Source organism: Somniosus microcephalus, chromosome 8 (genome assembly GCF_052327205.1).
Source record: "Somniosus microcephalus isolate GS21.2 chromosome 8, FLI_Smic_1.0, whole genome shotgun sequence".
NCBI lineage: Eukaryota > Metazoa > Chordata > Chondrichthyes > Squaliformes > Somniosidae > Somniosus > Somniosus microcephalus.
The window spans coordinates 111047051-111191229 of record NC_140994.1 but is presented as its reverse complement, the minus strand read 5'-3'; positions in this window follow the sequence as shown (position 1 = coordinate 111191229).

Below are 144179 nucleotides of genomic sequence, written 5' to 3'. Positions count from 1 at the left end.
ATCAGCTTCACCGCAAGAACAGGTTACTCGAGAAAGGCGCTATCTAGTCAGGCTCAGGAAGCCTCCTCAAAGACTGAACTTATAAATTATTATTTCAGATGATGTATATAATATCTAGAAAGTTATTATTTAGTTGTTAAATGAATGTTATGTACTGTTTATCTAAAAGGGGAGGAATTGTTGTGTATGTACCTTTAAGGGAAGAACTGGTTTTAGACTGCAGTACTGGCAGTGACCACCCCTGTATAAAAGGCCCTAGCAGGCTTCTGTATTTCAGTCTGATGTTGCCTCCTGTTCAGTAAAGTACCTGTTAAACTGTTCTCCCGAAGTCCGTGTATTATTACGGCGCGGACTTTACAACACCCATATCGCTGTGTCTCCTGAACTCTCATGCCCTTATCATCGTGTCATCTCCTGAAATCCCACCCCCGTATCACTGTGTCTCTGAACCCTCACCCCCGTATCACTGTATCTCCTGACCTCTCACCCCCGTATCACTGTGTCCCCTGAACTCTCACCCCCGTATCACTGTGTCATGTCTTGAACTCTCACCCCCGTATCGCTGTGTCTCCTGAACTCTCAACCGCTTATAGCTGTGTCTCCTGAACTCTCACCCCCGTATCACTGTATCTCCTGACCTCTCAGCCCCGTATCACTGTGTCTCCTGAACTCTCACCCCCGTATCGCAGTGTCTCCTGAACTCTCACTCCCGTATCACTGTGTCTCCTGAACTCTCACCTTCATATCACTGTGTCATCTCCTGAACTCTCCCCCCAGTATTGTAAGATTCGCAAAATTGGACTTTGTATTAATAAGGGTCAAATGGCAGAAGAGGCCGTGATTTTAAAGACTGTTTTAAAAGAAGCCCAGAAAAAGGGGCACACAAAATGGCCACCATACCATGTGACCAGCTTATTGGGACACTTTAAAATGGTTCCTGCGCAACCTCAGACAGCTTTGTGGATTCAACCCACAGCAAGTTCTGGAAGCCGTTTCTGAGAGAATGAAACCAGACCCACACGTATGCATATGGATCAGATGCAGATCCAGTCAAGATCGGCCTGGAGACAGAGGCCATCTACATGTTGACCCAGTCAAAACGGGACAATTTTATATTCATGAGAACAGCACCCAGGACTAGATAACGAGATCAGCAGGACATTAAAAACAATGAAGGTCATTCCAGACCAGAGATGGGCCTTTACCGGCCATCTAAAACGTTTTAAAATATAATAACTACCCCGCTGTGCTCCCAGCCCGCCAAAAGTTAAACAAAGACTAACCTGATTTTGGGCGGGAGACGGAAGTTTCTGGAAGACTTTTCGGCAGTTGGGCACGAGTTTGAATCCTGACACTCAGAAGAAGAAGCAAGCACTCGGAGGAGGAAGAAGAACCAAGCCAAAATCAAGAAGACCGTCTCGAAGCCGACGGCCCGCCCTGGGGAAACACATCGGGAGATCATCGACCATCCCCGGGCCGTTGCCGGAATGAGAGGCCATCGACCCAACTTGGGGGAAGAAACAAAAAAATAAAGCCCCAAGAGAAAAAACCTTCCAGCCACTCCGGCTCGAAAAGAGACAGTAACGAACCAAGGAAAGCTATGGGAGCCAGCCGAAGGCTCCTCTAACCAGGGTCGAGCAGACGATCCTTGAGCTCGCCAACATCCAGGCCCACCGGTGTCCAGCCGCCCCCGACCCCCACCTCAGGAGAGAGGTGTGGCGCAACTCGCAGGGGCTCCACGATCCATGTGGAGACGAAACGCCTGAAAGGATCAAACACAGACTGGTTCAAAACCTTGCAGTTCCTAGTGGGATTGGTGAGCATGTTCCTGGCCTTTCACAATCAGATCTAAATAGGTTTAATAAGGGGGTGGATTTAAGGGTACAATTAACATGAGTTGTCCCTCGATGTTCCGTGTGTTTCCTTATTTCATGATTATCTTTGTAGTGTATAAGATGCCTGTATTTGCTTTAGTTAGTACGGTGTCATTATGATTTGTTTGTGTTTACCCTCCCATGTACTCCCTTACCTGCTTGCATTTGATTTAATATTTTTCCTTATGCAATAAAATTTCATTTTGTTTCATCAAACTTGGTCCACAAGAGCTTTCTCTACATTGTAGTTCCTGCCCCAAAGTCCAGAGTATAGAATCTAAGGGGCAAGATGGTCGAACCACTCAAGGTTTTACTGTGCAAGAGAGAGAGGCCTGCAGAGAGAGAAACCTCAGGGACATCTCTCAAGGAAAACCCCTTACAGTATCGTTGTGTCATCTTCTAAACTCTCACCCTCGTATCGTTGTGTCTCCTTAACTCTCACCCCCGTATCGCTGTGTCTCCTGAAATTTCACCCTCGTATCGCTGTGTCTCCTGAACTTTCACCACCGTATCGCTGTGTTATCTCCTGATCTCTCACCTCCGTATCACTGTGTCATCTTCTGAACTCTCACCCCTGTTACACTGTGTCATCTCCTGAACTCACACCCCCGTATCGCTGTGTCTCCTGAACTCTCACCCCCGTATCGCTGTGTCTCCTGAACTCTCACACTCGTATCGCTGTGTCATCTCCTGAACTCTCACCCCAGTATCGCTGTGTCATCTCCTGAACTCTTACCCCCGTATCGCTGTGTCATCTCCTGAACGCTCACCCAATATCACAGTGTCATCTCCTGAACTCTCACCCCCGTATCGCTGTGTCATCTCCTGAACTCTCACCCCCATATCGCTGTGTCATCTCCTGAACTCTCACCCCCATATCGCTGTGTCATCTCCTGAACTCTCACCCCCATATCGCTGTGTCTCCTGAACTCCCACCCCCGTATCAGTGTCTTCTGAACTCTCACCCCCGTATCACTGTGTCTCCTGAACTCTCACCCTCGTATCACTGTGTCATGTCCTGAACTCTCACCCCCGTATCGTTGTGTCACCTTCTAAACTCTCACCCTCGTATCGCTGTATCTCCTGAACTCTCACCCCCGTATCACTGTGTCTCCTGAACTCCCACCCCCGTATCAGTGTCTTCTGAACTCTCACCCCCATATCACTGTGTCTCCTGAACTCTCACCCTCGTATCACTGTGTCATGTCCTGAACTCTCACCCCCGTATCGTTGTGTCACCTTCTAAACTCTCACCCTCGTATCGCTGTGTCTCCTGAACTCTCACCCCCGTATCTCTGTGTCTCCTGAAATTTCAACCTCATATTGCTGTGTCTCCTGAACTCTCACCCCCGTATCGCTGTGTCATTTCCTGAACTCTCACATCCATATCGCTGTGTCATCCTCTGAACTCACACCCCCGTATCACTGTGTCATCTCCTGAACTCTCACCGCCGTATCGCTGTGTCTCCTGAATTCTCACCCGGGTATCGCTGAGTCTCCAGAGCTCTCACCCCCGTATCGCTGTATCATCTCCTGAACTCTCACCCCCGTGTCACTGTGTCTCCTGAAACCTCACCCTCGTATCACTGTGTCATCTCCTGAACTCTCACCCCCGTATCGCTGTGTCTCCTGAACTCTCAACCTCGTATTGCTGTGTCATCTACGGAACTCTCACCCCCGTATCGCTGTGTCATCTCCGGAGCTCTCACCCCCGTATCGCTGTGTCATCTCCTGAACTCTAACCCCTTTATCGCTGTGTCTCCTGAACTCTCACACCCGTATCACTGTGTCTCCTGAACTCACACCCCCGTATCGCTGTGTCATCTCCTGAACTCTAACCCCTTTATCGCTGTGTCTCCTGAACTCTCACCCTCGTATCGCTGTGTCTACTGAACTCTCACCCCGTATCGCTGTGTCATCTCCTGAACTCTCACTCCCATATCGCTGTATCTCCTGAACTCTCACCCCGTAACGCTGTGTCATCTCCTGAACTATCACCCTCGTATCGCTGTGTTTCCTGAACTCTCCCGCCCCGTATCACTGTGTCTCCTGAACTCTCGCCACCGTATCACTGTGTCATCTCCTGAACTCTCACCCCTGTATCGCTGCATCTACTGAACTCTCACCGCCATGTCGCTGTGTCTCCTGAACTCTCACCCATGTATCACTGTGTCTCCTGAACTCTCACGCCCGTATCGCTGTGACTACTGAACTCTCACCCCCGTATCGCTGTGTCTCCTGAACTCTCACCCTCGTATCGCTGTGTCTGCTGAACTCTCACCCTCGTATCATTGTGACATCTCCTGAACTCTCACCCCCGTATCGCTGTGTCTCCTGAACTCTCACCCCCGTATCGCTGTGTCTCCTGAACTCTCACCCTCGTATCACTGTGTCAGCTCATGAGCTCTCACGCTCGTATCGCTGTGTCTCCTGAACTCTCACCCTCGTATCGCTGTGTCATCTCCTGAAATCTCACTCTCGTATCGCTGTTTCTCCTGAACTCTCACTCCTGTATCGCTGTTTCTCCTGAACTCTCACTCCTGAGTCGCTGTATCTCCTGAACTCTCAACCCCATATCGCTGTGTCATCTCCTGAACTCTCACCCCCGTATCGCTGTGTCTCCTGAACTCTCACCCCCGTATCGCTGTGTCATCTCCGGAACTCTCACCACCATATCGCTGTGTCATCTCCTGAACTCTCAAGCCCGTATCGCTGTGTCATCTCCTGAACTCTCACCCCCGTATCACTGTATCTCCTGAAATCTCACCCCCGTAATGCTGTGTCTCCTGAACGATCACCCCGTATCACTGTATCTCCTGAACTCTCACCCCCGTATCGCTGTGTCTCCTGAATTCTCACCCGGGTATCGCTGAGTCTCCAGAACTCTCACCCCCGTATCGCTGTATCATCTCCTGAACTCTCACCCCCGTATCACTGTGTCTCCTGAAATCTCACCCTCGTAACACTGTGTCATCTCCTGAACTCTCACCCCTGTATTGCTGTGTCTCCTGAACTCTCAACCTCGTATCGCTGTGTCATCTCCGGAACTCTCACCCCCGTATCGCTGTGTCATCTCCGGAGCTCTCACCCCCGTATCACTGTGTCTCCTGAACTCACACCCCCGTATCGCTGTGTCTCCTGAACTCTCAGCCCCGTATCACTGTGTCATCTCCTGAACTCTCACCCCCGTATCATTGTGTCTCCTGAACTCTCACCCTCGTATCGCTGTGTCTACTGAACTCTCACCCCGTATCGCTGTGTCATCTCCTGAACTCTCACTCCCGTATCGCTGTGTCTCCTGAACTCTCACTCCGTAACGCTGTGTCATCTCCTGAACTCTCACCCCCGTATCGCTGTGTCTCCTGAACTCTCACCCTCGTATCACTGTGTCAGCTCATGAGCTCTCACGCTCGTATCGCTGTGTCTCCTGAACTCCCACTCTCGTATCGCTGTGTCATCTCCTGAAATCTCACTCTCGTATCGCTGTTTCTCCTGAACTCTCACTCCTGTATCGCTGTTTCTCCTGAACTCTCACTCCTGAGTCGCTGTATCTCCTGAACTCTCAACCCCATATCGCTGTGTCATCTCCTGAACTCTCACCCCCGTATCGCTGTGTCTCCTGAACTCTCACCCCCGTATCGCTGTGTCATCTCCGGAACTCTCACCACCATATCGCTGTGTCATCTCCTGAACTCTCACGCCCGTATCGCTGTGTCATCTCCTGAACTCTCACCCCCGTATCACTGTATCTCCTGAAATCTCACCCCCGTAATGCTGTGTCTCCTGAACGATCACCCCGTATCACTGTATCTCCTGAACTCTCACCCCCGTATCGCTGTGTCTCCTGAATTCTCACCCGGGTATCGCTGAGTCTCCAGAACTCTCACCCCCGTATCGCTGTATCATCTCCTGAACTCTCACCCCCGTATCACTGTGTCTCCTGAAATCTCACCCTCGAAACACTGTGTCATCTCCTGAACTCTCACCCCCGTATTGCTGTGTCTCCTGAACTCTCAACCTCGTATTGCTGTGTCATCTCCGGAACTCTCACCCCCGTATCGCTGTGTCATCTCCGGAGCTCTCACCCCCGTATCACTGTGTCTCCTGAACTCACACCCTCGTATCGCTGTGTCTACTGAACTCTCACCCCGTATCGCTGTGTCATCTCCTGAACTCTCACTCCCGTATCGCTGTGTCTCCTGAACTCTCACCCCGTAACGCTGTGTCATCTCTTGAACTCTCACCCCCGTATCGCTGTGTCTCCTGAACTCTCACCCTCGTATCACTGTGTCAGCTCATGAGCTCTCACGCTCGTATCGCTGTGTCTCCTGAAATCTCACCCTCGTATCGCTGTGTCATCTCCTGAAATCTCACTCTCGTATCGCTGTTTCTCCTGAACTCTCACTCCTGTATCGCTGTTTCTCCTGAACTCTCACTCCTGAGTCGCTGTATCTCCTGAACTCTCAACCCCATATCGCTGTGTCATCTCCTGAACTCTCACCCCCGTATCGCTGTGTCTCCTGAACTCTCACCCCCGTATCGCTGTGTCATCTCCGGAACTCTCACCACCATATCGCTGTGTCATCTCCTGAACTCTCACGCCCGTATCGCTGTGTCTCCTGAACTCTCACCCCCGTATCGCTGTGTCATCTCCGGAACTCTCACCACCATATCGCTGTGTCATCTCCTGAACTCTCACGCCCGTATCGCTGTGTCATCTCTTGAACTCTCACCCCCGTATCACTGTATCTCCTGAAATCTCACCCCCGTAATGCTGTGTCTCCTGAACGATCACCCCGTATCACTGTATCTCCTGAACTCTCACCCCCGTATCGCTGTGTCTCCTGAATTCTCACCCGGGTATCGCTGAGTCTCCAGAACTCTCACCCCCGTATCGCTGTATCATCTCCTGAACTCTCACTCCTGTATCGCTGTTTCTCCTGAACTCTCACTCCTGAGTCGCTGTATCTCCTGAACTCTCAACCCCATATCGCTGTGTCATCTCCTGAACTCTCACCCCCGTATCGCTGTGTCTCCTGAACTCTCACCCCCGTATCGCTGTGTCATCTCCGGAACTCTCACCACCATATCGCTGTGTCATCTCCTGAACTCTCAAGCCCGTATCGCTGTGTCATCTCCTGAACTCTCACCCCCGTATCACTGTATCTCCTGAAATCTCACCCCCGTAATGCTGTGTCTCCTGAACGATCACCCCGTATCACTGTATCTCCTGAACTCTCACCCCCGTATCGCTGTGTCTCCTGAATTCTCACCCGGGTATCGCTGAGTCTCCAGAACTCTCACCCCCGTATCGCTGTATCATCTCCTGAACTCTCACCCCCGTATCACTGTGTCTCCTGAAATCTCACCCTCGTAACACTGTGTCATCTCCTGAACTCTCACCCCTGTATTGCTGTGTCTCCTGAACTCTCAACCTCGTATCGCTGTGTCATCTCCGGAACTCTCACCCCTGTATCGCTGTGTCATCTCCGGAGCTCTCACCCCCGTATCACTGTGTCTCCTGAACTCACACCCCCGTATCGCTGTGTCTCCTGAACTCTCAGCCCCGTATCACTGTGTCATCTCCTGAACTCTCACCCCCGTATCATTGTGTCTCCTGAACTCTCACCCTCGTATCGCTGTGTCTACTGAACTCTCACCCCGTATCGCTGTGTCATCTCCTGAACTCTCACTCCCGTATCGCTGTGTCTCCTGAACTCTCACTCCGTAACGCTGTGTCATCTCCTGAACTCTCACCCCCGTATCGCTGTGTCTCCTGAACTCTCACCCTCGTATCACTGTGTCAGCTCATGAGCTCTCACGCTCGTATCGCTGTGTCTCCTGAACTCTCACTCTCGTATCGCTGTGTCATCTCCTGAAATCTCACTCTCGTATCGCTGTTTCTCCTGAACTCTCACTCCTGTATCGCTGTTTCTCCTGAACTCTCACTCCTGAGTCGCTGTATCTCCTGAACTCTCAACCCCATATCGCTGTGTCATCTCCTGAACTCTCACCCCCGTATCGCTGTGTCTCCTGAACTCTCACCCCCGTATCGCTGTGTCATCTCCGGAACTCTCACCACCATATCGCTGTGTCATCTCCTGAACTCTCACGCCCGTATCGCTGTGTCATCTCCTGAACTCTCACCCCCGTATCACTGTATCTCCTGAAATCTCACCCCCGTAATGCTGTGTCTCCTGAACGATCACCCCGTATCACTGTATCTCCTGAACTCTCACCCCCGTATCGCTGTGTCTCCTGAATTCTCACCCGGGTATCGCTGAGTCTCCAGAACTCTCACCCCCGTATCGCTGTATCATCTCCTGAACTCTCACCCCCGTATCACTGTGTCTCCTGAAATCTCACCCTCGAAACACTGTGTCATCTCCTGAACTCTCACCCCCATATTGCTGTGTCTCCTGAACTCTCAACCTCGTATCGCTGTGTCATCTCCGGAACTCTCACCCCCGTATCGCTGTGTCATCTCCGGAGCTCTCACCCCCGTATCACTGTGTCTCCTGAACTCACACCCTCGTATCGCTGTGTCTACTGAACTCTCACCCCGTATCGCTGTGTCATCTCCTGAACTCTCACTCCCGTATCGCTGTGTCTCCTGAACTCTCACCCCGTAACGCTGTGTCATCTCCTGAACTCTCACCCCCGTATCGCTGTGTCTCCTGAACTCTCACCCTCATATCACTGTGTCAGCTCATGAGCTCTCACGCTCGTATCGCTGTGTCTCCTGAACTCTCACCCTCGTATCGCTGTGTCATCTCCTGAAATCTCACTCTCGTATCGCTGTTTCTCCTGAACTCTCACTCCTGTATCGCTGTTTCTCCTGAACTCTCACTCCTGAGTCGCTGTATCTCCTGAACTCTCAACCCCATATCGCTGTGTCATCTCCTGAACTCTCACCCCCGTATCGCTGTGTCTCCTGAACTCTCACCCCCGTATCGCTCTGTCATCTCCGGAACTCTCACCACCATATCGCTGTGTCATCTCCTGAACTCTCACGCCCGTATCGCTGTGTCATCTCCTGAACTCTCACCCCCGTATCACTGTATCTCCTGAAATCTCACCCCCGTAATGCTGTGTCTCCTGAACGATCACCCCATATCACTGTATCTCGTGATCTCTCACCCCCGTATCGCTGTGTCTCCTGAATTCTCACCCGGGTATCGCTGAGTCTCCAGAACTCTCACCCCCGTATCGCTGTATCATCTCCTGAACTCTCACCCCCGTATCACTGTGTCTCCTGAAATCTCACCCTCGTAACACTGTGTCATCTCCTGAACTCTCACCCCCGTATTGCTGTGTCTCCTGAACTCTCAACCTCGTATCGCTGTGTCATCTCCGGAACTCTCACCCCCGTATCGCTGTGTCATCTCCGGAGCTCTCACCCCCGTATCACTGTGTCTCCTGAACTCACACCCCCGTATCGCTGTGTCTCCTGAACTCTCAGCCCCGTATCACTGTGTCATCTCCTGAACTCTCACCCCCGTATCATTGTGTCTCCTGAACTCTCACCCTCGTATCGCTGTGTCTACTGAACTCTCACCCCGTATCGCTGTGTCATCTCCTGAACTCTCACTCCCGTATCGCTGTGTCTCCTGAACTCTCACCCCGTAACGCTGTGTCATCTCCTGAACTATCACCCTCGTATCGCTGAGTCTCCTGAACTCTCCCGCCCCGTATCACTGTGTCTCCTGAACTCTCGCCACCGTATCACTGTGTCATCTCCTGAACTCTCACCCTGTATCGCTGCATCTACTGAACTCTCACCGCCATATCGCTGTGTCTCCTGAACTCTCGCCCATGTATCGCTGTGTCTCCTGAACTCTCACGCCCGTATCGCTGTCTACTGAACTCTCACCACCGTATCGCTGTGTCTCCTGAACTCTCACCCTCGTATCGCTGTGTCTGCTGATCTCTCACCCTCGTATCATTGTGACATCTCCTGAACTCTCACCCCCGTATCGCTGTGTCTCCTGAACCCTCACCCCCGTATCGCTGTGTCTCCTGAACTCTCACCCTCGTATCACTGTGTCAGCTCATGAGCTGTCACGCTCGTATCGCTGTGTCTCCTGAACTCTCACCCTCGTATCGCTGAGTCATCTCCTGAAATCTCACTCTCGTATCGCTGTTTCTCCTGAACTCTCACTCCTGTATCGCTGTTTCTCCTGAACTCTCACTCCTGAATCGCTGTATCTCCTGAACTCTCAACCCCGTATCGCTGTGTCATCTCCTGAACTCTCACCCCCGTATCGCTGTGTCTCCTGAACTCTCACCCCCGTATCGCTGTGTCATCTCTGGAACTCTCACCACCATATCGCTGTGTCATCTCCTGAACTCTCACCCTCGTCTCACTGTGTCTCCTGAACTCACACCCCCGTATCTCTGTGTCTCCTGAACTGTCACCCCCGTATCACTATGTCATCTCCTGAACTCTCACCCCCGTATCATTGGGTCTCCGGAATTCTCACCCTCGTATCACTGTGTCTCCTGAACTCTCACCCCATATCGCTGTGTCATCTCCTGAAATCTCACCCTCGTATCGCTGTGTCTCCTGAACACTCACCCCGTATCGCTGTGTCATCTCCTGAAATCTCATCCCCATATCGCTGTGTCATCTCCTGTGCACTCACCCCCGTATCGCTGTCTCTCCTGAACTATCACCCTCATATCATTGTGCCTCCTGAACTCTCACCCCCGTATCGCTGTGTCATCTCCTGAGCTCTCACCCTCGTATCGTTGTGTCATTTCCTGAACTCTCACCTCCGTATCGCTCTGTCTACTGAACTCTCACGCCCGTATCGCTGTGTCTCCTGAGATCTCACCACCATATCGCTGTGTCTCCTGAACTCTCACCCTCGTATCGCTGTCTCATTTCCTGAACTCTTTTCCTCGTGTCGCTGTGTCATCTCCTGAAATCTCACCCTCGTATCGCTGTGTCTCCTGAACACTCACCCCGTATCGCTGTGTCATCTCCTGAAATCTCATCCCCGTATCGCTGTGTCATCTCCTGTGCACTCACCCCCGTATCGCTGTCTCTCCTGAACTATCACCCTCATATCATTGTGCCTCCTGAACTCTCACCCCCGTATCGCTGTGTCATCTCCTGAGCTCTCACCCTCGTATCGTTGTGTCATTTCCTGAACTCTCACCTCCGTATCGCTCTGTCTACTGAACTCTCACGCCCGTATCGCTGTTTCTCCTGAACTCTCACCCTCATATCACTGTGTCATCTCCTGAACTCTCACCCTCGTATCGCTGTCTCATTTCCTGAACTCTTTTCCTCGTATCGCTGTGCCTTCTCCTGAACTCTCACACTCGTATCACTGCGTCATCTCCTGAACCCTCACCCCCGTATCGCTGTGTCATCTCCTGAACTCTCACCCCCGTATCGCTGTATCATCTCCTGAACTCTCCCCCCCGTATCACTGTGTCATCTCCTGAACTCTCACCCCCATATCGCTGTGTCTTCTCCTGAACTCTCACACTCATATCACTGTGTCATCTCCTGAGCTATCACCCCCGTATCGCTGTGTCTCCTGAACACTCACGCCCATATCGCTGTGTCTCCTGAACTCTCACCCCCGTATCGCTGTGTCTCCTGAACTCTCACCCCCGTATCGCTGTGTCTACTGAACTCTCACGCCCGTATCGCTGTGTCTCCTGAACTCTCCCCCCGTATCACTGTGTCATCTCCTGAACTCTCACCCCCATATCGCTGTGTCTCCTGAACTCTCACGCCCGTATCGCTGTGTCTCCTGAACTCTCACCCCCGTATCGCTGTGTCTCCTGAACTCTCAACCTCGTATCGCTGTGTCATCTCCTGAAATCTCACTCCCGTATCGCTGTGTCTCCTGAACTCTCACCCCGTATCGCTGTGTCATCTCCTGCAATCTCACTCCCGTATCGCTGTGTCTCCTGAACTCTCACTCCTGTATCGCTGTGTCTCCTGAGCTCTCACTCCTGTATCGCTGTGTCTCCTGAACTCTTAACACCGTATCGCTGTGTCATCTCCTGAACTCTCACCCCCGTATCGCTGTGTCTCCTGAACTCTCAACCTCGTATCGCTGTGTCATCTCCGGAACTCTCACCCCCGTATCGCTGTGTCATCTCCGGAGCTCTCACCCCCGTATCGCTGTGTCATCTCCTGAACTCTAACCCCTGTATCGCTGTGTCTCCTGAAATCTCAACCCCATATCACTGTGTCATCTCCTGAACTCTCACCCCCGTATCATTGTGTCTCCTGATCTCTCACCCTCGTATCGCTGTGTCTCCTGAACTCACACCCCCGTATCGCTGTGTCTCCTGAAATCTCACCCCCGTATCACTGTGTCATCTCCTGAACTCTCACCCCCGTATCATTGTGTCTCCTGATCTCTCACCCTCGTATCGCTGTGTCTCCTGAACTCTCACCCCGTATCGCTGTGTCATCTCCTGAACTCTCACTCCCGTATCGCTGTGTCTCCTGAACTCTCACCCCGTATCGCTGTGTCATCTCCTGAACTATCACCCTCGTATCGCCGTGTCTCCTGAACTCTCACCCCCGTATTGCTGAGTCTCCAGAATTCTCAACCCCGTATCGCTGTATCATCTCCTGAACTCTCACCCCCGTATCACTGTGTCTCCTGAACTCTCACTCTCGTATCACTGTGTCATCTCCTGAACTCTTACCCCCGTATCACTGTGTCTCCTGAAGTCTCACCATCGTATCGCTGTGCCTCCTGAATTCTCACCCCCGTATCGCTGTGTCTCCTCATCTCTCACCCACGTATCACTATGTCATCTGCTGAAATCTCACCCCCGTATCGCTGAGTCTCCTGAATTCTCACCCCCGTATCGCTGTGTCTCCTGAACTCTCACTCCCGTATCACTGTATCACCTGAACTCTCACCACCGTATCACAGTGTCACCTCCTGAACTCTCAACCCCGTATCACTGTGTCTCCTGAAGTCTCACCATCGTATCGCTGTGTCTCATGAAATCTCATCCCCGTATCGCTGTGTCTCCTGAATTCTCACCCTCGTATCGCTGTGTTTCTCCTGAACTCTCAACCCCGTATCACTGTGTCATCTCCTGAACTCTCACCCCCGTATCGCTGTGTCTCCTGAACTCTCACCCCCGTATCACTGTGTCTCCTGAACTCACACCCCCGTATCGCTGTGTCTCCTGAACTCTCACCCCCGTATCACTGTGTCATCTCCTGAACTCTCACCCCCGTATCATTGTGTCTCCTGAACTCTCACCCTCGTATCGCTGTGTCTCCTGAACTCTCACCCCGTATCGCTGTGTCATCTCTTGAACTCTCACTCCCGTATCGCTGTGTCTCCTGAACTCTCACCCCCATATCGCTGAGAATGCTGAACTCTCACCCCCGTATCGCTGTGTCTCCTGAACTCTCACCCCCATATCGCTGTGTCTCCTGAAATCTCACCCCCGTATCGCTGTGTCTCCTGAACTCTCACCCCGTATAACTGTGTCATCTCCTGAACTCTCACCCTCGTATCGCTGTGTCTCCTGAACTCTCACTCCCGTATCGCTGAGTCTCCTGAACTCTCACCCCCGTACCTCTGTGTCTCCTGAACTCTCACCCCCGTATCACTGTGTCATCTCCTGAACTCTAACCCCTGTATCGCTGTGTCTCCTGAACTCTCACCCCCGTATCACTGTGTCTCCTGAACTCACACCCCCGTATCGCTGTGTCTCCTGAACTCTCACCCCCGTATCACTGTGTCATCTCCTGAACTCTCACCCCCGTATCATTGTGTCTCCTGAACTCTCACGCTTGAATCGCTGTGTCTCCTGAAGTCTCACCCCGTATCGCTGTGTCATCTGCTGAACTCTCACTCCCGTATCGCTGTGTCTCATGTGATGTGCCTCAATAATTCCGAGCCTCGAAGTTAGCAGAACAAAAACAAGGCTTTTATTAACTTAGAACGTAACACGTAAGCGAGAGAGATGTCATCCTTCTGGAGACTGAGGCCAGACTGAACGAGCTTACAAACGGGGCCAGATATGGGCGGAGCCCAACACACAGCACATTCCAGTATACAATACAGCACATTCCAGTACACAATACAATGAGGTCTGGGGGAAGGGAAATGACACTGAAACCGATCTCAGTCACAGGCAGTGATGAATGGAAATATTTCATCACATTCACCCCTTCTATAGATTTAGTCTGTTCAGGGGTTTGATAGCCCTCTGCGACCGACGTGGCTGTTGCGGTGCCGCGGGTGTCAGCTGGGTGTCCCCGGTAGCCTCCTGGGTCTCTGCCGGGGGTGCCGCCAGGGTTGTTGAAGGGGTAGTAGGTGGGGGTGCCGTTGGTCGGTGTTCTTCCGGGGGTGATGAAAGAGTAGTGGGTGGGTAAGAGTTGCTGTGATCGTCGTTGCCGCTATTGCCGTGGTTGTTGTCGATGCCAGCTGGGGCGACGTCTTTTATGGACACGGTGTCCTCCCCTCCGTCGGCGTGCCGGACATATGCATATTGGGGGTTGGCGTGGAGTAGGTGTACTGGCTCCACGAGAGGGTCCGTCTTGTGGCCCCTCACATGCCTTCGCACGAGTACCAGACCTGGGGTGGAGAGCCATGACGGCATGGATACGCCTGAGGTGGATTTCCGGGGAAAGACAAACATTCGTTCATGAGGCGTGGTATTAGTGGCCGTACACAATAGCGACTGTATCGAATGGAGCACATCCGAGAGGACTTCCTGCCAGCGGGAGATAGGGAGGCCCTTGGTCCTTAGAGCTAGAGTGACTGCTTTCCATACTGTCCCGTTCTCTCGCTCCACTTGGCCATTACCCCGGGGGTTGTAGCTGGTGGTACGGCTCGTGGCGATCCCCCTGGACAGCATGTACTGGCGTAGCTCTTCACTCATGAAGGACGCCCCCCTATCCATATGGATGTAGCTTGGCATGCCGAACAGGCAGAATAGGCTGTTGAGGCATTTAATGGCCGTGGTGCTGGTCATGTCTGGGCAGGGGAAGGCGAATGGGAACCGGGAGTATTCGTTCACAATGTTCAGGAAGTAAACATTGCGGTCGACGGACGGGAAGGGGGGCCCTTGAAATCTAAGCTGAGCCGCTCAAAGGGCCGTGTAGCTTTGATTAAGTGGGCTCTATCTGGGCGGTAGAACCGAGGCTTGCACTCAGCACAAGTGCGGCAGTTCCTGGTCAGGGACCGAACTTCCTCAATCGAGTAGGGTAAGTTACGAGACTTTATGAAGTGGAACAGCCGTGTGACCCCTGGGTGGCAGAGGTGTGGTAAACCACGTTCACTATCGTATCACTGTTAGTAGTTAGCACTGTTCACCACTGTTCGTTATAACTGTATCACTGACCACTATTGTATCACGGTACGAGGTCGCCTCTTGCCACACTGCTATACCTGGGATGACCACTGCCGACTCCGCCTTGGCTCCACCCACCAGGCCAGGTATAAAGGTGAGCGCCTGGCTGGTATTCCTCCTGCTTGGATCGGATCACCCACGAGAGTGGGCTCTGTTATTTAGTCAATAAAAACCTTTAGTCACCTTCGTAACTCTTCGCCTTTTATTGGAGGAATTGATAGGTATATCAATTTTATTGACTAAATAACAGAGCCCACTCTCGTGGGTGATCCGATCCAAGCAGGAGGAATACCAGCCAGTCGCTCACCTTTATACCTGGCCTGGTGGGTGGAGCCAAGGCGGAGTCGGCAGTGGTCATCCCAGGAATAGCAGTGTGGCAAGAGGCGACCTCGTACCGTGATACAATAGTGGTCAGTGATACAGTTATAACGAACAGTGGTGAACAGTGCTAACTACTAACAGTGATACGATAGTGAACGTGGTTTACCACAAGAGGTCATTGTGGAGGGTCTGTAGCCGATCCCCGGTGGCGCTGGCACACATCCCTCGTGAGAGGGCATCAGGGGATTCGTTAAGGGCCCCTGGCCGGTAAATGATGTCGTACTCGAAGGTGGAGAGCGCGATCCGCCACCTAAGAATCTTATCATTTTTAATCTTCCCCCCCTGTTTATTATTGAACATAAACGCTACCGACCGCTGGTCGGTAAGTAGGGTGAAGCGTTTGCCAGCTAGGTAGTGGCGCCAGTGGCGCACTGCCTCCATGATGGCTTGGGCCTCCTTTTCCACGGAGGAGTGTCTGATCTCGGGCCCTTGGAGGGTCCTCGAGAAGAAAGCTACGGGCCGCCCCGCCTGGTTGAGGGTGGCCGCCAAGGCGAAGTCAGACGCATCACTTTCCACTTGAAATGGAGTGTTCTCGTCCACTGCCTGTAGCGTGGCCTGCTCAATATCCTGCTTAATGCTTTTGAAGGCGGCGTGGGCCTCAGCAGAGAGCGGGAAAGAGGATGCTTTCAAGAGGGGGCGGGCTTTGTCGGAGTAGCTGGGGACCCATTGGGAATAATAAGAAAATAACCCCAGGCACCTTTTCAGGGCTTTGGGAGTGTTGGGCAGGGGCAGCTCCCGTAGGGGGCGCAATCGGTCGGGGTCTTGTCCGATTTGCCCATTCTCCACCACGCTGCCTAGTATGCAGAGGCGCGTGGTGTTGTAAACGCACTTGTCCTCGTTGTAGGTGAGGTTGAGTTTTTTTGCGGTTTTCAGGAACCTCTCGAAGTTCGAGTCGTGATCCTGCTGGTTGTGACCGCAGATGGTGACGTTGTCGAGGTAGGGGAAGGTTGCCTGCAAGTGGTGGTCATCGACCATGCGGTCCATCTCCCTCTGGAAGACCGAGACCCCATTCGTCACCCCAAAGGGGACTCTGAGGAATTGGTAGTGGCGTCCGTTCGCCTCGAAGGCGGTGTACGGGCAGTCCTCTGGTCTGATAGGGAGCTGGTGGTACGCTGACTTGAGGTCGATGGTGGAGAACACCCGGTATTGGGCGATTTGGTTCACCATTTCTGATATGCGGGCTAGCGGGTAGGCGTCTAGTAGGGTGTACCTGTTGATCGTTTGACTATAGTCGATCACCATCTGTTTCTTCTCACTACCCCTTACCACTACCACTTGGGCGCGCCACGGGCTGTTGCTGCATTCAATAATGCGCTCTTTCAGGAGCCTGTCTACCTCGGTCGCGATAAACCGCCTGTCCTGCCAGCTGTACCTCCTGCTTTTGGTCGCTATTGGCCGGCAGTTAGGGGTAAGGTTCGCGAATAGCGAAGGCGGCTTTACCTTCAGGGTAGCCAGACCGCACACTGTGAGGGGCGGCTGGGACCCACCGTACTTGAGCGTGATGCTTTGGTGGTTGCACTGGAAATCCAGGCCCAAGATCACGCTCGCACATAGGTTCTTCATGATTAATACTTTAAAATTATCATATACAGTTCCGTTAATGCACAATTGTACCGTGCAGTAACCCAGAATGGTCGATGTCTGGGTTTTGTCAGCCATAGAGATGGTACCCTGAGTAGGGACCACCTTTAGGGAGAATTGTTGTGCCAGTTCTGGGTGGATAAAGCTCTCCGTGCTTCCACTGTCAATTAAGCATTTAACCCGGCACCCGTTTACCTCGATGTCCACCATTGATCTGGATAGCGGGTGCGGCCCGGTCTGGTCCACTGTGACCGATGCCACTGTAGGGCCATGATCGATACAAGATGGCGTCCATGCTGTCTGCTCACAAGATGGCGGACCCCACGAGGTCGGGCAAGATGGCGTCCAAGATGGCCGCTCCCACGGCGCACACGCGGCGGTGGCGGGTTTTCCGGCGGTTGGTTTTCCGGCGGGGTTCCCTCTGCACACCTTCCCGAAGTGCCCCTTCTTACCGCACTTAAAGCAGGTGGTGCCTTTCACCGGGCACAGGTTTCTGGTGTGCTTTGGCTGCCCGCAGAAGTAGCAGTTGGGTCCCTGATGCGTCGCGGCTGTCGTAGGGCTTCTGGGGGGAGAGCGGGGCCCAGCCGGTGTCGGGCTGTCGGGCGGGGAAGATGCCTTCCAAGATGGCGGCGCCCTCGGTGCACACGTGGCGGCGTGGACGGCACGGGCTGAAGAGTAGGCGTCCGAGTTTCTCTGGTCCACATCCAGGGATCGCGCGGTGTCCACAGCCTGTTTCAGGTCCAACCCCGTTTTTTCCAGCAGTCTTTGCCGGATGTAAGTGGAGCTGAGGCCTGTGATGAAGGCATCGCGAACAAGCTCGTCAGTGTACACTGCGGCTTTTACATCTCGGCACTTGCCGTCTTTACCAAGCATTTTCAGGGTGCTTAGGAACTCCTCCACCGATTCCCCAGGTCGCTGTGTGCGGGTGGCGAGCAGGTGCCTAGCATATGCCTCATTCGTAGGCTGCTGGTAATGCGCCTTTAAGATGTCGCAGGCGGCCAGGTACGTCTCGGCATCTTGGATGAGGGTGTAAACCCGGTGGCTTACCCAATTCCGCAGAATTCCGAGTCTCATCCTCGCAGCGTCCGTAGCGTCTTTGACAGCTGCGGAATTGTCCAGGAAGAATTCCATACACTCAAACAAGTGTCCGAAGCGTGCTGATGCGTCAAGAGCATGTTGATCTAAATCCAAACGTTCGGGTTTCAGGAGTTGATCCACAGTGTTGAAAAATAAGTTAATAAAATTGATGTGCCTCAATAATTCCGAGACTCGAAGTTAGCAGAACAAAAACAAGGCTTTTATTAACTTAGAACGTAACACGTAAGCGAGAGAGATGTCGTCCTTCTGGAGACTGAGGCCAGACTGAACTAGCTTACAAACGGGGCCAGGTATGGGCGGAGCCCTACACACAGCACATTCCAGTATACAATACAGCACATTCCAGTACACAATACAATGAGGACTGGGGGAAGGGAAATGACACTGAAACCGATCTCAGTCACAGGCAGTGATGAATGGAAATATTTCATCACATCCTGAACTCTCACCCCGTATCGCTGTGTCATCTCCCGAACTATCACCCTCGTATCGCTGTGTCACCTGAACTCTCACCCCCGTATCGCTGAGAATGCTGAACTCTCACCCCCGTATCGCTGTGTCTCCTGAACTCTCACCTCCATATCGCTGTGTCTCCTGAAATCACACCCCTGTATCACTGTGTCTCCTGAACTCTCACCCCGTATAACTGTGTCATCTCCTGAACTCTCACCCTCGTATCGCTGTGTCTCCTGAACTCTCACTCCCGTATCGCTGAGTCTCCTGAACTCTCACCCCCGTACCTCTGTGTCTCCTGAACTCTCACCCCCGCATCACTGTGTCATCTCCTGAACTCTCACCCCTGTATCGCTGTGTCTCCTGAACTCTCACCCCCGTATCGCTGTGTCTCCTGAACTCTCACCCCGTATCGCTTTGTCATCTCCTGGACTCTCACTCCTGTATCGCTGTTTCTCCTGAAATCTCACCCCCGTATCACTGTGTCTTCTCCTGAACTCTCATCCCCGTGTCGCTGTGTCATCTCCTGATATCTCACCCTCGTATCGCTGTGTCATCACCTGATCTCTCACCCCTCTATCGCTGTGTCTCCTGAACTCTTACGCCTGTATCGCTGTGTCTCCTGAACTCACACCCCCATATCGCTGTTTCGCCTGAACTCTCACCCCCGTATCACTGTGTCATCTCCTGAACTCTCACTCCCGTATCATTGTGTCTCCTAAACTCTCACCGCAGCATCGCTGTGTCTCCTGAACACACACCCCCATATCGCTGTGTCTCCTAATCTCTCACCCCCGTATCACTGTGTCATCTCCTGAAATCTCACTCCCGTATCGCTGTATCTCCTGAGCTCTCACACCCGTATCACTGTGTCTCCTGAACTCTCACCCGAGTATCGCTGAGTCTCCGGAACTCTCACCCCCGTATCGCTGTGTCTCCTGAACTCTCACACCCGTATCACTGTGTCATCTCCTGATCTCTCACCCCTATATCGCTGTGTCTCCTGAAATCTCACCCACGTCTCGCTGTGTCTCCTGAACTCTCACCCCGTATCACTGTGTCATCTCCTGAACTCTCACCCTCGTATCGCTGTGTCATCTCCTGAACTCCCCCCCGTAAAGCTGTGTCTCCTGAACACTCACCCCCTTATCGCTATGTCTCCTGAAATCTAACCCCCGTATCATTCTGTCTCCTGAACTCTCACCCCCATATCGCTGAGTCTCCAGAACTCTCACCCCCGTATCGCTGTGTCTCCTGAACTCTCACCCCCATATCACTGTGTCATCTCCTGAACTCCCACCCCTGTATCGCTGTGTCTCCTGAACCCTCACCCCCGTATCGCTATGTCTCCTGAACTCTCACCCCGTATCTCTGTGTCATCTCCGAAACTCTCACTCCCGTATCGCTGTGTCTCCTGAACTCTCACCCCGTATCACTGTGTCATCTCCTGAACTCACACCCCAGTATCGCTGTGTCTCCTGAAATCTCACCCCCGTATCATTGTGTCTCCTGAAATCTCACCCCCGTATCTCTGTGTCATCTCCGAAACTTTCACTCCCGTATCGCTGTGTCTCCTGAACTCTCACCCTCGTATCACTGTGTCATCTCCTGAACTCTCACCCCCGTATCGCTGTATCATCTCCTGAACGCTCTTCCCCGTATCACTGTGTCATCTCTTGAACACTCACCCCCCTATCATTGTTTCATCTCTTGAACTCTCGCCCCCGTATCACTGTGCCATCTCTTGAACACTCACCCCCGTATCGCTGAGTCTCCTGAACTCTCACCCCCGTATATCTGTGTCTCCTGAAATCTCACCCCAGTATCGCTGTGTCTCCTGACCTCCCACGCTCATATCGCTGTGTCTCCTGAACTCTCACCCCACTATCACTTTATCTCCTGAACTCTCACCACCGTATCACTGTGTCTCCTGAACTCTCACCCCCGTATCACTGTGTCTCCTGAACTCTCACCCCCGTATCGCTGTGTCTCCTGAACTCTCACTACAAGATCACTGTTTCTCCTGAACTCTCACCCTCGTATCGCTGTGTCTCCTGAAATCTCGCCCCCGTATCGCTGAAAATGCTGAACTCTCACCCCCGTATCGCTGTGTCTCCTGAACTCTCACCTCCATATCGCTGTGTCTCCTGAAATCACCCCCCCGTATCACTGTGTCTCCTGAACTCTCACCCCGTATAACTGTGTCATCTCCTGAACTCTCACCCTCGTATCGCTGTGTCTCCTGAACTCTCACTCCCGTATCGCTGAGTCTCCTGAACTCTCACCCCCGTACCTCTGTGTCTCCTGAACTCTCACCCCCGCATCACTGTGTCATCTCCTGAACTCTCACCCCTGTATCGCTGTGTCTCCTGAACTCTCACCCCCGTATCGCTGTGTCTCCTGAACTCTCACCCCGTATCGCTTTGTCATCTCCTGGACTCTCACTCCTGTATCGCTGTGTCTCCTGAAATCTCACCCCCGTATCACTGTGTCTTCTCCTGAACTCTCACCCCCGTATCGCTTTGTCATCACCGGAACTCTCATCCCCGTGTCGCTGTGTCATCTCCTGATATCTCACCCTGGTATCGCTGTGTCATCACCTGATCTCTCACCCCTCTATCGCTGTGTCTCCTGAACTCTTACGCCTGTATCGCTGTGTCTCCTGAACTCACACCCCCATATCGCTGTTTCGCCTGAACTCTCACCCCCGTATCACTGTGTCATCTCCTGAACTCTCACTCCCGTATCATTGTGTCTCCTAAACTCTCACCGCAGTATCGCTGTGTCTCCTGAACTCACACCCCCATATCGCTGTGTCTCCTAATCTCTCACCCCCGTATCACTGTGTCATCTCCTGAAATCTCACTCCCGTATCGCTGTATCTCCTGAGCTCTCACACCCGTATCACTGTGTCTCCTGAACTCTCACCCGAGTATCGCTGAGTCTCCGGAACTCTCACCCCCGTATCGCTGTGTCTCCTGAACTCTCACCCCCGTATCACTGTGTCATCTCCTGATCTCTCACCCCTATATCGCTGTGTCTCCTGAAATCTCACCCACGTCTCGCTGTGTCTCCTGAACTCTCACCCCGTATCACTGTGTCATCTCCTGAACTCTCACCCTCGTATCGCTGTGTCATCTCCTGAACTCCCCCCCGTAAAGCTGTGTCTCCTGAACAATCACCCCCTTATCGCTATGTCTCCTGAAAGCTAACCCCCGTATCATTCTGTCTCCTGAACTCTCACCCCCATATCGCTGAGTCTCCAGAACTCTCACCCCCGTATCGCTGTGTCTCCTGAACTCTCATCCCCATATCACTGTGTCATCTCCTGAACACTCACCCCTGTATCGCTGTGTCTCCTGAACCCTCACCCCCGTATCGCTATGTCTCCTGAACTCTCACCCCGTATCTCTGTGTCATCTCCGAAACTCTCACTCCCGTATCGCTGTGTCTCCTGAACTCTCACCCCGTATCACTGTGTCATCTCCTGAACTCACACCCCAGTATCGCTGTGTCTCCTGAAATCTCACCCCCGTATCATTGTGTCTCCTGAAATCTCACCCCCGTATCGCTGTGTCTGCCGAAATCTCACCCTCGTGTCGCTGTGTCTCCTGAACTCTCACCCTCGTATCACTGTGTCATCTCCTGAACTCTCACCCCCGTATCGCTGTATCATCTCCTGAACGCTCTTCCCCGTATCACTGTGTCATCTCTTGAACACTCACCCCCCTATCATTGTTTCATCTCTTGAACTCTCGCCCCCGTATCACTGTGCCATCTCTTGAACACTCACCCCCGTATCGCTGAGTCTCCTGAACTCTCACCCCCGTATCGCTGTGTCTCCTGAAATCTCACCCCAGTATCGCTGTGTCTCCTGACCTCCCACGCTCATATCGCTGTGTCTCCTGAACTCTCACCCCACTATCACTTTATCTCCTGAACTCTCACCACCGTATCACTGTGTCTCCTGAACTCTCACCCCCGTATCACTGTGTCTCCTGAACTCTCACCCCCGTATCGCTGTGTCTCCTGAACTCTCACTACAAGATCACTGTTTCTCCTGAACTCTCACCCCCGTATCGCTGTGTCTCCTGAAATCTCGCCCCCGTATCGCTGAGTCGTCTCCTCAACTCTCACCCCCGTATTGCTGTGTCATCTCCTGAACTTTCACCCCCGTCTCACTGTGTCCTGAACTCTCACCCTCGTATCGCCGTGTCTCCTGAACTCTCAACCCCTTACCACTGTGTCTCCTGAACTCACACCCCCGTATCGCTGTGTCTCCTGAACTCTCACCCCCGTATCAATTTGTCATCTCCTGAACTCTCACCCCTGTATCGCTGTGTCTCCTGAACTCTCACCCCCGTATCGCTGTGTCTCCTGAACTCTCACCCCGTATTGCTGTGTCATCTCCGGAACTCTCACTCCCGTATCGCTGTGTCTCCTGAACTCTCATCCCTGTATCACTGTGTCATCTCCTGAACTCTCACTCTCGTATCGCTGTATCTCCTGAGCTCTCACACCCGTATCACTGTGTCTCCTGAACTCTCACCCGAGTATCGCTGAGTCTCCGGAACTCTCACCCCCGTATCGCTGTGTCTCCTGAACTCTCACCCCCGTATCACTGTGTCATCTCCTGATCTCTCACCCCTGTATCGCTGTGTCTCCTGAACTCTCACCCCCGTATCACTGTCTCCTCATATCTCACCCTCGTATCGCTGTATCACCTCCTGAACTCACACCCACGTATCGCTGTGTCTCCTGAACTCTCACCCCCGTATCACTGTGTCATCTCCTGAACTCTCACCCCCGTATCATTGTGTCTCCTGAACTCACACCCCCGTATCGCTGTGTCTCCCGAACTCTCACCCTCGTGTCGCTGTGTCTCCTGAACTCTCACCACAAGATCACTGTTTCTCTTGAACTCTCACCTCCATATCGCTCTGTCTCCTGATCTTTCACCCCCGTATCACTGTGTCATCTCCTGAAATCTCACCCCCGTATCACTGTGTCTCCTGAACTCTCACCCCCGTATCGCTGTGTCTCCTGAAATCTCGCTCCGTATCGCTGAGTCGTCTCCTCAGCTCTCACCCCCGTACTGCTGTGTCATCTCCTGAACTTTCACACCCGTCTCACTGTGTCCTGAGCTCTCACCCCCGTATCGCCGTGTCTCCTGAACTCTCAACCGCTTATCACTGTGTCTCCTGAACTCACACCCCCGTATCGCTGTGTCTCCTGAACTCTCACCCCCGCATCAATGTGTCATCTCCTGAACTCTCACCCCTGTATCGCTGTGTCTCCTGAACTCTCACCCCCGTATCGCTGTGTCTCCTGAACTCTCACCCCGTATCGCTGTGTCATCTCCGGAACTCTCACTCCCGCATCGCTGTGTCTCCCGAACTCTCACCCCTGTATCACTGTGTCATCTCCTGAACTCTCACCCTCGTATCGCTGTGTCATCTCCTGAACTCTCACCCCTGTATCGCTGTGTCTCCTGAAATATCACCCCCGTATCACTGTCTCCTGATATCTCACCCTCGTATCGCTGTGACACCTCCTGAACTCACACCCACGTATCGCTGTGTCTCCTGAACTCTCACCCCCGTATCACTGTGTCATCTCCTGAACTCTCACCCCCGTATCATTGTGTCTCCTGAACTCTCACCCCTGTATCGCTGTGTCTCCCGAACTCTCACCCTCGTGTCGCTGTGTCTCCTGAACTCTCACCCTCATATCACTGTGTCATCTCCTGAACTCTCACCCCCGTATCACTGTGTCATCTCTTGAACTCTCACCCCCTTATCACTGTGTCATCTCTTGAACTCTCACCCCTGTATCAATGTGTCATCTCTTGAACTCTCACCCCCGTATCGCTGTGTCTCCTGAACTCTCACCACAATATCACTGTGTCTCCTGAACTCTCATCCCCGTATCGCTGTATCATCTCCTGAACTCTCACCCCCGGATCACTGTGTCATCTGCTGAACTCTCACCCCCGTATCGCAGTGTCTTCTCCTGAACTCTCACACTCGTATCACTGTGTCAGCTCTTGAACTCTCACACCCGTATCGCTGTGTCTCCTGAAATCTCACGCCCCTATCGCTGTGTCTCCTGAACTCTCACCCCGTATCGCTGTGTCTCCTGAGCTCTCACCCCCGTATCGCTGTGTCTCCTGAACTCTCACCCCAGTATCACTGTGTCATCTCCTTAACTCTCACCCCGTATCATTGTGTCTCCTGAACTCTCACCCCTGTATCGCTGTGTCTGCTGAACTCTCACCCCCGTATCGCTGTCTCCTGAACTCTCACCCCCGTATCGCTGTGTCTCCTGAACTCTCACCCTCGTATCGCTGTGTCTCCTGAACTCGCACCCTCGTACCTTTGTGTCATCTCCTGAACTCTCACCCCCCGTATCGCTGTGTCTCCTGAACTCTCACCCCCGTGTCACTGTGTCTCCTGAACTCTCACCCTCGTATCTCTGTGTTATTAAATCCGTGTGTTAATGTAGACACGGAATGCAGGAGTTGGTTTAACAAGTGTTTACTGAATGGAGACAGTCTGGAAACTGAAGCTACAGTAGCCTGCCAGGGCCTTTTATACAGGGATGTTCACTGCCGGTACTGCAGTCTGAGACCAGTTATTCCCTTAAAGGGACATACACTAGATTTCCTCCCCTTCTGGATGAACAGTACTGTGTGGAGGACTGGTTTCACTGTCACCTTGAAGTCCCCACAGATGCAAACCTTCCTTGGCTCCTCAGACTTATTGTTTAATGTTTTCTTCATGATAGGAACGATGGGTGTCGCCCACTCGCTCCAGTCTACCTTAGATAACACACCTGCATTCTCCAGCTCTGCCTCGATGGCTGGGCGAATTGCATATGGTACCGGTCTAGCTTTGAAAAACTTGGGAATTGCATTCTCCTTTATTTTTATCGAGGCGGTTACGCCTTTAAGAGTGCCCAGTTCTTGTTGAAATACCTCTTTGGCGTCAGCTAAGATTGTTGACAATCGTCCAGGAGTGATGTCGTCATCCTTTTTACCAGCCATCGTCAGTGCCTGAATGGAGTGCCAGTCTAAAATTATCTTTCTGATCCATTCACGTCCCAATAACAGTGGTCCACCATCTTGCAGAATGTAGAGATACAATTTCCGTATTTTCTTGCCGTTGTATTCGACAGGCACCCTTATTTTTCCTCTGTGGTATACGTTTTGCCCCGTATACGTCCTCAAGACAATGGATGTCTCTCTCAAGAGTATGTGTGAGAATAGCCGCTCATAGTCTCGTTGATTCATGACGGTTAGAGCTGATCCTGTATCCAATTCCATTTTGACTTGAGACCCTGAGGCGTGAGGGTGACCCAAATGGTTCGGTGATCCTCTTTTGCGATTACGTTGTGAAGTTTGAGACAGCTTAGTCTCTTGTTCCCAGATTCACTATCGCTCATCTGGTCTTCGGAAGTACTGTCCGTCATCTTTTGTACTTTCCTGTACGGTTCCTTAGTAGCCTTTTTATTGTTGTCGGTCTTCTTCTCAGACCTGCAAACTCGTGCAATGTGCCCCATCTTTCCACATTGCCTGCATATTTTGTCTTTGGACCAGCAGTCCTTCTGATCATGGTTTGTTCTGCCGCAGCGATAACATTTTGCAAATCACCGTGTCATTTCGTGGGTGCCGTATTCCTGTGGCTTTTGTTGTATTTCCGCAGCTCCCCTTGCTGCTGCTTCGTACGATACTGCCACGCTGAAAGCCTTACCTAGCGTCAGCTCTTTCTCTGAGAGTAACCTCTTCTGGGTTCCTTCACTCAGGAGTCCACAGACAAATTTGTCCCGTAAGGTATCTGCCAGTCCTGCTCCGAACTGGCAGTGCTTTGATAGCTTGCGTAGTTCCGTAAGGTAATCAGCATTGCTCTCATTTTTATGCTGATTTCTCCTGTGGAATTTAAATCTTTCTGCTATCAGCAGCGGTGTAGGATTTAGGTGTTCCTGTAGGATAGCAACAATTTCGGTAAAACTCTTCGCCTTCGGTTTGGCTGGAGTAATCAGGTCCCGCAATAGGCCGTACGCTCTTGCGCCCATTAAATTTAGCAATACCGATGCCTTTTTCTCCTCGGCTATTTCATTTGCCTCGCAATATACCTCGACTCTTTCCCCATACGTGGTCCAGTCTTCTATTGCATTATTGAAGGCAGTGATAGCGCCAGTCTTTGGCATCTTGAAAACCTAAGATGGCGTCTCCCGCACTTTTCCTTCATCCCCGATGGATCAAAATGGCGCCTCCCGCGCTTTTCCTTCTTCCCCGCCCAGTTAAGATGGCGCCTCCCACGCATTCTCACTGCTGCCGCTGCTGTCAACGCCGCTCTCCGCGTTATTTTTATTTTTAACCGTTCCCGTCATGGAGCGGACCCTCTGGGACACTTCCCTACCTCTTCTTAGGTCCGAACACTGCCCGGCTGCGAAGCACCGGCCGCGCCCTGTGTGCTCCACCCTCTCTCTCTCTCTTTGCTTCCCGACTCGCTGCCCGGCCCCGTTGCAGAGCCACTAGATCGAGCTCTAGCCCGCCGCAGCCCAGGAAGGATCAGTGCACTACCTGCCACCAGCCCGACTAGCTGGGAAACCACAGACTGGGGAACGAACCCTGCTCTTGACCGTCTCCCCTGCAAGTTTTCAATCCGATGATTTGGACGGCGGTTGCCCACCGTCGACGCCCGTTTCTTGAATTTCTTTGGATTATTTTTCTTTTTCTTTTCTGGCTACGACCTTCAATAAGGTCGTCTGAGGTGCTGCCGAGTTGCAGTTAAGTTCGTTTCTTACTCGTCGCCAGTATTAAATCCGTGTGTTAATGGGGACACGGAATGCAGGAGTTGGTTTAACAAGTCTTTACTGAATGGAGACAATCTGGAAACTGAAAGTACAGAAGCCTGCCAGGGCCTTTTATACAGGGATGGTCACTGCCGGTACTGCAGTCTGAGACCAGTTATTCCCTTAAAGGGACATACACAACATGTGTCAGCTCCTGAACTCTCACCCTCGTATCGCTGTGTCTCCTGAACTCTCACCCTCGAATCACTGTGTCATCTCCTGAACTCTCACCCCCGTATCATTGTGTCTCCAGAAATCTCACCCTCGCATCGCAGTGTTTCCTGAACTCTCAACCTCGTATCGCTGTGTCATCTCCTGAAATCTCACTCCTGTGTCGCTGTGTCTCCTGAACTCTCACCCCGTATCGCTGTGTCATCTCCTGCAATCTCACTCCTGTATCGCTGTGTCTCCTGAAGTCTCACTCCTGTATCGCTGTGTCTCCTGAACTCTCAACCCCGTATCGCTGTGTCATCTCCTGAACTCAAACCCCCGTATCGCTGTGTCTCCTGAAATCTCACCCTCGTATCACTGTGTCATCTCCAGAACTCTCACCCCCGTATCGCTGTATCATCTCCGGAACTCGCACCCCCGTATCGCTGTGTCATCTCCTGAACTCTAACCCCTGTATCGCTGTGTCTCCTGAACTCACACCCCCGTATCGCTGTGTCTCCTGAAATCTCACCCCTGTATCACTGTGTCATCTCCTGAACTCTCACACCCGTATCATTGAGTCTCCTGAACTCTCACCCTCGCATCGCTGTGTCTCCTAAAATCTCACCCCGTATCGCTGTGTCATCTCCTGAACTCTCACTCCCGTATCGCTGTGTCTCCTGAACTCTCACCCCGTATCGCTGTGTCATCTCCTGAACTATCACCCTCGTATCGCTGTGTCTCCTGAACTCTCACCCCCATATCGCCGTGTCTCCTGAAATCACACCCCCGTATCGCTGTGTCTCCTGAACTCTCACCCCGTATAACTGTGTCATCTCCTGAACTCTCACCCTCGTATCGCTGTGTCTCCTGAACTCTCACCCCGTATCACTGAGAATCCTAAAATCTCACCCCCGTATCGCTGTGTCTCCTGAACTCTCACCCCCATATCGCTGTGTCTCCTGAAATCACAACCCCGTATCGCTGTGTCTCCTGAACTCTCACCCCGTATAACTGTGTCATCTCCTGAACTCTCACCCTCGTATCGATGTGTCTCCTGAACTCTCACCCCGTATCGCTGAGTCTCCTAAACTCTCACCCCGTACCTAGTTGTCTCCTGAACTCTCACCCCCATATCACTGTGTCATCTCCTGAACTCTCACCCCTGTATCGCTGTGTCATCTCCTGAACTATCACCCTCGTATCGCTGTGTCTCCTGAACTCTCACCCCCATATCGCCGTGTCTCCTGAAATCACCCCCCCGTATCGCTGTGTCTCCTGAACTCTCACCCCGTATAACTGTGTCATCTCCTGAACTCTCACCCTCGTATCGCTGTGTCTCCTGAACTCTCACCCCGTATCACTGAGAATCCTAAAATCTCACCCCCGTATCGCTGTGTCTCCTGAACTCTCACCCCCATATCGCTGTGTCTCCTGAAATCACACCCCCGTATCGCTGTGTCTCCTGAACTCTCACCCCGTATAACTGTGTCATCTCCTGAACTCTCACCCTCGTATCGATGTGTCTCCTGAACTCTCACCACGTATCGCTGAGTCTCCTAAACTCTCACCCCGTACCTAGTTGTCTCCTGAACTCTCACCCCCATATCACTGTGTCATCTCCTGAACTCTCACCCCTGTATCGCTGTGTCTCCTGAACTCTCACCCCCGTATCACTGTGCCTCCTGAACTCTCACCCCCGTATCACTGTGTCATCTCCTGAACTCTCACTCCCGTATCGCTGTGTCTCCTGAAATCTCACCCAAGTATCACTGTGTCATCTCCTGAACTCTCAATCCTATATCGCTGTGTCTCCTGAACTCTCGCCCCGTATCGCTGTGTCATCACCTGAACTCTCACCCCGCATCGCTGTGTCTCCTGAACTCTCACTCCTGTATCGCTGTGTCTCCTGAAATCTCACCCAAGTATCACTGTGTCATCTCCTGAACTCTCAATCCTATATCGCTGTGTCTCCTGAACTCTCGCCCCGTATCGCTGTGTCATCACCTGAACTCTCACCCCGTATCGCTGTGTCATCTACTGCAATCGCACTCCCGTATCGCTGTGTCTCCTGAACTCTCACTCCTGTATCGCTGTGTCCCCTGAACTCTCACTCCTGTATCGCTGTGTCTCCTGAACTCTCGCCCCGTATCGCTGTGTCATCTCTGGAACTCTCACCCTCGTATCGCTGTGTCATCTCCTGAACTCTCACCCCCGTATCGCTGTGTCTCCTGAACTCTCACCTTCGTATCGCTGTGTCATCTCCGGAACTCTCACCCCCGTATCGCGGCGTCATCTCCTGATCTCTAACCCCTGTATCGCTGTGTCTCCTGAACACTCACCCCCGTATCACTGTGTCTCCTAAACTCACACCCCCGTATCGCTGTGTCTCCTGAACTCTCACCCCGTATCGCTGGGTCATCTGCTGAACTCTCACCCCCATATCGCTGTGTCTCCTGAAATCACATCCCCGTATCGCTGTGTCTCCTGAACTCTCACCCCGTATAACGGTGTCTTCTCCTGAACTCTCACCCTCGTATCGCTGTGTCTCCTGAACTCTCACCCCGTATCGCTGAGAATCCTGAACTCTCACCCCCGTATCGCTGTGTCTCCTGAACTCTCACCCCCATATCGCTGTGTCTCCTGAAATCACATCCCCGTATCGCTGTGTCTCCTGAACTCTCATCCCGTATAACTGTGTCTTCTCCTGAACCCTTACCCTCATATCGCTGTGTCTCCTGAACTCTCACCCCGTATCGCTGAGTCTCCTAAACTCTCACCCCGTACCTCTTTGTCTCCTGGACTCTCACCCCCGTTTCACTGTGTCATCTCCTGAACTCTCACCCCTGTATCGCTGTGTCTCCTGAACTCTCACCACCATATCGCTGTGCCTCCTGAACTCTCACCCCGTATTGCTGTGTCTCCTGAACTCTCACTCCTGTATCGCTGTGTCTCCTGAAATCTCACTCCCGTATCACTGTGTCATCTCCTGAACTCTCAATCCTATATCGCTGTGTCTCCTGAACTCTCACCCCGTATCGCTGTGTCATCTCCTGAACTCTCACCCCCGTATCGCTTTGTCATCTCCGGAAATCTCATCCCCGTATCGCTGTGTCATCTCCTGATATCTCACCCTCGTATCGCTGTGTCATCTCCTGAACTCTCTCCCCTGTATCGCTGTGTCTCCTGAACTCTCACCCCCGTATCATTGTGTCATCTCCTGAAATCTCACTCCCGTATCATTGTGTCTCTTAAAATCTCAACCCCGTATCGCTGTGTCACCTGAACTCACCCCCCCATATCGCTGTGTCTCCTGAACTCTCTCCCCTGTATCACTGTGTCATCTCCTGAACTCTCACTCCCGTATCACTGTGTCTCCTGAAATCTCAACCCCGTATCGCTGAGTCTCCTGAACTCACATGCCCGTATCGCTGTGTCTCCTGAACTCTCAACCCGTATCACTGTGTCATCTCCTGAACTCTCAATCCTATATCGCTGTGTCTCCTGAACTCTCACTCCCGTATCACTGTTTCATCTCCTGAACTCTCACCCCTGTGTCGCTGTGTCTCCTGAAATCTCACCCCCGTATCGCTGTGTCTCCTGAACTCTCACCCCGTATCGCTGTGTCATCTCCGGAACTCTCACTCCCGTATCGCTGTGTCTCCTGAACTCTCACCCCCGTATCACTGTGTCATTTCCTGAAGTCACAACCTGGTATCAATGTGTCATCTCCTGACCTCTCAACCCGTATCACAGTGTCTCCCGAACTCTCACCCTCGTGTCGCTGTGTCTCCTGAACACTCACCCCCATATCGCTGTATCATCTCCTGAACTCTCACACCCGTATCACTGTGTAACCTCTTGAACTCTCACCCCCGTATCCCTGTGTCATCTCTTGTACTCTCACCCCGTATCACTGTGTCATCTCTTGAACTCTCACCCCCGTATCGCTGTGTCTCCTGAAATCTCACCCCCATATCGCTGTGTCTCCTGAAATCTCACCCCATTATCGTTGTGTCTCCTGAACTCCCACGCTCGTAGCGCTGTGTCTCCTGAACTCTTACCCCAATATCACTGTATCTCCTGAACTCTCACCACCGTATCACTGTGTCTCCTGAACTCTCACCCGGGTATCACTGTGTCTCCTGAACTCTCACCCCTGTATCGCTGTGTCTCCTCAACTCTCACGCCTGTATCGCTGTGTCTGCTGAACTCACAACCCCATATTGCTGTGTCTCCTGAACTCTCACCCCCATATCACTGTGTCATCTCCTGAACTCTCACTCCCGTATCATTGTATCTCCTAAATTCTCACCCCCGTGTCGCTGTGTCTCCTGAACTCACACTCCCATATCGCTGTGTCTCCTGATCTCTCACCCCCGTATCACTGTCTCATCTCCTGAACTCTCACTCCCGTATCGCTGTGTCTCCTGAACTCTCACCCCCGTATCGCTGAGTCTCCTGAACTCACATCCCCTTGTCACTGTGTCATCTCCTGAAGTCTCACACTCATATCGCTGTGTTTCCTGAACTGTCACCCCGGTATCACTGTGTCTCCTGAACTCTCACCCCAGTATCGCTGAGTCTCCTGAACTCTCACCCCCGTATCGCTGTGTCTCCTGAACTCTCACCCCCGTATCACTGTGTCATCTCCTGAACTCTCACCCCTGTGATGCTGTGTCTCCTGAAATCTCACCCCCGTATCGCTGTGTCTCCTGAACTCTCACCCTCGTATTGCTATGTCATCTCCTGAACTCTCACCCCCGTTTCGCTGTGTCTCCTGAATGCTCACACCCGTATCGCTGTGTCTCCTGAAATCTATCCCCCGTATCACTGTGTCTCCTGAACTCTCACCCCCGTATCACTGAGTCTCTAGAACTCTCACCCCGGTATCGCTGTGTCTCCTGAACTCTCAACCCCGTTTCACTGTGTCATCTCCTGAACTCTCACCCCTGTATCGCTGTGTCTCCTGAACTCTCACCCCCATATCTCTGTGTCTCCTGAACTCTCACCCCGTATCACTGTGTCATCTCCGGAACTCTCACTCCCGTATCGCTGTGTCTCCTGAACTCTCACCCCCGTATCATTGAGTCATCTCCTGAACTCTCATCCTCGTATCGCTGTGTCATCTGCTGAACTCTCACCCCCGTATCGCTGTGTCTCCTGAATTCTCACCCCTGTAACACTGTGTCATGTCCTGACCTCTCAACCCTGTATCACATTGTCTCCTGAACTCTCACCCCCGTATCGCTGTGTCTCCCGAAATCTCACCCTCGTGTCGCTGTGTCTCCTGAGCTCTCACCCTTGTATCACTGTGTCATCTCCTGAACACTCACCCCCGTATCGCTGTATCATCTCCTGAACTCTCACACCCGTATCACTGTGTCATCTCTTGAACTCTCACACCCGTATCACTGTGTCATCTCTTGAACTCTCACCCCCGTATCACTGTGTCATCTCTTGAACTCTCACCCCCGTATCGCTGTGTCTCCTGAAATCTCACCCCAGTATCGCTGTCTCCTGAACTCCCACGCTCGTATCGCTGTGTCTCCTGAGCTCTCACCCCAATATCACTGTATCTCCTGAACTCTCACCACCGTATCACTGTGTCTCCTGAACTCTCACCCCCGTATCACTGTGTCTCCTTACCTCTCACCCCCGTATCGCTTTGTCTCCTGAACTCTCACCCCGTATCGCTGGGTCATCTGCTGAACTATCACCCTCATATCGCTGTGTCTCCTGAAATCACACCCCCGTATCGCTGTGTCTCCTGAACTCTCACCCCCATATCGCTGTGTCTCCTGAAATCACATCCCCGTATCGCTGTGTCTCCTGAACTCTCACCCCGTATAACTGTGTCTTCTCCTGAACTCTCACCCTCGTATCGCTGTGTCTCCTGAACTCTCACCCCGTATTGCTGAGAATCCTGAACTCTCACCCCCGTATCGCTGTGTCTCCTGAACTCTCACCCCCATATCGCTGTGTCTCCTGAAATCACATCCCCGTATCGCTGTGTCTCCTGAACTCTCATCCCGTATAACTGTGTCTTCTCCTGAACCCTTACCCTCATATCGCTGTGTCTCCTGAACTCTCACCCCGTATCGCTGAGTCTCCTAAACTCTCACCCCGTACCTCTTTGTCTCCTGAACTCTCACCCCCGTTTCACTGTGTCATCTCCTGAACTCTCACCCCTGTATCGCTGTGTCTCCTGAACTCTCACCCCGTATTGCTGTGTCTCCTGAACTCTCACTCCTGTATCGCTGTGTCTCCTGAAATCTCACTCCCATATCACTGTGTCATCTCCTGAACTCTCAATCCTATATCGCTGTGTCTCCTGAACTCTCACCCCGTATCGCTGTGTCATCTCCTGAACTCTCACCCCCGTATCGCTTTGTCATCTCCGGAAATCTCATCCCCGTATCGCTGTGTCATCTCCTGATATCTCACCCTCGTATCGCTGTGTCATCTCCTGAACTCTCTCCCCTGTATCGCTGTGTCTCCTGAACTCTCACCCCCGTATCATTGTGTCATCTCCTGAAATCTCACTCCCGTATCATTGTGTCTCCTAAAATCTCAACCCCGTATCGCTGTGTCACCTGAACTCACCCCCCCATATCGCTGTGTCTCCTGAACTCTCTCCCCTGTATCACTGTGTCATCTCCTGAACTCTCACTCCCGTATCACTGTGTCTCCTGAAATCTCAACCCCGTATCGCTGAGTCTCCTGAACTCACATGCCCGTATCGCTGTGTCTCCTGAACTCTCAACCCGTATCACTGTGTCATCTCCTGAAGTCTCACACTCGTATCGCTGTGTCTCCTGAACTCTCACCCCGGTATCACTGTGTCTCCTGAACTCTCACCCCAGTATCGCTGAGTCTCCTGAACTCTCACCCCTGTGTCGCTGTGTCTCCTGAAATCTCACCCCCGTATCGCTGTGTCTCCTGAACTCTCACCCCGTATCGCTGTGTCATCTCCGGAACTCTCACTCCCGTATCGCTGTGTCTCCTGAACTCTCACCCCCGTATCACTGTGTCATTTCCTGAAGTCACAACCTCGTATCAATGTGTCATCTCCTGACCTCTCAACCCGTATCACAGTGTCTCCCGAACTCTCACCCTCGTGTCGCTGTGTCTCCTGAACACTCACCCCCATATCGCTGTATCATCTCCTGAACTCTCACACCCGTATCACTGTGTAACCTCTTGAACTCTCACCCCCGTATCCCTGTGTCATCTCTTGAACTCTCACCCCGTATCACTGTGTCATCTCTTGAACTCTCACCCCCGTATCGCTGTGTCTCCTGAAATCTCACCCCCATATCGCTGTGTCTCCTGAAATCTCACCCCATTATCGTTGTGTCTCCTGAACTCCCACGCTCGTAGCGCTGTGTCTCCTGAACTCTTACCCCAATATCACTGTATCTCCTGAACTCTCACCACCGTATCACTGTGTCTCCTGAACTCTCACCCGGGTATCACTGTGTCTCCTGAACTCTCACCCCTGTATCGCTGTGTCTCCTCAACTCTCACGCCTGTATCGCTGTGTCTGCTGAACTCACAACCCCATATTGCTGTGTCTCCTGAACTCTCACCCCCATATCACTGTGTCATCTCCTGAACTCTCACTCCCGTATCATTGTATCTCCTAAACTCTCACCCCCGTATCGCTGTGTCTCCTGAACTCACACTCCCATATCGCTGTGTCTCCTGATCTCTCACCCCCGTATCACTGTCTCATCTCCTGAACTCTCACTCCCGTATCGCTGTGTCTCCTGAACTCTCACCCCCGTATCGCTGAGTATCCTGAACTCACATCCCCTTGTCACTGTGTCATCTCCTGAAGTCTCACACTCATATCGCTGTGTTTCCTGAACTGTCACCCCGGTATCACTGTGTCTCCTGAACTCTCACCCCAGTATCGCTGAGTCTCCTGAACTCTCACCCCCGTATCGCTGTGTCTCCTGAACTCTCACCCCGTATCACTGTGTCATCTCTTGAACTCTCACCCCCGTATCGCTGTGTCTCCTGAAATCTCACCCCCATATCGCTGTGTGTCCTGAAATCTCACCCCATTATCGTTGTGTCTCCTGAACTCCCACGCTCGTAGCGCTGTGTCTCCTGAACTCTTACCCCAATATCACTGTATCTCCTGAACTCTCACCACCGTATCACTGTGTCTCCTGAACTCTCACCCGGGTATCACTGTGTCTCCTGAACTCTCACCCCTGTATCGCTGTGTCTCCTCAACTCTCACGCCTGTATCGCTGTGTCTGCTGAACTCACAACCCCATATTGCTGTGTCTCCTGAACTCTCACCCCCATATCACTGTGTCATCTCCTGAACTCTCACTCCCGTATCATTGTATCTCCTAAATTCTCACCCCCGTGTCGCTGTGTCTCCTGAACTCACACTCCCATATCGCTGTGTCTCCTGATCTCTCACCCCCGTATCACTGTCTCATCTCCTGAACTCTCACTCCCGTATCGCTGTGTCTCCTGAACTCTCACCCCCGTATCGCTGAGTCTCCTGAACTCACATCCCCTTGTCACTGTGTCATCTCCTGAAGTCTCACACTCATATCGCTGTGTTTCCTGAACTGTCACCCCGGTATCACTGTGTCTCCTGAACTCTCACCCCAGTATCGCTGAGTCTCCTGAACTCTCACCCCCGTATCGCTGTGTCTCCTGAACTCTCACCCCCGTATCACTGTGTCATCTCCTGAACTCTCACCCCTGTGATGCTGTGTCTCCTGAAATCTCACCCCCGTATCGCTGTGTCTCCTGAACTCTCACCCTCGTATTGCTATGTCATCTCCTGAACTCTCACCCCCGTTTCGCTGTGTCTCCTGAATGCTCACACCCGTATCGCTGTGTCTCCTGAAATCTATCCCCCGTATCACTGTGTCTCCTGAACTCTCACCCCCGTATCACTGAGTCTCTAGAACTCTCACCCCGGTATCGCTGTGTCTCCTGAACTCTCAACCCCGTTTCACTGTGTCATCTCCTGAACTCTCACCCCTGTATCGCTGTGTCTCCTGAACTCTCACCCCCATATCTCTGTGTCTCCTGAACTCTCACCCCGTATCACTGTGTCATCTCCGGAACTCTCACTCCCGTATCGCTGTGTCTCCTGAACTCTCACCCCCGTATCATTGAGTCATCTCCTGAACTCTCATCCTCGTATCGCTGTGTCATCTGCTGAACTCTCACCCCCGTATCGCTGTGTCTCCTGAATTCTCACCCCTGTAACACTGTGTCATGTCCTGACCTCTCAACCCTGTATCACATTGTCTCCTGAACTCTCACCCCCGTATCGCTGTGTCTCCCGAACTCTCACCCTCGTGTCGCTGTGTCTCCTGAGCTCTCACCCTTGTATCACTGTGTCATCTCCTGAACACTCACCCCCGTATCGCTGTATCATCTCCTGAACTCTCACACCCGTATCACTGTGTCATCTCTTGAACTCTCACACCCGTATCACTGTGTCATCTCTTGAACTCTCACCCCCGTATCACTGTGTCATCTCTTGAACTCTCACCCCCGTATCGCTGTGTCTCCTGAAATCTCACCCCAGTATCGCTGTCTCCTGAACTCCCACGCTCGTATCGCTGTGTCTCCTGAGCTCTCACCCCAATATCACTGTATCTCCTGAACTCTCACCACCGTATCACTGTGTCTCCTGAACTCTCACCCCCGTATCACTGTGTCTCCTTACCTCTCACCCCCGTATCGCTTTGTCTCCTGAACTCTCACCCCGTATCGCTGGGTCATCTGCGGAACTATCACCCTCATATCGCTGTGTCTCCTGAAATCACACCCCCGTATCGCTGTGTCTCCTGAACTCTCACCCCCATATCGCTGTGTCTCCTGAAATCACATCCCCGTATCGCTGTGTCTCCTGAACTCTCACCCCGTATAACTGTGTCTTCTCCTGAACTCTCACCCTCGTATCGCTGTGTCTCCTGAACTCTCACCCCGTATTGCTGAGAATCCTGAACTCTCACCCCCGTATCGCTGTGTCTCCTGAACTCTCACCCCCATATCGCTGTGTCTCCTGAAATCACATCCCCGTATCGCTGTGTCTCCTGAACTCTCATCCCGTATAACTGTGTCTTCTCCTGAACCCTTACCCTCATATCGCTGTGTCTCCTGAACTCTCACCCCGTATCGCTGAGTCTCCTAAACTCTCACCCCGTACCTCTTTGTCTCCTGAACTCTCACCCCCGTTTCACTGTGTCATCTCCTGAACTCTCACCCCTGTATCGCTGTGTCTCCTGAACTCTCACCCCGTATTGCTGTGTCTCCTGAACTCTCACTCCTGTATCGCTGTGTCTCCTGAAATCTCACTCCCATATCACTGTGTCATCTCCTGAACTCTCAATCCTATATCGCTGTGTCTCCTGAACTCTCACCCCGTATCGCTGTGTCATCTCCTGAACTCTCACCCCCGTATCGCTTTGTCATCTCCGGAAATCTCATCCCCGTATCGCTGTGTCATCTCCTGATATCTCACCCTCGTATCGCTGTGTCATCTCCTGAACTCTCTCCCCTGTATCGCTGTGTCTCCTGAACTCTCACCCCCGTATCATTGTGTCATCTCCTGAAATCTCACTCCCGTATCATTGTGTCTCCTAAAATCTCAACCCCGTATCGCTGTGTCACCTGAACTCACCCCCCCATATCGCTGTGTCTCCTGAACTCTCTCCCCTGTATCACTGTGTCATCTCCTGAACTCTCACTCCCGTATCACTGTGTCTCCTGAAATCTCAACCCCGTATCGCTGAGTCTCCTGAACTCACATGCCCGTATCGCTGTGTCTCCTGAACTCTCAACCCGTATCACTGTGTCATCTCCTGAAGTCTCACACTCGTATCGCTGTGTCTCCTGAACTCTCACCCCGGTATCACTGTGTCTCCTGAACTCTCACCCCAGTATCGCTGAGTCTCCTGAACTCTCACCCCTGTGTCGCTGTGTCTCCTGAAATCTCACCCCCGTATCGCTGTGTCTCCTGAACTCTCACCCCGTATCGCTGTGTCATCTCCGGAACTCTCACTCCCGTATCGCTGTGTCTCCTGAACTCTCACCCCCGTATCACTGTGTCATTTCCTGAAGTCACAACCTCGTATCAATGTGTCATCTCCTGACCTCTCAACCCGTATCACAGTGTCTCCCGAACTCTCACCCTCGTGTCGCTGTGTCTCCTGAACACTCACCCCCATATCGCTGTATCATCTCCTGAACTCTCACACCCGTATCACTGTGTAACCTCTTGAACTCTCACCCCCGTATCCCTGTGTCATCTCTTGAACTCTCACCCCGTATCACTGTGTCATCTCTTGAACTCTCACCCCCGTATCGCTGTGTCTCCTGAAATCTCACCCCCATATCGCTGTGTCTCCTGAAATCTCACCCCATTATCGTTGTGTCTCCTGAACTCCCACGCTCGTAGCGCTGTGTCTCCTGAACTCTTACCCCAATATCACTGTATCTCCTGAACTCTCACCACCGTATCACTGTGTCTCCTGAACTCTCACCCGGGTATCACTGTGTCTCCTGAACTCTCACCCCTGTATCGCTGTGTCTCCTCAACTCTCACGCCTGTATCGCTGTGTCTGCTGAACTCACAACCCCATATTGCTGTGTCTCCTGAACTCTCACCCCCATATCACTGTGTCATCTCCTGAACTCTCACTCCCGTATCATTGTATCTCCTAAACTCTCACCCCCGTATCGCTGTGTCTCCTGAACTCACACTCCCATATCGCTGTGTCTCCTGATCTCTCACCCCCGTATCACTGTCTCATCTCCTGAACTCTCACTCCCGTATCGCTGTGTCTCCTGAACTCTCACCCCCGTATCGCTGAGTATCCTGAACTCACATCCCCTTGTCACTGTGTCATCTCCTGAAGTCTCACACTCATATCGCTGTGTTTCCTGAACTGTCACCCCGGTATCACTGTGTCTCCTGAACTCTCACCCCAGTATCGCTGAGTCTCCTGAACTCTCACCCCCGTATCGCTGTGTCTCCTGAACTCTCACCCCCGTATCACTGTGTCATCTCCTGAACTCTCACCCCTGTGATGCTGTGTCTCCTGAAATCTCACCCCCGTATCGCTGTGTCTCCTGAACTCTCACCCCGTATCGCTGTGTCATCTCCGGAACTCTCACTCCCGTATCGCTGTGTCTCCTGAACTCTCACCCCCGTATCACTGTGTCATCTCCTGAACTCTCACACTCATATCGCTATGTCATCTCCTGAACTCTCACCCCCGTTTCGCTGTGTCTCCTGAATTCTCACACCCGTATCGCTGTGTCTCCTGAAATCTATCCCCCGTATCACTGTGTCTCCTGAACTCTCACCCCCGTATCGCTGAGTCTCTAGAACTCTCACCCCGGTATCGCTGTGTCTCCTGAACTCTCAACCCCGTTTCACTGTGTCATCTCCTGAACTCTCACCCCTGTATCGCTGTGTCTCCTGAACTCTCACCCCCGTATCTCTGTGTCTCCTGAACTCTCACCCCGTATCACTGTGTCATCTCCGGAACTCTCACTCCCGTATCGCTGTGTCTCCTGAACTCTCACCCCCGTATCATTGAGTCATCTCCTGAACTCTCATCCTCGTATCGCTGTGTCATCTGCTGAACTCTCACCCCCGTATCGCTGTGTCTCCTGAACTCTCACCCCTGTAACACTGTGTCATGTCCTGACCTCTCAACCCTGTATCACATTGTCTCCTGAACTCTCACCCCCGTATCGCTGTGTCTCCCGAACTCTCACCCTCGTGTCGCTGTGTCTCCTGAGCTCTCACCCTTGTCTCACTGTGTCATCTCCTGAACACTCACCCCCGTATCGCTGTATCATCTCCTGAACTCTCACACCCGTATCACTGTGTCATCTCTTGAACTCTCACACCCGTATCACTGTGTCATCTCTTGAACTCTCACCCCCGTATCACTGTGTCATCTCTTGAACTCTCACCCCCGTATCGCTGTGTCTCCTGAAATCTCACCCCAGTATCGCTGTCTCCTGAACTCCCACGCTCGTATCGCTGTGTCTCCTGAGCTCTCACCCCAATATCACTGTATCTCCTGAACTCTCACCACCGTATCACTGTGTCTCCTGAACTCTCACCCCCGTATCACTGTGTCTCCTGACCTCTCACCCCCGTATCGCTTTGTCTCCTGAACTCTCAACACAACATCACTGTGTCTCCTGAACTCTCACCCCCATTTTCGCTGTGTCTCCTGAACTCTCATCCCGTATCACTGTGTCATCTCCTGAAATCTCACCCCCGTATCACTGCGTCTCCTGAACTCTCACCCCCGTATCACTGTGTCTCCTGAACTCTCACCCCCGTATCGCTGTGTCTCCTGAACTCACACCCCCATATCGCTGTGTCTCCTGAACTCTCATCCCGTATCACTGTGTCATCTCCTGAACTCTCACTCCCGTATCACTGTGTCTCCTGAACTCTCACCCCCGTATCGCTGTGTCTCCTGAACTCTCACCCCTGTATCACTGTGTCATCTCCTGAAGTATCACACTCGTATCGCTGTGTCTCCTGAACTCTCACCCCGTTATCACTGTGTCTCCTGAACTCTCACCCCCGTATCGCTGTGTCTCCTGAACTCTCACCCCCGTATCACTGTGTCATCTCCTGAACTCTCACCCCTGTGTCGCTGTGTCTCCTGAAATCTCACCCCCGTATCGCTGTGTCTCCTGAACTCTCACCCCCATATCACTGTGTCATCTCCTGAACTCTCACCCTCGTATCGCTGTGTCATCTCCTGAACTCTCACCCCTGTATCACTGTGTCTCCTGAACTCTCACACCCGTATCGCTGTGTTATCTCCTGAACTCCCACCCATGTACCACTGTGTCTCCTGAACTCTCACCCCCATATCGCTGTGTCTCCTGAACTCTCACCCCTCTATCGCTGTGTCTCCTGAACTCTCACCCCCGTATCGCTGTGTCTCCTGAACTCTCACACCCGTATCGCTGTGTTATCTCCTGAACTCCCACCCATGTATCACTGTGTCTCCTGAACTCTCACCCCCATATCGCTGTGTCTCCTGCACTCTCACCCTCGTATCGCTGTGTCTCCTGAACTCTCACCCCCGTATCGCTGAGTCTCCTGAACTCTCACCCCCGTACCGCTGTGTCTCCTCAACTCTCACCCCCGTATCGCTGTTATCTCCTGAACTCTCACCCTCATATCGCTTTGTCTCCTGAACTCTCACCCCCGTATCGCTGTGTCTGCTGAACTCTCACCCCCGTATCACTGTGTCATCCCCTGAACTCTCAACCCCTTATCGCTGTGTCTCCTGCACTCTCACCCCCGTATCACTCTGTCATCTCCTGATATCTCTCCCCTGTATTGCTGTGTCTCCTGAACTCTCACCCCCGTATCGCTGTGTCTCCTGAACTCTCACCCCCGTATCGCTGTGCCTCCTGAACTCCCACGCTCGTATCGCTTTGTCTCCTGAACTCTCTCCCCCATATCACTGTGTCATCTCCTGAACTCTCACCCCTGTGTCGCTGTGTCTCCTGAAATCTCACCCCCGTATCGCTGTGTCTCCTGAACTCTCACACCCAAATCACTGTTTCTCCTGAACTCTCACCCCCATATCGCTGTGTCTCCTGCACTCTCACCCTCGTATCGCTGTGTCTCCTGAACTCTCACCCCCGTATCGCTGAGTCTCCTGAACTCTCACCCCCGTACCGCTGTGTCTCCTCAACTCTCACCCCCGTATCGCTGTGTTATCTCCTGAACTCCCACCCATGTACCACTGTATCTCCTTAACACTCACCCCCATATCGCTGTGTCTCCTGAACTCTCACCTTCGTATCGCTGTGTCTCCTGAACTCTCACACCCGTATCGCTGTGTCTCCTGAACTCTCACCCCTCTATCGCTGTATCTCCTGAACTCCCACCCATGTACCACTGTGTCTCCTGAACTCTCACCCCCATATCGCTGTGTCTCCTGAACTCTCACCCCTCTATCGCTGTATCTCCTGAACTCTCACCCCCGTTTCGCTGTGTCTACTGAACTCTCACACCTGTATCGCTGTGTTATCTCCTGAACTCCCACCCATGTATCACTGTGTCTCCTGAACTCTCACCCCCGTATCGCTGAGTCTCCTGAACTCTCACCCCCGTACCGCTGTGTCTCCTCAACTCTCACCCCCGTATCGCTGTGTTATCTCCTGAACTCCCACCCATGTACCACTGTATCTCCTTAACACTCACCCCATATCGCTGTGTCTCCTGAACTCTCACCCTCGTATCGCTTTGTCTCCTGAACTCTCACCCCCGTATCGCTGTGTCTGCTGAACTCTCACCCTCGTATCACTGTGTCATCCCCTGAACTCTCAACCCCGTATCGCTGTGTCTCCTGAACTCTCACCCCCGTATCACTCTGTCATCTCCTGATATCTCTCCCCTGTATTGCTGTGTCTCCTGAACTCTCACCCCCGTATCGCTGTGTCTCCTGAACTCTCACCCCCGTATCGCTGTGCCTCCTGAACTCCCACGCTCGTATCGCTTTGTCTCCTGAACTCTCTCCCCCATATCACTGTGTCATCTCCTGAACTCTCACCCCTGTGTTATCTCCTGAACTCCCACCCATGTACCACTGTATCTCCTTAACACTCACCCCCATATCGCTGTGTCTCCTGAACTCTCACCTTCGTATCGCTGTGTCTCCTGAACTCTCACACCCGTATCGCTGTGTTATCTCCTGAACTCCCACCCATATACCACTTTGTCTCCTGAACTCTCACCCCCATATCGCTGTGTCTCCTGAACTCTCACCCCTCTATCGCTGTATCTCCTGAACTCTCACCCCCGTTTCGCTGTGTCTACTGAACTCTCACACCTGTATCGCTGTGTTATCTCCTGAACTCCCACCCATGTATCACTGTGTCTCCTGAACTCTCACCCCCGTATCGCTGAGTCTCCTGAACTCTCACCCCCGTACCGCTGTGTCTCCTCAACTCTCACCCCCGTATCGCTGTGTTATCTCCTGAACTCCCACCCATGTACCACTGTATCTCCTTAACACTCACCCCATATCGCTGTGTCTTCTGAACTCTCACCCTCGTATCGCTTTGTCTCCTGAACTCTCACCCCCGTATCGCTGTGTCTGCTGAACTCTCACCCCCGTATCACTGTGTCATCCCCTGAACTCTCAACCCCGTATCGCTGTGTCTCCTGAACTCTCACCCCCGTATCACTCTGTCATCTCCTGATATCTCACCCCTGTATTGCTGTGTCTCCTGAACTCTCACCCCCGTATCGCTGTGTCTCCTGAACTCTCCCCCCCGTATCGCTGTGCCTCCTGAACTCCCACGCTCGTATCGCTTTGTCTCCTGAACTCTCTCCCCCATATCACTGTGTCTCCTGAACTCCAACCCTCGTATCGCTGTGTCTCCTGAACTCTCACCCCCATATCACTGTATCTCCTGAACTCACACCCCTGTATCGCTGTGTCTGTTGTGTATGTAATATGTATGTTACTTTAAACCTATGGCCAGGGCAGCACTGCTTTGTAGGGCGTATTGATACCGTAGCACCACTCCTGGCCATAGCGTTATAAATAGTACTGTGGGTACTGATCTCCCCTCAGTTCCCGCCTGTTGGTATGAAGTAAAGACCTAAGTTAAACCCTTCCAAGCTGTCTCCTCATTATTGTATTAAGTATAGTCGCATACTTTACACTGGCGACGAGTTACGTTCGAACTCACCAGTACACGGTGCAACAAAGGATCGGTAGCAGTACGGGGAGAGAAGGAGAGAAGCTTCTTACCAGCCAGCCTGCGGAGTCCAGCGTCGACCGGAGGAGGCCGCCAGTTCAGGAGGAGCGGCAGTAACGGAGCGAGAGAGAGAGGTTTCCAGCGGAGGCTGCAACAGCTGAGAGAAGAGGCTGAACGGGCGCTCCAGACACGGGGCAAAAGTCCACCCAGGGCCAGGTAAACTGCAATCCTTCCCGGGGAACGCGAGCTGCAAGGGCCAGAACGGGCAGGCGATCTGGGGAACAAACGGAGCCACGAGGACTAGCGGGCCACGAGAGGGGAAGGTCGTTGTAATAGCGGCGGTGGCAATAACGGGAGCTGCAAGAAAAAAAAATAACAACGCTGGAGAGAGGTCGTTAACAGCAGAGGGAGAAAAGGCGGGAAAAGCGCCATCTAGTGGACAAAGGGGAAAAGTTTTTCTCTTCAGTAAAAAAAAAAGCGCCATCTAGTGGACAAAGGGGAAAAGTTTTTCTCTTCAGTAAAAAAAAACAGCGCCATCTAGTGGACAAAAGGGGAAAAGTTTTTCTCTTCAGCAGTTTAAAATAAAAACAAACGCCATCTAGTGGAAAAAGGCGGGAAAACCTCTTCAGCAGTTTTAAAATGTCCAGAGAAGCTTGGTTGTCAGAATTTGTTGCGGACACAGAAGAATGGGACGCATATGTCGAAAGGCATGAACTTTATTGCGTAGTAAACAAGGTGAAAGATGACGAAAAGGCAGCAACCTTATTAAATTCTATGGGGGCAAAAACATACGGTCTGCTGAGGAATCTTCTTACTCCAGAAAAGCCAGCAGACAAAACGTATGCCCAAATTGTTGATACGTTAAGGGAACATTTAAACACTAAGCCACCATTTATAGCGGAAAGGTATCGCTTTTACAGACGCGACCAAAGGAATGATGAGTCGCAGGCAGCCTATTTGGCTGAGCTCAGACGGTTGTCCAAACATTGCCAGTTTGGAGCCATTTTGGCGGAAGCGATCAGAGACAGATTTGTCTGTGGCATGTTAAATGAGAGTACACGAAAACGATTGCTGGCCAAGAAACAGCTCAGCCTAGATCAGGCGATGGAAATAGCATTGTCACATGAAGCAGCAGCACAGGGTGTGGCCCAAATATGACATAACACAACCGGCTATGACACCCATGAGGTGACATTTCACAAAGGTAAATGCTACCGTTGTGGCAAAACCACACACGACCAAAGTAATTGTTGGTTTCGTGATAAAATATGCCGGCAGTGTGGGAAAAAGGGGCATATAGAGAAAGTTTGTCGGTCGGGTATGAAACCCAATAGTGGGGGCAATCCGAGCAGTACCAAGGCAAGGACAAAAATACATAAGATATCTGACAGTAGCTCAGACGAGTCACAGGAAGGCACAAAAGCAGAGCCTAAAGGTCTGGGATGTCTCAAGTTATATGGTGTAGACAAAACGGAGGACCACAGCACAATGTGGGTTAAAATGAAGGTAGCAGGCGTCGAAGTTAATATGGAGCTGGACACGGGTTCAGCCCTATCAGTAATTCATGAACAAGATTATAACAGGCTGTTCAAATGCATTCCCTTAAAGGATACTGATATCAAATTAAAAACATATACGGGACAGAAGGTTTACCCGAAGGGAAAAATGCAAGTAACAGTTAAATACAACGGCAGAAAAGTGCCAGGACTTTATTTATACGCCCTACCAAACGGTGGACCACCACTTTTGGGTAGGGAATGGATAAGAAAAATCCATTTCGACTGGAAGTCGATACACGAGATAAAAGTAGAAACCACCAAGGATGATACAACCATTACAAGCAGGCTGTCGAAAATATTGGCAAAAACGCCAGAGGTGCTCCAACAAGGGCTGGGGACCTTAAAGGACATTAGAGCAAAAATAACTATTGCTCAAGACGCAAACCCCAAGTTTCGTAAGGCCAGACCGGTGCCTTACGCCATTTGGCCAGCTGTGGAAGCAGAACTGGATGCCTTAGAGAGTGCAGGTGTCCTTACAAAGATTGAGTGGAGTGAGTGGGCCACGCCCATCATCCCAGTTATAAAGAAATCTGCAAATAACACGCCGGGGGAACCAAAGAAGGTTCGCATTTGCGGGGATTTTAAGATAACTATTAACCCAGTCCTGCACATGGTACAGTAGAGGACATATTCGCATCGTTAGCTGGGGGTAGACACTTTACAAAGATTGACCTTTGTCAAGCTTATTTACAGATGGATGTGGAGCAGGACTCGAAAAAGCTCCTAACGATTAACACACACAAGGGATTGTACCAATACAATCGCCTGGTATTTGGTGTGGCGTCCGCCCCAGCAATATGGCAGAGGACCATGGAACAGGTCCTACAGGGCATTCCAGGAACGCAGTGCTACCTGGATGACATCCTGGTGACAGGGCAAACGGATAACGACCACCTCGCTAACCTGGAGCGAGTACTTCTACGGTTGCAACAATACGGACTCAGGGCGAACAAGCAGAAATGTGAGTTTTTCCAGGAATGTATCTCATACTGTGGTCACATTATAGATAAGGAAGGCCTGCATAAGTCCCCGGAAAAGATCGAGGCAGTAGTGAAGGCCCCGCCCCCTGAGAATGTATCTCAGTTACGATCATTCTTAGGCCTTATAAACTATTACCATAAGTTCCTCCCGAACTTATCGTCCATTTTACATCCACTAAATTCATTGCTGCAAAAGGGAGTCTCCTGGAATTGGGACGAAGCGTGTGAGGCTGCTTTTAAAAAGGGTAAACAACTCATTACATCAAAGGAAGTGCTCGCACACTTTGACCCAAAAATGCCAATCAGGTTGGCATGTGACGCCTCCCCGTATGGTATAGGGGCAGTGTTGTCAGACAAATTTCCCAATGGGACGGAGAGGCCAATAGCATTTGCCTCAAGGTCGTTAACTACAGCCGAAAGAAACTACGCGCAAATCGACAGGGAGGCCCTCAGTCTGGTGTGGGGTGTAAAAAAATTCCACCACTATCTACATGGGCAATGTTTCACACTACTGACGGATCATCAACCGTTGGTGTCCATATTTAATCCAGCAAAAGGGGTGCCCCTGATGACGGCCCAAAGGCTACAGAGATGGTCACTGTTCTTAGGAGCACACCAGTACCTTATCGAATATGAGGGTACCAAACAGCATGGCAATGCGGATGGCCTGTCGCAGCTACCATTGCCTGCCGAGATCGAAGAGATAGTACAGGACCCCGTGGAAATATATCATACGGCGGTTATGGAACACTTGCCCATCACCAGCCAATGTATCGAGCGGGAAACACAGAACGACCCGACACTGGCAAGGGTTTACGAATTGACCGTGAAAGGCTGGCCGGCGCAGGGTGACGCACCATTGCCGGCGTTTTCGGCAAGGAAGGACCAGTTGTCCGTCTGCCGGGGCACATTGATGTGTGGAGCCAGGGTGGTGGTCCCTCAAAAATTACAACATAAAGTGTTGCGGGACTTACACGAAGGTCATCTGGGGGGTGTCAAAATGAAAAGCCTCGCCAGAGCCTACGTCTGGTGGCCCGGCATTGACAGGGACATCGAGGAAGTAGCAAAAGCATGCCAAGGGTGCCAGATGGTACAGAACGTACCACCCCAAGCCCCACTACATCCGTGGGAGTGGCCCTCAACGCCGTGGCAAAGGATCCACGTGGACTTCGCTGGGCCCTTCATGGATGCGATGTTCCTTATTGTAGTGGACGCCCACTCAAAATGGCCGGAGGTCATAAAGATGTCATCAACGACAGCCGAAAAGACGGTCGCAGCCTTAAGGACCATTTTTGCCCGAAACGGGGTGCCCGAGCAAGTCTGTTCAGACAATGGGCCACAATTTGTGGCAGAAGAATTTCAAACATTCCTAAAAAGGAATGGAGTGCGACATTATACGTCTGCACCATATCATCCGGCTACAAATGGGCTGGCAGAGCGATTTGTACAGACTTTTAAAAAGGCCATCAAGGCAATGGGGGAGGAAAGGTTGCCACGACAACACAAGGTGGACAATTTCCTATTCGCGTACCGTAATGCTGCACATACGGTGACCAACCAGGCCCCCGCCGTCATGTTCTTTAATAGAAGGTTAAGGTCTCACCTCGAATTGCTCAGACCAAACATCCGGAGAGATGTGGAAAACCGAGTATTTCGTAGGGCTCCTGACAGACAGACACGGAGCTTCGAGGTGGGGCAGCAAGTGTTGGCCCGTGATTATAGAAATGAAAAGTGGCGGTCTGGTATGATAAAGGCCCGCCAGGGACCTTTGATGTACACAGTGGATACTGGGGACGGCATAATCAGATGACATGCTGATCAACTTGTGGAGTTCAGAAACCCAACTGATTCACTACCTCAAACGTCTCAGCACATTGTTCCAGCGGAATCACGGCCCAGCTCGTCGCTACAGAAGTCTCAGGATTGCGAGGAGTTCATCACTCCAGTGAGCTCCACGGCACAGGATGTGCCATCAGACACCGACGACTCCAACGATGAAGTGGTGACGGAAGTACCACCGCCTACACCGAGACCGACTAGAGAAAGACATTATCCTAGTCGAGACAGGAGGCCTCCTCAGAGACTGAAACTATAACATGTTTCTTTTTATATATATATATATAGGTAGACAACTCTGATGTAAATATGTTATGTATGTTGTGTTACCAAATGTTATTAGCCCTAGTTATGGTGCATCTGTTGACTTAATTGCACGGGTACGTTTTAATTAAAAGGGGAGGAATGTTGTGTATGTAATATGTATGTTACTTTAAACCTATGGCCGGGGCAGCACTATTTGTAGGGCGTAGTGATACCGTAGTACCACTCCTGGCCATAGGGGTATAAATAGTTCTGTGGGTACTGATCTCCCCTCAGTTCCCGCCTGTTGGTATGAAGTAAAGACCTAAGTTAAACCCTTCCAAGCTGTCTCCTCATTATTGTATTAACTTTAGTCGCATACTTTACACTGTCTCCTGAACTCTCACCCCCGTATCACTGTGTCATCTCCTGAACTCTCACCCCCGTATCACTGTATCTCCTGAACTCTCACCATCGTATCGCTGTGTCTCCTGATCTTTCACCCCCGTATCGCTGCGTCTCCTGAACTCTCACCCTCGTATCGCTGTGTCTTCTCCTGAACTCTCACACTCGTATCACTGCGTCATCTCCTGAACTCTCACCCCCGTATCGCTGTGTCATCTCCTGATCTCTCACCCCCGGATCGCTGTATCATCTCCTGAACTCTCACCCCCGTATCACTGTGTCATCTGCTCAGCTCTCACCCCCGTATCGCTGTGTCATCTCCTGAACTCTCACCACCGTATCACTGTGTCATCTCCTGAACTCTCACCCCCGTATCGCTGTGTCTCCTGAACTCTCACGCCCGTATCGCTGTGTCTCCTTAACTCTCACCCCCGCATCATTGTGTCTCCTGAACTCTCACCCCCGTATCGCTGTGTCTCCTGAACTCTCACCCCTGTATCGCTGTGTCTCCTGAACTCTCGCCCTCGTATCGCTGTGTCTTCTGAACTCTCACCCTCGTATCGTTGGTTCATCTCCTGAACTCTCACCCCCCCGTATCGCTGTGTCTCCTGAAGTCTCACCCCCGTATCGCTGTGTCTCCTGAAATCACACCCCCGTATCGCTGTGTCTCCTGAACTCTCACCCTCATATCATTGTGTCTCCTGAACTCTCACCCCCGTATCGCTGTATCATCTCCTGAACTCTCACCCCGTATCACCGTGTCATCTGTTGAACTCTCACCCCCGTATCGCTGTGTCTTCTCCTGAACTCTCACACTCGTATCACTGTGTCAGCTCCTGAACTCTCACCCCCGTATCGCTGTGTCTCCTGAAATCTCACACCCGTATCGCTGTGTCTCCTGAACTCTCACCCCCGTATCGCTGTGTCTCCTGAACTCTCACCCCCGTATCGCTGTGTCTCCTGAACTCTCACCGCAGTATCACTGTGTCATCTCCTTAACTCTCACCCCGTATCATTGTGTCTCCTGAACTCTCACCCCTGTATCGCTGTGTCTCCTGAACTCTCACCCCCGTATCGCTGTCTCCTGAACTCTCACCCCCATATCGCTGTGTGTCCTGAACTCTCACCCTCGTATCGCTGTGTCTCCTGAACTCGCACCCTCGTATCGTTGTGTCATCTCCTGAACTCTCACCCCCCATATCGCTGTGTCTCCTGAACTCTCACCCCCGTGTCGCTGTGTCTCCTGAACTCTCACCCTCGTATCACTGTGTTATTAAATCCGTGTGTTAATGGAGACACGGAATGCAGGAGTTGGTTTAACAAGTCTTTACTGAATGGAGACAGTCTGGAAACTGAAACTACAGTAGCCTGCCAGGGCCTTTTATACAGGGATGTTGACTGCCGGTACTGCAGTCTGAGACCAGTTATTCCCTTAAAGGGACATACACTAGAGTTCCTCCCCTTTTAGATGAACAGTACATAACATTCATTTAACAACTAAATAATAACTAATTACAATTACAATTACGGTTGCTAGATACATTAGTTGAAGTTAAGCAATTATAAGTTCAGTCTTTGAGGAGGCTTCCTGATTCTGTCTGGTAACTCCTCTTTGGGATATCAGGTTCTTCTGGCAAGGTTGAGTCGGGATCAATGTCGTTGTTTTGTTCGTCTGCTTCCAATATCACCGATTCTGCGGTAGATGCAATTGGTACTTTGGTTTCATCGCCAGGTGTATCAGATTGTGGTGTGGAGTTGAGGTTTTCCAGTGACTCTAGAATCTGGTCGGCATGGCGTCTTACAATGCTTTCTCCAACGTCCACTGTATACATTAGAGGTCCTTGCCGTGTACAGATCGTTCCTGGCTGCCATTTCTCTGTGCAGTAGTCCCGGGCCAAAATTGGTTGACCTATCTTAAAACTCCTGGTCGGCCTTTCATTCATATTCTGAAACTGCCTGTTCTCCACATCTCTTCTGACGTTTGGCTTAACCAAATCCAAGCGGCATCGTAGTCTTCGATTGAAGAACATCATGGCTGGAGTTTGGTTGGTAACCGCATGTGTCGCATTCCGGTAGGCAAACAAGAAGTTATCCACCTTGTGTTGTAGGGGTATATCTTCATTACACATTGCCTTGATAGCCTTCTTGAATGTTTGAACAAACCTCTCGGCCAATCCATTAGTGGCTGGATGATATGGGCCGGATGTGTAATGCTTAACACCATTGTTCTTTAAGAACCTCCGGAACTCTTCAGACACAAACTGTGGTCCATTGTCAGAGCAAATCTGTTCAGGCAGCCCATTCCTGGCGAATATGGTTCGTAAGACTGTGATAGTTTTTACTGTGGTGGTTGAGGACATTTTTATTACCTCTGGCCACTTTGAATGTGCATCCACCGCAATTAAAAACATCGAGTCCATAAAGGGACCAGCAAAATCAATGTGCACCCTTTGTCATGGAGATGAGGGCCACTCCCATGGATGTAGAGGGGCTTGTGGTGGGGCGTTTTGGACCTTCTGGCATCCTGTACAGCTCTTGGTCATCTCTTCGATTTCTCTATCGATTCCCGGCCACCACACAAACGCTCTGGCTAAGTTTGTCATTTTTACCCCTCCCAGATGACCCTCATGAAGCTCATTGAGCACTCTATCCTTCAATTTGGGTGGAATTACTACTCTGGATCCACACATCAAGGTTCCTCTGCACACTGACAGCTGTTCTCTTCTCGGCGAGAATGCTGGCAGCAGTGGTTCGCCATGTGCTGGCCATCCCTTTACCGTTAAGTCAGGAGAGTGTCGGGTCATTTCGTGTTTCCTTTTCTATGTTTGCATTCGTCACAGGGAGACATTCGACAATAGTCGAGTGGAATAACTCCACTGGATCCACTGCCAGTTCTTCTTCCACCGTCGGCAACGGTAGGCGCGACAATCCATCAGCATTCCCATGCTGTTTAGTTCCTTTGTACTCGATGTCATATTGGTGTGCCCCTAGGAAAAGGGACCACCTCTGTAGCCGTTGTGCCGTCATTATCGGTACGCCCTTCTGAGGGTTGAAAATGGAGACGAGAGGTTGATGATCTGTTAGTAGAGTAAATTTCTGACCGTGCCGGTAGTGATTGAACTTCTTCACCCCCCACACCAGGCTGAGGGCCTCTCTGTCAACCTGGGTGTAGTTACGCTCGGCTGAAGTTAACGAGCGTGACGCAAAAGCTATCGGCCTCTCAGAACCATCAAGGAATTTATGTGACAGTACCGCCCCAATGCCATAGGGAGACGCATCACACGCCAGTCTTATCGGTAGTGATGGGTTGTAGTGAGCCAATACTTCTCTTGAAGTGATTAGGTCCTTACTCTTCTGAAAAGCCCGCTTACATTCATTGCTCCATTTCCATGCTACTCCCGTTCGTAGTAGGGTATTCAGCGGATGCAGAATTGTGGACAAATTCGGCAAAAACTTATGGTAGTAATTCATCAATCCGAGGAATGACCTCAGTTGTGACACATTTTCAGGCGCTGGAGCCTTAACTACCGCTTCAATTTTGTCAGGGGACTTATGTAACCCCTCTTCATCAATCACGTGGCCACAATACGATATCTGTTTCTTAAAAAACTCGCACTTGGGGCGATTGGCTCGTAGCCCATGTTCATGTAGTCTAGTGAGCACCTGCTCTAGGTTGGCAAGGTGTTCACTGTCATCTTCACCTGTCACTAGGATGTCGTCCAAGTAACACTGAGTCCTCGGAATCCCTTGCAGGACTTGTCCCATCGCTCTTTGCCATATCGTCGGAGCTGATGCTACTCCGAATACCAGTCGATTATACTGGTAAAGACCTGTGTGAGTGATTATCGTGAGATACTTCCTAGAGGATTCTTCAACCTCCATCTTCAAATATGCTCGCGCTAGGTCAATTTTTGTAAAACGCTTCCCTCCGGATAGTGAGGCGAAGATATCTTCTATCCTTGGAAGAGGATATTGTACTGTGTGAAGGACTGGTTTCACTGTTACCTTGAAGTCCCCACAGATGCAAACCTTCCTTGGCTCCTCAGACTTATTGTTTAACGTTTTCTTCATGACAGGAATGATGGGTGTCGCCCACTCGCTCCAGTCTACCTTAGATAACACGCCTGCATTCTCCAGATTCTCCAGCTCTGCCTCGATGGCTGGGCGAATTGCATATGGTACCGGTCTTGCTTTGAAAAACTTGGGAATTGCATTCTCCTCTATTTTTATCGAGGCGGTTACGCCTTTAAGAGTGCCCAGTTCTTGTTGAAATACCTCTTTGGCGTCAGCTAAGATTGTTGACAATCGTCCAGGAGTGACGTCGTCATCCTTTTTACCAGCCATCGTCAGTGCCTGAATGGAGTGCCAGTCTAAACTTATCTTTCTGATCCATTCACGTCCCAATAACGGTGGTCCACCATCTTGCAGAATGTAGAGATACAATTTCCGTATTTTCTTGCCGTTGTATTCGACAGGCACCCTTATTTTTCCTCTGGGGTATACGTTTTGCCCCGTATACGTCCTCAAGACAATGGATGTCTCTCTCAAGGGTATGTGTGAGAATAGCCGCTCGTAGTCGCGTTGATTCATGACGGTTAGAGCTGATCCTGTATCCAATTCCATTTTGACTTGAGACCCTGCTATCATGAGGGTGACCCAAATGGTTCGGTGATCCTCTTTTGCGATTACGTTGTGAAGTTTGAGACAGCTTAGTCTCTTGTTCCCGGATTCACTATCGCTCATCTGGTCTTCGGAACTACTGTCCGTCATCTTTTGTACTTTCCTGTACGGTTCCTTAGTAGCCTTTTTATTGTCGTCGGTCTTCTTCTCAGACCTGCAAACTCGTGCAATGTGCCCCATCTTTCCGCATTGCCTGCATATTTTGTCCTTGGACCAGCAGTCCTTCTGATCATGGTTTGTTCTGCCGCAGCGATAACATTTTGCAAATCACCGTGTCATTTCATGGGTGCCGTATTCATGTGGCTTTTGTTGTATTTCCGCAGCTCCCCTTGCTGCTGCTTCGTACGATACTGCCACGCTGAAAGCCTTACCTAGCGTCAGCTCTTTCTCTGAGAGTAACCTCTTCTGGGTTCCTTCACTCAGGAGTCCACGGACAAATTTGTCCTGCAAGGTATCTGCCAGTCCTGCTCCGAACTGGCAGTGCTTTGATAGCTTGCGTAGTTCCGTAAGGAAATCAGCATTGCTCTCATTTTTATACTGATTTCTCCTGTGGAATTTAAATCTTTCTGCTATCAGCAGCGGTGTAGGATTTAGGTGTTCCTGTAGGATAGCAACAATTTCGTTAAAACTCTTCGCCTTCGGTTTGGCTGGAGTAATCAGGTCCCGCAATAGTCCGTACGCTCTTGCGCCCATTAAATTTAGCAATACCGATGCCTTTTTCTCCTCGGCTATTTCGTTTGCCTCGCAATATACCTCGACTCTTTCCACATACGTGGTCCAGTCTTCTATTGCATTATTGAAGGCAGTGATAGCGCCAGTCTTTGGCATCTTGAAAACCTAAGATGGCGTCTCCCGCACTTTTCCTTTGTCCCCGATGGATCAGAATGGCGCCTCCCATGCTTTTCCTTCTTCCCCGCCGAGTTAAGATGGCGCCTCCCGCGCTTTCCCGCCGCTGCCGCTGCTGTCAACGCCGCTCTCTGCGTTATTTTTATTTTTAACCGTTCCCGTGGTGGAGCGGACCCTCTGGGACACTTCCCTACCTCTTCTTAGGTCCGAACGCTGCCCGGCTGCGAAGCACCGGCCGCGCCCTGTGTGCTCCACCCTTTCTCTCTCTCTTTGCTTCCCGACTCGCTGCCCGGCCCCGTTGCAGAGCCACTAGATCGAGCTCTAGCCCGCCGCAGCCCAGGAAGGATCAGTGCACTACCTGCCACCAGCCCGATTAGCTGGGAAACCACAGACTGGGGAACCAAGCCTGGCCCTTGACCGCCTCCCCTGCAAGTTTTCAATCCGATGATTTGGAGGGCGGTTGCCCACGGTCGACGCCCGTTTCTCGAGTTTCTTTGGATTATTTTTCTTTTTCTTTTCTGGCTTCGACCTTCAATAACGTCGTCTGAGGTGCTGCCGAGTTGCAGGTAAGTTCATTTCTTACTCGTCGCCAGTATTAAATCCGTGTGTTAATGGAGACACGGAATGCAGGAGTTGGTTTAACAAGTCTTTAATGAATGGAGACAATCTGGATACTGAAACTACAGAAGCCTGCCAGGGCCTTTTATACAGGGATGGTCACTGCCGGTACTGCAGTCTGAGACCAGTTATTCCCTTAAAGGGACATACACATGTGTCAGCTCCTGAACTCTCACCCTCGTATCGCTGTGTCTCCTGAACTCTCACCCTCGTATCGCTGCGTCATCTCCTGAACTCTCACCCCCGTATCATTGTGTCTCCAGAAATCTCACCCTCGTATCGCTGTGTCTCCTGAACTCTCAACCTCGTATCGCTGTGTCATCCCCTGAAACCTCACTCCCGTATCGCTGTGTCTCCTGAACTCCCTCCCCGTATCGCTGTGTCATCTCCTGCAATCTCACTCCCGTAGCGCTGTGTCTCCTGAACTCTCACTCCTGTATCGCTGTGTCTCCTGAACTCTCACTCCTGTATCGCTGTGTCTCCTGAAATCTCAACCCCGTATCGCTGTGTCATCTCCTGAACTCTCACCCCCGTATCGCTGTGTCTCCTGAACTCTCACCCTCGTATCGCTGAGTCATCTCCGGAACTCTCACCCCCGTATCACTGTATCATCTCCGGAACTCTCACCCCGGTATCGCTGTGTCATCTCCTGAACTCTAACCCCTGTATCGCTGTGTCTCCTGAACTCTCAGCCCCGTATCACTGTGTCTCCTGAACTCACACCACCGTATCGCTGTGTCTCCTGAACTCTCACCCCTGTATCACTGTGTCATCTCCTGAACTCTCACCCCCTTATCGCTGTGTCTCCTGAACTCTCACCCCGTATCGCTGTGTCATCTCCTGAACTATCACCCTCGTATCGCTGTGTCTCCTGAACTCTCACCCACATATCGCTGTGTCTCCTGAAATCTCACCCCGTATAACTGTGTCTGTTAAGTATGTGCATTGTATTGAACAAGTAACACAAAGACTTAAACGTATAACTCAAACAGGTCTTTACTGGTTGGAGGTAGGGACTACACTGAATACAAGATTACTGCACAGTGCTTATATACCGGTGTGTTCACCCCCGGTATTACGTCTACAGCAGCCTGAGAAAGTAGTACATCTCTTAAGGTGGAACAGGCTTAAGCTCTCTTAAGGTGGAACAGGTTACATACACAACACTCCTCCCTTCTTAGCTTTATAGTCACCCCCCCATTTAACATAACGTAATAACATATATACATATATAACTTCATGTTTAACGTAACATATCACAGATTCAGTCTCTGCGGAAAACAGTTCACAGATTCAATCTCTGTGGTGTAGTCGGTTCACGTTACTCATTCAATAGTCCTTTCATGGATTTAACAGCTTGAACTTCCGAACTGATTTGGCTCCATTCGGAGGGACCACGTGTGTGATCTGGTAGAGGTGATAATGGTTCAGATGGGTCATCTTCTGTTTTTCCTTTTCCTTTTCTGCTTCTTGGAGACTCTCTGGGCTCCATTGTCAGCTGCCACAGCTGCCAGCTGCATGCGCAGTTCCTCCTTCTCTTCCTCCTTTTTCCTTGTAGAGCCACCTTCTCCCGATGTTCCGTAGACTTTCGGTGCTCCTCCATGATTTCTGTATGGTGGGAGTCGAAGTTACAAGTTGGGCAGGACAGGACATAGTAATATTCGGATTCGTCCGACAGGTCAGCGAGAGGGTCGTCTATTTCCTCCATACCCAGCTGGACGTTAGCCAGCTCTTGTTCCAAATCCAGACATCTTTCCTGAAGAGACTTCTTCATGTGTACCTCTGCATCCAGCTTTTTCTGGGCTTTCAGCAAGTCGTTTACTAGTGACCTCATTTGTGATTTTAATACTTCAACATCCTTTGGAGATTGATTGATCGGACTATGCAATCCCTCTACCGGAGCAGCTGTTTCAGCGGTCTGTTGTTCTACATTGACATGAGTCAGCGTACTTTTGGCATCCAATGGCTGCTCTGTTACAGTCGTTTCAGTCTGTGTCATCACATCAGCCATCTCAATGACTTTTGAGAGCTCCGAACCCTTTTCCTTTGAAGATGGTAGCTCGTGTTCAAGTTTTTCCCATTTCAGAGTCTTGTCCCTCAGCATATGAAGGAGTTGGCTGACCGTTAACTCTTCTGACACCAGATTATGGCACGCACCTGCAGAACCTGAATCAGCTTTGATTCGGTCGGCCTCCTCGCGCAGATGGTTGGTGTGCTCCTGCTCCATTTTCTCCATCAGTTGCTTCTGTTGCCTTTCCAGATTCTCCCACTCTGTAACAAAGAACTTTTTTATTTCATTCATCTCTTGCTCAAAACGGCGAATCATTTGTTCTAATTGCTGTTGTAGTTTGAAATGGAGTTGAGTTCGAGCCCAGTGTCCCTCAAGAATGTGCATATCAGTAGACTTGACAGACTCAGAATTCTCTGTTAAACTATGTTGTTGTTGCTCAGTGGAATTCTGTGCTGAAACTTTGTCTTTTGCGCATGGGTTGGTCTTACCATCATCAGTTCTAGAGTCTGGGCTGATTATCTGCACCGAGTTCTCATTCTTTATGGCTTTTAGCGAATGCCAGTCCATATTTATGTTTCTAAACCACTCCCGGCCTAGTAGTGGTGGACCTCCCTCCGGTAGCACATATAAGTCCATTATTTGACTTCCTTCGCCCTTGTTGGCCACTGCAACCTTTATTGTCCCGATGGGGTACACTCTCTGCCCCGTGTAGGTTGTCAATATAATCTCCGTATCCTGTAGGGGAATATGTTGGAATAACCTTCTGTAATCTTTCTTATTCATGACCGACAATGCCGATCCAGTGTCCAATTCCATTTTTACTTGGACTCCTTCTATCTGAAGAGTAACCCAAATTGTCTGGAGGTCTGCACCCTTACCAACGTTGAGTACCCTTAAGCTAGCCAGTTCAATACTGCTTAAGCCAGCCAGTTCATTACTGCTAGCGTCTGAATCGGACTCCTGTTCGGCCACCTTGTGTACTTTTGCGTATTTTCCTTGCGGTGACTTCTTGTTGCTGGTCTTCTTCCCTGACCTGCATACTCTAGCTATATGTCCAAGCCTACCACAAGTTCTACATTCTTGGTTTTTAAACCAACACTGGTTCTGATCATGCGTTGTCTTTCCACAACGATAACATTTAACAGAACTCACACCCAATTTGTGTGCACTGAGCTCCGGTGACCGTAGCTGCATTACTGCCGTGCCTCTCGCTGCGGCTTCGTGTGCTGCTGCCATAGTGACCGCCTTCTCAAGCGTCAGCTCATTCTCCTCGAGCAGTCGCTTTTGTGTATCCTGTTTAAATAAACCACACACAAATTTGTCTCGTAGTGCATCTGTCAGTCCCGTTCCAAACGGGCAATATTTCGCTAATTTACGCAATTCCAGCAAATATTCAGCATTGCTTTCATGCTGTAGCTGCCTTCTGTCATAAAATTTAAATTGTTCCGCTAGCATCAGCGGCGTGGGGTTTAGATGATCTTTCAGGACAGTAACAATCTCATCGAACGTCTTATCCGCCGGTTCATCTGGTGATAACAGGTGTTTCAATTGCCCGTATGTCTTCGCACCCATTAAATTTAATAATGTTAGTGCTTTATCAGCCTCATGAATTTTATTGGCCTTACAATCATTTTTAACTCGTTCAACATATATGGCCCAATCTTCGATGTCACTATCAAAGTTGCTAATATTCCCGTGTTTAGGCATTGTAGTACTTTATCAGATTTGCAATTTCTCAGATTTTTTTTTTTTTTTTTACTGCTATCCAAGATGGCGGCTTCCCGCTCTTGCCGTCGTCCTCCGCCCACAAAATGGCGGTTTTCCCACGCTTGGCGGTCTTCACCCGTCCCCCGACGCCGTCTCCCTTCAGCCCCCGAGTGCGGCCCTTATCTCCGCCACGATCGATGGCCCGCGCTTTTCACCGCGGCTCTCGCACCTTCAGTGTCTGCCGACGCTGCGCCTTTCAGCCCGAGTGCGGCCCTTATCAGGGATTTCGATCGATGGCCCTTATACCTCCGACTTCCCCCAGCCCTGTCTTTGCAGCCAACGCTGCTTGGCTTACCCACCACCGAGGTTGAAAAAGAAGCTGCAGGATGTCTTCTGTCCTCCAGTTTTCAGTCGCTGATGGAGGCTTCAGGGTCCTAATGCCTGTCACTTCCAGTGGGGTGGTGTGGTTTGAAACCTCTCTTCAACCGCCGTGGAATAACTGCCGCAGGGTAAGAACCTGACTCGTCGCCAGTGTTAAGTATGTGTATTGTATTGAACAATTAACACAAAGACTTAAACGTATAACTCAAACAGGTCTTCACTGGTTGGAGGTAGGGACTACACTGAATACAAGATTACTACACAGTGCTTATATACCGGTGTGTTCACCCCCGGTATTACGTCTACAGCAGCCTGAGAAAGCAGTACATCTCTTAAGGTGGAATAGGCTTAAGCTCTCTAAAGGTGGAATAGGTTACATACACAACAGTGTCATCTCCTGAACTCTCACCCTCGTATCGCTGTGTCTCCTGAACTCTCACCCCGTATCGCTGAGAATCCTGAACTCTCACTCCCGTATCGCTGTGTCTCCTGAACTCTCACCGCCATATCGCTGTGTCTCCAGAAATCACACCCCCGTATCGCTGTGTCTCCTGAACTCTCACCCCGTATAACTGTGTCATCTCCTGAACTCTCACCCTCATATCGCTGTGTCTCCTGAACTCTCACCCCGTATCGCTGAGTCTCCTAAACTCTCACCCCTTACCTCTTTGTCTCCTGAACTCTCACCCCCGTATCACTGTGTCATCTCCTGAACTCCCACCCCTGTATCGCTGTGTCTCCTGAACTCTCACCCCCGTAACGCTGTGCCTCCTGAACTCTCACCCCGTATCGCTGTGTCATCTCCTGAACTCTCACTCCCGTATCGCTGTGTCTCCTGAACTCTAACTCCTGTATCGCTGTGTCTCATGAAATCTCACCCCCGTATCACTGTGTCATCTCCTGAACTCTCAATCCTATAACGCTGTGTCTCCTGAACTCTCACCCGGTATCGCTGTGTCATCTCCTGAAATCTCACCCCCGTATCGCTTTGTCATCTCCGGAACTCTCATCCCCGTATCGCTGTGTCATCTCCTGATATCTCACCCTTGTATCGCTGTGTCATCCACTGAACTCTCACCCCTGTTTCGCTGTGTCTCCTGAACTCTCACCCCTGTATCGCTGTGTCTCCTGAACTCACACCCCCATATCGCTGTGTCTCCTGAACTCTCACCCCCGTATCATTGTGCCATCTCCTGAACTCTCACTCCCATATCATTGTGTCTCCTAAAATCTCACCCCGTATCGCTGTGTCTCCTGAACTCACCCCCCCATATCGCTGTGTCTCCTGAAATCTCACCCCTGTATCATTGTGTCATCTCCTGAACTCTCACTCCCGTATCGCTGTGTCTCCTGAACTCTCACCCCCGTATCGCTGAGTCTCCTGAACTCACATCCCCATATCGCTGTGTCTCCTGAACTCTCACCCCGTATCACTGTGTCTTCTCCTGAAGTCTCACACTCGTATCGCTGTGTCTCCAGAACTCTCACCCCGGTATCACTGTGTCTCCTGAACTCTCACCCCAGTATCGCTGAGTCTCCTGAACTCACACCCCCGCATCGCTGTGTCTCCTGAACTCTCACCCCCGTATCAATGTGTCATCTCCTGAACTCCCACCCCTGTGTCGCTGTGTCTCCTGAAATCTCACCCCCGTATCGCTGTGTCACCTGAACTCTCAACCCGTATCACTGTGTCATCTCCGGTACACTCACTCACGTATCGCTGTGTCTCCTGAACTCTCACCCCCGTATCACTGTGTCATCTCCTGAACTCTCACCCTTGTATCGCTGTGTCATCTCCTGAACTCTCACCCCCGTATCGCTGTGTCTCCTGAATTCTCACCCACGTATCGCTATGTCTCCTGAAATCTAAATCCCCTATCACTGTGTCTCCTGAACTCTCACCCCCGTATCGCTGAGTCTCCAGAACTCTCACCCCCGTATCGCTGTGTCTCCTGAACTCTCGCCCCCGTTTCACTGTGTCATCTCCTGAACTCCCACCCCTGTATCGCTGTGTCTCCTGAACTCTCAACCACGTATCGCTGTGTCTCCTGAACTCTCACCCCGCATCGCTGTGTCATCTCCGGAACTCTCACTGCCGTATCGCTGTGTCTCCTGAACCCTCAACCCCGTATCATTGTGTCACCTCCTGAACTCTCACCCTTGTATCAATGTGTCATCTCCTGACCTCTCAACCCCGTATCACAGTGTCTCCTGAACTCTCACCCCGTATCGCTGTGTCTCCCGAACTCTCACCCTCGTGTCGCTGTCTCTCCTGAACACTCACCCCCGTATCGTTGTATCATCTCCTGAAATCTCACACCCGTATCCCTGTGTCATCTCTTGAACCCTCTCCCCCGTATCAATGTGTCATCTCTTGAACTCTCACCCCCGTATCGCTGTGTCTCCTGAACTCTCACCCCCGTATCGCTGTGTCTCCTGAAATCTCACCCCAGTATCGCTGTGTCTCCTGAACTCCCACGTTCGTAGTGCTGTGTCTCCTGAACTCTCACCCCAATATCACTGTATCTCCTGAACTCTCACCACCGTATCACTGTGTCTCCTGAACTCTCACCCCAGTATCACTGTGTCTCCTGAAATCTCACCCCCGTATCGCTGTGTCTCCTGAAATCTCACCCCTGTATCGCTTTGTCATCTCCGGAACTCTCATCCCCGTATCGCTGTGTCACCTCCTGATATCTCACCCTCGTATCGCTGTGTCATCTCCTAAACTCTCACCCCCATATCGCTGTGTCTCCTGAACTCACACCCCCATATCGCTGTGTCTCCTGAACTTTCACCCCGTATCGCTGTGTCATCTCCTGAACTCTCACCCTCGTATCGCTGTGACATCTCCTGAACTCTCACCCCCGTATCGCTGTGTCTACTGAACTCTCACCCCCGTATCACTGTGTCTCCTGATATCCCACCCTCGTATCGCTGTGTCATCTCCTGAACTCACACCCCTGTATCGCTGTGTCTCCTGAAATCTCACCCCTGTATCACTGTGTCATCTCCTGAACTCTCACTCCCATATCGCTGTGTCTCCTGAACTCTCACCCCCGTATCGCTGAGTCTCCTGAACTCACATCCCCGTATCGCTGTGTCTCCTGAACTCTCACCCCGTATCACTGTGTCATCTCCTGAACTCACCCCCCCGTATCGCTGTGTCTCGTGAACTCTCACCCGCGTATCACTGTTTCATCTCCTGAACTCTCACCCCTGTGTCGCTGTGTCTCCTGAAATCTCACCCCCGTATCGCTGTGTCACCTGAACTCTCACCCCCGTATCGCTGTGTCATCTCCGGAACTCAAACTCCCGTATCGCTGTGTCTCCTGAACACTCACCCCCGTATCACTTTGTCATCTCCTGAACTCACACCCTCGTATCGCTGTGTCATCTCCTGAACTCTCACCCCCGTATCGCTATGTCGCCTGAAATCTAACCCCCGTATCGCTGTGTCTTCTGAACTCTCAACCCCGTATCGCTGTGTCCCCTGAACTCTCACCCCTTATCGCTGTGTCATCTCCGGAACTCTCACTCCCGTATCATTGTGTCATCTCCTGAACTCTCACCCTCGTATCAATGGGTCATCTCCTGACCTCTCCACCCCGTATCACAGTGTCTCCTGAACTCTCACCCCCGTATCGCTGTGTCTCCCGAACTCTCACCCTCGTGTCGCTGTGTCTCCTGAACACTCACCCCCGTATCGCTGTATCATCTCCTGAAATCTCACACCCGTATCACTGTGTCATCTCTTGAACTCTCACCCCCGTATCCCTGTGTCATCTCTTGAACTCTCACCCCCGTATCACTGTGTCATCTCTACAACTCTCACCCCCGTATCGCTGTGTCTCCTGAAATCTCACCCCAGTATCACTGTATCTCCTGAACTCTCACCACCGTATCACTGTGTCTCCTGAACTCTCACCCCCGTATCACTGTGTCTCCTGAAATCTCTCCCCCGTATCGCTGTGTCTCCTGAACTCTCACCCCCGTATCGCTTTGTCATCTCCGGAAATCTCATCCCCGTATCGCTGTGACATCCCCTGATATCTCACCCTCGTATCGCTGTGTCATCTCCTGAACTCTCACCCCTGTATCGCTGTGTCTCCTGAACTCTCACTCCTGTACCGCTGTGTCTCCTGAACTCACACCCCCATATCGCTGTCTCTCCTGAACTCTCACCCCCGTATCACTGTGTCATCTCCTGAAATCTCACTCCCGTATCATTGTGTCTCCTAAACTCTCACCCCCGTATCGCTGTGTCTCCTGAACACACACCCCCATATCGCAGTGTCTCCTGAACTCTCACCCCCGTATCACTGTGTCATCTCCTGGACTCTCACTCCCGTATCGCTGTGTCACCTGAACTCTCACCCCCGTATCGCTGAGTCTCCTGAAGTCACATCCCCGTATCGCTGTGTCTCCTGAACTCTCACCCCGTATCACTGTGTCATCTCCTGAAGTCTCACACTCGTATCGCTGTGTCTCCTGAACTCTCACCCCGGTATCACTTTGTCCCCTGAACTCTCACCCCAGTATCGCTGAGTCTCCTGAACTCTCACCCCCATATCGCTGTGTCTCCTGAACTCTCACCCCCGTATCACTGTGTCATCTCCTGAACTCTCAATCCTGTGTCGCTGTGTCTCCTGAACTCACACCCCCGTATCGCTGTGTCTCCTGAACTCACACCCCCATATCGCTGTGTCTCCTGAAATCTCACCCCTGTATCATTGTGTCATCTCCTGAACTCTCACTCCCGTATCGCTGTGTCTCCTGAACTCTCACCCCCGTATCGCTGAGTCTCCTGAACTCACATCCCCATATCGCTGTGTCTCCTGAACTCTCACCCCGTATCACTGTGTCTTCTCCTGAAGTCTCACACTCGTATCGCTGTGTCTCCAGAACTCTCACCCCGGTATCACTGTGTCTCCTGAACTCTCACCCCAGTATCGCTGAGTCTCCTGAACTCACACCCCCGCATCGCTGTGTCTCCTGATCTCTCACCCCCGTATCAATGTGTCATCTCCTGAACTCCCACCCCTGTGTCGCTGTGTCTCCTGAAATCTCACCCCCGTATCGCTGTGTCACCTGAACTCTCAACCCGTATCACTGTGTCATCTCCGGTACACTCACTCACGTATCGCTGTGTCTCCTGAACTCTCACCCCCGTATCACTGTGTCGTCTCCTGAACTCTCACCCTTGTATCGCTGTGTCATCTCCTGAACTCTCACCCCCGTATCGCTGTGTCTCCTGAATTCTCACCCACGTATCGCTATGTCTCCTGAAATCTAAACCCCCTATCACTGTGTCTCCTGAACTCTCACCCCCGTATCGCTGAGTCTCCAGAACTCTCACCCCCGTATCGCTGTGTCTCCTGAACTCTCGCCCCCGTTTCACTGTGTCATCTCCGGAACTCCCACCCCTGTATCGCTGTGTCTCCTGAACTCTCAACCACGTATCGCTGTGTCTCCTGAACTCTCACCCCGTATCGCTGTGTCATCTCCGGAACTCTCACTCCCGTATCGCTGTGTCTCCTGAACGCTCAACCCCGTATCATTGTGTCACCTCCTGAACTCTCACCCTTGTATCAATGTGTCATCTCCTGACCTCTCAACCCCGTATCACAGTGTCTCCTGAACTCTCACCCCGTATCGCTGTGTCTCCCGAACTCTCACCCTCGTGTCGCTGTGTCTCCTGAACACTCACCCCCGTATCGTTGTATCATCTCCTGAAATCTCACACCCGTATCCCTGTGTCATCTCTTGAACCCTCACCCCCGTATCAGTGTGTCATCTCTTGAACTCTCACCCCCTTATTGCTGTGTCTCCTGAACTCTCACCCCCGTATCGCTGTGTCTCCTGAAATCTCACCCCAGTATCGCTGTGTCTCCTGAACTCCCACGTTCATAGTGCTGTGTCTCCTGAACTCTCAACCCAATATCACTGTATCTCCTGAACTCTCACCACCGTATCACTGTGTCTCCTGAACTCTCACCCCAGTATCACTGTGTCTCCTGAAATCTCACCCCCGTATCGCTGTGTCTCCTGAAATCTCACCCCTGTATCGCTTTGTCACCTCCGGAACTCTCATCCCCGTATCGCTGTGTCACCTCCTGATATCTCACCCTCGTATCGCTGTGTCATCTCCCGAACTCTCACTCCCGTATCATTCTGTCTCCTAAACTCTCACCCCCATATCGCTGTGTCTCCTGAACTCACACCCTCATATCGCTGTGTCTCCTGAACTCTCACCCTCGTATCGCTGTGTCATCTCCTGAACTCTCACTCCCGTATCATTGTGTCTCCTAAACTCTCACCCCCATATCGCTGTGTCTCCTGAACTCACACCCCCATATCGCTGTGTCTCCTGAACTCTCACCCCGTATCGCTGTGTCATCTCCGGAACTCTCACTCCCGTTTCACTGTGTCATCTCCTGAACTCTCACCCCTGTATCGCTGTGTCTCCTGAACTCTCACCCCCGTATCGCTGTGTCTCATGAACTGTCACCCTGTATCGCTGTGTCATCTCCGGAACTCTCACCCCCGTATCATTGTGTCATCTCCTGAACTCTCACCCTCGTATCGCTGTGACATCTCCTGAACTCTCACCCCCGTATCGCTGTGTCTACTGAACTCTCACCCCCGTATCACTGTGTCTCCTGATATCCCACCCTCGTGTCGCTGTGTCATCTCCTGAACTCACACCCCTGTATCGCTGTGTCTCCTGAAATCTCACCCCTGTATCACTGTGTCATCTCCTGAACTCTCACTCCCATATCGCTGTGTCTCCTGAACTCTCACCCCCGTATCGCTGAGTCTCCTGAACTCACATCCCCGTATCGCTGTGTCTCCTGAACTCTCACCCCGTATCACTGTGTCATCTCCTGAAGTCTCACACGCGTATCGCTGTGTCTTCTGAACTCTCACCCCGGTATCACTGTGTCTCCTGACCTCTCACCCCAGTATCGCTGAGTCTCCTGAACTCTCACCCCCGTATCGCTGTGTCTCGTGAACTCTCACCCCCGTATCACTGTTTCATCTCCTGAACTCTCACCCCTGTGTCGCTGTGTCTCCTGAAATCTCACCCCCGTATCGCTGTGTCACCTGAACTCTCACCCCCGTATCGCTGTGTCATCTCCGGAACTCAAACTCCCGTATCGCTGTGTCTCCTGAACACTCACCCCCGTATCACTTTGTCATCTCCTGAACTCACACCCTCGTATCGCTGTGTCATCTCCTGAACTCTCACCCCCGTATCGCTGTTTCTCCTGAATTCTCACCCTCGTATCGCTGTGTCTTCTGAACTCTCACCCCCGTTTCACTGTGTCATCTCCTGAACTCTCACCCCCGTATCGCTATGTCGCCTGAAATCTAACCCCCGTATCTCTGTGTCTTCTGAACTCTCAACCCCGTATCGCTGTGTCCCCTGAACTCTCACCCCTTATCGCTGTGTCATCTCCGGAACTCTCACTCCCGTATCATTGTGTCATCTCCTGAACTTTCACCCTCGTATCAATGTGTCATCTCCTGACCTCTCAACCCCATATCACAGTGTCTCCTGAACTCTCACCCCCGTATCGCTGTGTCTCCCGAACTCTCACCCTCGTGTCGCTGTGTCTCCTGAACACTCACCCCCGTATTGCTGTATCATCTCCTGAAATCTCACACCCGTATCACTGTGTCATCTCTTGAACTCTCACCCCCGTATCCCTGTGTCATCTCTTGAACTCTCACCCCCGTATCACTGTGTCATCTCTACAACTCTCACCCCCGTATCGCTGTGTCTCCTGAACTCTCACCCCCGTATCGCTGTGTCTCCTGAAATCTCACCCCAGTATCACTGTATCTCCTGAACTCTCACCACCGTATCACTGTGTCTCCTGAACTCTCACCCCCGTATCACTGTGTCTCCTGAAATCTCTCCCCCGTATCGCTGTGTCTCCTGAACTCTCACCCCCGTATCGCTTTGTCATCTCCGGAACTCTCATCCCCGTATCGCTGTGACATCCCCTGATATCTCACCCTCGTATCGCTGTGTCATCTCCTGAACTCTCACCCCTGTATCGCTGTGTCTCCTGAACTCTCACCCCTGTATCGCTGTGTCTCCTGAACTCACACCCCCATATCGCTGTCTCTCCTGAACTCTCACCCCCGTATCACTGTGTCATCTCCTGAACTCTCACTCCCGTATCATTGTGTCTCCTAAACTCTCACCCCCGTATCGCTGTGTCTCCTGAACACACACCCCCATATCGCTGTGTCTCCTGAACTCTCACCCCCGTATCACTGTGTCATCTCCTGGACTCTCACTCCCGTATCGCTGTGTCTCCTGAACTCTCACCCCCGTATCGCTGAGTCTCCTGAAGTCACATCCCCGTATCGCTGTGTCTCCTGAACTCTCACCCCGTATCACTGTGTCATCTCCTGAAGTCTCACACTCGTATCGCTGTGTCTCCTGAACTCTCACCCCGGTATCACTGTGTCCCCTGAACTCTCACCCCAGTATCGCTGAGTCTCCTGAACTCTCACCCCATATCGCTGTGTCTCCTGAACTCTCACCCCCGTATCACTGTGTCATCTTCTGAACTCTCAATCCTGTGTCGCTGTGTCTCCTGAACTCACACCCCCGTATCGCTGTGTCTCCTGAACTCACACCCCCATATCGCTGTGTCTCCTGAAATCTCACCCCTGTATCATTGTGTCATCTCCTGAACTCTCACTCCCGTATCGCTGTGTCTCCTGAACTCTCACCCCCGTATCGCTGAGTCTCCTGAACTCACATCCCCATATCGCTGTGTCTCCTGAACTCTCACCCCGTATCACTGTGTCTTCTCCTGAAGTCTCACACTCGTATCGCTGTGTCTCCAGAACTCTCACCCCGGTATCACTGTGTCTCCTGAACTCTCACCCCAGTATCGCTGAGTCTCCTGAACTCACACCCCCGCATCGCTGTGTCTCCTGAACTCTCACCCCCGTATCAATGTGTCATCTCCTGAACTCCCACCCCTGTGTCGCTGTGTCTCCTGAAATCTCACCCCCGTATCGCTGTGTCACCTGAACTCTCAACCCGTATCACTGTGTCATCTCCGGTACACTCACTCACGTATCGCTGTGTCTCCTGAACTCTCACCCCCGTATCACTGTGTCATCTCCTGAACTCTCACCCTTGTATCGCTGTGTCATCTCCTGAACTCTCACCCCCGTATCGCTGTGTCTCCTGAATTCTCACCCACGTATCGCTATGTCTCCTGAAATCTAAACCCCCTATCACTGTGTCTCCTGAACTCTCACCCCCGTATCGCTGAGTCTCCAGAACTCTCACCCCCGTATCGCTGTGTCTCCTGAACTCTCGCCCCCGTTTCACTGTGTCATCTCCGGAACTCCCACCCCTGTATCGCTGTGTCTCCTGAACTCTCAACCACGTATCGCTGTGTCTCCTGAACTCTCACCCCGTATCGCTGTGTCATCTCCGGAACTCTCACTCCCGTATCGCTGTGTCTCCTGAACGCTCAACCCCGTATCATTGTGTCACCTCCTGAACTCTCACCCTTGTATCAATGTGTCATCTCCTGACCTCTCAACCCCGTATCACAGTGTCTCCTGAACTCTCACCCCGTATCGCTGTGTCTCCCGAACTCTCACCCTCGTGTCGCTGTGTCTCCTGAACACTCACCCCCGTATCGTTGTATCATCTCCTGAAATCTCACACCCGTATCCCTGTGTCATCTCTTGAACCCTCACCCCCGTATCAGTGTGTCATCTCTTGAACTCTCACCCCCTTATTGCTGTGTCTCCTGAACTCTCACCCCCGTATCGCTGTGTCTCCTGAAATCTCACCCCAGTATCGCTGTGTCTCCTGAACTCCCACGTTCGTAGTGCTGTGTCTCCTGAACTCTCAACCCAATATCACTGTATCTCCTGAACTCTCACCACCGTATCACTGTGTCTCCTGAACTCTCACCCCAGTATCACTGTGTCTCCTGAAATCTCACCCCCGTATCGCTGTGTCTCCTGAAATCTCACCCCTGTATCGCTTTGTCACCTCCGGAACTCTCATCCCCGTATCGCTGTGTCACCTCCTGATATCTCACCCTCGTATCGCTGTGTCATCTCCTGAACTCTCACTCCCGTATCATTGTGTCTCCTAAACTGTCACCCCCATATCGCTGTGTCTCCTGAACTCACACACTCATATCGCTGTGTCTCCTGAACTCTCACCCTCGTATCGCTGTGTCATCTCCTGAACTCTCACTCCCGTATCATTGTGTCTCCTAAACTCTCACCCCCATATCGCTGTGTCTCCTGAACTCACACCCCCATATCGCTGTGTCTCCTGAACTCTCACCCCGTATCGCTGTGTCATCTCCGGAACTCTCACTCCCGTTTCACTGTGTCATCTCCTGAACTCTCACCCCTGTATCGCTGTGTCTCCTGAACTCTCACCCCCGTATCGCTGTGTCTCATGAACTGTCACCCTGTATCGCTGTGTCATCTCCGGAACTCTCACCCCCGTATCATTGTGTCATCTCCTGAACTCTCACCCTCGTATCGCTGTGACATCTCCTGAACTCTCACCCCCGTATCGCTGTGTCTACTGAACTCTCACCCCCGTATCACTGTGTCTCCTGATATCCCACCCTCGTGTCGCTGTGTCATCTCCTGAACTCACACCCCTGTATCGCTGTGTCTCCTGAAATCTCACCCCTGTATCACTGTGTCATCTCCTGAACTCTCACTCCCATATCGCTGTGTCTCCTGAACTCTCACCCCCGTATCGCTGAGTCTCCTGAACTCACATCCCCGTATCGCTGTGTCTCCTGAACTCTCACCCCGTATCACTGTGTCATCTCCTGAAGTCTCACACGCGCATCGCTGTGTCTTCTGAACTCTCACCCCGGTATCACTGTGTCTCCTGACCTCTCACCCCAGTATCGCTGAGTCTCCTGAACTCTCACCCCCGTATCGCTGTGTCTCGTGAACTCTCACCCCCGTATCACTGTTTCATCTCCTGAACTCTCACCCCTGTGTCGCTGTGTCTCCTGAAATCTCACCCCCGTATCGCTGTGTCACCTGAACTCTCACCCCCGTATCGCTGTGTCATCTCCGGAACTCAAACTCCCGTATCGCTGTGTCTCCTGAACACTCACCCCCGTATCACTTTGTCATCTCCTGAACTCACACCCTCGTATCGCTGTGTCATCTCCTGAACTCTCACCCCCGTATCGCTGTTTCTCCTGAATTCTCACCCTCGTATCGCTGTGTCTTCTGAACTCTCACCCCCGTTTCACTGTGTCATCTCCTGAACTCTCACCCCCGTATCGCTATGTCGCCTGAAATCTAACCCCCGTATCGCTGTGTCTTCTGAACTCTCAACTCCGTATCGCTGTGTCCCCTGAACTCTCACCCCTTATCGCTGTGTCATCTCCGGAACTCTCACTCCCGTATCATTGTGTCATCTCCTGAACTCTCACCCTCGTATCAATGTGTCATCTTCTGACCTCTCAACCCCATATCACAGTGTCTCCTGAACTCTCACCCCCGTATCGTTGTGTCTCCCGAACTCTCACCCTCGTGTCGCTGTGTCTCCTGAACACTCACCCCCGTATTGCTGTATCATCTCCTGAAATCTCACACCCGTATCACTGTGTCATCTCTTGAACTCTCACCCCCGTATCCCTGTGTCATCTCTTGAACTCTCACCCCCGTATCACTGTGTCATCTCTACAACTCTCACCCCCGTATCGCTGTGTCTCCTGAACTCTCACCCCCGTATCGCTGTGTCTCCTGAAATCTCACCCCAGTATCACTGTATCTCCTGAACTCTCACCCCCGTATCACTGTGTCTCCTGAAATCTCTCCCCCGTATCGCTGTGTCTCCTGAACTCTCACCCCCGTATCGCTTTGTCATCTCCGGAACTCTCATCCCCGTATCGCTGTGACATCCCCTGATATCTCACCCTCGTATCGCTGTGTCATCTCCTGAACTCTCACCCCTGTATCGCTGTGTCTCCTGAACTCTCACTCCTGTACCGCTGTGTCTCCTGAACTCACACCCCCATATCGCTGTCTCTCCTGAACTCTCACCACCGTATCACTGTGTCATCTCCTGAACTCTCACTCCCGTATCATTGTGTCTCCTAAACTCTCACCCCCGTATCGCTGTGTCTCCTGAACACACACCCCCATATCGCTGTGTCTCCTGAACTCTCACCCCCGTATCACTGTGTCATCTCCTGGACTCTCACTCCCGTATCGCTGTGTCTCCTGAACTCTGACCCCCGTATCGCTGAGTCTCCTGAAGTCACATCCCCGTATCGCTGTGTCTCCTGAACTCACACCCCGGTATCACTGTGTCCCCTGAACTCTCACCCCAGTATCGCTGAGTCTCCTGAACTCTCACCCCCATATCGCTGTGTCTCCTGAACTCTCACCCCCGTATCACTGTGTCATCTCCTGAACTCTCAATCCTGTGTCGCTGTGTCTCCTGAAATCTCACCCCCGTATCGCTCTGTCTCCTGAACTCTCACCCCGTATCGCTGTGTCATCTCCGGAACTCTCATTCCGTATCGCTGTGTCTCCTGAACTCTCACCCCCGTATCACTGTGTCATCTCCTGAACTCCCACCCCTGTATCGCTGTGTCTCCTGAACTCTCAACCCCGTATTGCTGTGTCTCCTGAACTCTCACCCCGTATCGCTGTGTCATCTCCGGAACTCTCACTCCCGTATCGCTGTGTCTCCTGAACCCTCAACCCCGTATCATTGTGTCATCTCCTGAACTCTCACCCTTGTATCAATGTGTCATCTCCTGACCTCTCAACCCCGTATCACAGTGTCTCCTGAACTCTCACCCCGTATCGCTGTGTCTCCCGAACTCTCACCCTCGTGTCGCTGTGTCTCCTGAACACTCACCCCCGTATCGCTGTATCATCTCCTGAAATCTCACACCCGTATCACTGTGTCATCTCTTGAACACTCACCCCCGTATCCCTGTGTCGTCTCTTGAACTCTCACACCCGTATCAGTGTGTCATCTCTTGAACTCTCACCCCCGTATCGCTGTGTCTCCTGAACTCTCACCCCCGTATCGCTGTGTCTCCTGAAATCTAACCCAGTATCGCTGTGTCTCCTGAACTCCCACGCTCGTAGCGCTGTGTCCCCTGAACTCTCACCCCAATATCACTGTATCTCCTGAAATCTCACCCCCGTATCGCTGTGTCTCCTGAACTCTCACCCCTGTATCGCTTTGTCATCTCCGGAACTCTCATCCCCGTATCGCTGTGTCATCTCCTGATATCTCACCCTCGTATCGCTGTGTCATCTCCTGAACTCTCACCCCTGCATCGCTGTGTCTCCTGAAGTCTCACTCCAGTATCGCTGTGTCTCCTGAACTCACACCCCCATATCGCTGTGTCTCCTGAACTCTTACCCCCGTATCACTGTGTCATCTCCTGAACTCTCACTCCCGTATCATTGTGTCTCCTAAACTCTCACCCCGGTATCGCTGTGTCTCCTGAACTCACACCCCCATATCGCTGTGTCTCCTGAAATCTCACCCCCGTATCACTGTGTCATCTCCTGGACTCTCACTCCCGTATCGCTGTGTTTCCTGAACTCTCACCCCCGTATCGCTGAGTCTCCTGAAGTCTCACCCCCATATCGCTGAGTCTCCTGAACTCTCACCCCCATATCGCTGTGTCTCCTGAACTCTCACCCCCGTATCACTGTGTCATCTCCTGAACACTCAATCCTGTGTCAGTGTGTCTCCTGAAATCTCACCCCCGTATCGCTGTGTCTCCTGAACTCTCAGCACGTATCGCTGTGTCATCTCCGGAACTCTCACTCCCGTATAGCTGTGACTCCTGAACTCTCACCCCCGAATCACTGTGTCATCTACTGAACTCTCACCCTCGTATCGCTGTGTCATCTCCTGAACTCTCACCCCCATTTCGCTGTGTCTCCTGAATTCTCACCCGCGTATCGCTGTGTCTCCTGAAATCTAACCCCCGTATCACTGTGTCTCCTGAACTCTCACCCCCGTACTGCTGAGTCTCTAGAACTCTCAGCCCCGTATCGCTGTGTCTCCTGAACTCTCACCCCCGTTTCACTGTGTCATCTTCTGAAATCTCACCCCTGTATCGCTGTGTCTCCTGAACTCTCACCCCCGTATCGCTGTGTCTCATGAACTGTCACCCCATATCGCTGTGTCATCTCCGGAACTCTCACCCCCGTATCATTGTGTCATCTCCTGAACTCTCACCCTCGTATCGCTGTGACATCCCCTGAACTCTCACCCCCGTATCGCTGTGTCTACTGAACACTCACCCCCGTATCACTGTGTCTCCTGATATCCCACCCTCGTATCGCTGTGTCATCTCCTGAACTCACACCCCTGTATCGCTGTGTCTCCTGAAATCTCACCCCTGTATCACTGTGTCATCTCCTGAACTCTCACTCCCGTATCGCTGTGTCTCCTGAACTCTCACCCCCGTATCGCTGAGTCTCCTGAACTCACATCCCCGTATCGCTGTGTCTCCTGAACTCTCACCCCGTATCACTGTGTCATCTCCTGAAGTCTCAAACTCGTATCGCTGTGTCTCCTGAACTCTCACCCCGGTATCACTGTGTCTCCTGAACTCTCACACCAGTATCGCTGAGTCTCCTGAACTCTCATCCCTGTATCGCTGTGTCTCGTGAACTCTCACCCCCGTATCACTGTGTCATCTCCTGAACTCTCACCCCCGTATCGCTGTGTCACCTGAACTCTCACCCCCGTATCGCTGTGTCATCTCCGGAACTCAAACTCCCGTATCGGTGTGTCTCCTGAACACTCACCCCCGTATCACTTTGTCATCTCCTGAACTCTCACCCTCGTATTGCTGTGTCATCTCCTGAACTCTCACCCCCGTATCGCTGTGTCTCCTGAATTCTCACCCTCGTATCGCTGTGTCTTCTGAACTCTCACCCCCGTTTCACTGTGTCATCTCCTGAACTCTCACCCCCGTATCGCTTTGTCATCTCCGGAACTCTCATCCCCGTATCGCTGTGACATCTCCTGATATCTCACCCTCGTATCGCTGTGTCATCTCCTGAACTCTCACCCCTGTATCGCTGTATCTCCTGAACTCTCACCCCCGTATCATGTGTGATGTCCTGACCTCTCAACCCCATATCACAGAGTCTCCTGATCTCTCACCCCCGTATCGCTGTGTCTCCCGAACTCTCACACTCGTGTCGCTGTGTCTCCCGAACTCTCACCGTCGTATCACTGTGTCATCTCCTGAACATTCACCCCCCGTATCGCTGTATCATCTCCTGAACTCTCACACCCGTATCACTGTGTCATCTCTTGAACTCTCTCCCCCGTATCGCTGTGTCTCCTGAACTCTCACCCCAGTATCGCTGTGTCTCCTGAACTCCCACGCTCGTAGCGCTGTGTCTCCTGAACTCTCAGCCCAATATCACTGTATATCCTGAACTCTCACCACCGTATCTCTGTGTCTCCTGAACTCTCACCTCCGTATCACTGTGTCTCCTGAAATCTCACCCCCGTATCGCTGTGTCTCCTGAACTCTCACCCCCGTATCGCTTTGTCATCTCCGGAACTCTCATCCCCGTATCGCTGTGACATCTCCTGATATCTCACCCTCGTATCGCTGTGTCATCTCCTGAACTCTCACCCCTGTATCGCTGTGTCTCCTGAACTCTCACTCCTGTACCGCTGTGTCTCCTGAACTCACACCCCCATATCGCTGTGTCTCCTGAACTCTCACCCCCGTATCACTGTGTCATCTCCTGAACTCTCACTCCCGTATCATTGTGTCTCCTAAACTCTCACCCCCGTATCGCTGTGTCTCCTGAACTCTCACGCCAGTATCGTTGAGTCTCCTGAACTCTCACCCCCGTATCGCTGTGTCTCCTGAACTCTCACCCCCGTATCACTGTGTCATCTCCTGAACTCTCACCCCTGTGTCGCTGTGTCTACTGAAATCTCACCCCCGTATCGCTGTGTCTCCTGAACTCACACCCCCATATCGCTGTGTCTCCTGAACTCTCACCCCGTATCACTGTGTCATCTCCTGAAGTCTCACACTCGTATCGCTGTGTCTCCTGAACTCTCACCCCGGTATCATTGTGTCATCTCCTGAACTCTCACCCCAGTATCGCTGAGTCTCCTGAACTCTTACCCCCGTATCGCTGTGTCTCCTGAACTCTCTCCACCGTATCATTGTGTCATCTCCTGAACTCTCACCCCAGTATCGCTGTGTCTGCTGAAATCTCACCCCCGTATCGCTGTGTCACCTGAACTCTCACACCGTATCGCTGTGTCATCTCCGGAACTCAAACTCCCGTATCGCTGTGTCTCCTGAACACTCACCCCCGTATCACTTTGTCATCTCCTGAACTCTCACCCTTGTATCGCTGTGTCATCTCCTGAACTCTCACCCCCGTATCGCTGTGTCTCCTGAATTCTCACCCACGTATCGCTGAGTCTCCAGAACTCTCACCCCCGTATCGCTGTGTCTCCTGAACTCTCACCCCTGTTTCACTGTGTCATCTCCTGAACTCCCACCCCTGTATTGCTGTGTCTCCTGAACTCTCAACCCCGTATCGCTGTGTCTCCTGAACTCTCACCCCGTATCGCTGTGTCATCCCCGGAACTCTCACTCCCGTATCGCTGTGTCTCCTGAACCCTCACCCCCGTATCATTGTGCCATCTCCTGAACTCTCACCCTCGTATCAATGTGTCATCTCCTGACCTCTCAACGCCGTATCACAGTGTCTCCTGACCTCTCACCCCGTATCGCTGTGTCTCCCGAACTCTCACCCTCGTGTCGCTGTGTCTCCTGAACACTCACCCCCGTATCGCTGTATCATCTCCTGAAATCTCACACCCGTATCACTGTGTCATCTCTTGAACTCTCACCCCCGTATCCCTGTTTCTTCTCTTGGACTCTCACCCCCATATCGCTGTGTCTCCTGAACTCTCACCCCCGTATCACTGTGTCACCTCCTGGACTCCCACTCCCGTATCGCTGTGTCTCCTGAACTCTCACCCCCGTATCGCTGAGTCTCCTGAAGTCACATCCCCGTATCGCTGTGTCTCTTGAACTCTCACCCCGTATCACTGTGTGTGCTGCCTCTCCCTCTAACTTAACCTCACTGTATGTATTTAACTTACTTATATATGTATAACCTACCTGTTGGGGCCGTTGCCCCTTTAACTTACCTTTTAGGGCCATTGCCCCTTTAAGACGCGCCTTAGCGTGCTGACGTCACGTCACGTACAACGTAGCGTGCTGACGTCACGGCACGTACGACGTGATGTGCGTGAGGCGGCTGCCGGCCCGACTCGGCCTTCCAGAAAGGCTGCCGGCACAGCCCGGCCAAGCGTCTTCGGCCGCATCTACCAGCCGCCGGGAGCGACGCGATCTTCCGCTCCCGACTTCGGCCTCCACGGCCAGAAACGCGACCACGCGCATCACGTGATGCCCCAAGCGTGGACAACGCTACCGAGCGTGATGAGGTCATCACGCTCCCCACAGGACTGCTACGTAGTCCTCGTGGAGTCCTCGCTGGGACACAGACCGACACCACGGTGCTCCTACAGCAGCACAGGCTCCGGGCAGTTGTATTGTCCCCATGCTTGAGTCTTGGAAATTGTTTGTCTGTAAGTATTTTAGAATGCTATGGATGATTAATGTGCACTGTATGTTGTAGAAAATGTTTAGTTGTAACTTTTCTCTGTCTAGCTGATTAACTAGTAGCTGTATTTTCATACACTATGTACAGGGCTAATTTAAAGAGAATGCCTCCCAGTTTACTAAATGTACTGTGTTGCTCAGGCGTACCTAAATCTGTGCATACATATCAGTTATGCGCCTGTATACTAATGTGTGCTTCCATTTCTGTGTTGTATTTCAGTTTTACAATTAGAATCGTTCAGTAAAGCGTTACAAGAAAAGTCAAGCCTTGTGATTTTATTGGAAGATATCGAGTTGTTCGCTATCTGTCTAGCTCTGCATAGAATCGTGTTGCGAGGGCAGAACAGTAAAAAGACAACAGCACAGCGGGCTCAAGCACAGGAAAATACCACTCAGCTACCATGAGTCTACGCTCAGGAAAACAATATACCATAGAGGACGTCGACCAGTCAAGCGAGAAGCATGAGCCTCTCCTAGCAAACGATGCCAAGTCACAGCCCTCTAAAGTATCCCCTAGGTCATCTCGGCGGTCCAGCAGACCGTCGTCATCGACAGCTTCTGCAGCCGCCAAAGCACGTGCCAAGGCAAAAGCTGCCCAGGCTCAATTGTCCTTCGCTGAAAAAGAAGCTGACCTTATGAAGCAGAGAGCCGACCTCGAAGCTAGTATGATGAAGCAGAAAGCTGACCTTATGAAGCAGAGAGCCGACCTCGACACTAGTGTGATGAAGCAGAGAGCTGACCTCGACGCTAGTGTGATGAAGCAGACAGCACAGTCCTCTAAAGTATCCACTAGATCATCTCGGCAGTCCAGCAGACCGTCGTCATCGACAGCTTCTGCAGCCGCCAAAGCACGTGCCAAGGCAAAAGCTGCCCAGGCTCAATTGGCCCTTGCTGAAAAAGAAGCTAGGGTTATGAAGCAGAGAGCTGACCTCGCTGCCAGTCTCCACATTCTCCAAAGCCAGAGAGCTGCCGCTAAAGCTAAAGCCGCAGCTTATGAAGAAGGTGAGGAGAACGAAGGCGGGGAGCCCAGCCAGGAAACATATGTTCTGGGACAGCCCCTCAGTCCAGTGCAACGTACAAGTGAGTGTGTCCAACAACACTCCAAATTGTTCTCCAAGGAAACATCCAACTATCTCAACGCAGAACCAGCTACTCAACACAGTAGCAAACAGCCTGTTTTTGGAGACACTGAGCTTAAAGGAGAAGAAACAAGCAAGACTTACCTACATAGACCTCCACAGCACTCGGCCAATCCGGCCAAGCAGTCCCCACCCGAGCCACAGGGTACACAGGACCTCGCTGGGTGCCTTATCCGTCGAGAGTTGTTGAGTTCGGGCCTTCTGGAGTTAGATGGCCGTCCTGAAAGTTGTTGGCCATGGAAAGAGTCCAACCCGAGACTACACAAGGTAGCATCGAACAGTGGACAGGTGATGGAAGCCTTCCCTGCAGAGGACCGTGCCAAGGATCTGAAGGATTTGCACCTTGGAGTGGATCCTCCCCCCCTTCAACGGCGCCTGGGGCTCTCCTGGAACCTGGAAACAGACAGCGTCACATTCCTGGTGTCCCGTGAAGAAAGGCCATTCACACGGAGAGACATCCTGTCCACAGTCAACAGTTTGTACGACCCTTTGGGGTTCGTAGCTCCCATAACAATGCAAGGAAAAGCATTTGTACGGGAACTCTCATCGGATCAGAGTGAGTGGGATGCTCCACTCCTCCCTGAAAAAGAAGCAAAATGGAACCTACAGTTGATCAGAGACAAGATTGACATCGATGTGGGCGCCGTCAAGTTCTTCACGGACAGCAAGATTGTACTTGGTTACATCCACAACTCCACAAGAAGGTTTTACGTGTATGTTTCCAACTGGGTGACTCGTATCAGACGATCCACTCACCCTGACCAGTGGTGCTATGTCCCCACGGACCTGAACCCTGCAGACCATGCTACCAGGTCTATACCAGCAGCACACCTACAGCAAAGCAGTTGGTTCTCGGGCCCCTCTTTCCTGTCTAATGTCAACACAGAGGAGACTCCTGAGTCCAATCCCTTCACCCTTGTGGAGCCTGAAGCTGATACTGAGATTCGGCCTGAAGTTATGACCCTGGTCACCAAAGCCTCAGAATCTCAGTTGGGCTCACAAAGCTTCGAGCGATTCTCAAGCTGGAGAACACTCTGCCGAACCACAGCCCGACTCATTCATGTAGCAGCATCCTTCAAGGGGAATTCGGACAACATAGAACGCAAAGGATGGAAATGTTCTAAAGAAGTATCCAGCACAAGTGAGCCTTCACAAGCCAAAGGTGTGATCATTCGCTCTGTCCAGCATGATGTCTTCAAGGAGGAATTCAAATGTCTTGAAGAGGGACAGACATTCCCCAAGCAAAGAGAGTATTTGTCCACCCTACAGAGCCGTAGGAAATGGACAGAAGACAAGCCAAACGTCAAAGTGAGAGACGTTGTCTTGCTGAAAGACAGCCAAGCACGCAGAAATGAATGGCCAGTGGGCCTGGTTGTCAAAACTCTGCCGACCAGGGACAAGAGGGTCCGCAAGGTGGAGGTGAAGATTGTCAAGGAGGGGCCTATCAAAGTGTTTCTGAGGCCAGTCTCAGAGATCCTCCTTTCTGAAGTAACCTAGAGAACGGACTCTGAGTATGTTGCAGCCAAAGGACGTTTTCTTCAGGTTTATTTTGTATCTGCAGTGGTACAATGGAATTGTACCAAGCGGGGAGTGTGCTGCCTCTCCCTCTAACTTAACCTCACTGTATGTATTTAACTTACTTATATATGTATAACCTACCTGTTGGGGCCGTTGCCCCTTTAACTTACCTTTTAGGGCCATTGCCCCTTTAAGACGCGCCTTAGCGTGCTGACATCACGTCACGTACAACGTAGCGTGCTGACGTCACGGCACGTACGACGTGACGTGCGTGAGGCGGCTGCCGGCCCGACTCGGCCTTCCAGAAAGGCTGCCGGCACAGCCCGGCCTAGCGTCTTCGGCCGCATCTACCAGCCGCCGGGAGCGACGCGATCTTCCGCTCCCGACTTCGGCCTCCACGGCCAGAAACGCGACCACGCGCATCACGTGATGCCCCAAGCGCGGACAACGCTACCGAGCGTGATGAGGTCATCACGCTCCCCACAGGACTGCTACGTAGTCCTCGTGGAGTCCTCGCTGGGACACAGACCGACACCACGGTGCTCCTACAGCAGCACAGGCTCCGGGCAGTTGTATTGTCCCCATGCTTGAGTCTTGGAAATTGTTTGTCTGTAAGTATTTTAGAATGCTATGGATGATTAATGTGCACTGTATGTTGTAGAAAATGTTTAGTTGTAACTTTTCTCTGTCTAGCTGATTAACTAGTAGCTGTATTTTCATACACTATGTACAGGGCTAATTTAAAGAGAATGCCTCCCAGTTTACTAAATGTACTGTGTTGCTCAGGCGTACCTAAATCTGTGCATACATATCAGTTATGCGCCTGTATACTAATGTGTGCTTCCATTTCTGTGTTGTATTTCAGTTTTACAATTAGAATCGTTCAGTAAAGCGTTACAAGAAAAGTCAAGCCTTGTGATTTTATTGGAAGATATCGAGTTGTTCGCTATCTGTCTAGCTCTGCATAGAATCGCGTTGCGAGGGCAGAACACTGTGTCATCTCCTGAAGTCTCACACTCGTATCGCTGTGTCTCCTGAGCTCTCACCCCGGTATCACTCTGTCTCCTGCACTCTCACCCCAGTATCGCTGAGTCTCCTGAACTCTCACCCCCATATCGCTGTGTCTCCTGAACTCTCACCCCCGTATCACTGTGTCATCTCCTGAAGTCTCAATTCTGTGTCGCTGTGTCTCCTGAAATCTCACCCCCGCATCGCTGTGTCTCCTGAACTCTCGCCCCGTATCGCTGTGTCATCTCCGGAACTCTCACTCCCGTATCGCTGTGTCTCCTGAACTCTCAACCCCGTATCACTGTGTCATCTCCTGAACTCTCAGCCTCGTATCGCTGTGTCATCTCCTGAACTCTCACCCCCGTTTCGCTGTGTCTCCTGAATTCTCACCCGCGTATCGCTGTGTCTCCAGAAATCTAACCCCCGTATCACTGTGTCTCCTGAACTCTCACCCCGTACCGCTCAGTCTCTAGACCTCTCACCCCCGTATCGCTGTGTCTCCTGAACTCTCACCCCCGTTTCACTGTGTCATCTCCTGAACTCTCACCCCTGTATCGCTGTGTCTCCTGAAATCTCACCCCCGTATCGCTGTGTCTCATGAACTGTCACCCCGTATCGCTGTGTCATCTCCGGAACTCTCACTCCCGTATCGCTGTGTCTTCTGAACTCTCACCCCCGTATCATTGTGTCATCTCCTGAACTCTCACCCTCGTATCGCTGTGTCTCCTGAACTCTCACCCCCGTATCACTGTGTCTCCTGATATCCCACCCTCGTATCGCTGTGTCATCTCCTGAACTCACACCCCTGTATCGCTGTGTCTCCTGAAATCTCACCCCTGTATCACTGTGTCATCTCCTGAACTCTCACTCCCGTATCGCTGTGTCTCCTGAACTCTCACCCCCGTATCGCTGAGTCTCCTGAACTCACATCCCCATATCGCTGTGTCTCCTGAACTCTCACCCCGTATCACTGTGTCTTCTCCTGAAGTCTCACACTCGTATTGCTGTGTCTCCAGAACTCTCACCCCGGTGTCACTGTGTCTCCTGAACTCTCACCCCAGTATCGCTGAGTCTCCTGAACTCTCACCCCCGTATCGCTGTGTCTCCTGAACTCTCACCCCGTATCACTGTGTCTTCTCCTGAAGTCTCACACTCGTATTGCTGTGTCTCCAGAACTCTCACCCCGGTGTCACTGTGTCTCCTGAACTCTCACCCCTGTGTCGCTGTGTCTCCTGAAATCTCACCCCGTATCGCTGTGTCACCTGAACTCTCACACCGTATCGCTGTGTCATCTCCGGAACTCTCACTCACGTATCGCTGTGTCTCTGAACTCTCACCCCCGTATCGCTGAGTCATCTCCTGAACTCTCAACCCCGTATCACTGTGTCTCCTGAATTCTCACCCATGTACCGCTGTGTCTCCTGAACTCTCACCCCCGTATCACTGTGTCATCCCCTGAACTCTCAACCCCGTATCGCTGTGTCTCCTGAATTCTCACCCACGTATCGCTATGTCTCCTGAAATCTAACCCCCGTATTGCTGTGTCATCTCCTGAAATCTCACACCCGTATCACTATGGCATCTCTTGAACTCTCATCCCATATCCCTGTGTCATCTCTTGAACTCTCACCCCCGTATCACTGTGTCATCTCTTGAACTCTCACCCCCGTTTCGCTGTGTCTCCTGAAATCTCACCCCCGTATCGCTGTGTCTCCTGAAATCTCACCCCAGTATCGCTGTATCTCCTGAACTCTCACCACCGTATCACTGTGTCTCCTGAACTCTCACCCCCGTATCGCTTTGTCATCTCCGGAACTCTCATCCCCGTATCGCTGTGTCATCTCCTGATATCTCACCCTCGTATCGCTGTGTCATCTCCTGAACTCTCACCCCTGTATCGCTGTGTCTCCTGAACTCTCACACCTGTATCGCTGTGTCTCCTGAACTCACACACCCATATCGCCGTGTCTCCTGAACTCTCACCCCCGTATCACTGTGTCATCTCCTGAACTGTCACTCCCGTATCATTGTGTCTCCTAAACTCTCACTCCCGTATCGCTGTGTCTCCTGAACTCACACCCCCATATCGCTGTGTCTCCTGAACTCTCACCACCGTATCGCTGAGTGTCCTGAAGTCACATCCCCGTATCGCTGTGTCTCCTGAACTCTCACCCCGTATCACTGTGTCATCTCCTGAAGTCTCACACTCGTATCGCTGTGTCTCCTTAACTCTCACCCCGGTATCACTGTGTCTCCTGAACTCTCACCACAGTATCGCTGAGTCTCCTGAACTCTCACCCCAATATCGCTGTGTCTCCTGAACTCTCACCCCCGTATCACTGTGTCATCTCCGGAAATCTCACTCCCGTATCGCTGTGTCTCCTGAACTCTCACCCCCGTTTCACTGTGTCATCTCCTGAACTCTCACCCTCGTATCGCTGTGTCATATCCTGAACTCGCACCCCCGTTTCGCTGTGTCTCCTGAATTCTCACCCCCGCATCACTGTGTCTCCTGAACTCTCACCCCCGTATCATTGTGTCATCTTCTGAACTCTCACCCTCGTATCGCTGTGACATCTCCTGAACTCTCACCCCCGTATCGCTGTGTCTCCTGAACTCTCAACCCCGTATCACTGTGTCTCCTTATATCTCACCCTCATATCGCTGTGTCATCTCCTGAACTCTCACCCCTGTATCACTGTGTTATCTCCTGAACTCTCACTCCCGTATCATTGTGTCTCCTAAAATCTCACCCCGTATCGCTGTGTCTCCTGAACTCACACCCCCATATCGCTGTGTCTCCTGAAATCTCACCCCTGTATCACTGTGTCATCTCCTGAGCTCTCACTCCCGTATCGCTGTGTCTCCTGAACTCTCACCACCGTATCGCTGAGTCTCCTGAACTCACATCCCCGTATCGCTGTGCATCCTGAACTCTCACCCCGTATCACTGTGTCATCTCCTGAAGTCTCACACTCGTATCGCTGTATCTCCTGAACTCTCACCCCGGTATCACTGTGCCTCCTGAACTATCACCCCAGTATCGCTGAGTCTCCTGAACTCTCAACCCCGTATCGCTGTGTCTCCTGAACCCTCACCACCGTATCATTGTGTCATCTCCTGAACTCTCACACCTGTGTCGCTGTGTCTCCTGAAATCTCACCCCCGAATCGCTGAGTTACCTGAACTCTCACACCGTATCGCTGTGTCATCTCCGGAAATCAAACTCCCGTATCGCTGTGTCTCCTGAACACTCACCCCCGTATCACTTTGTCATCTCCTGAACTCTCACCCTTGTATCGCTGTGTCATCTCCTGAACTCTCACCCCCGTATCGCTGTGTCTCCTGAATTCTCACCCACGTATCGCTGTGTCTCCTGAACTCTCACTCCTGTATCATTGTGTCATCTTCTGAACTCTCACGCTCGTATCGCTGTGACATCTCCTGAACTCTCACCCCCGTATCGCTGTGTCTCCTGATCTCTCACCCCTGTATCACTGTGTCTCCTGATATCTCACCCTCGTATCGCTGTGTCATCTCCTGAACTCTCACCCCGTATCACTGTGTCATCTCCTGAACTCTCACTCCCGTATCATTGTGTCTCCTAAAATCTCACCCCGTATCACTGTGTCTCCTGAACTCACACCCCCATATCGCTGTGCCTCCTGAAATCTCACCCCTGTATCACTATGTCATCTCCTGAATTCTCACTCCCGTATCGCTGTGTTTCCTGAACTCTCACCCCCGTATCGCTGAGTCTCCTGAACTCACATCCCCGTATCGCTGTGCCTCCTGAACTCTCCCCCCGTATCACTGTGTCATCTCCTGAAGTCTCACACTCGTATCGCTGTGTCCCCTGAACTCTCACCCCCGTATCATTGTGTCTCCTAAACTCTCACCCCCGTATCGCTGTGTCTCCTGAACTCACACCCCCAAATCGCTGTGTCTCCTGAACTCTCACCCCCGTATCACTGAGTCATCTCCTGGACTCCCACTCCCGTATCGCTGTGTCTCCTGAAATCTCACCCCCGTATCGCTGAGTCTCCTGAAGTCACATCCCCGTATCGCTGTGTCTCCTGAACTCTCACCCGGTATCATTGTGTCATCTCCTGAAGTCTCACACTCGTATCGCTGTGTCTCCTGAACTCTCACCCAGGTATCACTGTGTCTCCTGAACTCTCACCCCAGTATCGCTGAGTCTCCTGAACTCTCACCCCCATATCGCTGTGTCTCCTGAACTCTCACCCCCGTATCACTGTGTCATCTCCTGAACTCTCAACCCTGTGTCGCTGTGTCTCCTGAAATCTCAACCCCGTATCGCTGTGTCTCCTGAACTCTCACCCCGTATCGCTGTGTCATCTCCGGAACTCTCACTCCCGTATCGCTGTGTCTCCTGAACCCTCACCCCCGTATCATTGTGTCATCTCCTGAACTCTCACCCTCGTATCAATGTGTCATCTCCTGACCTCTCAACCCCGTATCACAGTGTCTCCTGAACTCTCACCCCCGTATCGCTGTGTCTCCCGAACTCTCACCCTCGTGTCGCTGTGTCTCCTGAACACTCACCCCCGTATCGCTGTATCATCTCCTGAAATCTCACACCCGTATCACTGTGTCATCTATTGAACTCTCACCCCCGTATCCCTGTGTCATCTCTTGAACGCTCACCCCCGTATCACTGTGTCATCTCTTGAACTCTCACCCCCGTATCGCTGTGTCTCCTGAACTCTCACCCCCGTATCGCTGTGTCTCCTGAAATCTCACCCCAGTATCGCTGTGTCTCCTGAACTCCCACGCTCGTAGCGCTGATTCTCCTGAACTCTCACCCCAATATCACTGTATCTCCTGAACTCTCACCACCGTATCACTGTGTCTCCTGAACTCTCACCCCCGTATCACTGTGTCTCCTGAAATCTCACCCCCGTATCGCTGTTTCTCCTGAACTCTCACCCCCGTATTGCTTTGTCATCTCCGGAACTCTCATTCCCGTATCGCTGTGTCATCTCCTGATATCTCACCCTCGTATCGCTGTGTCATCTCCTGAACTCTCACCCCTGTATCGCTGTGTCTCCTGAACTCTCACTCCTGTATCGCTGTGTCTCTTGAACTCACACCCCCATATCGCTGTGTCTCCTGAACTCTCACCCCCGAATCACTGTGTCATCTCCTGAACTCTCACTCCCATATCATTGTGTCTCCTAAACTCTCACCCCCGTATCGCTGTGTCTCCTGAACTCACACCCCCATATCGCTGTGTCTCCTGAACTCTCACCCCCGTATCACTGTGTCATCTCCTGGACTCCCACTCCCGTATCGCTGTGTCTCCTGAAATCTCACCCCCGTATCGCTGAGTCTCCTGAATTCACATCCCCGTATCGCTGTGTCTCCTGAACTCTCACCCCGTATCACTGTGTCATCTCCTGAAGTCTCACACTCGTATCGCTGTGTCTCCTGAACTCTCACCCCGGTATCACTGTGTCTCCTGAACTCTCACCCCAGTATCGCTGAGTCTCCTGAACTCTCACCCCCATATCGCTGTGTCTCCTGAACTCTCACCCCCGTATCACTGTGTCATCTCCTGAACTCTCAATCCTGTGTCGCTGTGTCTCCTGAAATCTCACCCCCGTATCGCTGTGTCTCCTGAACTCTCGCCCCGTATCGCTGTGTCATCTCTGGAACTCTCAGTCCCGTATCGCTGTGTCTCCTGAACTCTCACCCCCGTATCACTGTGTCATCTCCTGAATTCTCACCCTCGTATCGCTGTGTCATCTCCTGAACTCTCACCCCCGTTTCGCTGTGTCTCCTGAATTCTCACCCCCGTATCGCTGTGTCTCCTGAAATCTAACCCCCGTATCACTGTGTCTCCTGAACTGTCACCCCGTATCGCTGTGTCATCTCCGGAACTCTCACTCCCGTATCGCTGTGTCGCCTGAACTCTCACCCCCGTATCATTGTGTCATCTTCTGAACTCTCGCCCCCGTATCGCTGCGTCTCCTGAACTCTCACCCCCGTATCGCTGAGTCTCCTGAACTCACATCCCCGTATCGCTGTGCCTCCTGAACTCTCTCCCCGTATCACTGTGTCATCTCCTGAACTCTCACCCCTGTATCACTGTGTCATCTCCTGAACTCTCACTCCCGTATCATTGTGTCTCCTAAAATCTCACCCCGTATCGCTGTGTCTCCTGAACTCACACCCCCATATCGCTGTGCCTCCTGAAATCTCACCCCTGTATCACTATGTCATCTCCTGAACTCTCACTCCCGTATCGCTCTGTCTCCTGAACTCTCACCCCGGTATCGCTGAGTCTCCTGAACTCACATCCCCGTATCGCTGTGCCTCCTGAACTCTCCCCCCGTATCATTGTGTCTCCTAAACTCTCACCCCCATATCGCTGTGTCTCCTGAACTCACACCCCCAAATCGCTGTGTCTCCTGAACTCTCACCCCCGTATCACTGAGTCATCTCCTGGACTCCCACTCCCGTATCGCTGTGTCTCCTGAAATCTCACCCCCGTATCGCTGAGTCTCCTGAAGTCACATCCCCGTATCGCTGTGTCTCCTGAACTCTCACCCGGTATCACTGTGTCATCTCCTGAAGTCTCACACTCGTATCGCTGTGTCTCCTGAACTCTCACCCAGGTATCACTGTGTCTCCTGAACTCTCACCCCCATATCGCTGTGTCTCCTGAACTCTCACCCCCGTATCACTGTGTCATCTCCTGAACTCTCAACCCTGTGTCGCTGTGTCTCCTGAAATCTCAACCCCGTATCGCTGTGTCTCCTGAACTCTCACCCCGTATCGCTGTGTCATCTCCGGAACTCTCACTCCCGTATCGCTGTGTCTCCTGAACCCTCACCCCCGTATCATTGTGTCATCTCCTGAACTCTCACCCTCGTATCAATGTGTCATCTCCTGACCTCTCAACCCCGTATCACAGTGTCTCCTGAACTCTCACCCCCGTATCGCTGTGTCTCCCGAACTCTCACCCTCGTGTCGCTGTGTCTCCTGAACACTCACCCCCGTATCGCTGTATCATCTCCTGAAATCTCACACCTGTATCACTGTGTCATTATTTAACTCTCACCCCCGTATCCCTGTGTCATCTCTTGAACTCTCACCCCCGTATCACTGTGTCATCTCTTGAACTCTCACACCCGTATCGCTGTGTCTCCTGAACTCTCACCCCCGTATCGCTGTGTCTCCTGAAATCTCACCCCAGTATCGCTGTGTCTCCTGAACTCCCACGCTCGTAGCGCTGTGTCTCCTGAACTCTCACCCCAATATCACTGTATCTCCTGAACTCTCACCACCGTATCACTGTGTCTCCTGAACTCTCACCCCCGTATCACTGTGTCTCCTGAAATCTCACCCCCGTATCGCTGTGTTTCCTGAACTCTCACCCCCGTATTGCTTTGTCATCTCCGGAACTCTCATTCCCGTATCGCTGTGTCATCTCCTGATATCTCACCCTCGTATCGCTGTGTCATCTCCTGAACTCTCACCCCTGTATCGCTGTGTCTCCTGAACTCTCACTCCTGTATCGCTGTGTCTCCTGAACTCACACCCCCATATCGCTGTGTCTCCTGAACTCTCACCCCGTATCACTGTGTCATCTCCTGAAGTCTCACACTCGTATCGCTGTGTCTCCTGAACTCTCACCCCGGTATCACTGTGTCTCCTGAACTCTCACCCCAGTATCGCTGAGTCTCCTGAACTCTCACCCCCATATCGCTGTGTCTCCTGAACTCTCACCCCCGTATCACTGTGTCATCTCCTGAACTCTCAATCCTGTGTCGCTGTGTCTCCTGAAATCTCACCCCCGTATCGCTGTGTCTCCTGAACTCTCGCCCCGTATCGCTGTGTCATCTCTGGTACTCTCACTCCCGTATCGCTGTGTCTCCTGAACTCTCACCCCCGTATCACTGTGTCATCTCCTGAATTCTCACCCTCGTATCGCTGTGTCATCTCCTGAACTCTCACCCCGTTTCGATGTGTCTCCTGAATTCTCACCCGCGTATCGCTGTGTCTCCTGAAATCTAACCCCCGTATCACTGTGTCTCCTGAACTCTCACCCCCGTACCGCTGAGTCTCGAGACCTCTCACCCCCGCATCGCTGTGTCTCCTGAACTCTCACCCCCGTTTCACTGTGTCATCTCCTGAACTCTCACCACTGTATCGCTGTGTCTCCTGAACTCTCACCCCCGTATCGCTGTGTCTCATGAACTGCCATCCCGTATCGCTGTGTCATCTCCGGAACTCTCACTCCCGTATCGCTGTGTCTCCTGAACTCTCACCCCCGTATCATTGTGTCATCTCCTGAACTCTCACCCTCGCATCGCTGTGACATCTCCTGAACTCTCACCCCCGTATCGCTGTGTCTCCTGAACTCTCACCCCCGTATCACTGTGTCTCCTGATATCCCACCCTTGTATCACTGTGTCATCTCCTGAACTCACACCCCTGTATCGCTGTGTCTCCTCACATCTCACCCCTGTATCACTGTGTCATCTCCTGAACTCTCACTCCCGTATCGCTGTGTCTCCTGAATTCTCACCCCCGTATCGCTGAGTCTCCTGAACTGACATCCCCTTATCGCTGTGTCTCCTGAACTCTCACCCCGTATCACTGTGTCATCTCCTGAAGTCTCACACTCGTATCGCTGTGTCTCCTGAACTCTCACCCCGGTATCACTGTGTCTCCTGAACTCTCACCCCAGTATCGCTGAGTCTCCTGAACTCTCACCCCCGTATCGCTGTGTCTCCTGAACTCTCACCCCCGTATCACTGAGTCATCTCCTGGACTCCCACTCCCGTATCGCTGTGTCTCCTGAAATCTCACCCCCGTATCGCTGAGTCTCCTGAAGTCACATCACCGTATCGCTGTGTCTCCTGAACTCTCACCAGGTATCACTGTGTCATCTCCTGAAGTCTCACACTCGTATCGCTGTGTCTCCTGAACTCTCACCCAGGTATCACTGTGTCTCCTGAACTCTCACCCCAGTATCGCTGAGTCTCCTGAACTCTCACCCCCATATCGCTGTGTCTCCTGAACTCTCACCCCCGTATCACTGTGTCATCTCCTGAACTCTCAACCCTGTGTCGCTGTGTCTCCTGAAATCTCAACCCCGTATCGCTGTGTCTCCTGAACTCTCACCCCGTATCGCTGTGTCATCTCCGGAACTCTCACTCCCGTATCGCTGTGTCTCCTGAACCCTCACCCCCGTATCATTGTGTCATCTCCTGAACTCTCACCCTCGTATCAATGTGTCATCTCCTGACCTCTCAACCCCGTATCACAGTGTCTCCTGAACTCTCACCCCCGTATCGCTGTGTCTCCCGAACTCTCACCCTCGTGTCGCTGTGTCTCCTGAACACTCACCCCCGTATCGCTGTATCATCTCCTGAAATCTCACACCCGTATCACTGTGTCATCTATTGAACTCTCACCCCCGTATCCCTGTGTCATCTCTTGAACTCTCACCCCCGTATCACTGTGTCATCTCTTGAACTCTCACCCCCTTATCGCTGTGTCTCCTGAACTCTCACCCCCGTATCGCTGTGTCTCCTGAAATCTCACCCCAGTATCGCTGTGTCTCCTGAACTCCCACGCTCGTAGCGCTGTGTCTCCTGAACTCTCACCCCAATATCACTGTATCTCCTGAACTCTCACCACCGTATCACTGTGTCTCCTGAACTCTCACCCCCGTATCACTGTGTCTCCTGAAATCTCACCCCCGTATCGCTGTGTCTCCTGAACTCTCACCCCCGTATTGCTTTGTCATCTCCTGAACTCTCATTCCCGTATCGCTGTGTCATCTCCTGATATCTCACCCTCGTATCGCTGTGTCATCTCCTGAACTCTCACCCCTGTATCGCTGTGTCTCCTGAACTCTCACTCCTGTATCGCTGTGTCTCCTGAACTCACACCCCCATATCGCTGTGTCTCCTGAACTCTCACCCCCGTATCACTGTGTCATCTCCTGAACTCTCACTCCCGTATCATTGTGTCTCCTAAACTCTCACCCCCGTATCGCTGTGTCTCCTGAACTCACACCCCCATATCGCTGTGTCTCCTGAACTCTCACCCCCGTATCACTGTGTCATCTCCTGGACTCCCACTCCCGTATCGCTGTGTCTCCTGAAATCTCACCCCCGTATCGCTGAGTCTCCTGAAGTCACATCCCCGTATCGCTGTGTCTCCTGAACTCTCACCCCGTATCACTGTGTCATCTCCTGAAGTCACACACTCGTATCGCTGTGTCTCCTGAACTCTCACCCCGGTATCACTGTGTCTCCTGAACTCTCACCCCAGTATCGCTGAGTCTCCTGAACTCTCACCCCCATATCGCTGTGTCTCCTGAACTCTCACCCCCGTATCACTGTGTCATCTCCTGAACTCTCAATCCTGTGTCGCTGTGTCTCCTGAAATCTCACCCCCGTATCGCTGTGTCTCCTGAACTCTCGCCCCGTATCGCTGTGTCATCTCTGGAACTCTCACTCCCGTATCGCTGTGTCTCCTGAACTCTCACCCCCGGATCACTGTGTCATCTCCTGAATTCTCACCCTCGTATCGCTGTGTCATCTCCTGAACTCTCACCCCCGTTTCGATGTGTCTCCTGAATTCTCACCCGCGTATCGCTGTGTCTCCTGAAATCTAACCCCCGTATCACTGTGTCTCCTGAACTCTCACCCCCGTACCGCTGAGTCTCGAGACCTCTCACCCCCGCATCGCTGTGTCTCCTGAACTCTCACCCCCGTTTCACTGTGTCATCTCCTGAACTCTCACCACTGTATCGCTGTGTCTCCTGAACTCTCACCCCCGTATCGCTGTGTCTCATGAACTGTCACCCCGTATCGCTGTGTCATCTCTGGAACTCTCACTCCCGTATCGCTGTGTCTCCTGAACTGTCACCCCGTATGGTTGTGTCATCTCCGGAACTCTCACTCCTGTATCGCTGTGTCTCCTGAACTCTCACCCCCGTATCATTGTGTCATCTCCTGAACTCTCACCCTCGCATCGCTGTGACATCTCCTGAACTCTCACCCCCGTATCGCTGTGTCTCCTGAACTCTCACCCCCGTATCACTGTCTCCTGATATCCCACCCTTGTATCGCTGTGTCATCTCCTGAACTCACACCCCTGTATCGCTGTGTCTCCTGACATCTCACCCCTGTATCACTGTGTCATCTCCTGAACTCTCACCCCCGTATCGCTGTGTCTCATGAACTGTCACCCCGTATCGCTGTGTCATCTCCGGAACTCTCACTCCCGTATCGCTGTGTCTCCTGAACTCTCACCCCCGTATCATTGTGTCATCTCCTGAACTCCCACCCTTGTATCGCTGTGTCATCTCCTGAACTCACACCCCTGTATCGCTGTGTCTCCTGACATCTCACCCCTGTATCACTGTGTCATCTCCTGAACTCTCACTCCCGTATCGCTGTGTCTCCTGAACTCTCACCCCCGTATCGCTGAGTCTCCTGAACTGACATCCCCTTATCGCTGTGTCTCCTGAACTCTCACCCCGTATCACTGTGTCATCTCCTGAAGTCTCACACTCGTATCGCTGTGTCTCCTGAGCTCTCACCCCGGTATCACTGTGTCTCCTGAACTCTCACCCCAGTATCGCTGAGTCTCCTGAACTCTCACCCCCGTATCGCTGTGTCTCCTGAACTCTCACCCCCGTATCACTCTGTCATCTCCTGAACTCTCACGCCTGTGTCGCTGTGTCTCCTGAAATCTCACCCCCGTATCGCTGTGTCACCTGAACTCTCACCCCGTATCGCTGTGTCATCTTCGTAACTCAAACTCCCGTATCGCTGTGTCTCCTGAACACTCACCCCCATATCACTTTGTCATCTCCTGAACTCTCACCCTCGTATCGCTGTGTCATCTCCTGAACTCTCAACCCCGTATCGCTGTGTCTCCTGAATTCTCACCCCCGTATCGCTGTGTCTTCTGAACTCTCACCCCCGTTTCACTGTGTCATCTCCTGAACTCTCACCCCTGTATCGCGATGTCTCCTGAAATCTAACCCCCGTATCGCTGAGTCTCCAGAACTCTCACCCCCGTATCGCTGTGTCTTCTGAACTCTCACCCCCGTTTCACTGTGTCATCTCCTGAACTCCCACCCCTGTATCGCTGTGTCTCCTGAACTCTCAACCCCGTATCGCTGTTTCTCCTGAACTCTCACCCCTTATCGCTGTGTCATCTCCGGAACTCTCACTCCCGTATCGTTGTGTCTCCTGAACCCTCACCCCCGTATCATTGTGTCATCTCCTGAACTCTCACCCTCGTATCAATGTGTCATCTCCTGACCTCTCAACCCCATATCACAGTGTCTCCTGAACTCTCACCCCCGTATCGCTGTTGTCTCCCGAACTCTCACCCTCGTGTCGCTGTGTCTCCTGAACACTCACCCCCGTATCGCTGTATCATCTCCTGAAATCTCACACCCGTATCACTGTGTCATCTCTTGACATCCCACCCCCGTATCCCTGTGTCATCTCTTGAACTCTCACCCCCGTATCACTGTGTCATCTCTTGAACTCTCACCCCCGTATCGCTGTGTCTCCTGAACTCTCACCCCCGTATCGCTGTGTCTCCTGAAATCTCACCCCAGTATCGCTGTGTCTCCTGAATTCCAACGCTCGTAGCGCTGTGTCTCCTGAACTCTCACCCCAATATCACTGTATCTCCTGAACTCTCACCACCGTATCACTGTGTCTCCTGAACTCTCACCCCCGTATCACTGTGTCTCCTGAACTCTCACCCCCATATTGCTTTGTCATCTCCGGAACTCTCATTCCCGTATCGCTGTGTCATCTCCTGATATCTCACCCTCGTATCGCTGGGTCATCTCCTGAACTCTCACCCCTGTATCGCTATGTCTCCTGAACTCTCACTCCTGTATCGCTGTGTCTCCTGAACTCACACCCTCATATCGCTGTGTCTCCTGAACTCTCACCCCCGTATCACTGTTTCATCTCCTGATCTCTCACTCCCGTATCATTGTGTCTCCTAAACTCTCACCCCCGTATCGCTGTGTCTCCTGAACTCACACCCCCATATCGCTGTGTCTCCTGAACTCTCACCCCCGTATCACTGTGTCATCTCCTGGACTCCCACTCCCGTATCGCTGTGTCTCCTGAACTCTCACCCCCGTATCGCTGAGTCTCCTGAAGTCACATCCCCGTATCGCTGTGTCTCCTGAACCCACACCCCGTATCACTGTGTCATCTCCTGAAGTCTCACACTCGTATCGCTGTGTCTCCTGAACTCTCACCCCGGTATCACTGTGTCTCCGGAACTCTCACCCCAGTATCGCTGAGTCTCCTGAACCCTCACCCCCATATCGCTGTGTCTCCTGAACTCTCACCCCCGTATCGCTGTGTCTCCTGAACTCTCACCCCCGTATCACTGTGTCATCTCCTGAACTCTCAATCCTGTGTCGCTGTGTCTCCTGAAATCTCACCCCCGTATCGCTGTGTCTCCTGAACTCTCACCCCGTATCGCTGTCTCATCTCCGGAACTCTCACTCCCGTATCGCTGTGTCTCCTGAACTCTCACCCCCGTATCACTGTGTCATCTCCTGAACTCTCACCCTAGTATCGCTGTGTCATCTCCTGAACTCTCACCCCCGTTTCACTGTGTCTCCTGAATTCTCACCTGCGTATCGCTGTGTCTCCTGAAATCTAACCCCCGTATCACTGTGTCTCCTGAACTCTCACCCCCGTACCGCTGAGTCTCTAGACCTCTCACCCCCGTATCGCTGTGTCTCCTGAACTCTCACCCCCGTTTCACTGTGTCATCTCCTGAACTCTCACCCCTGTATCGCTGTGTCTCCTGAACTCTCACCCCCGTATCGCTGTGTCTCATGAACTGTCACCCCGTATCGCTGTGTCATCTCCGGAACTCTCACTCCCGTATCGCTGTGTCTCCTGAACTCTCACCCCCGTATCATTGTGTCATCTCCTGAACTCTCACCCTCGTATCGCTGTGACATCTCCTGAACTCTCACCCCGGTATCGCTGTGTCTCCTGAACTCTGACCCCCGTATCGCTGTTTCTCATGAACTGTCACCCCGTATCGCTGTGTCATCTCTGGAACTCTCACTCCCGTATCGCTGTGTCTCCTGAACTCTCACCCCCGTATCATTGTGTCATCTCCTGAACTCTCACCCTCGTATCGCTGTGACATCTCCTGAACTCTAACCCCCGTATCGCTGTGTCTCCTGATATCCCACCCTCGTATCGCTGTGTCATCTCCTGAACTCACACACCTGTATCGCTGTGTCTCCTGAAATCTCACCCCTGTATCACTGTGTCATCTCCTGAAATCTCACTCCCGTATCGCTGTGTCTCCTGAACTCTCACCCCGGTATCACTGTGTCTCCTGAACTCTCACCCCCGTATCACTCTGTCATCTCCTGAACTCTCACCCCCGTATCGCTGAGTCACCTGAACTCTCACCCCGAATCGCTGTATCATCTCCGGAACTCAAACTCCCGTATCGCTGTGTCTCCTGAACACTCACCCCCATATCACTTTGTCATCTCCTGAACTCTCACCCTCGTATCGCTGTGTCATCTCCTGAACTCTCAACCCCGTATCGCTGTGTCTCCTGAATTCTCACCCCCGTATCGCTGTGTCTCCTGAACTCTCACCCCCGTTTCACTGTGTCATCTCCTGAACTCTCACCCCCGTATCGCTATGTCTCCTGAAATCTAACCCCCGTATCACTGTGTCTCCTGAACTCTCACCCCCGTATCGCTGAGTCTCCAGAACTCTCACCCCCTTATCGCTGTGTCTTCTGAACTCTCACCCCCGTTTCACTGTGTCATCTCCTGAACTCCCACCCCTGTATCGCTGTGTCTCCTGAACTCTCAACCCCGTATCGCTGTGTCTCCTGAACTCTCACCCCTTATCGCTGTGTCATCTCTGGAACTCTCACTCCCGTATCGTTGTGTCTCCTGAACCCTCACCCCCGTATCATTGTGTCATCTCCTGAACTCTCACCCACGTATCAATGTGTCATCTCCTGACCTCTCAACCCCGTATCACAGTGTCTCCTGAACTCTCACCCCCGTATCGCTGTGTCTCCCGAACTCTCACCCTCGAGTCGCTGTGTCTCCTGAATTCTCACCCCCGTATCGCTGTGTCTTCTGAACTCTCACCCCCGTTTCACTGTGTCATCTCCTGAACTCTCACCCCCGTATCGCTATGTCTCCTGAAATCTAACCCCCGTATCGCTGAGTCTCCAGAACTCTCACCCCCGTATCGCTGTGTCTTCTGAACTCTCACCCCCGTTTCACTGTGTCATCTCCTGAACTCCCACCCCTGTATCGCTGTGTCTCCTGAACTCTCAACCCCGTATCGCTGTGTCTCCTGAACTCTCACCCCTTATCGCTGTGTCATCTCCGGAACTCTCACTCCCGTATCGTTGTGTCTCCTGAACCCTCACCCCCGTATCATTGTATCATCTCCTGAAATCTCACACCCGTATCACTGTGTCATCTCTTGAACTCTCACCCACGTATCCCTGTGTCATCTCTTGAACTCTCACCCCCGTATCACTGTGTCATCTCTTGAACTCTCACCCCCGTATCGCTGTGTCTCCTGAACTCTCACCCCCGTATCGCTGTGTCTCCTGAAATCTCACCCCAGTATCGCTGTATCTGCTGAACTCCCACGCTCGTAGCGCTGTGTCTCCTGAACTCTCACCCCAATATCACTGTATCTCCTGAACTCTCACCACCGTATCACTGTGTCTCCTGAACTCTCACCCCCGTATCACTGTGTCTCCTGAAATCTCACCCCCGTATCGCTGTGTCTCCTGAACTCTCACCCCCATATTGCTTTGTCATCTCCGGAACTCTCTTTCCCGTATCGCTGTGTCATCTCCTGATATCTCACCCTCGTATCGCTGGGTCATCTCCTGAACTCTCACCCCTGTATCGCTGTGTCTCCTGAACTCTCACTCCTGTATCGCTGTGTCTCCTGAACTCACACCCTCATATCGCTGTGTCTCCTGAACTCTCACCCCCGTATCACTGTTTCATCTCCTGATCTCTCATTCCCGTATCATTGTGTCTCCTAAACTCTATCCCCCGTATCGCTGTGTCTCCTGAACTCACACCCCCATATCGCTGTGTCTCCTGAACTCTCACCCCCGTATCACTGTGTCATCTCCTGGACTCCCACTCCCGTATCGCTGTGTCTCCTGAACTCTCACCCCCGTATCGCTGAGTCTCCTGAAGTCACATCCCCGTATCGCTGTGTCTCCTGAACTCACACCCCGTATCACTGTGTCATCTCCTGAAGTCTCACACTCGTATCGCTGTGTCTCCTGAACTCTCACCCCGGTATCACTGTGTCTCCGGAACTCTCACTCCAGTATCGCTGAGTCTCCTGAACTCTCACCCCCATATCGCTGTGTCTCCTGAACTCTCACCCCCGTATCACTGTGTCATCTCCTGAACTCTCAATCCTGTGTCGCTGTGTCTCCTGAAATCTCACCCCCGTATCGCTGTGTCTCCTGAACTCTCACCCCGTATCGCTGTGTCATCTCCGGAACTCTCACTCCCGTATCGCTGTGTCTCCTAAACTCTCACCCCCGTATCACTGTGTCATCTCCTGAACTCTCACCCTCGTATCGCTGTGTCATCTCCTGAACTCTCACCCCCGTTTCGCTGTGTCGCCTGAATTCTCAACTGCGTATCGCTGTGTCTCCTGAAATCTAACCCCTGTATCACTGTGTCTCCTGAACTCTCACCCCCGTACCGCTGAGTCTCTAGACCTCTCACCCCCGTATCGCTGTGTCTCCTGAACTCTCACCCCCGTTTCACTGTGTCATCTCCTGAACTCTCACCCCTGTATCGCTGTGTCTCATGACCTGTCACCCCTTATCGCTGTGTCAACTCCGGAACTCTCACTCCCGTATCGCTGTGTCTCCTGAACTCTCACCCCCGTATCATTGTGTCATCTCCTGAACTCTCACCCTCGTATCGCTGTGACATCTCCTGAACTCTCACCCCGGTATCGCTGTGTCTCCTGAAATCTAACCCCCGTATCACTGTGTCTCCTGAAATCTCACCCCTGTACCGCTGAGTCTCTAGACCTCTCACCCTCGCATCGCTGTGTCTCCTGAACTCACACTCCCGTTTCACTGTGCCATCTCCTGAACTCTCACCCCTGTATCGCTGTGTCTCCTGAACTCTCACCCCCGTATCGCTGTGTCTCATGAACTGTCACCCCGTATCGCTGTGTCATCTCCAGAACTCTCACTCCCGTATCGCTGTGTCTCCTGAACTCTCACCCCCGTATCATTGTGTCATCTCCTGAACTCTCACCCTCGTATCGCTGTGACATCTCCTGAACTCTCACCCCGGTATCGCTGTGTCTCCTGAACTCTCACCCCCGTATCGCTGTGTCTCATGAACTGTCACCCCGTATCGCTGTGTCATCTCCGGAACTCTCACTCCCGTATCGCTGTGTCTCCTGAACTCTCACCCCCGTATCATTGTGTCATCTCCTGAACTCTCACCCTCGTATCGCTGTGACATCTCCTGAACTCTAACCCCCGTATCGCTGTGTCTCCTGAACTCTCACCCCCGTAGCACTGTGTCTCCTGATATCCCACCCTCGTATCGCTGTGTCATCTCCTGAACTCACACCCCTGTATCGCTGTGTCTCCTGAAATCTCACCCCTGTATCACTGTGTCATCTCCTGAAATCTCACTCCCGTATCGCTGTGTCTCCTGAACTCTCACCCCCGTATCGCTGAGTCTCCTGAACTGACATCCCCTTCTCGCTGTGTCTCCTGAACTCTCACCCCGTATCACTGTGTCATCTCCTGAAGTCTCACACTCGTATCGCTGTGTCTCCTGAACACTCACCCCGGTATCACTGTGTCTCCTGAACTCTCACCCCATTATCGCTGAGTCTCCTGAACTCTCACCCCCGTATCACTGTGTCTCCTGAACTCTCACACCCGTATCACTCTGTCATCTCCTGAACTCTCACCCCCGTATCGCTGAGTCACCTGAACTCTCACCCCGTATCGCTGTGTCATCTCCGGAACTCAAACTCCCGTATCGCTGTGTCTCCTGAACACTCACCCCCATGTCACTTTGTCATCTCCTGAACTCTCACCCTCGTATCGCTGTGTCATCTCCTGAACTCTCAACCCCGTATCGCTGTGTCTCCTGAATTCTCACCCCCGTATCATTGTGTCATCTCCTGAACTCTCACCCTCGTATCGCTGTGACATCTCCTGAACTCTAACCCCCGTATCGCTGTTTCTCATGAACTGTCACCCCGTATCGCTGTGTCATCTCTGGAACTCTCACTCCCGTATCGCTGTGTCTCCTGAACTCTCACCCCCGTATCATTGTGTCATCTCCTGAACTCTCACCCTCGTATCGCTGTGACATCTCCTGATCTCTAACCCCCGTATCGCTGTGTCTCCTGATATCCCACCCTCGTATCGCTGTGTCATCTCCTGAACTCACACACCTGTATCGCTGTGTCTCCTGAAATCTCACCCCTGTATCACTGTGTCATCTCCTGAAATCTCACTCCCGTATCGCTGTGTCTCCTGAACTCTCACCCCCGTATCGCTGAGTCTCCTGAACTGACATCCCCTTATCGCTGTGTCTCCTGAACTCTCACCCCGTATCACTGTGTCATCTCCTGAAGTCTCACACTCGTATCGCTGTGTCTCCTGAACTCTCACCCCGGTATCACTGTGTCTCCTGAACTCTCACCCCCGTATCACTCTGTCATCTCCTGAACTCTCACCCCCGTATCGCTGAGTCACCTGAACTCTCACCCCGAATCGCTGTGTCATCTCCGGAACTCAAACTCCCGTATCGCTGTGTCTCCTGAACACTCACCCCCATATCACTTTGTCATCTCCTGAACTCTCACCCTCGTATCGCTGTGTCATCTCCTGAACTCTCAACCCCGTATCGCTGTGTCTCCTGAATTCTCACCCCCGTATCGCTGTGTCTCCTGAACTCTCACCCCCGTTTCACTGTGTCATCTCCTGAACTCTCACCCCCGTATCGCTATGTCTCCTGAAATCTAACCCCCGTATCACTGTGTCTCCTGAACTCTCACCCCCGTATCGCTGAGTCTCCAGAACTCTCACCCCCTTATCGCTGTGTCTTCTGAACTCTCACCCCCGTTTCACTGTGTCATCTCCTGAACTCCCACCCCTGTATCGCTGTGTCTCCTGAACTCTCAACCCCGTATCGCTGTGTCTCCTGAACTCTCACCCCTTATCGCTGTGTCATCTCTGGAACTCTCACTCCCGTATCGTTGTGTCTCCTGAACCCTCACCCCCGTATCATTGTGTCATCTCCTGAACTCTCACCCACGTATCAATGTGTCATCTCCTGACCTCTCAACCCCGTATCACAGTGTCTCCTGAACTCTCACCCCCGTATCGCTGTGTCTCCCGAACTCTCACCCTCGAGTCGCTGTGTCTCCTGAATTCTCACCCCCGTATCGCTGTGTCTTCTGAACTCTCACCCCCGTTTCACTGTGTCATCTCCTGAACTCTCACCCCCGTATCGCTATGTCTCCTGAAATCTAACCCCCGTATCGCTGAGTCTCCAGAACTCTCACCCCCGTATCGCTGTGTCTTCTGAACTCTCACCCCCGTTTCACTGTGTCATCTCCTGAACTCCCACCCCTGTATCGCTGTGTCTCCTGAACTCTCAACCCCATATCGCTGTGTCTCCTGAACTCTCACCCCTTATCGCTGTGTCATCTCCGGAACTCTCACTCCCGTATCGTTGTGTCTCCTGAACCCTCACCCCCGTATCATTGTATCATCTCCTGAAATCTCACACCCGTATCACTGTGTCATCTCTTGAACTCTCACCCACGTATCCCTGTGTCATCTCTTGAACTCTCACCCCCGTATCACTGTGTCATCTCTTGAACTCTCACCCCCGTATCGCTGTGTCTCCTGAACTCTCACCCCCGTATCGCTGTGTCTCCTGAAATCTCACCCCAGTATCGCTGTATCTGCTGAACTCCCACGCTCGTAGCGCTGTGTCTCCTGAACTCTCACCCCAATATCACTGTATCTCCTGAACTCTCACCACCGTATCACTGTGTCTCCTGAACTCTCACCCCCGTATCACTGTGTCTCCTGAAATCTCACCCCCGTATCGCTGTGTCTCCTGAACTCTCACCCCCATATTGCTTTGTCATCTCCGGAACTCTCTTTCCCGTATCGCTGTGTCATCTCCTGATATCTCACCCTCGTATCGCTGGGTCATCTCCTGAACTCTCACCCCTGTATCGCTGTGTCTCCTGAACTCTCACTCCTGTATCGCTGTGTCTCCTGAACTCACACCCTCATATCGCTGTGTCTCCTGAACTCTCACCCCCGTATCACTGTTTCATCTCCTGATCTCTCATTCCCGTATCATTGTGTCTCCTAAACTCTATCCCCCGTATCGCTGTGTCTCCTGAACTCACACCCCCATATCGCTGTGTCTCCTGAACTCTCACCCCCGTATCACTGTGTCATCTCCTGGACTCCCACTCCCGTATCGCTGTGTCTCCTGAACTCTCACCCCCGTATCGCTGAGTCTCCTGAAGTCACATCCCCGTATCGCTGTGTCTCCTGAACTCACACCCCGTATCACTGTGTCATCTCCTGAAGTCTCACACTCGTATCGCTGTGTCTCCTGAACTCTCACCCCGGTATCACTGTGTCTCCGGAACTCTCACTCCAGTATCGCTGAGTCTCCTGAACTCTCACCCCCATATCGCTGTGTCTCCTGAACTCTCACCCCCGTATCACTGTGTCATCTCCTGAACTCTCAATCCTGTGTCGCTGTGTCTCCTGAAATCTCACCCCCGTATCGCTGTGTCTCCTGAACTCTCACCCCGTATCGCTGTGTCATCTCCGGAACTCTCACTCCCGTATCGCTGTGTCTCCTGAACTCTCACCCCCGTATCACTGTGTCATCTCCTGAACTCTCACCCTCGTATCGCTGTGTCATCTCCTGAACTCTCACCCCCGTTTCGCTGTGTCGCCTGAATTCTCACCTGCGTATCGCTGTGTCTCCTGAAATCTAACCCCTGTATCACTGTGTCTCCTGAACTCTCACCCCCGTACCGCTGAGTCTCTAGACCTCTCACCCCCGTATCGCTGTGTCTCCTGAACTCTCACCCCCGTTTCACTGTGTCATCTCCTGAACTCTCACCCCTGTATCGCTGTGTCTCCTGAAATCTCACCCCCGTATCGCTGTGTCTCATGAACTGTCACCCCTTATCGCTGTGTCAACTCCGGAACTCTCACTCCCGTATCGCTGTGTCTCCTGAACTCTCACCCCCGTATCATTGTGTCATCTCCTGAACTCTCACCCTCGTATCGCTGTGACATCTCCTGAACTCTCACCCCGGTATCGCTGTGTCTCCTGAAATCTAACCCCCGTATCACTGTGTCTCCTGAAATCTCACCCCTGTACCGCTGAGTCTCTAGACCTCTCACCCTCGCATCGCTGTGTCTCCTGAACTCACACCCCCGTTTCACTGTGCCATCTCCTGAACTCTCACCCCTGTATCGCTGTGTCTCCTGAACTCTCACCCCCGTATCGCTGTGTCTCATGAACTGTCACCCCGTATCGCTGTGTCATCTCCAGAACTCTCACTCCCGTATCGCTGTGTCTCCTGAACTCTCACCCCCGTATCATTGTGTCATCTCCTGAACTCTCACCCTCGTATCGCTGTGACATCTCCTGAACTCTCACCCCGGTATCGCTGTGTCTCCTGAACTCTCACCCCCGTATCGCTGTGTCTCATGAACTGTCACCCCGTATCGCTGTGTCATCTCCGGAACTCTCACTCCCGTATCGCTGTGTCTCCTGAACTCTCACCCCCGTATCATTGTGTCATCTCCTGAACTCTCACCCTCGTATCGCTGTGACATCTCCTGAACTCTAACCCCCGTATCGCTGTGTCTCCTGAACTCTCACCCCCGTAGCACTGTGTCTCCTGATATCCCACCCTCGTATCGCTGTGTCATCTCCTGAACTCACACCCCTGTATCGCTGTGTCTCCTGAAATCTCACCCCTGTATCACTGTGTCATCTCCTGAAATCTCACTCCCGTATCGCTGTGTCTCCTGAACTCTCACCCCCGTATCGCTGAGTCTCCTGAACTGACATCCCCTTCTCGCTGTGTCTCCTGAACTCTCACCCCGTATCACTGTGTCATCTCCTGAAGTCTCACACTCGTATCGCTGTGTCTCCTGAACACTCACCCTGGTATCACTGTGTCTCCTGAACTCTCACCCCATTATCGCTGAGTCTCCTGAACTCTCACCCCCGTATCACTGTGTCTCCTGAACTCTCACCCCCGTATCACTCTGTCATCTCCTGAACTCTCACCCCCGTATCGCTGAGTCACCTGAACTCTCACCCCGTATCGCTGTGTCATCTCCGGAACTCAAACTCCCGTATCGCTGTGTCTCCTGAACACTCACCCCCATGTCACTTTGTCATCTCCTGAACTCTCACCCTCGTATCGCTGTGTCATCTCCTGAACTCTCAACCCCGTATCGCTGTGTCTCCTGAATTCTCACCCCCGTCTCGCTGTGTCTTCTGAACTCTCACCCCCGTTTCACTGTGTCATCTCCTGAACTCTCACCCCCGTATCGCTATGGCTCCTGAAATCTAACCCCCGTATCACTGTGTCTCCTGAACTCTCACCCCCGTATCGCTGAGTCTCCAGAACTCTCACCCCCGTATCGCTGTGTCTTCTGAACTCTCACCCCCGTTTCACTGTGTCATCTCCTGAACTCCCACCCCTGTATCGCTGTGTCTCCTGAACTCTCAACCCCGTATCGCTGTGTCTCCTGAACTCTCACCCCTTATCGCTGTGTCATCTCTGGAACTCTCACTCCCGTATCGTTGTGTCTCCTGAACCCTCACCCCCGTATCATTGTGTCATCTCCTGAACTCTCACCCTCGTATCAATGTGTCATCTCCTGACCTCTCAACCCCGTATCACAGTGTCTCCTGAACTCTCACCCCCGTATCGCTGTGTCTCCCGAACTCTCACCCTCGAGTCGCTGTGTCTCCTGAATTCTCACCCCCGTATCGCTGTGTCTTCTGAACTCTCACCCCCGTTTCACTGTGTCATCTCCTGAACTCTCACCCCCGTATCGCTATGTCTCCTGAAATCTAACCCCCGTATCGCTGAGTCTCCAGAACTCTCATCCCCGTATCGCTGTGTCTTCTGAACTCTCACCCCCGTTTCACTGTGTCATCTCCTGAACTCCCACCCCTGTATCGCTGTGTCTCCTGAACTCTCAACCCCGTATCGCTGTGTCTCCTGAACTCTCACCCCTTATCGCTGTGTCATCTCCGGAACTCTCACTCCCGTATCGTTGTGTCTCCTGAACCCTCACCCCCGTATCATTGTATCATCTCCTGAAATCTCACACCCGTATCACTGTGTCATCTCTTGAACTCTCACCCACGTATCCCTGTGTCATCTCTTGAACTCTCACCCCCGTATCACTGTGTCATCTCTTGAACTCTCACCCCCGTATCGCTGTGTCTCCTGAACTCTCACCCCCGTATCGCTGTGTCTCCTGAAATCTCACCCCAGTATCGCTGTGTCTGCTGAACTCCCACGCTCGTAGCGCTGTGTCTCCTGAACTCTCACCCCAATATCACTGTATCTCCTGAACTCTCACCACCGTATCACTGTGTCTCCTGAACTCTCACCCCCGTATCACTGTGTCTCCTGAAATCTCACCCCCGTATCGCTGTGTCTCCTGAACTCTCACCCCCATATTGTTTTGTCATCTCCGGAACTCTCATTCCCGTATCGCTGTGTCATCTCCTGATATCTCACCCTCGTATCGCTGGGTCATCTCCTGAACTCTCACCCCTGTATCGCTGTGTCTCCTGAACTCTCACTCCTGTATCGCTGTGTCTCCTGAACTCACACCCTCATATCGCTGTGTCTCCTGAACTCTCACCCCCGTATCACTGTTTCATCTCCTGATCTCTCATTCCCGTATCATTGTGTCTCCTAAACTCTAACCCCCGTATCGCTGTGTCTCCTGAACTCTCACCCCCGTATCACTGTGTCATCTCCTGGACTCCCACTCCCGTATCGCTGTGTCTCCTGAACTCTCACCCCCGTATCGCTGAGTCTCCTGAAGTCACATCCCCGTATCGCTGTGTCTCCTGAACTCACACCCCGTATCACTGTGTCATCTCCTGAAGTCTCACACTCGTATCGCTGTGTCTCCTGAACTCTCACCCCTGTATCGCTGTGTCTCCTGAACTCTCACTCCTGTATCGCTGTGTCTCCTGAACTCACACCCTCATATCGCTGTGTCTCCTGAACTCTCACCCCCGTATCACTGTTTCATCTCCTGATCTCTCATTCCCGTATCATTGTGTCTCCTAAACTCTAACCCCCGTATCATTGTGTCTCCTGAACTCACACCCCCATATTGCTGTGTCTCCTGAACTCTCACCCCCGTATCACTGTGTCATCTCCTGGACTCCCACTCCCGTATCGCTGTGTCTCCTGAACTCTCACCCCCGTATCGCTGAGTCTCCTGAAGTCACATCCCCGTATCGCTGTGTCTCCTGAACTCACACCCCGTATCACTGTGTCTCCGGAACTTTCACCCCAGTATCGCTGAGTCTCCTGAACTCTCACCCCCATATCGCTGTGTCTCCTGAACTCTCACCCCCGTATCACTGTGTCATCTCCTGAACTCTCAATCCTGTGTCGCTGTGTCTCCTGAAATCTCACCCCCGTATCGCTGTGTCTCCTGAACTCTCACCCCGTATCGCTGTGTCATCTCCGGAACTCTCACTCCCGTATCGCTGTGTCTCCTGAACTCTCACCCCCGTATCACTGTGTCTCCTGAACTCTCACCCCTTATCGCTGTGTCATCTCTGGAACTCTCACTCCCGTATCGTTGTGTCTCCTGAACCCTCACCCCCGTATCATTGTGTCATCTCCTGAACTCTCACCCTCGTATCAATGTGTCATCTCCTGACCTCTCAACCCCGTATCACAGTGTCTCCTGAACTCTCACCCCCGTATCGCTGTGTCTCCCGAACTCTCACCCTCGAGTCGCTGTGTCTCCTGAATTCTCACCCCCGTATCGCTGTGTCTTCTGAACTCTCACCCCCGTTTCACTGTGTCATCTCCTGAACTCTCACCCCCGTATCGCTATGTCTCCTGAAATCTAACCCCCGTATCGCTGAGTCTCCAGAACTCTCATCCCCGTATCGCTGTGTCTTCTGAACTCTCACCCCCGTTTCACTGTGTCATCTCCTGAACTCCCACCCCTGTATCGCTGTGTCTCCTGAACTCTCAACCCCGTATCGCTGTGTCTCCTGAACTCTCACCCCTTATCGCTGTGTCATCTCCGGAACTCTCACTCCCGTATCGTTGTGTCTCCTGAACCCTCACCCCCGTATCATTGTATCATCTCCTGAAATCTCACACCCGTATCACTGTGTCATCTCTTGAACTCTCACCCACGTATCCCTGTGTCATCTCTTGAACTCTCACCCCCGTATCACTGTGTCATCTCTTGAACTCTCACCCCCGTATCGCTGTGTCTCCTGAACTCTCACCCCCGTATCGCTGTGTCTCCTGAAATCTCACCCCAGTATCGCTGTGTCTGCTGAACTCCAACGCTCGTAGCGCTGTGTCTCCTGAACTCTCACCCCAATATCACTGTATCTCCTGAACTCTCACCACCGTATCACTGTGTCTCCTGAACTCTCACCCCCGTATCACTGTGTCTCCTGAAATCTCACCCCCGTATCGCTGTGTCTCCTGAACTCTCACCCCCATATTGTTTTGTCATCTCCGGAACTCTCATTCCCGTATCGCTGTGTCATCTCCTGATATCTCACCCTCGTATCGCTGGGTCATCTCCTGAACTCTCACCCCTGTATCGCTGTGTCTCCTGAACTCTCACTCCTGTATCGCTGTGTCTCCTGAACTCACACCCTCATATCGCTGTGTCTCCTGAACTCTCACCCCCGTATCACTGTTTCATCTCCTGATCTCTCATTCCCGTATCGCTGTGTCTCCTAAACTCTAACCCCCGTATCGCTGTGTCTCCTGAACTCTCACCCCCGTATCACTGTGTCATCTCCTGGACTCCCACTCCCGTATCGCTGTGTCTCCTGAACTCTAACCCCCGTATCATTGTGTCTCCTGAACTCACACCCCCATATTGCTGTGTCTCCTGAACTCTCACCCCCGTATCACTGTGTCATCTCCTGGACTCCCACTCCCGTATCGCTGTGTCTCCTGAACTCTCACCCCCGTATCGCTGAGTCTCCTGAAGTCACATCCCCGTATCGCTGTGTCTCCTGAACTCACACCCCGTATCACTGTGTCTCCGGAACTTTCACCCCAGTATCGCTGAGTCTCCTGAACTCTCACCCCCATATCGCTGTGTCTCCTGAACTCTCACCCCCGTATCACTGTGTCATCTCCTGAACTCTCAATCCTGTGTCGCTGTGTCTCCTGAAATCTCACCCCCGTATCGCTGTGTCTCCTGAACTCTCACCCCGTATCGCTGTGTCATCTCCGGAACTCTCACTCCCGTATCGCTGTGTCTCCTGAACTCTCACCCCCGTATCACTGTGTCATCTCCTGAACTCTCACCCTCGTATCGCTGTGTCATCTCCTGAACTCTCACCCCCGTTTCGCTGTGTCTCCTGAATTCTCACCCGCGTATCGCTGTGTCTCCTGAAATCTAACCCCCATATCACTGTGTCTCCTGAACTCTCACCCCCGTACCGCTGAGTCTCTAGACCTCTCACCCCCGTATCGCTGTGTCTCCTGAACTCTCACCCCCGTTTCACTGTGTCATCTCCTGAACTCTCACCCCTGTATCGCTGTGTCTCCTGAAATCTCACCCCAGTATCGCTGTGTCTGCTGAACTCCCACGCTCGTAGCGCTGTGTCTCCTGAACTCTCACCCCAATATCATTGTATCTCCTGAACTCTCACCACCGTATCACTGTGTCTCCTGAACTCTCACCCCCGTATCACTGTGTCTCCTGAAATCTCACCCCCGTATCGCTGTGTCTCCTGAACTCTCACCCCCATATTGCTTTGTCATCTCCGGAACTCTCATTCCCGTATCGCTGTGTCATCTCCTGATATCTCACCCTCGTATCGCTGGGTCATCTCCTGAACTCTCACCCCTGTATCGCTGTGTCTCCTGAACTCTCACTCCTGTATCGCTGTGTCTCCTGAACTCACACCCTCATATCGCTGTGTCTCCTGAATTCTCACCCCCGTATCACTCTTTCATCTCCTGATCTCTCATTCCCGTATCATTGTGTCTCCTAAACTCTATCCCCCTATCGCTGTGTCTCCTGAACTCACACCCCCATATCGCTGTGTCTCCTGAACTCTCACCCCCGTATCACTGTGTCATCTCCTGGACTCCCACTCCCGTATCGCTGTGTCTCCTGAACTCTCACCCCCGTATCGCTGAGTCTCCTGAAGTCACATCCCCGTATCGCTGTGTCTCCTGAACTCACACCCCGTATCACTGTGTCATCTCCTGAAGTCTCACACTCGTATCGCTGTGTCTCCTGAACTCTCACCCCGGTATCACTGTGTCTCCGGAACTCTCACCCCAGTATCGCTGAGTCTCCTGAACTCTCACCCCCATATCGCTGTGTCTCCTGAACTCTCACCCCCGTATCACTGTGTCATCTCCTGAACTCTCAATCCTGTGTCGCTGTGTCTCCTGAAATCTCACCCCCGTATCGCTGTGTCTCCTGAACTCTCACCCCGTATCGCTGTGTCATCTCCGGAACTCTCACTCCCGTATCGCTGTTTCTCCTGAACTCTCACCCCCGTATCACTGTGTCATCTCCGGAACTCTCACCCTCGTATCGCTGTGTCATCTCCTGAACTCTCACCCCCGTTTCGCTGTGTCTCCTGAATTCTCACCTGCGTATCGCTGTGTCTCCTGAAATCTAACCCCTGTATCACTGTGTCTCCTGAACTCTCACACCCGTACCGCTGAGTCTCTAGACCTCTCACCCCCGTATCGCTGTGTCTCCTGAACTCTCACCCCCGTTTCACTGTGTCATCTCCTGAACTCTCACTCCTGTATCGCTGTGTCTCCTGAACTCTCACCCCCGTATCGCTGTGTCTCATGCACTGTCACCCCTTATCGCTGTGTCATCTCCGGAACTCTCACTCCCGTATCGCTGTGTCTCCTGAAATCTCACCCCCGTATCATTGTGTCATCTCCTGAACTCTCACCCTCGTATCGCTGTGACATCTCCTGAACTCTCACCCCGGTATCGCTGTGTCTCCTGAAATCTAACCCCCGTATCACTGTGTCTCCTGAAATCTCACCCCTGTACCGCTGAGTCTCTAGACCTCTCACCCTCGCATCGCTGTGTCTCCTGAACTCACACCCCCGTTTCACTGTGTCATCTCCTGAACTCTCACCCCTGTATCGCTGTGTCTCCTGAACTCTCACCCCCGTATCGCTGTGTCTCATGAACTGTCACCCCGTATCGCTGTGTCATCTCCGGAACTCTCACTCCCGTATCGCTGTGTCTCCTGAACTCTCACCCCCGTATCGTTGTGTCATCTCCTGAACTCTCACCCTCGTATCGCTGTGACATCTCCTGAACTCTCACCCCCGTATCGCTGTGTCTCCTGAACTCTCACCCCCGTAGCACTGTGTCTCCTGATATCCCACCCTCGTATCGCTGTGTCATCTCCTGAACTCACACCCCTGTATCGCTGTGTCTCCTGAAATCTCACCCCTGTATCACTGTGTCATCTCCTGAAATCTCACTCCCGTATCGCTGTGTCTCCTGAACTCTCACTCCCGTATCGCTGAGTCTCCTGAACTGACATCCCCTTCTCGCTGTGTCTCCTGAACTCTCACCCCGTATCACTGTGTCATCTCCTGAAGTCTCACACTCGTATCGCTGTGTCTCCTGAACTCTCACCCCGGTATCACTGTGTCTCCTGAACTCTCACCCCATTATCGCTGAGTCTCCTGAACTCTCACCCCCATATCACTGTGTCTCCTGAACTCTCACCCCCGTATCGCTGTGTCTCCTGAACTCTCACCCCCATATTGCTTTGTCATCTCCGGAACTCTCATTCCCGTATCGCTGTGTCATCTCCTGATATCTCACCCTCGTATCGCTGGGTCATCTCCTGAACTCTCACCCCTGTATCGCTGTGTCTCCTGAACTCTCACTCCTGTATCGCTGTGTCTCCTGAACTCACACCCTCATATCGCTGTGTCTCCTGAACTCTCACCCCCGTATCACTGTTTCATCTCCTGATCTCTCATTCCCGTATCATTGTGTCTCCTAAACTCTATCCCCCGTATCGCTGTGTCTCCTGAACTCACACCCCCATATCGCTGTGTCTCCTGAACTCTCACCCCCGTATCACTGTGTCATCTCCTGGACTCCCACTCCCGTATCGCTGTGTCTCCTGAACTCTCACCCCCGTATCGCTGAGTCTCCTGAAGTCACATCCCCGTATCGCTGTGTCTCCTGAACTCACACCCCGTATCACTGTGTCATCTCCTGAAGTCTCACACTCGTATCGCTGTGTCTCCTGAACTCTCACCCCGGTATCACTGTGTCTCCGGAACTCTCACCCCAGTATCGCTGAGTCTCCTGAACTCTCACCCCCATATCGCTGTGTCTCCTGAACTCTCACCCCCGTATCACTGTGTCATCTCCTGAACTCTCAATCCTGTGTCGCTGTGTCTCCTGAAATCTCACCCCCGTATCGCTGTGTCTCCTGAACTCTCACCCCGTATCGCTGTGTCATCTCCGGAACTCTCACTCCCGTATCGCTGTTTCTCCTGAACTCTCACCCCCGTATCACTGTGTCATCTCCTGAACTCTCACCCTCGTATCGCTGTGTCATCTCCTGAACTCTCACCCCCGTTTCGCTGTGTCTCCTGAATTCTCACCTGCGTATCGCTGTGTCTCCTGAAATCTAACCCCTGTATCACTGTGTCTCCTGAACTCTCACACCCGTACCGCTGAGTCTCTAGACCTCTCACCCCCGTATCGCTGTGTCTCCTGAACTCTCACCCCCGTTTCACTGTGTCATCTCCTGAACTCTCACCCCTGTATCGCTGTGTCTCCTGAACTCTCACCCCCGTATCGCTGTGTCTCATGCACTGTCACCCCTTATCGCTGTGTCATCTCCGGAACTCTCACTCCCGTATCGCTGTGTCTCCTGAACTCTCACCCCCGTATCATTGTGTCATCTCCTGAACTCTCACCCTCGTATCGCTGTGACATCTCCTGAACTCTCACCCCGGTATCGCTGTGTCTCCTGAAATCTAACCCCCATATCACTGTGTCTCCTGAAATCTCACCCCTGTACCGCTGAGTCTCTAGACCTCTCACCCTCGCATCGCTGTGTCTCCTGAACTCACACCCCCGTTTCACTGTGTCATCTCCTGAACTCTCACCCCTGTATCGCTGTGTCTCCTGAACTCTCACCCCCGTATCGCTGTGTCTCATGAACTGTCACCCCGTATCGCTGTGTCATCTCCGGAACTCTCACTCCCGTATCGCTGTGTCTCCTGAACTCTCACCCCCGTATCGTTGTGTCATCTCCTGAACTCTCACCCTCGTATCGCTGTGACATCTCCTGAACTCTCACCCCCGTATCGCTGTGTCTCCTGAACTCTCACCCCCGTAGCACTGTGTCTCCTGATATCCCACCCTCGTATCGCTGTGTCATCTCCTGAACTCACACCCCTGTATCGCTGTGTCTCCTGAAATCTCACCCCTGTATCACTGTGTCATCTCCTGAAATCTCACTCCCGTATCGCTGTGTCTCCTGAACTCTCACTCCCGTATCGCTGAGTCTCCTGAACTGACATCCCCTTCTCGCTGTGTCTCCTGAACTCTCACCCCGTATCACTGTGTCATCTCCTGAAGTCTCACACTCGTATCGCTGTGTCTCCTGAACTCTCACCCCGGTATCACTGTGTCTCCTGAACTCTCACCCCATTATCGCTGAGTCTCCTGAACTCTCACCCCCATATCACTGTGTCTCCTGAACTCTCACCCCCGTATCTCTCTGTCATCTCCTGAACTCTCACCCCCGTATCGTTGAGTCACCTGAACTCTCACCCCGTATCGCTGTGTCATCTCCGGAACTCAAACTCCCGTATCGCTGTGTCTCCTGAACACTCACCCCCATATCACTTTGTCATCTCCTGAACTCTCACCCTCGTATCGCTGTGTCATCTCCTGAACTCTCAACCCCGTATCGCTGTGTCTCCTGAATTCTCACCCCCGTATCGCTGTGTCTTCTGAACTCTCACCCCCGTTTCACTGTGTCATCTCCTGAACTCTCACCCCCGTATCGCTATGTCTCCTGAAATCTAACCCCCGTATCACTGTGTCTCCTGAACTCTCACCCCCGTATCGCTGAGTCTCCAGAACTCTCACCCCCGTATCGCTGTGTCTTCTGAACTCTCACCCCCGTTTCACTGTGTCATCTCCTGAACTCCCACCCCTGTATCGCTGTGTCTCCTGAACTCTCAACCCCGTATCGCTGTGTCTCCTGAACTCTCACCCCTTATCGCTGTGTCATCTCTGGAACTCTCACTCCCGTATCGTTGTGTCTCCTGAACCCTCACCCCCGTATCATTGTGTCATCTCCTGAACTCTCACCCACGTATCAATGTGTCATCTCCTGACCTCTCAACCCCGTATCACAGTGTCTCCTGAACTCTCACCCCCGTATCGCTGTGTCTCCCGAACTCTCACCCTCGAGTCGCTGTGTCTCCTGAATTCTCACCCCCGTATCGCTGTGTCTTCTGAACTCTCACCCCCGTTTCACTGTGTCATCTCCTGAACTCTCACCCCCGTATCGCTATGTCTCCTGAAATCTAACCCCCGTATCGCTGAGTCTCCAGAACTCTCACCCCCGTATCGCTGTGTCTTCTGAACTCTCACCCCCGTTTCACTGTGTCATCTCCTGAACTCCCACCCCTGTATCGCTGTGTCTCCTGAACTCTCAACCCCGTATCGCTGTGTCTCCTGAACTCTCACCCCTTATCGCTGTGTCATCTCCGGAACTCTCACTCCTGTATCGTTGTGTCTCCTGAACCCTCACCCCCGTATCATTGTATCATCTCCTGAAATCTCACACCCGTATCACTGTGTCATCTCTTGAACTCTCACCCACGTATCCCTGTGTCATCTCTTGAACTCTCACCCCCGTATCACTGTGTCATCTCTTGAACTCTCACCCCCGTATCGCTGTGTCTCCTGAACTCTCACCCCCGTATCGCTGTGTCTCCTGAAATCTCACCCCAGTATCGCTGTGTCTGCTGAACTCCCACGCTCGTAGCGCTGTGTCTCCTGAACTCTCACCCCAATATCACTGTATCTCCTGAACTCTCACCACCGTATCACTGTGTCTCCTGAACTCTCACCCCCGTATCACTGTGTCTCCTGAAATCTCACCCCCGTATCGCTGTGTCTCCTGAACTCTCACCCCCATATTGCTTTGTCATCTCCGGAACTCTCATTCCCGTATCGCTGTGTCATCTCCTGATATCTCACCCTCGTATCGCTGGGTCATCTCCTGAACTCTCACCCCTGTATCGCTGTGTCTCCTGAACTCTCACTCCTGTATCGCTGTGTCTCCTGAACTCACACCCTCATATCGCTGTGTCTCCTGAACTGTCACCCCCGTATCACTGTTTCATCTCCTGATCTCTCATTCCCGTATCATTGTGTCTCCTAAACTCTATCCCCCGTATCGCTGTGTCTCCTGAACTCACACCCCCATATCGCTGTGTCTCCTGAACTCTCACCCCCGTATCACTGTGTCATCTCCTGGACTCCCACTCGCGTATCGCTGTGTCTCCTAAACTCTCACCCCCGTATCGCTGAGTCTCCTGAAGTCACATCCCCGTATCGCTGTGTCTCCTGAACTCACACCCCGTATCACTGTGTCATCTCCTGAAGTCTCACACTCGTATCGCTGTGTCTCCTGAACTCTCACCCCGGTATCACTGTGTCTCCGGAACTCTCACCCCAGTATCGCTGAGTCTCCTGAACTCTCACCCCCATATCGCTGTGTCTCCTGAACTCTCACCCCCGTATCACTGTGTCATCTCCTGAACTCTCAATCCTGTGTCGCTGTGTCTCCTGAAATCTCACCCCCGTATCGCTGTGTCTCCTGAACTCTCACCCCGTATCGCTGTGTCATCTCCGGAACTCTCACTCCCGTATCGCTGTTTCTCCTGAACTCTCACCCCCGTATCACTGTGTCATCTCCTGAACTCTCACCCTCGTATCGCTGTGTCATCTCCTGAACTCTCACCCCCGTTTCGCTGTGTCTCCTGAATTCTCACCTGCGTATCGCTGTGTCTCCTGAATTCTCACCCCCGTATCGCTGTGTCTCCTGAACTCTCACCCCCGTTTCACTGTGTCATCTCCTGAACTCTCACCCCTGTATCGCTGTGTCTCCTGAACTCTCACCCCCGTATCGCTGTGTCTCATGCACTGTCACCCCTTATCGCTGTGTCATCTCCGGAACTCTCACCCCCGTAGCACTGTGTCTCCTGATATCCCACCCTCGTATCGCTGTGTCATCTCCTGAACTCACACCCCTGTATCGCTGTGTCTCCTGAAATCTCACCCCTGTATCACTGTGTCATCTCCTGAAATCTCACTCCCGTATCGCTGTGTCTCCTGAACTCTCACCCCCGTATCGCTGAGTCTCCTGAACTGACATCCCCTTCTCGCTGTGTCTCCTGAACTCTCACCCCGTATCACTGTGTCATCTCCTGAAGTCTCACACTCGTATCGCTGTGTCTCCTGAACTCTCACCCCGGTATCACTGTGTCTCCTGAACTCTCACCCCATTATCGCTGAGTCTCCTGAACTCTCACCCCCGTATCACTGTGTCTCCTGAACTCTCACCCCCGTATCACTCTGTCATCTCCTGAACTCTCACCCCCGTATCGCTGAGTCACCTGAACTCTCACCCCGTATCGCTGTGTCATCTCCGGAACTCAAACTCCCGTATCGCTGTGTCTCCTGAACACTCACCCCCGTATCACTTTGTCATCTCCTGAACTCTCACCCTCGTATCGCTGTATCATCTCCTGAACTCTCAACCCCGTATCGCTGTGTCTCCTGAATTCTCACCCCCGTATCGCTGTGTCTTCTGAACTCTCACCCCCGTTTCACTGTGTCATCTCCTGAACTCTCACCCCCGTATCGCTATGTCTCCTGAAATCTAACCCCCGTATCACTGTGTCTCCTGAACTCTCACCCCCGTATCGCTGAGTCTCCAGAACTCTCACCCCCGTATCGCTGTGTCTTCTGAACTCTCACCCCCGTTTCACTGTGTCATCTCCTGAACTCCCACCCCTGTATCGCTGTGTCTCCTGAACTCTCAACCCCGTATCGCTGTGTCTCCTGAACTCTCACCCCTTATCGCTGTGTCATCTCCGGAACTCTCACTCCCATATCGTTGTGTCTCCTGAAACCTCACCCCCGTATCATTGTGTCATCTCCTGAACTCTCACCCTCGTATCAATGTGTCATCTCCTGACCTCTCAACCCCATATCACAGTGTCTCCTGAACTCTCACCGCCGTATCGTTGTGTCTCCTGAACCCTCACCCCCGTATCATTGTATCATCTCCTGAAATCTCACACCCGTATCACTGTGTCATCTCTTGAACTCTCACCCACGTATCCCTGTGTCATCTCTTGAACTCTCACCCCCGTATCACTGTGTCATCTCTTGAACTCTCACCCCCGTATCGCTGTGTCTCCTGAACTCTCACCCCCGTATCGCTGTGTCTCCTGAAATCTCACCCCAGTATCGCTGTGTCTCCTGAACTCCCACGCTCGTAGCGCTCTGTCTCCTGAACTCTCACCCCAATATCACTGTATCTCCTGAACTCTCACCCCCGTATCACTGTGTCTCCTGAAATCTCACCCCCGTATCGCTGTGTCTCCTGAACTCTCACCCCCATATTGCTTTGTCATCTCCGGAACTCTCATTCCCGTATCGCTGTGTCATCTCCTGATATCTCACCCTCGTATCGCTGGGTCATCTCCTGAACTCTCACTCCTGTATCGCTGTGTCTCCTGAACTCTCACTCCTGTATCGCTGTGTCTCCTGAACTCACACCCTCATATCGCTGTGTCTCCTGAACTCTCACCCCCGTATCACTGTTTCATCTCCTGATCTCTCATTCCCGTATCATTGTGTCTCCTAAACTCTAACCCCCGTATCGCTGTGTCTCCTGAACTCACACCCCCATATTGCTGTGTCTCCTGAACTCTCACCCCCGTATCACTGTGTCATCTCCTGGACTCCCACTCCCGTATCGCTGTGTCTCCTGAACTCTCACCCCCGTATCGCTGAGTCTCCTGAAGTCACATCCCCGTATCGCTGTGTCTCCTGAACTCACACCCCGTATCACTGTGTCTCCGGAACTCTCACCCCAGTATCGCTGAGTCTCCTGAACTCTCACCCCCATATCGCTGTGTCTCCTGAACTCTCACCCCCGTATCACTGTGTCATCTCCTGAACTCTCAATCCTGTGTCGCTGTGTCTCCTGAAATCTCACCCCCGTATCGCTGTGTCTCCTGAACTCTCACCCCGTATCGCTGTGTCATCTCCGGAACTCTCACTCCCGTATCGCTGTGTCTCCTGAACCCTCACCCCCGTATCACTGTGTCATCTCCTGAACTCTCACCCTCGTATCGCTGTGTCATCTCCTGAACTCTCACCCCCGTTTCGCTGTGTCTCCTGAATTCTCACCCGCGTATCGCTGTGTCTCCTGAAATCTAACCCCCATATCACTGTGTCTCCTGAACTCTCACCCCCGTACCGCTGAGTCTCTAGACCTCTCACCCCCGTATCGCTGTGTCTCCTGAACTCTCACCCCCGTTTCACTGTGTCATCTCCTGAACTCTCACCCCTGTAGCGCTGTGTCTCCTAAACTCTCACCCCCGTATCGCTGTGTCTCATGAACTGTCACCCCGTATCGCTGTGTCATCTCCGGAACTCTCACTCCCGTATCGCTGTGTCTCCTGAACTCTCACCCCCGTATCATTGTGTCATCTCCTGAACTCTCACCCTCGTATCGCTGTGACATCTCCTGAACTCTCACCCCGGTATCGCTGTGTCTCCTGAAATCTAACCCCCGTATCACTGTGTCTCCTGAAATCTCACCCCCGTACCGCTGAGTCTCTAGACCTCTCACCCTCGCATCGCTGTGTCTCCTGAACTCACACCCCCGTTTCACTGTGTCATCTCCTGAACTCTCACCCCTGTATCGCTGTGTCTCCTGAACTCTCACCCCCGTATCGCTGTATCTCATGAACTGTCACCCCGTATCGCTGTGTCATCTCCGGAACTCTCACTCCCGTATCGCTGTGTCTCCTGAACTCTCACCCCCGTATCATTGTGTCATCTCCTGAACTCTCACCCTCGTATCGCTGTGACATCTCCTGAACTCTCACCCCCTTATCGCTGTGTCTCCTGAACTCTCACCCCCGTAGCACTGTGTCTCCTGATATCCCACCCTCGTATCGCTGTGTCATCTCCTGAACTCACACCCCTGTATCGCTGTGTCTCCTGAAATCTCACCCCTGCATCATTGTGTCATCTCCTGAAATCTCACTCCCGTATCGCTGTGTCTCCTGAACTCTCACCCCCGTATCGCTGAGTCTCCTGAACTGACATCCCCTTCTCGCTGTGTCTCCTGAACTCTCACCCCGTATCACTGTGTCATCTCCTGAAGTCTCACACTCGTATCGCTGTGTCTCCTGAACTCTCACCCCGGTATCACTGTGTCTCCTGAACTCTCACCCCATTATCGCTGAGTCTCCTGAACTCTCACCCCCGTATCACTGTGTCTCCTGAACTCTCACCCCCGTATCACTCTGTCATCTCCTGAACTCTCACCCCCGTATCGCTGAGTCACCTGAACTCTCACCCCGTATCGCTGTGTCATCTCCGGAACTCAAACTCCCGTATCGCTGTGTCTCCTGAACACTCACCCCCGTATCACTTTGTCATCTCCTGAACTCTCACCCTCGTATCGCTGTGTCATCTCCTGAACTCTCAACTCCGTATCGCTGTGTCTCCTGAATTCTCACCCCCGTATCGCTGTGTCTTCTGAACTCTCACCCCCGTTTCACTGTGTCATCTCCTGAACTCTCACCCCCGTATCGCTATGTCTCCTGAAATCTAACCCCCGTATCACTGCGTCTCCTGAACTCTCACCCCCGTATCGCTGAGTCTCCAGAACTCTCACCCCCGTATCGCTGTGTCTTCTGAACTCTCACCCCCGTTTCACTGTGTCATCTCCTGAACTCCCACCCCTGTATCGCTGTGTCTCCTGAACTCTCAACCCCGTATCGCTGTGTCTCCTGAACTCTCACCCCTTATCGCTGTGTCATCTCTGGAACTCTCACTCCCGTATCATTGTGTCATCTCCTGAACTCTCACCCTCGTATCAATGTGTCATCTCCTGACCTCTCAACCCCGTATCACAGTGTCTCCTGAACTCTCACCCCCATATCGCTGTGTCTCCCGAACTCTAACCCTCGAGTCGCTGTGTCTCCTGAATTCTCACCCCCGTATCGCTGTGTCTTCTGAACTCTCACCCCCGTTTCACTGTGTCATCTCCTGAACTCTCACCCCCGTATCGCTATGTCTCCTGAAATCTAACCACCGTATCGCTGAGTCTCCAGAACTCTCACCCCCGTATCGCTGTGTCTTCTGAACTCTCACCCCCGTTTCACTGTGTCATCTCCTGAACTCCCACCCCTGTATCGCTGTGTCTCCTGAACTCTCAACCCAGTATCGCTGTGTCTCCTGAACTCTCACCCCTTATCGCTGTGTCATCTCCGGAACTCTCACTCCCGTATCGTTGTGTCTCCTGAACCCTCACCCCCGTATCATTGTGTCATCTCCTGAACTCTCACCCTCGTATCAATGTGTCATCTCCTGACCTCTCAACCCCATATCACAGTGTCTCCTGAACTCTCACCCCCGTATCGCTGTGTCTCCCGAACTCTCACCCTCGTGTCGCTGTGTCTCCTGAACACTCACCCCCGTATCGCTGTATCATCTCCTGAAATCTCACACCCGTATCACTGTGTCATCTCTTGAACTCTCACCCCCGTATCCCTGTGTCATCTCTTGAACTCTCACCCCCGTATCACTGTGTCATCTCTTGAACTCTCACCCCCGTATCGCTGTGTCTCCTGAACTCTCACCCCCGTATCGCTGTGTCTCCTGAAATCTCACCCCAGTATCGCTGTGTCTCCTGAAATCCCACGCTCGTAGCGCTGTGTCTCCTGAACTCTCACCCCAATATCACTGTATCTCCTGAACTCTCACCCCCGTATCACTGTGTCTCCTGAAATCTCACCCCCGTATCGCTGTGTCTCCTGAAATCTCACCCCCATATTGCTTTGTCATCTCCGGAACTCTCATTCCCGTATCGCTGTGTCATCTCCTGATATCTCACCCTCGTATCGCTGGGTCATCTCCTGAACTCTCACCCCTGTATCGCTGTGTCTCCTGAACTCTCACTCCTGTATCGCTGTGTCTCCTGAACTCACACCCTCATATCGCTGTGTCTCCTGAACTCTCACCCCCGTATCACTGTGTCATCTCCTGGACTCCCACTCCCGTATCGCTGTGTCTCCTGAACTCTCACCCCCGTATCACTGTGTCATCTCCTGGACTCCCACTCCCGTATCGCTGTGTCTCCTGAACTCTCACCCCCGTATCGCTGAGTCTCCTGAAGTCACATCCCCGTATCGCTGTGTCTCCTGAACTCACACCCCGTATCACTGTGTCTCCGGAACTCTCACCCCAGTATCGCTGAGTCTCCTGAACTCTCACCCCCATATCGCTGTGTCTCCTGAACTCTCACCCCCGTATCACTGTGTCATCTCCTGAACTCTCAATCCTGTGTCGCTGTGTCTCCTGAAATCTCACCCCCGTATCGCTGTGTCTCCTGAACTCTCACCCCGTATCGCTGTGTCATCTCCGGAACTCTCACTCCCTTATCGCTGTGTCTCCTGAACTCTCACCTCCGTATCACTGTGTCATCTCCTGAACTCTCACCCTCGTATCGCTGTGTCATCTCCTGAACTCTCACCCCCGTTTCGCTGTGTCTCCTGAATTCTCACCCGCGTATCGCTGTTTCTCCTGAAATCTAACCCCTGTATCACTGTGTCTCCTGAACTCTCACCCCCGTACCGCTGAGTCTCTAGACCTCTCACCCCCGTATCGCTGTGTCTCCTGAACTCTCACCCCCGTTTCACTGTGTCATCTCCTGAACTCTCACCCCTGTATCGCTGTGTCTCCTGAACTCTCACCCCCGTATCGCTGTGTCTTATGAACTGTCACCCCGTATCGCTGTGTCATCTCCGGAACTCTCACTCCCGTATCGCTGTGTCTCCTGAACTCTCACCCCCGTATCATTGTGTCATCTCCTGAACTCTCACCCTCGTATCGCTGTGACATCTCCTGAACTCTCACCCCGGTATCGCTGTGTCTCCTGAAATCTAACCCCCGTATCACTGTGTCTCCTGAAATCTCACCCCCGTACCGCTGAGTCTCTAGACCTCTCACCCTCGCATCGCTGTGTCTCCTGAACTCACACCCCCGTTTCACTGTGTCATCTCCTGAACTCTCACCCCTGTATCGCTGTGTCTCCTGAACTCTCACCCCCGTATCGCTGTGTCTCATGAACTGTCACCCCGTATCGCTGTGTCATCTCCGGAACTCTCACTCCCGTATCGCTGTGTCTCCTGAACTCTCACCCCCGTATCATTGTGTCATCTCCTGAACTCTCACCCTCGTATCGCTGTGACATCTCCTGAACTCTCACCCCCGTATCGCTGTGTCTCCTGAACTCTCACCCCCGTAGCACTGTGTCTCCTGATATCCCACCCTCGTATCGCTGTGTCATCTCCTGAACTCACACCCCTGTATCGCTGTGTCTCCTGAACTCTCACCCCCGTAGCACTGTGTCTCCTGATATCCCACCCTCGTATCGCTGTGTCATCTCCTGAACTCACACCCCTGTATCGCTGTGTCTCCTGAAATCTCACCCCTGTATCACTGTGTCATCTCCTGAAATCTCACTCCCGTATCGCTGTGTCTCCTGAACTCTCACCCCCGTATCGCTGAGTCTCCTGAACTGACATCCCCTTCTCGCTGTGTCTCCTGAACTCTCACCCCGTATCACTGTGTCATCTCCTGAAGTCTCACACTCGTATCGCTGTGTCTCCTGAACTCTCACCCCGGTATCACTGTGTCCCCTGAACTCTCACCCCATTATCGCTGAGTCTCCTGAACTCTCACCCCCGTATCACTGTGTCTCCTGAACTCTCACCCCCGTATCACTCTGTCATCTCCTGAACTCTCACCCCCGTATCGCTGAGTCACCTGAACTCTCACCCCGTATCGCTGTGTCATCTCCGGAACTCAAACTCCCGTATCGCTGTGTCTCCTGAACACTCACCCCCGTATCACTTTGTCATCTCCTGAACTCTCACCCTCGTATCGCTGTGTCATCTCCTGAACTCTCAACCCCGTATCGCTGTGTCTCCTGAATTCTCACCCCCGTATCGCTGTGTCTTCTGAACTCTCACCCCCGTTTCACTGTGTCATCTCCTGAACTCTCACCCCCGTATCGCTATGTCTCCTGAAATCTAACCCCCGTATCACTGTGTCTCCTGAACTCTCACCCCCGTATCGCTGAGTCTCCAGAACTCTCACCCCCGTATCGCTGTGTCTTCTGAACTCTCACCCCCGTTTCACTGTGTCATCTCCTGAACTCCCACCCCTGTATCGCTGTGTCTCCTGAACTCTCAACCCCGTATCGCTGTGTCTCCTGAACTCTCACCCCTTATCGCTGTGTCATCTCTGGAACTCTCACTCCCGTATCGTTGTGTCTCCTGAACCCTCACCCCCGTATCATTGTGTCATCTCCTGAACTCTCACCCTCGTATCAATGTGTCATCTCCTGACCTCTCAACCCCGTATCACAGTGTCTCCTGAATTCTCACCCCCGTATCGCTGTGTCTTCTGAACTCTCACCCCCGTTTCACTGTGTCATCTCCTGAACTCTCACCCCCGTATCGCTATGTCTCCTGAAATCTAACCCCCGTATCGCTGAGTCTCCAGAACTCTCACCCCCGTATCGCTGTGTCTTCTGAACTCTCACCCCCGTTTCACTGTGTCATCTCCTGAACTCACACCCCTGTATCGCTGTGTCTCCTGAACTCTCAACCCCGTATCGCTGTGTCTCCTGAACTCTCACCCCTTATCGCTGTGTCATCTCCTGAACCCTCACCCCCGTATCGTTGTGTCATCTCCTGAACTCTCACCCTCGTATCAATGTGTCATCTCCTGACCTCTCAACCCCATATCGCTGTGTCTCCTGAACTCTCACCCCTTATCGCTGTGTCATCTCCTGAACCCTCACCCCCGTATCGTTGTGTCATCTCCTGAACTCTCACCCCCGTATCGCTGTGTCTCCCGAACTCTCACCCTCGTGTCGCTGTGTCTCCTGAACACTCACCCCCGTATCGCTGTATCATCTCCTGAAATCTCACACCCGTATCACTGTGTCATCTCTTGAACTCTCACCCCGTATCCCTGTGTCATCTCTTGAACTCTCACCCCCGTATCACTGTGTCATCTCTTGAACTCTCACCCCCGTATCGCTGTGTCTCCTGAACTCTCACCCCCGTATCGCTGTGTCTCCTGAAATCTCACCCCAGTATCGCTGTGTCTCCTGAACTCCCACGCTCGTAGCGCTGTGTCTCCTGAACTCTCACCCCAATATCACTGTATCTCCTGAACTCTCACCACCGTATCACTGTGTCTCCTGAACTCTCACCCCCGTATCACTGTGTCTCCTGAAATCTCACCCCCGTATCGCTGTGTCTCCTGAACTCTCACCCCCGTATTGCTTTGTCATCTCCGGAACTCTCATTCCCGTATCGCTGTGTCATCTCCTGATATCTCACCCTCGTATCGCTGGGTCATTTCCTGAACTCTCACCCCTGTATCGCTGTGTCTCCTGAACTCTCACTCCTGTATCGCTGTGTCTCCTGAACTCACACCCTCATATCGCTGTGTCTCCTGAACTCTCACCCCCGTATCACTGTTTCTGTTAAGTATGTGTATTGTATTGAACAATTAACACAAAGACTTAAACGTATAACTCAAACAGGTCTTTACTGGTTGCAGGTAGGGACTATACATAGTTCTTTACTTCATGCCCACAGGCGGGAACTGAGGGGAGATCAGTACCCACAGTACTATTTACACCCCTATGGCCAGGAGTGGTACTGCGTATCACTACGCCCAACAAGTAGTGCAGTCCTGTCCATAGGTTCAAAGTAGCACACATATTACATACACAACATTCCTCCCTTCCTAGCTTTACAGTCATCTCCCCATTTAACATAACGTAATAACATATATACATATATAACTTCAGGTTTACATAACAGAATAACATAGATACATAGATAACTTCATGTCAAAACAGATCACAGATTCAGTCTCTGCGGAAAACAGTTCACAGATTCAATCTCTGTGGTGGAGTCGGTTCACGTTGCTGGAGTGACTCATTCAATAGTCCTTCCATGGATTTAACAGTTTGAACTTCTGAACTGAATTGGCTCCGTTCGGAGGGACCACGTGTGTGATCTGGTAGAGGTAATAATGGTTCAGATGGGTCATCTTCTGTTTCGACTTTTCCTTTTCTGCTTCTTGGAGACTCTCTGGGCTCCACTGTCAGCTGCCAGCTGCATGCGCAGTTCCTCCTTCTCTCCCTCCTTTTTCCGTAGTAGAGCCAACTTCTCCCGATGTTCCGTAGACTTTCGGTGCTCCTCCATGATTTCTGTATGGTGGGAGTCGAAGTTACAAGTTGGGCAGGACAGGACATAGTAATATTCGGTGTCGTCCTGATCTAGGCCAGCGAGAGGGTCTTCTATTTCCTCCATACCCAGCTGGGCGTTAGCCAGCTTTTGTTCCAAGTCCAGACATCTTTCCTGAAGAGACTTCTTCATGCGTACCTCTTCATCCAGCTTTTTCTGGGCTTTCAGCAAGTCGTTTACTCATGACCTCATTTGAGATTTTACTACTTCAACTTCTTTTGGAGATTGATTGATCGGACTATTCAATCCCTCTACCGGAGCAGCTGTTTCAGCGGTCTGTTGTTCTACGTTGACGTGAGTCAGCATACTTTTGGCATCCAAGGGCTGCTCTGTTGCAGTCATCTCAGTCTGTGTTGCCACCTCAGCTCTTCCAATAACCTTTGAGAGCTCCGAACCCCTTTCGTTTGAATATTGAAGTTCGAGTTCAAGTTTTTCCCATTTCAGAGTCCTGTCCTTCAGCATATGTAGGAGTTGGCTGACCGTTAACTCCTCTGACATCAGACGTTTTGTGTGCTCCTGCTCCATTTTCTCCATCAGCTGCTTCTGTTGTCTTTCCAGATTCTCCAACTCTATATCAAAGAACTCTTTCGTTGCATTCAACTCTTGCTCAAAACGGCGAAGCATTTGTTCTAATTGCTGTTGTAGTTTGAAATGGAGTTGAGTTCGAGCCCGGTGTCCCTCAGAAATGGGCACATCAGTAGACTTGCCAGACTCAGAATCCACAGTTAAACTATGTTGTTGTTGCTCAGTGGAATTCTGTGCTGAAACTTTGTCTTTTGCACCTGAGTTGGGCTTACCATCATCCGTTCCAGAGTCTGGGCCGACTGTCTTCACCGAGTTCTCACTCGTTATTGTTTGTAGGAAATGCCAGTCCATATTCATTTTCCTAATCCACTCCCGTCCTAGTAGTGGAGGACCTCCTTCAGATATCACATATAAGTCCATTATTTGACTGTCTTCGCCCTTGTGGACCACTGCAACCTCTATTTTCCCGATGGGGTACACTCTTTGCCCCGTGTATGTTTTCAATCTAATCCCCGTATCCTGTAGGGGAATATGTTGGAATAACTTTCCGTAATCTTTCTTATTTATGACCGTCAATGCCGATCCAGTGTCCAATTCCAGTTTTACTTGGACTCCTTCTATCTGAAGAGTGACCCAAATTGTCTGGAGGTCTGCACCCTTACCAGCGTTGAGTACTCTTAAGCAAGCCAGTTCATTACTGCTAGCGTCTGAATCGGACTCCTGTTCGGCCACCTTGTGTACCTTTGTGTATTTTCCTTGCGGTGACTTCTTGTTGCTGGTCTTCTTCGCTGACCTGCATACTCTAGCTATATGTCCAAGCCTACCACAAGTTCTACATTCTTGGTTTTTAAACCAACACTGGTTCTGATCATGCGTTGTCTTTCCACAACGATAACATTTGCCAGAACTCACACCCAATTTGTGTGCACTGAGCTCCGGTGACCGTAGCTGCATTACTGCCGTGCCTCTCGCTGCGGCTTCGTGTGCTGCTGCCATAGTGACCGCCTTCTCAAGCGTCAGCTCATTCTCCTCGAGCAGTCGCTTTTGTGTATCCTGTTTAAATAAACCACACACAAATTTGTCTCGAAGTGCCTCTGTCAGTCCCGTTCCAAACTGGCAATATTTCGCTAATTTACGCAATTCCAGCAAATAATCAGCATTGCTTTCATGCTGTAGCTGCCTTCTGTCGTAAAATTTAAATCATTCCGCTAGCATCAGCGGCGTGGGGTTTAGATGATCTTTCAGGACAGTAACAATCTCATCGAACGTCTTATCCGCCGGTTCATCTGGTGATAACAGGTGTTTCAATTGCCCGTATGTCTTCGCACCCATTAAATTTAATAATGTTAGTGCTTTATCAGCCTCACGAATTTTATTGGCCTTACAATAATTTTTAACTCGTTCAACATATATGGCCCAATCTTCAATGTCACTATCAAAGTTACTAATATTCCCATGTTTAGGCATTGTAGTACTTTATCAGATTTGCAATTTCTCAGATTTTTTTTTTTTTACTGCTATCCAAGATGGCGGCTTCCCGCTCTTGCCGTTGTCCTCCGCCCACAAAACGGCGGTTTTCCCGCGCTTGGCGGTCTTCACCCGTCCCCCGACGCCGTCTCCCTTCAGCCCCGAGTGCGGCCCTTATCTTTGGTCCCGATCGCTGGCCCGCGCTTTTCACCGCGGCTCTCGCGCCTTCAGTGTCCGCCGACGCTGCGCCTTCCAGCCCGAGTGCGGCCCTTATCAGGGATTTCGATCGATCGCCCTTCTACCTCCGACTTCCCCCAGCCCTGTCTTTGCAGCCAACGCTGCTTGGCTTACCCACCACCGAGGTTGAAAAAGCTGCAGGATGTCTTCTGTCCTCCCATTTTCAGTCGCTGATGGAGGCTTCAGGGTCCTAATGCCTGTCGCTTCCAGTGGGGTGGTGAGATTTGAAACCTCTCTTCAACGTCCTGTCTGTGGACGAAGCCGCCGTGGAACAACTGCCGCAGGGTAAGAACCTGACTCGTCGCCAGTGTTAAGTATGTGTATTGTATTGAACAATTAACACAAAGACTTAAACGTATAACTCAAACAGGTCTTTACTGGTTGGAGGTAGGGACTATACATAGGTCTTTACTTCATGCCCACAGGCGGGAACTAAGGGGAGATCAGTACCCACAGTACTATTTATACCCCTATGGCCAGGAGTGGTACTGCGTATCACTACGCCCAACAAGTAGTGCAGTCCTGTCCATAGGTTCAAAGTAGCACACATATTACATACACAACAGTTTCATCTCCTGATCTCTCACTCCCGTATCATTGTGTCTCCTAAACTCTCACCCCCGTATTGCTGTGTCTCCTGAACTCACACCCCCATATCGCTGTGTCTCCTGAACTCTCACCCCCGTATCACTGTGTCATCTCCTGGACTCCCACTCCCGTATCGCTGTGTCTCCTGAACTCTCACCCCCGTATCGCTGAGTCTCCTGAAGTCACATCCCCGTATCGCTGTGTCTCCTGAACTCACACCCCGTATCACTGTGTCAACTCCTGAAGTCTCACACTCGTATCGCTGTGTCTCCTGAACTCTCACCCCGGTATCACTGTGTCTCCGGAACTCTCACCCCAGTATCGCTGAGTCTCCTGAACTCTCACCCCCATATCGCTGTGTCTCCTGAACTCTCACCCCCGTATCACTGTGTCATCTCCTGAACTCTCAATCCTGTGTCGCTGTGTCTCCTGAAATCTCACCCCCGTATCGCTGTGTCTCCTGAACTCTCACCCCGTATCGCTGTGTCATCTCCGGAACTCTCACTCCCGTATCGCTGTGTCTCCTGAACTCTCACCCCTGTATCACTGTGTCATCTCCTGAACTCTCACCCTCGTATCGCTGTGTCATCTCCTGAACTCTCACCCCCGTTTCGCTGTGTCTCCTGAATTCTCACCCGCGTATCGCTGTGTCTCCTGAAATCTAACCCCCGTATCACTGTGTCTCCTGAACTCTCACCCCCGTACCGCTGAGTCTCTAGACCTCTCACCCCCGTATCGCTGTGTCTCCTGAACTCTCACCCCCGTTTCACTGTGTCATCTCCTGAACTCTCACCCCTGTATCGCTGTGTCTCCTGAACTCTCACCCCCGTATCGCTGTGTCTCATGAACTGTCACCCCGTATCACTGTGTCATCTCCGGAACTCTCACTCCCGTATCGCTGTGTCTCCTGAACTCTCACCCTCGTATCACTGTGTCATCTCCTGAACACTCATCCTCGTATCGCTGTTTCATCTCCTGAACTCTCACACCCGTATCACTGTGTCATCTCTTGAACTCTCACCCCCGTATCACGGTGTCATCTCTTGAACTCGCACCCCCGTATCGCTGTGTCTCCTGAACTCTCACCCTCGTATCGCTGTGTCTCCTGAAATCTCACCCCAGTATCGCTGTGTCTCCTGAACTCTCACCCCCGTATTACTGTGTCTCCTGAACTCTCACCCCCATATCGATGTGTCTCCTGAACTCTCACCACAACATCACAGTGTCTCCTGAACTCTCACCCCCGTATCACTGCGTCTCCTGAACTCTCACCCCCATATCACTGTGTCTCCTGAACTCTCACTCCCGTATCGCTGTGTCTCCTGAACTCACACCCCCATATCGCTGTTTCTCCTGAACTCACACCACTGTATCACTGTGTCATCTCCTGAACTCTCACTCCCGTATCGCTGTGTCTCCTGAACTCTCACCCCCGTATCGCTGAGTCTCCTGAACTAACATTCCCGTATCGCTGTGTTTCCTGAACTCTCACCCCGTATCACTGTGTCAGCTCCTGAATCCTCACACTCGTATCGAAGTGTCTCCTGAACTCTCACCCCGGTATCACTGTGTCTCCTGAACTCTCACCCCCGTATCGCTGTGTCTCCTGAAATCTCACCCCCATATCGCTGTCTCTCCTGAACTCTCACCCCATATCGCTGTGTCATCTCCGGAACTCTCACTCCCGTGTCGCTGTGTCTCCTGAACTCTCACCCCCGTATCACTGTGTAATCTCCTGAACTCTCACCCCCGTATCGCTGTGTCTCATGAACTGTCACCCCGTATCGCTGTGTCATCTCCGGAACTCTCACTCCCGTATCGCTGTGTCTCCTGAACTCTCACCCCGTATCATTGTGTCATCTCCTGAACTCTCACCCTCGTATCGCTGTGACATCTCCTGAACTCTCACCCCGGTATCGCTGTGTCTCCTGAACTCTCACCCCCGTATCACTGTGTCTCCTGATATCCCACCCTCGTATTGCTGTGTCATCTCCTGAACTCACACCCCTGTATCGCTATGTCTCCTGAACTCTCACCCCAGTATCACTGTCTCATGTCCTGACCTCTCAACCCCATATCACAGTGTCTCCTGAACTCTCACCACCGTATCGCTTTGTCTCCCTACTCTCACACCCGTGTCGCTGTGTCTCCTGAACTCTCACCCTCGTATCACTGTGTCATCTCCTGAACACTCACCCCCGTATCGCTGTTTCATCTCCTGAACTCTCACACCCGTATCACTGTGTCATCTCTTGAACTCTCACCCCCGTATCGCTCTGTCTCCTGAACTCTCACACTCGTATCGCTGTGTCTCCTGAAATCTCACCCCAGTATCGCTGTGTCTCCTGAACTCTCACCACAACATCACAGTGTCTCCTGAACTCTCACCCCCGTATCACTGCGTCTCCTGAACTCTCACCCCCGTATCACTGTGTCTCCTGAACTCTCACTCCCGTATCGCTGTGTCTCCTGAACTCACACCCCCATATCGCTGTTTCTCCTGAACTCTCACCACTGTATCATTGTGTCATCTCCTGAACTCTCACCCCCGTATCGCTGAGTCTCCTGAACTAACATTCCCGTATCGCTGTGTTTCCTGAAATCTCACCCCCATATCACTGTGTCAGCTCCTGAATCCTCACACTCGTATCGAAGTGTCTCCTGAACTCTCACCCCGGTATCACTGTGTCTCCTGAACTCTCACCCCCGTATCGCTGTGTCTCCTGAAATCTCACCCCCATATCGCTGTCTCTCCTGAACTCTCACCCCATATCGCTGTGTCATCTCCGGAACTCTCACTCCCGTGTCGCTGTGTCTCCTGAACTCTCACCCCCGTATCACTGTGTCATCTCCTGAACTCTCACCCCCGTATCGCTGTGTCTCCTGAATTCTCACCCCCGTATCGCTGTGTCTCCTGAAATCTAACCCCCATATCACTGTGTCTCCTGAACTCTCAGCCCCGCATCGCTGAGTCTCCTGAACTCTCACCCCCGTATCGCTGTGTCTCCTCAACTCTCACCCCCGTATCGCTGTGTTATCTCCTGAACTCCCACCCATGTACCAATGTATCTCCTTAACACTCACCCCCATATCGCTGTGTCTCCTGAACTCTCACCCTCGTATCGCTTTGTCTCCTGAACTCTCACCCCCGTATCACTGTGTCATCTCCTGAACTCTCAACCCCGTATCGCTGTGTCTCCTGAAATCTCACCCCCGTATCACTCTGTCATCTCCTGAAATCTCACCCCTTTATTGCTGTGTCTCCTGAACTCTCACCCCCGTATCGCTGTGTCTCCTGAACTCTCACCCCCGTATCGCTGTGCCTCCTGAACTCCCACGCTCATATCGCTTTGTCTCCTGAACTCTCACCCCCATATCAATGTGTCTCCTGAACTCCCACCCTCGTTTCACTGTGTCTCCTGAACTCTCACCCCCATATCACTGTATCTCCTGAACTCACACCCCCGTATCGCTGTGTCTCCTGAACTCTCACCCCCGTATCACTGTGTCATCTCCTGAACTCTCAACCCCGTATCAATGTATCTCCTGAACTCTCACCATCGTATCGCTGTGTCTCCTGATCTTTCACCCCCGTATCGCAGTGCCTCCTGAACTCTCACCCTCGTATCACTGTGTCTTCTCCTGAACTCTCACACTCGTATCGCTGCGTCATCTCCTGAACTCTCACCCCTGTATCGCTGTGTCATCTCCTGATCTCTCATCCCCGGGTCGCTGTATCATCTCCTTAACTCTCACCCCCGTATCACTGTGTCATCTGCTCAACTCTCACCCCCGTATCGCTGTGTCATCTCTTGATCTGTTACCCCATATCGCTATGTCTCCTGAACTTTCACCACCGTATCGCTGTGACTCCTGAACTCCCTCCCCCGTACCGCTGAGTCTCCTGAACTCTCACCCCCGTATCGCTGCGTCTCCTGAACTCTCACCACCGTATCACTGTGTCATCTCCTGAACTCTCACCCCCGTATCGCTGTGTCTCCTGAACTCTCACCCCGTATCGCTGAGAATCCTGAACTCTCACCCCCGTATCGCTGTGTCTCCTGAACTCTCACCCCCGTATCGCTGTGTCTCCTGAACTCTCACCCCCGTATAGCTGTGCCTCCTGAACTCCCACGCTCGTATCGCTTTGTCTCCTGAACTCTCACCCACATATCAATGTGTCTCCTGAACTCCCACCCTCGTATCACTGTGTCTCCTGAACTCTCACACCCATATCACTGTATCTCCTGAACTCACACTTCTGTATCGCTGTGTCTCCTGAACTCTCACCCCCGTGTCACTGTGTGATCTCCTGAACTCTCAACCCCGTATCACTGTATCTCCTGAACTCTCACCATCGTATCGCTGTGTCTCCTAATCTTTCACCCCCGTATCGCAGTGTCTCCTGAACTCTCACCCTCGTATCACTGTGTCATCTCCTGAACTCTCACACTCGTATCGCTGTGTCTCCTGAACTCTCACACTCGTATCACTGTGTCTTCTCCTGAACTCTCACCCCCGTATCACTGTCATCTCCTGAACTCTCACCCCTGTATTGCTGTGTCTCCTGAACTCTCACCTCGTATCGCTGTGTCATCTCCTGAACTCTCACTCCCGTATCGCTGTGTCTCCTGAACTCTCACTCCTGTATCGCTGTGTCTCCTTAAATCTCACCCCCGTATCACTGTGTCATCTCCTGAACTCTCAATCCTATATTGCTGTGTCTCCTGAACTCTCACCCCGTATTGCTGTGTCATCTCCTGAACTCTCACACCCGTATCGCTTTGTCATCTCCGGAACTCTTATCCCCGTATCGCTGTGTCATCTCCTGATATCTCACCCTCGTATCGCTGTGTCATCTCCTGAACTCTCACCCCTGTATCGCTGTGTCTCCTGAACTCTCACCCTTGTATCGCTGTGTCTCCTGAACTCTCACCCCGGTATCACTGTGTCTCCTGAACTCTCACCCCCGTATCGCTGTGTCTCCTGAAATCTCACCCCCATATCGCTGTCTCTCCTGAACTCTCACCCCATATCGCTGTGTCATCTCCGGAACTCTCACTCCCGTGTCGCTGTGTCTCCTGAACTCTCACCCCCGTATCACTGTGTCATCTCCTGAACTCTCACCCCCGTATCGCTGTGTCTCCTGAATTCTCACCCCCGTATCGCTGTGTCTCCTGAAATCTAACCCCCATATCACTGTGTCTCCTGAACTCTCACCCCCGCATCGCTGAGTCTCCAGAACTCTCACCCCCGTATCGCTGTGTCTCCTGAACTCTCACCCCCGTTTCACTGTGTCATCTCCTGAACTCTCACCCCTGTATCGCTGTGTCTCCTGAACTCTCACCACCGTATCGCTGAGTCTCCTGAACTCTCACCCCCGTATCGCTGTGTCTCCTCAACTCTCACCCCCGTATCGCTGTGTTATCTCCTGCACTCCCACCCATGTACCAATGTATCTCCTTAACACTCACCCCCATATCGCTGTGTCTCCTGAACTCTCACCCTCGTATCGCTTTGTCTCCTGAACTCTCACCCCCGTATCACTGTGTCATCTCCTGAACTCTCAACCCCGTATCGCTGTGTCTCCTGAAATCTCACCCCCGTATCACTCTGTCATCTCCTGAAATCTCACCCCTGTATTGCTGTGTCTCCTGAACTCTCACCCCCGTATCGCTGTGCCTCCTGAACTCCCACGCTCATATCGCTTTGTCTCCTGAACTCTCACCCCCATATCAATGTGTCTCCTGAACTCCCACCCTCGTATCACTGTGTCTCCTGAACTCTCACCCCCATATCACTGTATCTCCTGAACTCACACCCCCGTATCGCTGTGTCTCCTGAACTCTCACCCCCGTATCACTGTGTCATCTCCTGAACTCTCAACCCCGTATCACTGTATCTCCTGAACTCTCACCATCGTATCGCTGTGTCTCCTGATCTTTCACCCCCGTATCGCAGTGCCTCCTGAACTCTCACCCTCGTATCACTGTGTCTTCTCCTGAACTCTCACACTCGTATCGCTGCGTCATCTCCTGAACTCTCACCCCTGTATCGCTGTGTCATCTCCTGATCTCTCATCCCCGGGTCGCTGTATCATCTCCTTAACTCTCACCCCCGTATCACTGTGTCATCTGCTCAACTCTCACCCCCGTATCGCTGTGTCATCTCTTGATCTGTCACCCCATATCGCTATGTCTCCTGAACTTTCACCCCGTATCGCTGTGACTCCTGAACTCCCTCCCCCGTACCGCTGAGTCTCCTGAACTCTCACCCCCGTATCGCTGCGTCTCCTGAACTCTCACCACCGTATCACTGTGTCATCTCCTGAACTCTCACCCCCGTATCGCTGTGTCTCCTGAACTCTCACCCCGTATCGCTGAGAATCCTGAACTCTCACCCCCGTATCGCTGTGTCTCCTGAACTCTCACCCCCGTATCGCTGTGTCTCCTGAACTCTCACCCCCGTATAGCTGTGCCTCCTGAACTCCCACGCTCGTATCGCTTTGTCTCCTGAACTCTCACCCACATATCAATGTGTCTCCTGAACTCCCACCCTCGTATCACTGTGTCTTCTGAACTCTCACACCCATATCACTGTATCTCCTGAACTCACACTTCTGTATCGCTGTGTCTCCTGAACTCTCACCCCCGTGTCACTGTGTGATCTCCTGAACTCTCAACCCCGTATCACTGTATCTCCTGAACTCTCACCATCGTATCGCTGTGTCTCCTAATCTTTCACCCCCGTATCGCAGTGTCTCCTGAACTCTCACCCTCGTATCACTGTGTCATCTCCTGAACTCTCACACTCGTATCGCTGTGTCTCCTGAACTCTCACACTCGTATCACTGTGTCTTCTCCTGAACTCTCACCCCCGTATCACTGTCATCTCCTGAACTCTCACCCCTGTATTGCTGTGTCTCCTGAACTCTCACCCCGTATCGCTGTGTCATCTCCTGAACTCTCACTCCCGTATCGCTGTGTCTCCTGAACTCTCACCCCCGTGTCACTGTGTGATCTCCTGAACTCTCAACCCCGTATCACTGTATCTCCTGAACTCTCACCATCGTATCGCTGTGTCTCCTAATCTTTCACCCCCGTATCGCAGTGTCTCCTGAACTCTCACCCTCGTATCACTGTGTCATCTCCTGAAATCTCACACTCGTATCGCTGTGTCTCCTGAACTCTCACACTCGTATCACTGTGTCTTCTCCTGAACTCTCACCCCCGTATCACTGTCATCTCCTGAACTCTCACCCCTGTATTGCTGTGTCTCCTGAACTCTCACCCCGTATCGCTGTGTCATCTCCTGAACTCTCACTCCCGTATCGCTGTGTCTCCTGAACTCTCACTCCTGTATCGCTGTGTCTCCTTAAATCTCACCCCCGTATCACTGTGTCATCTCCTGAACTCTCAATCCTATATTGCTGTGTCTCCTGAACTCTCACCCCGTATTGCTGTGTCATCTCCTGAACTCTCACACCCGTATCGCTTTGTCATCTCCGGAACTCTTATCCCCGTATCGCTGTGTCATCTCCTGATATCTCACCCTCGTATCGCTGTGTCATCTCCTGAACTCTCACCCCTGTATCGCTGTGTCTCCTGAACTCTCACCCTTGTATCGTTGTGTCTCCTGAACTCTCACCCCGGTATCACTGTGTCTCCTGAACTCTCACCCCCGTATCGCTGTGTCTCCTGAAATCTCACCCCCATATCGCTGTCTCTCCTGAACTCTCACCCCATATCGCTGTGTCATCTCCGGAACTCTCACTCCCGTGTCGCTGTGTCTCCTGAGCTCTCACCCCCGTATCACTGTGTCATCTCCTGAACTCTCACCCCCGTATCGCTGTGTCTCCTGAATTCTCACCCCCGTATCGCTGTGTCTCCTGAAATCTAACCCCCATATCACTGTGTCTCCTGAACTCTCACCCCCGCATCGCTGAGTCTCCAGAACTCTCACCCCCGTATCGCTGTGTCTCCTGAACACTCACCCCCGTTTCACTGTGTCATCTCCTGAACTCTCACCCCTGTATCGCTGTGTCTCCTGAACTCTCACCACCCTATCGCTGAGTCTCCTGAACTCTCACCCCCGTATCGCTGTGTCTCCTCAACTCTCACCCCCGTATCGCTGTGTTATCTCCTGCACTCCCACCCATGTACCAATGTATCTCCTTAACACTCACCCCCATATCGCTGTGTCTCCTGAACTCTCACCCTCGTATCGCTTTGTCTCCTGAACTCTCACCCCCGTATCACTGTGTCATCTCCTGAACTCTCAACCCCGTATCGCTGTGTCTCCTGAAATCTCACCCCCGTATCACTCTGTCATCTCCTGAAATCTCACCCCTGTATTGCTGTGTCTCCTGAACTCTCACCCCCGTATCGCTGTGCCTCCTGAACTCCCACGCTCATATCGCTTTGTCTCCTGAACTCTCACCCCCATATCAATGTGTCTCCTGAACTCCCACCCTCGTATCACTGTGTCTCCTGAACTCTCACGCCCATATCACTGTATCTCCTGAACTCACACCCCCGTATCGCTGTGTCTCCTGAACTCTCACACCCGTATCACTGTGTCATCTCCTGAACTCTCAACCCCGTATCACTGTATCTCCTGAACTCTCACCATCGTATCGCTGTGTCTCCTGATCTTTCACCCCCGTATCGCAGTGCCTCCTGAACTCTCACCCTCGTATCACTGTGTCTTCTCCTGAACTCTCACACTCGTATCGCTGCGTCATCTCCTGAACTCTCACCCCTGTATCGCTGTGTCATCTCCTGATCTCTCATCCCCGGGTCGCTGTATCATCTCCTTAACTCTCACCCCCGTATCACTGTGTCATCTGCTCAACTCTCACCCCCGTATCGCTGTGTCATCTCTTGATCTGTCACCCCATATCGCTATGTCTCCTGAACTTTCACCCCCGTATCGCTGTGACTCCTGAACTCCCTCCCCCGTACCGCTGAGTCTCCTGAACTCTCACCCCCGTATCGCTGCGTCTCCTGAACTCTCACCACCGTATCACTGTGTCATCTCCTGAACTCTCACCCCCGTATCGCTGTGTCTCCTGAACTCTCACCCCGTATCGCTGAGAATCCAGAACTCTCACCCCCGTATCGCTGTGTCTCCTGAACTCTCACCCCCGTATCGCTGTGTCTCCTGAACTCTCACCCCCGTATAGCTGTGCCTCCTGAACTCCCACGCTCGTATCGCTTTGTCTCCTGAACTCTCACCCACATATCAATGTGTCTCCTGAACTTCCACCCTCGTATCACTGTGTCTCCTGAACTCTCACACCCATATCACTGTATCTCCTGAACTCACACTTCTGTATCGCTGTGTCTCCTGAACTCTCACCCCCGTGTCACTGTGTGATCTCCTGAACTCTCAACCCCGTATCACTGTATCTCCTGAACTCTCACCATCGTATCGCTGTGTCTCCTAATCTTTCACCCCCGTATCGCAGTGTCTCCTGAACTCTCACCCTCGTATCACTGTGTCATCTCCTGAACTCTCACACTCGTATCGCTGTGTCTCCTGAACTCTCACACTCGTATCACTGTGTCTTCTCCTGAACTCTCACCCCCGTATCACTGTCATCTCCTGAACTCTCACCCCTGTATTGCTGTGTCTCCTGAACTCTCACCCCGTATCGCTGTGTCATCTCCTGAACTCTCACTCCCGTATCGCTGTGTCTCCTGAACTCTCACTCCTGTATCGCTGTGTCTCCTTAAATCTCACCCCCGTATCACTGTGTCATCTCCTGAACTCTCAATCCTATATTGCTGTGTCTCCTGAACTCTCACCCCGTATTGCTGTGTCATCTCCTGAACTCTCACACCCGTATCGCTTTGTCATCTCCGGAACTCTTATCCCCGTATCGCTGTGTCATCTCCTGATATCTCACCCTCGTATCGCTGTGTCATCTCCTGAACTCTCACCCCTGTATCGCTGTGTCTCCTGAACTCTCACCCTTGTATCGCTGTGTCTCCTGAACTCTCACCCCGGTATCACTGGGTCTCCTGAACTCTCACCCCCGTATCGCTGTGTCTCCTGAAATCTCACCCCCATATCGCTGTCTCTCCTGAACTCTCACCCCCGTATCTCAGGGTCATCTCCTGAACTCTCACTCCCGTATCATTGTGTCTCCTAAAATCTCACCCCCGTATCGCTGTGTCTCCTGAACTCACACCCCCATAACGATGTGTCTCCTGCACTCTCACCCCTGTATCACTCTGTCATCTCCTGAACTCTCACTCCCATATCACTGTGTCTCCTGAACTCTCACCCTTGTATCGCTGTGTCTCCTGAACTCTCACCCCGGTATCACTGTGTCTCCTGAACTCTCACCCCCGTATCGCTGTGTCTCCTGAAATCTCACCCCCATATCGCTGTCTCTCCTGAACTCTCACCCCCGTATCTCAGGGTCATCTCCTGAACTCTCACTCCCGTATCATTGTGTCTCCTAAAATCTCACCCCCGTATCGCTGTGTCTCCTGAACTCACACCCCCATAACGATGTGTCTCCTGCACTCTCACCCCTGTATCACTCTGTCATCTCCTGAACTCTCACTCCCATATCACTGTGTCTCCTGAACTCTCACCCTCGTATCGCTGAGTCTCCTGAACTCACATCCCCGTATCGCTGTGTCTCCTGAACTCTCACCCCGTATCACTGTGTCATCTCCTGAAATCTCACCCCTGTGTCGCTGTGTCTCCTGAAATCTCACCCCCGTATCGCTGTGTCTCCTGAACTCTCATTACGTATCGCTGTGTCATCTCCGGAACTCTCACTCCCGTATCGCTGTGTCTCCTGAACTCTCACCCCCGTATCACTGTGTCATCTCCTGAACTCTCACCCTCGTATCGCTGTGTCATCTCCTGAACTCTCACCCCCGTATCGCTGTGTCTCCTGAATTCTCACCCCCATATCGCTGTGTCTCCTGAAATCTAACCCCCGTATCACTGTGTCTCCTGAACTCTCACCCCCGTATCGCTGAGTCTCCTGAACTCTCACCCACGTATCGCTGTGTCTCCTGAACTCTCACCCCCATTTCACTGTGTCATCTCCTGAACTCTCACCCCTGTATCGCTGTGTCTCCTGAAATCTCACCACCGTATCGCTGTGTCTCCTGAACTCTCATCCCGTATCGCTGTGTCAACTCCAGAACATTCAGTCCCGTATCGCTGTGTTTCCTGAACCCTCACCCCCGTATCATTGTGTCATCTCCTGAACTCTCACCCTCGTATCACTGTGTCATCTCCTGACCTCTCAACACCGTAACGCAGTGTCTCCTGAACACTCACCCCCGTATCGCTGTATCATCTCCTGAACTCTCACACCCGTATCACTGTGTCATCTCTTGAACTCTCACCCCCGTATCCCTGTGTCATCTCTTGAACTCTCACCCCGTATCACTGTGTCATCTCTTGAACTCTCACCCCCGTATCGCTGTGTCTCCTGAACTCTCACCCCCGTATCGCTGTGTCTCCTGAAATCTCACCCCAGTATCGCTGTGTCTCCTGATCTCCCACGCTCGTAGCGCTGTGTCTCCTGAACTCTCACACCAATATCACTGTATCTCCTGAACTCTCACCACCGTATCGCTGTGTCTCCTGAACTCACACCCCCATATCGCTGTGTCTCCTGAACTATCACCCCCGTATCACTGTGTCATCTCCTGAACTCTCACCCCCGTATCGCTGAGTCTCCTGAAGTCACATCCCCGTATCGATGTGTCTCCTGAACTCTCACCCCATATCACTGTATCATCTCCTGAAGTCTCACACTCGTATCGCTGTGTCTCCTGAGCTCTCACCCCGGTATCACTGTGTCTCCTGAACTCTCACGCCAGTATCGCTGAGTCTCCTGAACTCTCACCCCCGTATCACTGTGTCTCCTGAACTCTCACCCCCGTATCACTGTGTCTCCTGAACTCACACCAACGTATCGCTGTGTCTCCTGAACTCTCACCCCCGTATCAATGTGTCTCCTGAACTCTCACCAACGTATCGCTGTGTCTCCTGACCTCTCACCCCCATATCGCTTTGTCTCCTGAACTATCACCCCCGTATTACTGTCTCATCTTCTGAACTGTCACTCCCGTATCGATGTGTCTCCTGAACTCTCACCCCCGTATCACTGTGTCATCTCCTGAACTCTCACCCTCGTATCGCTGTGTCATCTCCTGAACTCTCACCCCCGTATCGCTGTGTCTCCTGAATTCTCACCCCCATATCGCTGTGTCTCCTGAAATCTAACCCCCGTATCACTGTGTCTCCTGAACTCTCACCCCCGTATCGCTGAGTCTCCTGAACTCTCACCCACGTATCGCTGTGTCTCCTGAACTCTCACCCCCGTATCACTGTGTCTCCTGAACTCTCACCCCGTATCGCTGTGTCTCCTGAACTCTCACCCCCGTTTCACTGTGTCATCTCCTGAACTCTCACCCCTGTATCGCTGTGTCTCCTGATCTCTCACCCCCGAATCGCTGTGTCTCCTGAACTCTCACACCCGTATCGCTGTGTTATCTCCTGAACTCACACCCAGGTACCACTCTGTCTCCTGAACTCTCACCCCCATATCGTTGTGTCTCCTGCAATCTCACCCTCGTATCGCTGTGTCTCCTGAGCTCTCACCCCCGTATCGCTGAGTCTCCTGAACTCTCACCCGGGTATCGCTGTGTCTCCTCAAATCTCACCCCCGTATCGCTGTGTTATCTCCTGAACTCCCACCCATGTACCAATGTATCTCCTTAACCCTCACCCCCATATCGCTGTGTCTCCTGAACTCTCACCCTCGTATCGCTTTGTCTCCTGAACTCTCACGCCCGCATCGCTGTGTCTCCTGAACTCTCACCCCCGTATCACTGTGTCATCTCCTGAACTCTCACCCCCGTATCGCTGTGTCTCCTGAACTCTCACCCCCGTATCGCTGTGTCTCCTGAACTCTCACCCCCGTATAGCTGTGCCTCCTGAACTCCCACGCTCGTATCGCTTTGTCTACTGAACTCTCACCCCCATATCAATGTGTCTCCTGAACTCCCACCCTCGTATCACTGTGTCTCCTGAACTCTCACCCCCATATCACTGTATCTCCTGAACTCACACCCCCGTATCGCTGTGTCTCCTGAACTCTCACCCCCGTATCACTGTGTCATTTCCTGAACTCTCAACCCCATATCACTGTATCTCCTGAACTCTCACCATCGTATCGCTGTGTCTCCTGATCTTTCACCCCCGTATCGCAGTGTCTCCTGAACTCTCACCCTCGTATCACTGTATCATCTCCTGAACTCCCACACTCGTATCGCTGTGTCTCCTGAACTCTCACCCTCATATCACTGTGTCTTCTCCTGAACTCTCACCCCCGTATCACTGTGTCATCTCCTGAACTCTCACCCCTGTATTGCTGTGTCTCCTGAACTCTCACCCCGTATCGCTGTGCCTCCTGAACTCTCACCCCATATCGCTGTGTCATCTCCTGAACTCTCACTCCTGTATCGCTGTGTCTCCTGAACTCTCACTCCTGTATCGCTGTGCCTCCTTAATTCTCACCCCCGTATCACTGTGTCATCTCCTGAACTCTCAATCCTATATTGCTGTGTCTCCTGAACTCTCACCCCGTATTGCTGTGTCATCTCCTGAACTCTCACCCCCGTATCGCTTTGTCATCTCCGGAACTCTCATCCCCGTATCGCTGTGTCATCTCCTGATATCTCACCCTCGTATCGCTGTGTCATCTCCTGAACTCTCACCCCTGTATCGCTGTGTCTCCTGAACTCTCACCCTTGTATCGCTGTGTCTCCTGAACTCACACCCCATATCGCTGTGTCTCCTGAACTCTCACCCCCGTATCTCAGGGTCATCTCCTGAACTCTCACTCCCGTATCATTGTGTCTCCTAAAATCTCACCCCCGTATCGCTGTGTCTCCTGAACTCACACCCCCATAACGATGTGTCTCCTGCACTCTCACCCCTGTATCACTGTGTCATCTCCTGAACTCTGTCTCCCATATCACTGTGTCTCCTGAACTCTCACCCTCGTATCGCTGAGTCTCCTGAACTCACATCCCCGTATCGCTGTGTCTCCTGAACTCTCACCCCGTATCACTGTGTCATCTCCTGAAGTCTCACACTCGTATCGCTGTGTCTCCTGAACTCTCACCCAGGCATCACTGTGTCTCCTGAACTCTCACCCCAGTATCGCTGAGTCTCCTGAACTCTCACCCCCGTATCGCTGTGTCTCCTGAACTCTCACCCCCGTATCACTGTGTCATCTCCTGAACTCTCACCCTCGTATCGCTGTGTCATCTCCTGAATTCTCACCCCCGTATCGCTGTGTCTCCTGAATTCTCACCCCCGTATCGCTGTGTCTCCTGAAATCTAACCCCCGTATCACTGTGTCTCATGAACTCTCACCCCCGTATCGCTGTGTCTCCTGAAATCTCACCCCCATTTCACTGTGTCATCTCCTGAACTCTCACCCCTGTATCGCTGTGTCTCCTGAAATCTCACCACCGTATCGCTGTGTCTCCTGAACTCTCATCCCGTATCGCTGTGTCAACTCCAGAACATTCAGTCCCGTATCGCTGTGTTTCCTGAACCCTCACCCCCGTATCATTGTGTCATCTCCTGAACTCTCACCCTCGTATCACTGTGTCATCTCCTGACCTCTCAACACCGTAACGCAGTGTCTCCTGAACACTCACCCCCGTATCGCTGTATCATCTCCTGAACTCTCACACCCGTATCACTGTGTCATCTCTTGAACTCTCACCCCCGTATCCCTGTGTCATCTCTTGAACTCTCACCCCGTATCACTGTGTCATCTCTTGAACTCTCACCCCCGTATCGCTGTGTCTCCTGAACTCTCACCCCCGTATCGCTGTGTCTCCTGAAATCTCACCCCAGTATCGCTGTGTCTCCTGATCTCCCACGCTCGTAGCGCTGTGTCTCCTGAACTCTCACACCAATATCACTGTATCTCCTGAACTCTCACCACCGTATCGCTGTGTCTCCTGAACTCACACCCCCATATCGCTGTGTCTCCTGAACTATCACCCCCGTATCACTGTGTCATCTCCTGAACTCTCACCCCCGTATCGCTGAGTCTCCTGAAGTCACATCCCCGTATCGATGTGTCTCCTGAACTCTCACCCCATATCACTGTATCATCTCCTGAAGTCTCACACTCGTATCGCTGTGTCTCCTGAGCTCTCACCCCGGTATCACTGTGTCTCCTGAACTCTCACGCCAGTATCGCTGAGTCTCCTGAACTCTCACCCCCGTATCACTGTGTCTCCTGAACTCTCACCCCCGTATCACTGTGTCTCCTGAACTCACACCAACGTATCGCTGTGTCTCCTGAACTCTCACCCCCGTATCAATGTGTCTCCTGAACTCTCACCAACGTATCGCTGTGTCTCCTGACCTCTCACCCCCATATCGCTTTGTCTCCTGAACTATCACCCCCGTATTACTGTCTCATCTTCTGAACTGTCACTCCCGTATCGATGTGTCTCCTGAACTCTCACCCCCGTATCACTGTGTCATCTCCTGAACTCTCACCCTCGTATCGCTGTGTCATCTCCTGAACTCTCACCCCCGTATCGCTGTGTCTCCTGAATTCTCACCCCCATATCGCTGTGTCTCCTGAAATCTAACCCCCGTATCACTGTGTCTCCTGAACTCTCACCCCCGTATCGCTGAGTCTCCTGAACTCTCACCCACGTATCGCTGTGTCTCCTGAACTCTCACCCCCGTATCACTGTGTCTCCTGAACTCTCACCCCGTATCGCTGTGTCTCCTGAACTCTCACCCCCGTTTCACTGTGTCATCTCCTGAACTCTCACCCCTGTATCGCTGTGTCTCCTGATCTCTCACCCCCGAATCGCTGTGTCTCCTGAACTCTCACACCCGTATCGCTGTGTTATCTCCTGAACTCACACCCAGGTACCACTCTGTCTCCTGAACTCTCACCCCCATATCGTTGTGTCTCCTGCAATCTCACCCTCGTATCGCTGTGTCTCCTGAGCTCTCACCCCCGTATCGCTGAGTCTCCTGAACTCTCACCCGGGTATCGCTGTGTCTCCTCAAATCTCACCCCCGTATCGCTGTGTTATCTCCTGAACTCCCACCCATGTACCAATGTATCTCCTTAACCCTCACCCCCATATCGCTGTGTCTCCTGAACTCTCACCCTCGTATCGCTTTGTCTCCTGAACTCTCACGCCCGCATCGCTGTGTCTCCTGAACTCTCACCCCCGTATCACTGTGTCATCTCCTGAACTCTCACCCCCGTATCGCTGTGTCTCCTGAACTCTCACCCCCGTATCGCTGTGTCTCCTGAACTCTCACCCCCGTATAGCTGTGCCTCCTGAACTCCCACGCTCGTATCGCTTTGTCTCCTGAACTCTCACCCCCATATCAATGTGTCTCCTGAACTCCCACCCTCGTATCACTGTGTCTCCTGAACTCTCACCCCCATATCACTGTATCTCCTGAACTCACACCCCCGTATCGCTGTGTCTCCTGAACTCTCACCCCCGTATCACTGTGTCATTTCCTGAACTCTCAACCCCATATCACTGTATCTCCTGAACTCTCACCATCGTATCGCTGTGTCTCCTGATCTTTCACCCCCGTATCGCAGTGTCTCCTGAACTCTCACCCTCGTATCACTGTATCATCTCCTGAACTCCCACACTCGTATCGCTGTGTCTCCTGAACTCTCACCCTCATATCACTGTGTCTTCTCCTGAACTCTCACCCCCGTATCACTGTGTCATCTCCTGAACTCTCACCCCTGTATTGCTGTGTCTCCTGAACTCTCACCCCGTATCGCTGTGCCTCCTGAACTCTCACCCCATATCGCTGTGTCATCTCCTGAACTCTCACTCCTGTATCGCTGTGTCTCCTGAACTCTCACTCCTGTATCGCTGTGCCTCCTTAATTCTCACCCCCGTATCACTGTGTCATCTCCTGAACTCTCAATCCTATATTGCTGTGTCTCCTGAACTCTCACCCCGTATTGCTGTGTCATCTCCTGAACTCTCACCCCCGTATCGCTTTGTCATCTCCGGAACTCTCATCCCCGTATCGCTGTGTCATCTCCTGATATCTCACCCTCGTATCGCTGTGTCATCTCCTGAACTCTCACCCCTGTATCGCTGTGTCTCCTGAACTCTCACCC